This window comes from Glycine soja, chromosome 8, assembly GCF_004193775.1.
Source record: "Glycine soja cultivar W05 chromosome 8, ASM419377v2, whole genome shotgun sequence".
In the NCBI taxonomy this organism is placed as follows: domain Eukaryota; kingdom Viridiplantae; phylum Streptophyta; class Magnoliopsida; order Fabales; family Fabaceae; genus Glycine; species Glycine soja.
In genome coordinates, this window is record NC_041009.1 from 16,462,278 (window position 1) to 16,571,835 (window position 109,558).

The 109,558-nt window shown below is 31.7% G+C and overlaps 13 protein-coding genes across 28 annotated transcripts; 9 read left to right on the forward strand and 4 right to left on the reverse strand.

Annotated features, from left to right (window-relative positions):
- The first annotated feature begins 4,774 nt into the window (after positions 1-4,774).
- On the forward strand, positions 4,775-6,216 carry LOC114423065 (GATA transcription factor 9-like). Its single transcript, XM_028389675.1, has 2 exons — positions 4,775-5,221; positions 5,352-6,216. Exons 1-2 carry the CDS (start codon positions 4,898-4,900, stop codon positions 6,069-6,071), a joined length of 1,044 nt encoding a protein of 347 aa, XP_028245476.1. The 5' UTR covers positions 4,775-4,897; the 3' UTR covers positions 6,072-6,216.
- Positions 6,217-15,101: 8,885 nt separating this feature from the next.
- Positions 15,102-16,654, forward strand: LOC114424535. 2 transcript variants are annotated; one of them, XM_028391393.1, is made up of 3 exons: positions 15,102-15,364; positions 15,487-15,549; positions 16,383-16,654. In XM_028391393.1, exons 1-3 carry the CDS (start codon positions 15,293-15,295, stop codon positions 16,536-16,538), a joined length of 291 nt encoding a protein of 96 aa, XP_028247194.1. In that variant the 5' UTR covers positions 15,102-15,292; the 3' UTR covers positions 16,539-16,654. The 2 variants fall into 2 exon arrangements, with proteins under 2 accessions (XP_028247194.1, XP_028247195.1); XM_028391394.1 differs by having other exon boundaries at positions 15,177-15,364; positions 16,362-16,654.
- Positions 16,655-31,986: 15,332 nt separating this feature from the next.
- On the forward strand, positions 31,987-35,217 carry LOC114423954. Its single transcript, XM_028390851.1, has 2 exons — positions 31,987-33,447; positions 33,630-35,217. Exons 1-2 carry the CDS (start codon positions 31,991-31,993, stop codon positions 35,215-35,217), a joined length of 3,045 nt encoding a protein of 1,014 aa, XP_028246652.1. The 5' UTR covers positions 31,987-31,990.
- Positions 35,218-37,732: 2,515 nt separating this feature from the next.
- On the reverse strand, positions 37,733-39,073 carry LOC114423002 (ethylene-responsive transcription factor ERF036-like). Its single transcript, XM_028389588.1, has one exon. The coding sequence runs from the start codon at positions 39,004-39,006 to the stop codon at positions 38,251-38,253; it is 756 nt and encodes a 251-aa protein (XP_028245389.1). The 5' UTR covers positions 39,007-39,073; the 3' UTR covers positions 37,733-38,250.
- Positions 39,074-52,976: 13,903 nt separating this feature from the next.
- On the forward strand, positions 52,977-56,878 carry LOC114422708. Its single transcript, XM_028389195.1, has 9 exons — positions 52,977-53,300; positions 53,642-53,718; positions 54,780-55,008; positions 55,130-55,284; positions 55,403-55,448; positions 55,530-55,621; positions 55,773-55,869; positions 56,122-56,178; positions 56,399-56,878. The coding sequence occupies exons 1-9, from the start codon at positions 53,157-53,159 to the stop codon at positions 56,558-56,560; spliced, it is 1,059 nt and encodes a 352-aa protein (XP_028244996.1). The 5' UTR covers positions 52,977-53,156; the 3' UTR covers positions 56,561-56,878.
- A 1,899-nt stretch (positions 56,879-58,777) lies between these two features.
- On the forward strand, positions 58,778-60,719 carry LOC114423565 (cytochrome c oxidase assembly protein COX19-like). The gene is made up of 4 exons (XM_028390377.1): positions 58,778-58,997; positions 59,114-59,202; positions 59,292-59,389; positions 60,313-60,719. The coding sequence occupies exons 1-4, from the start codon at positions 58,985-58,987 to the stop codon at positions 60,416-60,418; spliced, it is 306 nt and encodes a 101-aa protein (XP_028246178.1). The 5' UTR covers positions 58,778-58,984; the 3' UTR covers positions 60,419-60,719.
- A 1,032-nt stretch (positions 60,720-61,751) lies between these two features.
- Positions 61,752-68,959, forward strand: LOC114422383. Of its 7 annotated transcripts, XM_028388702.1 has the most exons (15): positions 61,916-62,207; positions 62,662-63,067; positions 63,251-63,342; positions 63,628-63,786; positions 63,987-64,323; positions 64,691-64,809; positions 64,894-64,966; positions 65,060-65,280; positions 65,378-65,434; positions 65,509-65,680; positions 66,508-66,630; positions 66,705-66,875; positions 67,602-67,661; positions 68,016-68,155; positions 68,730-68,959. In XM_028388702.1, the coding sequence occupies exons 1-14, from the start codon at positions 62,164-62,166 to the stop codon at positions 68,139-68,141; spliced, it is 2,160 nt and encodes a 719-aa protein (XP_028244503.1). In that variant the 5' UTR covers positions 61,916-62,163; the 3' UTR covers positions 68,142-68,155; positions 68,730-68,959. The 7 variants fall into 7 exon arrangements, with proteins under 7 accessions (XP_028244505.1, XP_028244506.1, XP_028244508.1 ...); XM_028388704.1 differs by lacking the exons at positions 61,916-62,207; positions 68,730-68,959 and adding an exon at positions 61,752-61,852 and having other exon boundaries at positions 68,016-68,507; XM_028388705.1 differs by lacking the exons at positions 61,916-62,207; positions 68,730-68,959 and adding an exon at positions 61,778-61,852 and having other exon boundaries at positions 62,665-63,067; positions 68,016-68,507.
- A 2,045-nt stretch (positions 68,960-71,004) lies between these two features.
- LOC114422385 (protein MODIFIED TRANSPORT TO THE VACUOLE 1-like) lies at positions 71,005-75,669 on the reverse strand. Its single transcript, XM_028388709.1, has 5 exons — positions 75,122-75,669; positions 74,023-74,778; positions 73,587-73,742; positions 71,919-72,860; positions 71,005-71,426 (listed from the first exon to the last, which is right to left on the reverse strand). Exons 1-5 carry the CDS (start codon positions 75,326-75,328, stop codon positions 71,385-71,387), a joined length of 2,103 nt encoding a protein of 700 aa, XP_028244510.1. The 5' UTR covers positions 75,329-75,669; the 3' UTR covers positions 71,005-71,384.
- A 4,243-nt stretch (positions 75,670-79,912) lies between these two features.
- Positions 79,913-81,793, forward strand: LOC114422386 (aquaporin TIP2-1-like). Its single transcript, XM_028388710.1, has 3 exons — positions 79,913-80,132; positions 80,397-80,647; positions 81,196-81,793. Exons 1-3 carry the CDS (start codon positions 80,006-80,008, stop codon positions 81,562-81,564), a joined length of 747 nt encoding a protein of 248 aa, XP_028244511.1. The 5' UTR covers positions 79,913-80,005; the 3' UTR covers positions 81,565-81,793.
- Positions 81,794-83,626: 1,833 nt separating this feature from the next.
- LOC114422779 (auxin-responsive protein IAA27-like) lies at positions 83,627-87,292 on the reverse strand. Of its 3 annotated transcripts, none has more exons than XM_028389306.1 (6): positions 87,271-87,292; positions 86,182-86,644; positions 85,316-85,548; positions 84,910-85,051; positions 84,160-84,221; positions 83,673-83,994 (listed from the first exon to the last, which is right to left on the reverse strand). In XM_028389306.1, the coding sequence occupies exons 1-6, from the start codon at positions 87,275-87,277 to the stop codon at positions 83,957-83,959; spliced, it is 945 nt and encodes a 314-aa protein (XP_028245107.1). In that variant the 5' UTR covers positions 87,278-87,292; the 3' UTR covers positions 83,673-83,956. The 3 variants fall into 3 exon arrangements, with proteins under 3 accessions (XP_028245106.1, XP_028245107.1, XP_028245108.1); XM_028389307.1 differs by lacking the exon at positions 87,271-87,292 and adding an exon at positions 86,826-86,914; XM_028389305.1 differs by lacking the exon at positions 87,271-87,292 and having other exon boundaries at positions 83,627-83,994; positions 86,182-86,756.
- An 8,524-nt stretch (positions 87,293-95,816) lies between these two features.
- LOC114422389 (photosystem II D1 precursor processing protein PSB27-H2, chloroplastic-like) lies at positions 95,817-98,094 on the reverse strand. Of its 6 annotated transcripts, none has more exons than XM_028388716.1 (4): positions 97,924-98,094; positions 97,163-97,274; positions 96,419-96,822; positions 95,817-96,274 (listed from the first exon to the last, which is right to left on the reverse strand). In XM_028388716.1, the coding sequence occupies exons 2-4, from the start codon at positions 97,242-97,244 to the stop codon at positions 96,137-96,139; spliced, it is 624 nt and encodes a 207-aa protein (XP_028244517.1). In that variant the 5' UTR covers positions 97,245-97,274; positions 97,924-98,094; the 3' UTR covers positions 95,817-96,136. The 6 variants fall into 6 exon arrangements, with proteins under 6 accessions (XP_028244517.1, XP_028244515.1, XP_028244518.1 ...); XM_028388714.1 differs by having other exon boundaries at positions 97,163-97,326; positions 97,924-98,036; XM_028388717.1 differs by having other exon boundaries at positions 97,163-97,310; positions 97,924-98,033.
- A 179-nt stretch (positions 98,095-98,273) lies between these two features.
- Positions 98,274-99,326, forward strand: LOC114422388 (protein THYLAKOID ASSEMBLY 8, chloroplastic-like). The gene has a single exon (XM_028388713.1). The coding sequence runs from the start codon at positions 98,303-98,305 to the stop codon at positions 99,017-99,019; it is 717 nt and encodes a 238-aa protein (XP_028244514.1). The 5' UTR covers positions 98,274-98,302; the 3' UTR covers positions 99,020-99,326.
- Positions 99,327-101,392: 2,066 nt separating this feature from the next.
- On the forward strand, positions 101,393-105,749 carry LOC114422387 (peroxisome biogenesis protein 2-like). 2 transcript variants are annotated; one of them, XM_028388711.1, is made up of 8 exons: positions 101,393-101,651; positions 102,074-102,190; positions 102,315-102,468; positions 103,028-103,164; positions 103,271-103,371; positions 104,099-104,216; positions 104,888-105,054; positions 105,237-105,749. In XM_028388711.1, exons 1-8 carry the CDS (start codon positions 101,568-101,570, stop codon positions 105,349-105,351), a joined length of 993 nt encoding a protein of 330 aa, XP_028244512.1. In that variant the 5' UTR covers positions 101,393-101,567; the 3' UTR covers positions 105,352-105,749. The 2 variants fall into 2 exon arrangements, with proteins under 2 accessions (XP_028244512.1, XP_028244513.1); XM_028388712.1 differs by having other exon boundaries at positions 102,077-102,190.
- The last annotated feature ends 3,809 nt before the right edge of the window (positions 105,750-109,558 follow it).

Consider the following 109,558-nt stretch of genomic DNA (forward strand, 5'->3'; position numbering starts at 1 on the left):
TATTCTTAGGCAGTTGCTATGGACACCCACTACTTTTGCTGGGCATCCAGCAACACAGTGAAAGGACTAAAATATTTTTTATCTTTTTTACAGATCGATAATAATGTGTTTCCCGCATTATTAATAGAACACTCAAATTAACTGAGATAATAGATACATTATGTTATAAATAAATAATATCACTATATATAACACTAAAATTTTTAATTTATATTTAATGTACATGTAAATTTACATAATAAATTTTGTGATGATTATTTTTTATCTAATAATTAATTTTTTTACATATATAAATTATAAATAAAAATCATATGTTTAATAAGTATTTACACATGTAAAAAATATCAAATTTATTTAATTATCAATTGCTATAAAAAAACATCTAAATACATCATTCAATTAAATATCATATTTATTTAATTTTTAATAATTATAATAAACATCTAAATACATCATTCAATTAAATATGATATTTAATTGAATGATGTATTTAGATGTTTTTTATAGCAATTGATAATTAAATAAATTTGGTATTTTTTACATGTGTAAATACTTATTAAACCTATGATTTTTATTTATAATTTATATATGTAAACAAATTAATTATTAGACAAAAAATAATCATCACAAAATTTATTATGTAAATTTATATGTACATTAAATATAAATTAGAAATTTTAATGTTATATATAACGACACTATTTATTTATAACATAATGTGTCTATTAGCTCAGTTGATTTGAGTGTTCTATTAATAATGCGGGAGACATAAGTTTTAGTAAATTAAATAATAAATTATATTTTTTTAAAAAAAATCCTATGGGCATACGGATTGGTAATCCGTAAAAAGAAAAATTCATACAGATCAACAATTCGTATTCATCGATTTGTAGAAAAGGTGAAGGACATTTTAGTCCTTTTACTATGTTGCTTGGTGTCCTGGCAAAAGTGGTGGGTGCCCAAAGCAATTGTCTTATTCTTATTGCTTATCACCCATTTGGGCATAAAGGCACATTCAATGTATATCCATCCGTCTACAACCCAAAAGACAATTTTGGTTCAACATTTTAATTTGGATTTGGTTTTCAAGACTCTTTTGTATTTTCAATGTTAAGTTCTAATGAATAATAATTCAGAAAAAAAATATTAAAATGAAATCAATACAATGAAATGATAACTTTTTTCTTAATTAACATAAATTATTATTTCTTCTTATAAGATGGCAAGGAGTACATAAAATATTTTTCTTCAAAATAAAGTGTTCAAATATTTGTTAAAATCGAAATAGGAAAAATAAATTCAAACTCAATGTAGTGGATCTTTTTTCATTGAAAAAATGTTAATCAGTATATTTAGGAAAGTCTTGAAAGAATTTTTAAAATAAATTTTTTCATTAAAAATAAAAAAAAAATTACGATGTTCATAAATTTTTTATCTTTTCTTATAATTTTTATTTTAAATACTTTTTTAAAAATTCTTTAATCAATTTCATAAAGATTATTGATTAGCAAGACCCTTCATTAATGAGTTACGTGAAGAGGGTGCACAATTAATTGTCTGCGGTGCACGTGGTACCATGTTTGCAATAGAACATGTGTGAGCCACGCACGTGTGGAAGGAAGGATGAAAAGAATGAAATTAAAAATCCTAAAATTTGAGTATGACCTTGGAACCAACTCAAGCTTGATTGAGAAGCCTCAGCCTCAGCCTCAGCCTCACAATCACATGATCGCTGACACACACACACACACATCTTTTCTTCCTTTCTCGCGTGCTCCCTGCATACCTCTATTTTTCTAATTCTTCAAAACCACACCAATAAAGAGAAGCCACTCCAACAATAAATTTCGCCCCCTCTTTAGCAATGATACTATTTTTTCCCCTTATTCTTACTTAAAATATACACTTAAAGAACAGCTAGAAATGAATGTTATTATTAAATATAAAAAAGTTGTTGTGATGGTAGTAGTAATTGTGTAAGGAAACCTTATCCATGAGTTACCGAGGGTTGATTAGTAACCTGGGGATCAGAGTCCGGGCCATCTGACTCAATCCTTGTTTGTTTATCTCAATGCGAATAATAAGGTCAAATGCTCTCTCAAACACCAGCATCCACATGATTTTACATCAAAATGTTTTTCAATTTGGAGAAGTCGGTCCAGATATATATACAACTTTGAAGGACCCAAACAAAATACACTTATTTGTCATATTTTCCCTTCTCCATAACTAAGCTTCACTTGTCACACCAAACCTATCTAATTCGCCATGCATGCTTTTCTATTTCCAATTATATATTATTATGCTCCACTTAATGAGACGTTATCTTCACTTCTTCAGATTAATCATGCTGCAGAGGCTAACCGTTATCAATTCTACACACAAGATTCTCCCAAAATTATGATAATATAAATATAAATACTGTAAATAAAAAAATTAAGTTACCCAACTCCCTTCATTTTTTATTTATTAACCATCACATTGGTATGAAATTATTCTTATTAAAAATGGTAATTAATCTTCGCCAAGAATAATAAATACACATAAAATAAATATTCTATATTGAATTGTGAATCAAAATTTGAATTCTGAATTATTTAATTAAAAAATACAAATTAATATAACTTATTTCGACTGCCTCCTATTTTAATTACACAAAAACAAAAAGAGGATCCTAGACCTCAATTATATATCCTTGGACTTGGTAATATAATGGCTACTATGTTGTTAATACCGAACCTAACAAATGTTACGGTTAAAAGGAAAACAAAAAAGTAATCCTATAATGAGCACGAATTTAGCTAAGGTAGCAGGTGAGATTAAAGTAAAAATGTTGGTAAACAAGCCACGTGGATGAGATCATGGCCATTTTTGGATTAAGTTGAGCTGTAAGCGTCGTGCTGAAACGTGAGAAGAGGAATATAAAAAAGAGGCCATGATAGGACAAGAGGGGTAGAAAGTATAATTAATTGAACTAAACTAATGTAATAAATCAGAATGAATGAAATAAATAAAAACTTCGCACACCTCCCGAAGTAATAATATTATTAGCAGCAGAGGAATCCGGCTAACTTGGACCCTATTGGAGGAGTCACAGCGACAAAACCTGCAAGAGATCGATTCTTTGAGAGGGTTGAATTTTATCAACATTAAATTCTACCCCTTTTAATCATTGTTAATTAAGACATTAATTATCCAATTATTCACGCTGTAAATGTATTACTAAACTATTTAAGGTCTCTGCCGAGTGGTTTTACTTTATGGCCAAATTTAGTGTCTAAACTGACATATTGAGGAAAGTGAGCAGTGTGTGTCTGTGGCCATACCTGTTTTCTTTCCAAGTGACAGCCCACCATTGTGCTGTTGCTTAACACTTGATTCCTGTTCAAACCACATGATCATTATTCATTGCATCAATTAATCCTTCTTCTTTTTTCTCTGCTCATTTTTACTTTACATACTTGACTTTTTAATTAGTAATAGACTTATTTTGAACACATTCCTAGCATACCAATCCTTCAAATATACTACTAATTATACAAAGAATCTCAATCAAAAGTAATCAGTACCATGTCAGTGTGTGATATTACTTCATTAGCATGAAACTTCAACAGTTTAACTAAGTTTTTTTCTATCTACAAGTTGGCAATTTCACATATCAAGTCAAGCAATCAATTAACGACATGTAAAAAATGATACTGTTTGTTAATAACAAAAAAACGAGGCAGTGATCATAAAGACACTTAAATATTTGAAAATAAAATGTTTTTTGACGTTTTATCAGTCTAAGTTACCCACACGCATTTTTGTTTTGAAAAATGTTTTTGAAGTTTTTTTTGAAGATTAATGAAAAATACAAAATATCTTTAATTTTAAAATTAATTTTACTAACAATTTTCTTAAAGACACTTATTAAGAAAATTTAATATATAATACATATTATAAAATATTTTCAGTTACTTAAAATTGCAAGTATCAAATAATTTTTTTTTAACTAACATTAAGGGTATTGGTCAACATTTGATACATTTGCCTTTTAAAAAAGCAGATTATAATTAATTGAATTAACACTTTATTTTATTAAGGATCTTTCTAATTACACTTGATAAAAATACAACAAACACATTAAATCATAAGAAAATAGGAGTAATTAATAATTTTCTCTTTAACAAATTAATTATTTCATTTTTTTTAAATAACAGCCATCTTCAAACAAAGAAATCGATGTACTAGCAAGCAACACATTTTCTATCCTGGACTTTACTATTTATCGAGTATTTGTACTTCAATTACTACCTATATTATGAGTAGGTTGTTGATATGGTTATTCATCAATGAAAGAAAAAAAAACTAGTACTAGTAACTCATTATTATCGTTGTCTTCCTAGTTAAAGAGAAGGGCACACAATACGTACACATCCCAACTAGTAACTACTTAAGTCCATGGAAGATTTTGAAACGAAGAAGCTGCAAGGGCAACAATAATTTGCATTGGAGTTATTTTTAAAAGAATATTAAACCATTACTAGAAAGTAAAAAGAGGGGAACAGAAAAGAAAATCTGGAATGCAAAATAAAGGGGAAGGAAAAATGAAAGTGGTTTAATATTAACTTTACAGAACTTGCAAGTCACTTCCCCTATTATTTTTATTATTATTATTAAAAAATTTGTGCATGTGTGTGCATGAAAAAAGATGCTCCAATGTGTGAGAAATTTCACTTGTGCCACTCCTTTACTCCTCAAAACCCCACCCATCACTCCCACACCTCTCAGAGCCTCACACACAGGAAGCCAAAGCAATCCTCAAAACGGTGCGTTTCGCTCCTCTCTCTAAAAATAACATACTAACTTCTCTTTCTCTCTCTTAAACTTTCTCCCACTAAAACACACTATCTATATGGAGGCGCCGGAATACTTCGTCGGAGGCTATTTTGGCGCCGGAGGAGCCGAACAGTTCTCTCTGTCGGAAAAGCGCCACTCCGACCAGAAAACTGGCGAGCCTTTCGCCATTGACGACCTCCTCGACTTCTCCCATGCGGATGCCATTATGTCCGACGGTTTCTTCGACAATGTCACCGGAAACTCCACTGACTCCTCCACTGTCACCGCCGTCGACAGCTGCAACTCCTCAATTTCCGGCAGCGACAACCACTTCGCCACCGCCATTGTCCCCCGCTGCTACCACAGCGATCCTCAATTCTCCGGAGAACTCTGCGTTCCGGTAATTATCATTTCCGATTTCTCGCTACTCGAACACTAAATAACGAAATAAACGATAATTGTAATAAATTAAATTAAATTTGTTAAGTAATTTTGAAATTGAGTTTTCTATTTTCGTGATTTTGTAACAGTATGATGAAATGGCGGAACTGGAATGGCTCTCGAACTTCGTGGAAGACTCGTTCTCCGCCGAGGAGGAGCTGAAGACGCTGCAGCTGCTCTCGGGCGGCGGCGCCGCGTCCACCGCCATTGGCGCGAAACCGCAGACGCCGGAGTCCTCCTCCTCCACCGACACGCTTCCGCCGTTCGCCTCCGACGGCACCTTGCGAAACGCACCGTTTCTCCACTCGGAAACTCCTCGCCCAGGGAAGGCACGCAGCAAGCGCTCACGCGCGGCGCCGGGGGACTGGTCCACGCGCCTGCTCCACCTGGTCGCGCCGGAGAAGGAGAAGCCGCCGCAGGCGAAGAAGAGAGAGGGAACGAATGTGGAGTGTTCCGGACGCAAATGCCTTCACTGCGGCGCGGAGAAGACGCCGCAGTGGCGAACGGGACCGATGGGACCGAAAACTCTATGCAACGCGTGCGGCGTGAGGTTCAAGTCCGGGAGGCTGGTGCCGGAATACCGGCCGGCGGCGAGTCCAACGTTCATGTCAACGAAGCATTCGAATTCGCATCGGAAGGTTTTGGAGCTCAGGCGGCAGAAGGAGATGCAACGACAGCAGCATCATCAGCAGTTGATGAGTCAAAGTTCAATTTTCGGCGTATCCAACGGTGGAGATGAATTCTCGATCCATCATCATCATCATAATCATCACCTCCATTGTGGGCCAGACTTTAGACACGTTATTTAGACTACCTAGTTTTTAAATTTTCATTTTAATTTTAATTTAGGGTGCAGGTCTAAGTTTAAACTATCGTCAGCTTCAGCACTTCTTTTTTCTTATCTGAAAAATTTTGTCTTATGAATTTGAATTCTTAGCTTTTTTTTTCTTCTAATTTTCTCTTTTTTCCTTTATGGCAGAAAGTCAGAAAAGAAAAAAAAAAGGGCAATAGAATCATGGGGAAGGGTTAAAAATAGGGAGGGAGAGCTTCATTCGGCTGTAGAATCTACTCTTGATTGTTTTCTCTTTTTTTATATATATATATATTTTGGCCCAATTTGGAAAATTCAGAATCAAAATCTTAGTTTTATTGGAAATAAAAATAAATCAATGGAAATAATTTGCTGAGTAGCGGGAAAAAAATTTAACTAGTCTGGTCAACGTAAATGTAGTACACTCGTTTATTATTTTTATTTTACTGAAAAAATAAAGTGATAAATCATAATTTATAAAAAGATATTGAAAAAAATATCAGTGCAGAGGCTTTTCATTAATTGTGCATATAAATTAACAAATTATATAAAGGATGAGATAAACAAAAATCCATTTATATGGAAGATAATTATGCGTGAAAGGGAAAAAAGAAAACGCGGTTTCACTTTTCTAAAATCCACTGGTCCATTGCAAACTATATATGGAACCTGGATTTCTTACATACCAAGGGATTTTCAGCTTTATTAAAAAAAAAATGGCAGCAATAGATGGTTGCTTGATACAACGATACACAATTTGGTCAATTGGCAATCATGAAACAATGTGTTCATCTTTTGCCTTACCAAAAAAGTGGGTTACTCTTCATCATTTCTATAAACTCGTGAATAGTGTAATTCATCTAGATTTTCATTCTGTTCAAAAAGGGAACTTGAGTGATTTTAGATAGTAGTATTCATTTTTATTTTTTATTTTTAAATTCTCTTGATATCTTCGTTCTAAAATAAAACAGGTGGAAACGATTGTTAACTTTACCCATTTTTAAGGCTGAAGGATAAATATACCGACAAATTTTAAGGCCGAATTGAAGTGCTTGGTTATGTGCATCGTGAGAGAGTACCGAGGACCCAAAATTGGTGGGGATTAGAGAAGAAGTGTGAAATACTATATACTATAAGGATTGCATGGATTTCAGTGAAATTAGGAAATTGAAAGATTTTCATGTTTAGCCACTGGCCAGTTGTGCATCGTCCTCTGTACGTACCATCTACATGGAAGTGCGTTTAAGAAAAGGGAAAGAATGAAATTATGAAACCAACGTGGGAGGGGCAATATATATATATATATATATATTAAATATATTAAGAGTAATTAAAAGAATAAATGGCTGCTTAGCTTGCAAAATGGTGCAACAAGGTCATGTGAGTTGAGTTGTGAGGGATTGTTAAATAAACAAAGAATTAGGTACACATTGAGGGCTGATATAACTGTCCACCTGATCCTAGACATTTCCCCTTCCTATGGGCTCCACTCTTTCATTGTATATACACACTGATACTATTCACGGGTTAATTCTGTGATATATTCATATTTATTCCTAGGTTGCCATTAAGCATGATGGTGATCAAAGTCAATTTTTAACTAATTCTAGCTTCATCATATCGTGCTACTACGCTTACTAGGTTCCACTCTCTATGTATGTACGAACTATTGCTATTAATTTGTATTTTCTTAATTTGCTTCTAAAGAAATTTAAAGAGGCAAAACTTAGAAGATAAAGTAACTAATGAACCAATGATAGATTCCCTTATGGCGTGTATGTGTAGTATAAAACTAGAAATAGAACAATAGAGATATGAGAAGCAACACTACTGATCGATATATCTGTTTCTAATGATCACTTCTCCTTAATTTTCCTTTAAATTTGCGAAAATGACTAAAATATAGTATAGTGCAATTCATGCCGCAATCACATTGATTAATGGGTTAAGCAAAAATATTAATATGAAAAATAAAAAAAATATTTTCTTTGAACTTTTGACGTTATACGTCACCTTCATCTTCCTAATTGATAGCTTTTAGCTAGTTATACTTACTGGCAACTGGTGATTTCCCGCGTAAACCAAAGTTGAAAAGTAACTAATTGCCACCTAAAGAATGTGACAACGTGAAAAATAAATTGATGATAAAAATGCATAAATTTAAAATTATTAATATTAATTAAATATTTAAAATTATGGAATTACAAGTAAATTCATTAGTTAAAAAAATGAGAATTGTATCATTTTGAGTTTCAATAATAAATTTCATTCAATATATAATAAAAATTGTGTGAAAAAAATTTGTTAAAATGTTTTGCTAGATCTTTGTTATACCTTTAGAACACGTGATTCACTTTTGATTTTCAAACCCGAAAAAAAGAAAGAGTATTAATTGTTATTTACCAAAGCCTTTTATAATTTCCAGTCAATAGATGAAAAGTATATAGGTAACAGACAAAAGTTAACAATTTTTTTTTTATTATTTAGCATCAAAAGTTTTATTTTTTTAATAAAAATAAAAAAAAGAAAAGAGAAAGAGAATTAAAGGCTCATGAGTACTGAGGATTTTCATGCAACATTGAAAACTGCATGGCTAGCTAGGACATCCGTTATAATATATATTCCGAATACACACACAGACTTAGTTACTTTAGCTTTTCACAAAGCCACGATTTATTTTGAAGAAAGAGTACACAGAAAGTACAGTGTATGTACACATTGGTGTGTAGCCAATGTCGGTATATATATATATATATATATATATATATATATATATATATATATATATATATATATATATATATAACAATTTTTAGGTCCTATAGGATGGTGGAGAGTGCTGAAGTTATGATGAAATAGGAAGGAAGAAGCAACGCGACACATTAAGGGAAATTGTAGTGAAGATATATAATAGATGCATGTGGGTGATGAAACCAAGCACATGCGGTACGTGACGTGCATGACTGTTACTTTGTTGCTGAATGCTGATTGATCCATAATGTATCCAAAAAATTCACCATATGGCTTTGCTGCTGCATGCCCCATTTTCAAGGGGATATTTTCATGTTCGCTGTGTGTAAACGCAGCTCATAACCCAAAGAATTGATATATTAATATAAGGTCTCGTTATATTTTTATTATTGAAAATGACTTATTTATTAAGAAAATTTATATTTAATTTTTATGAAGTGAAAAAAAAAATTTAGATAAAAAGTAATCATGTATCACCAGCAAATTAATATCATTTTGAGTTACAAGACAGTCGTAATCTTCTTTAATACAAGACAAAAAAAAAAGACCATAGCTAATAATGGGTTCTTGTCCCCCTCACACCACCCACCCCCACTCCTCTCTTTACTCTTTTGGGGCCTTTTAAATTATTGCTATGTTTACTTCGTTACCTGTTTTGGTAAAATGGCACGCCCAGGGGTCTACTTGTAATTTTACATCCACGCTCATTGCGGTTTTTTTTTTGTCATTTTGCAAAGGGAAGGAAGCGGGGTAGAATTAGAAACTTGGAGAAGCTCACACATGGAAAAATATATCGCAGGAGTTCAAACTTCCATGCTTTTGTTACCCCACAATTTTATCATTTTGCTTTCTTGTAATTTAAAAGTAGTGTTTTTTTCGTACTTTCAGTATTAGCATATATGAGGAATTAGGGGTTTACGTAGGATGTGTACGTTGGGATGGTTATTTTTTTGTGTTTAATGTTTAATATTAAAAATGTTTAATGGTTCTGAACCGGTTTGAAAAAGAAAATTATATTATTATTATTATTATTATTATTATTATTAGGTTCGATTAACTGAACCATCTCTATTAAAGAAGTTTGATTAACCGAACATTTTTTTCTTTAACAAAACAGTCTGAAAATCAATTCATATTCGACTTTATTCTAAAAATTAATTTAAAATTTGTTAAAAAATAGTGTAGTTCAAAATTGATTTTCTAAAATCAATTCTCATTTTTGGTTTAAAAACCGAACCAATTAAACCGTTCGGGATTAGTTTGGTTTTGGTTTTTTTGCAATCAATTTTTAGTTTTTTACACACCCCTAACTAACTTGTTACTTTGAGTTAAGGAGATGCGTGTAAAATGTATATACAAGAGGTCGAATTTGATTGATAAATATATGTCAAATTTGGAGGTCATCTGACTCACAAAAGTAGAGGCCAATTGGTTTTGGAGTTTGAAAACTGTCATATTAACATGATAGAAGAAAAAATAAAGAGGTGAGATTAATTTTAGCACAAATCTTGAACGCATTTAATGGGAGTAAAATTTTTCACCTATCAGCCAATTCACATTTGAAGTAAGTAAACTGTAAAAGTAAGTTAAAGGGAAAAAATATTACCATATAACGATTGCGATGTACTATATAATAGCCTTTTAATATTCACAAAAAAAATAGCCTTTCAATTGGTTAATTATTATCTTGCGTGTAGAAATTGTTTATAATTAATTTCAAGGTTTCATATATTGTTATTAAGTTCATAAAATATTTTGTTTACGTGTAAAATATTGAGATCATTTTATTTCTTAGGAAAAAACTATGTACAAAGAAAAAGATCCAAATTAAAGTAATTTTTTTTTATCACATAAGCATACTTAATAAATATTTGTATAAAAATATTTTTTTTAGATGATAGGTTAAAAATATTTTATATATTGATAGTATATATATATAATTTATAAAAAGATATTTAATTTTAGACTTCTTGTTTGAAGAATGATTTAAATTTGTTATAGCACAAGACACGGGTTATATATAGGGTCATTGGTGAGTCATTGTCGTTAGGTGATATATAAACAAAGCTAGCAAGCAACATCATGGCTTCTTGGAAAAGTTGTGTGGTGTGTGTAAACTTCTTTCATTGTACGTGATTTGGCTCCAACCTTTCATGGATATGGTGAATAACAACTAGTTCAAATTCCTATCTCTTATTTTCATATTTAGGGTGTGAATGTTTGTTATGAGGTATGAAAAACAAAATCAGCAAGCGGAACTTAATTTATGGTGTCTTACTTCTTCCATGTGATGTTCTCTCCATATCTATGTGTGTGTATATATATATATATATAAAGTGAAACAAATTTATTTCACAGGACAAGAGTAGTAATAGAAACATCTAAAATATGAAACATTTTTTTTATGAAATACACATGAAAGTACGGACTCTTTTTTTTTTTTTTAATTCATTGTTACAACCGCAGAATAATTTCTAAGGATCTACAATAATTAGTTTGCTTTGGGTTCTATTAAATTCATTGCTCCAACCAACAAAAATACTTAAAGGTTAGTTTTAGGTTGTCTTGGCATCGTGACCAATGCTTAATTTGTCGAAGTTAATCTTTAGCGTCCGCTTCTTAGTAGTTGACGCTAAAGTGGAAGCTATGACAAATTATAAAAAATAATAATAATAATTGAAACTAACATCATAATTTATTTGGCCAAACTAACGCTAAGAAGAGAGGGAAAACAACGATAAAAAAAAAATGTTACTATTATCAATAGTTTGGCTTTGTTGCCATCTCAATGCCTCTATTGTTGCTCAAGTGACACATGATTTCCTCTTATATTTTCTCCCCCTTTTCTCATCCCTTCCATTTTATCTTGTCTCGCTCCATCTCTGCTTGGCACTAACACAAACTAGAATTCCCGTTCACCACCCATCAACACAGAACATTGTCGTTCAAATTTATCTTGCCCAAAACCTACCATCTATAATGAACCCCACACCCAAAACTTGCAACCAATAGAGATAGGAGAGAAAATTAGAGAAGAAATAGCAGTAGAGGAAAAGAAGAGAGTGAATAGAATGAGATCGAGTGAGGTAAGGATGAGAGATTGAGAGAAGAAGAAAGAGAGGGTTTAAAATTAGGAGGAGGAGGAGGCAAGGAAGGTTTTGGTTTTTCATGCTAAAATTCATAATCATTTGATATGAGTTTTATTTGGTATGACTTTAAAATAATTCACATATCGATATGTAATATGTATAGTTCAATCAATCATAAAACGTGATTTCAAAAACAACAAGAAATGATTATTATGTCATTTTTATTTTTTAATCCATAGATCTTAAATTGCCTAGTCTCTAATATAAGATTAAGCTAATTAGGTTAAGTTTTCTTAGAAAGATTAAGGATAAAGTGGTCTTTTTAATAAAATATTAAATTAAAAATCAAAATAAAAAATAAAATTTATTGTAAATGATTAAATTATACATAATACACAATGATATGATTCATTCTAAAGAGATACTAAAGTAACCATTTTTATTTTATCATTATTAGAGTTTAATATTTAGATTCAGAGGACTTTCAAATTTAGATGGAGTTGACACTATTTAATATTAAAAAATCAAAATAAAATGAGATTTTCAAGGTAGTGTTCATGTAACATTGGCTAGGTCAGTGCTACTAGTGTTGATATCGTGGTCAATGCCAAGCTTTCAACTCTAATACTTACATTTCTGGGAGTAGTTATGAAGAATTTTCCTTAACAATAGTATAAACAGTAACTATACTACTAATTGATCATTAACATTTTGCATTATATTTGACAATATTTTTAAACAAAATTTAATTTATTTGTGAAATTTAAAAGACTATTTAACTAGCTAATTTAAGCCACAACTCTCAGAAATAACTTCTCATCGTAGAAAAGGAAAAAAAGAAGTATAGAAGGAATGACAAATTTTCTACACTGTTTCATCAAAGGGCAGTGACATTATAATATGAAAATATGGCAAGGTCAAAATTGAGAGAGAGAGAGAGAGTGAGAAAATCGAAGAAGGAACCGATTCTTATGTAATTTAACCTTCCCCTCAAGTTATCTAAAAAAAAAACTTCCCCTCACGTGCCAAGGATTTGCTATATATTTCGTTGAAATAATATAGAGTTAGGTTTTGACTCGAGTGGGTGACCTTGCTAACTGGCAAAATTTATTATAATACGCGGTTCACATATGCGCGATCGGTGCCGTATATTACATAAAAGAAATAGCAGCTATGTCTAATTTAAAAAGGAGATAGAGAGAGTAGGATCATAGACCTTAGTTTTCAACTACTTAGAGCTATCACCTACTGTATATTTTCCGATACATTTCCACATGAAGAAAAAAAATGAACATTTTTCTTTTTTACCTCCTTTTATGGCAAGGAATAGCGGCCCAGTTTGGTTCTCACTGTATCCAATTCTGTTGCTAAAAAAAATAAATTACAAAATGGTTATTCCCTGGCTATGGCATATTTCATTATATACTTTTAGAAGGTAGGAAGATATAAAATTGATTTGGTCATTAAGAATGAGAGCTTAAGAATAATACTTAAAACTAAAATTTATTGATAAAAACAAAAAAAAAACATTTTAGAAGTTCTTCTGGATTTCTTAAGAGTGATAATATATGAAGATTCATATATAATTAAACACTTCATTAATACATTTTTTTTCTTTATCTTTCTTCTTATAATATAACATTACTTCTCTCTAGGTTTCATCTAGAAATTAGGATTCCATAGATAGTGATTCGTATGGTTAACTACTTAACTTATATATATTGTACATGTCGTGCATAATTACTTTGTCAAACTGGTGTCAATAGCATATGTTTACAGTAAAGAAGGGAGAAAAAGATATTCCATTTAGAAAGAGATTAACGAGAAATGCCAGCTCTATTCTGTTATGGCAAAGTATTGCGGTAGTGTAATTTTGACCAAATGAAAGAGACAATTTATTTTTCTTTAGCCCAAAGAAGGCTCCAAATTTTAGGCTATTTTTTTTTATAAAAAGAAAGGTTTCAGAGGGTCCTAGTCCCAGTCAGGACTTAGCCCAAATCTTATTAATATATTGGTCATCTATATGATCCAAATCAACCTACCTACACCTCTCTTTGGGCCTAAAGGCTAACTATTTGACATCATTATTTTAGTCAAAATCACTAGTTATGCTCACACTTTGTTTCTTGGAATTAGAGTCAGTTTTGTAACTCAGTGGTTCAATCTATTATGTCAAAATCACCTCAATCTCATTTAATCCACATACTTTTGATTCAAAAATGTTTTTGTTAGAAATGTTTTCTGAACCCATATTTTGTTTTCATTTAGAGGAAAAATAATGCTTGAACAGAGAGAAAATATAACCAGCACTAGGTTTACTGCAATTCCAAAGTTTAATTTTGCAAACGTTATTTCTCCATATGGATTCTAAGGATTGTGTATGAAGGTTACTTCCTACTCCCAATATATTGATTTCGGAATCTTGAAATTCAAATTCAAACCTCAATATTCAATAGAAATGAATGATCCTTTATCCCTTGTACCATATCCTCCTCCAAAAATTCTATTACACTGGAAGAAGAAAATGGTTACTAACCAGGAATATAGGATGTACACTTTTAGTTATCTTTTATATGGATTATGGTACTCCTGTACCAACATCAATATATTTTCTTTTGCCGACAAACAAAAATTGGAAGAAGAAAATGTCTTCTTCCAAAATCAGATAGAGATATGTTGTTGAATGATGGCAGCTTATAACCAAATTAAAATCACACACACGTACATATATTCACTGTTATCCTTTAAAATCATGATGCAAGTATAAAAACTACAGCCAAATTCTTAAGGAGTAGGATTGGTCCCATTACCAAAGTCTTGAGATAAAAGGTCCTTGGAAATGCAAAATGGAAGATGCTGCTTGTGATTACATTTTTGTTTCTTCAAATGCCCTTAATATCTAAGGAACACAGAATGGTAACCTACATTGCACAAAACACCGACCAATCACTAAATCGCTAAAAAAGTGAGAGGATCAAAAGTCAGATGTGCACGTGCACCCTTTTCCCTTGGCTTATTTTGGCCACAATAATAATCTATTCAATGATAGACTTTGTAAACAGAGATCTTGACCAATGAAATGATTGCTAAGCTAAGAGCATTTGAAGTCAGAACTTACAAGCAACATTGAAACTTTGTCCTCCACTGAGCCACGGGATATGAAAAGAGCTCAGAAATATTTGCCTTAATGTTGGCCACAAACTTGTTCCCGTGACACAAAGACCCCGTGAATGTGTTGAAAAAATATCATACTCCTGATTGGTTATATATTGGCTAATCTATGTACATAAGACAATATTGCTTAAGGTGATGGGATACAATTTCTACTTATTAAATTATTACTTGTTGTGGAGATCAGATTTTTGTTTCTTTGTTAGTTATGGCGAACACTTGTTGTCCCATTGAGCTGGAGCCTAGGACACTGAATCAAGTGCAGTTCACTCAAGCAAGGGTACATGCATAACCTCTACCTCCACTATTATATCCAAATTATTTAGGTTGTACATTTGCTTTGGAGGCTAAATTTCCTAATATTTACCCATGATTCTTGATAATCTGTGTTGTTTCTTGCAGGAAGTAGCTGCAGAGGTGGTTCAAAAGTTGCAACCACGTGAAGCATCAGCTCTGTTTATTGAGGTAAGATCGATTTCAAAACCTAGGATATTTTGTATAGAGTGATGATACAACATAATTGATACTTGAACTCTTTTCCGTTCTAAATACTTCATTAACACTTAGAATTCTTATTTGTCTTTTTTTATCACACCATTTACTTGTTATACTTGCATTTTTTTTCTCTTCTATCTCTTTTTTACTATGATGTTCACAAGTCATTTTTGTTTTGTATATGTGCTTAGGCGAATTTTATAATAGACTAACCGGTGAACCCTGTAGTATTCACTGTTGGATTTTGCTAAAAATTAGATCAATAAAAATGTTCACAAGAAATGAGGCCTTTAGTTACAAATTTGTGAATGAATCGTCCATGTAAACTAGGCCATTAGATCTTATTATTTATTTCCTAAAATTATATATATATATATATATATATATATATATATATATATATATATATATATATATATATATATATATATATACCAACGACATGATGACTTAAGAGATTACTACCTCTAAAAATTCAATTTATATAGTTAGCTATAGCTTGAAATTGAACTAATTCTAATTACTACCTTAATTATATTGGCTGTAACAAAATCGAGTTCTTCATAATACGTAACATCCATAGCAACACGAGACATTCTTAAATGAAACAAATACAGTTATAGACAAATTAAAGTGGCCAAATATGTCTCTCACTGCGAGAAAATTGCGGGTTAGCGAAGTAAATAAAATATAGTTACTGTAACCGGTTTATTGCCCTCCAATGTGCTTCTTGAATTGCTTATCTTATCAATGAAACCAATGCTTATTGTTTGTTAATGAAGGGGCTCATGCATCCAATACAGGAGGTGATGCACATGGATGAAAACGGAAACCTAACTGAGAAGCTCGTTGATTGCATGAAGAAGGCTGAGTCTATCCCTGATGACAAAGCTTGCCATTGCCAGTGCTCGTGCGCTGCTGTAAACCCATTTAAAGAACCACTTTCTGCACCGTTTTGATTTATGCTTTATTACTTTACATGCTTGTATTAAATTCGTCCTTTTTCCTTCTCACGCGGGTGATGTCAATGCAAATATTGCTAATAAAGTGCAGGGTTCAGACATTGTTCCTTTTATTTTTTTGGGTTATGGGCATGCATGATTTCAAGCCCACACTAATAACTCTAGGACTCATTGGAACCAACTCCATTATTATGCAAATATACTAAAGTAGCCTTTCCAGAATAAACGACCCGAAAATTTTCCAGAAAACATCAGATTTTTCTGATGTTTAGATCATCTTAGTTAGATTTGATTGTACGTTGGTTCAATAAGGTGTACCGTTGTTATCTGGGCTTTTGTTTTATTTCAATGTTGAACAAAAAACATAATTGAAAAATCTTAGCATGTCTGTATAACATTTCTTCTAGTGTCACCGAGGATTAAAAATTCAAAATAAATAAAATTAATTTAACTTTCTCGAATATTTGTTAAATTTGTGCAAAATATGATTTAGAATTTGAGATTCACGTGCATTTTTTATAAGGAATGTTCTGAATTGGGCTTAAGACTCAATTCATGTAGTGGGTCACCTCGGCCCAATTAATACTGGATCAACCTAAATCAGCACCCACGAACAAGACTTCAAAGATGATGTCATGAAGATCAAATTACATCCTCGCCCCGGAATAAAGTCACCATGTTATTACATTAAGGGAATATTGCCCTTGAAATGTTTAGGGTCTTGTGTCAGATAGTTCAACCCAATTTAGACATCTATAAATATAATCAATATCGTTGTAGTAGGTAAGCATTTGTTTTATATTGCTATTCAAGTGGAATATTCATAGACTTGAGCATAGGAATACCTTATATATGTATCCATCCATTTCTTAGTGTCTCAGCTTTGCTAGAGAACTCGAAGTTACTAGTGACTTTAGAGTTTGATCCAACATTACATAAATGTCAATCCAAATCAATCGTTTCATCCCAGACGCACCATTGCCTCAGCCCTCATCTTAGTTTAGAGATTTCGTCCTCAGTCATCAATAGTCTTATCTTAGCTAATCCCAAACACCTTTGCTCAATGCTCGATTCTAGTCAATTTAGGTTTATTCAAATTAGAAATATTTATATAATAGTAGGTTAATTTTTTAGTAAAAATTTATTCATATATAAAACTCAAATTCAATATGGGTTATATTCTATGTGAAACAGATTGTCTTGAGGCTCGGATGGCTATTTAATAACATGAATCACTCACAAGTGAATATTCATGCTTATGGGGATGTTATTTGGGAAGTCATAGATCTAATTCAAAGGGATTAGGCAGTGACAGTGTCTCATGTATGTTAATCGCAGCAGTAATGAAGTTGCTGATGAATTGGATAGAGCGTATGCAGCACTTTAAATGGAGTTTGCTATGCCTCCACATGAAGCCTTGAATGCTTTCCTGCACGACCAGGCTAATGTTGGCTAGTTTCTATGTTTGCTTTTTTTTTTAATTTCCTTATTGTAACAAAAAAAATATTTTCAAGATCACCCATAAAGAAAAATATGAAGTGTATATTGATAAAATCTAAAAACAAGGGCTATTTTTTTCCTCAATGAATAATCATGGATTGGTTTTTATATCTGGGATATGGGAACTTTCCATTCCAATCTAATTCTTCTGCATATCAATATACGAATAACGTAGATGACTGTTGTACCCCTTGTGTTGCGTGCGTTAGAAACAAGTCTCATTCATTATCCACTGTCAAACAATTTTTATATATGTTTGAGATGAACCATAAAGCCTTGGTGAATGTGCTGCGAACATTATTAATTGCCTCCTGGTTGCTGAGAGTGCAGGTTGATACACCAACTTGATCATTGATAACTGTTCAGTGTTCACAATAACACATTAATTAGCACATAGAAATTTGAATTGATCAGTGATCAGTCTGCGAACAAAAATATACTTGTCCCATTGGCTCCTAATAATGTCCAAAATTTATATTCCCTCCATTCTTATATATAAGATTGAAATTTAAATTTAAATTTTATAAATAAGAATGGAAGAATATTGTATTGAATGAGATATATTACAGTTCTGCGGTACTTTCAGCTTGGATTGATGTGTTGATATCTTGCTAACCATTAAACTTTGTAATAAAAACTACTTTTATGCAAAAAAAAAAAATACAAGTTGATTTAAAAAATTAATGTATTTTACTTATTTTTTGAAATAATTATATATACTTATATTTTAATTTAAAATCATCGTTTATATTTTTAAATTTGATTCAAATTAAAAATTACCTGTGCAATATTAGGATACTTGCTTGCTTAACGTTAATTTAATTCTTTAAAATCTATTTCAGTGAAGAACAATATTACACTTAAATATTTTAGACTATTTAAAACTTAGTAACTTACTAAGAAACCAATTGAAAAAAAACATGTTTTTCCATGACAAAAAAAAATATTTTTCTTGAAATAATTTCATATGTAGCTAAAAAGTAATTCTTTCATATTTAGTTGATAAGTTTCATCATTTAATCATAAAAAAATAATACCATATGTAATATTATACATATTTTTTTAAATAAAAAATGCATATTGCATTTATAAATATACCTCAAACAAACAAACAAAAAATCATACTTTATCTATGCAAAGATTCTCACATTATTAACTAATTAACTAATTAGAAACGACGTGACTTTTAAAGTAAATATTAAATAAGTTAATAGTTTTTATCATATATGATAATATAAGATTAAATGATAGTGATCCTAACAAAACGATAGTGTAATTTTTTTTTTACACTATCAATATCATTATATTTAAGTTAAATTTGTTAAAAAAATTCTTCTAATATTTCATTTTGTTGTTTACTTGTTTTCAAAACGTTACCCTTTAGGTCAATAGGTCATTGAATTGGGCACGAAATCTTCCTGAAAAATTGAATACACGTTTTGTATTGTTTATATGTTTAGTCAATGGCTCCATGATACTAAAATGATTGTATTTTCTTTTTCTCTTGTGTTTTTTCTTTTCTCGAGAGATAGAGATTGTAGCTTTGTTTACATGTAATTTCACATTAATATTTTTCTTTAAAATAATTATAAACTCTCTTCTACTATATTCAATACTTACGAATAAAAAAATCATACACTTCTGCATAATTTATTTATTTTAACATTATTTTTAATGAAGCTCAAATTGAGTATGATCATATTTTTAAAAGGAATTGAGTATGATTATTATGGTGAGTAAAATCCTACTTTTGAGTATTTGATGTAGTTATATATTAAGGTTTAACTTAAAATAATTAATTAAACTAAAATAATTTCACACTAATTGATTGACACATCATGAGTATGTTTGGACACAAACAAGGATAGACAAGAATTTAATGACTAAATATGAAAATTAAAATTAATCTAATAAATATATTAACTAGCATCGAAATCCATATAAAGTATTCATAATTATATATTTTTTAAAATAATCTAAGAACTATAATAGAAAATTTATTTACATAGCATATAAATTAAACATTTTTTAAACATTTGATAATGGGAACGACATAGTGATTTTTGACAGCCCTGGGGTGTTCTACTACATCAGTGGAACTGAATCTCATTGCCAGAACAGCGAGAAATTGATTGTAGAGGTGATGTTGCCACATTCAATTCCAAACTCTCCATCACCACAGGGTTTCTTAACAGGGGTGTGTAAAAAAATTGATTTGGATTCAATCAAATTGTAATTGAATCTAAATCGAATTAGTTTTTGTTTTTAAACTAGATCAAGAAAAATAACTAAACTGTTTTATAAAATAAATTCAATTAACCAAATTGTTTCTACAAAATCGATTCTATTATGTGAACTGATTTTCATTTGAATAGTTTTTTTATTTGAAAAAAATAGTTTGAAAACCAGTTTAAAACTGATCTACCTCTTAGAATCAGTTTAAAATTTATTAAAACCAATTCTATTAGGAATCAATTTTTTAAAATCATTTTAATTTTGAACCGATTTTCAAATTAGTTTGATTATTTAAATATAAAATCAAATCGATTAAAATCGTTTAAAACTAGTTGAGTTTAATTTTTTTGTTGAAGTAGTTTTTGCACACCCGTATTTCTCAGTATCGGCTCCTTCACCTTCTCATAGCTGAGGGGTTTCTGTCTCCATAGTGCTTGGTTCAGTCTTTATGGCTCTTTTGACCAGTTTTGTAACCCTCAACTTCTCTTCTTCTGGTCAGAGTGCTTAACTAGTTTTTTTTATTGCTTTTGCAATCTGATTTGTCTAGGTATTAGTATTAGCATTTCAGCTATAATTATTTTGTATCCATCACATTGACGTTACTATATATGTTATTATGTTTCCTCCATTTATAATCATGGCTCGACTTTCTTTTCATTTTTAAGTTTAATTGCTTTTGGATGCAGTGTTGTACTAGTTTATGGGGTGCTGACAGCAACTCAAATACTTTAATTACCCCCTCTTCTTGTATTTCCAACTAATAGAAAAGTACATTAATATAGAGTGCATGTTTAGGTTAAAGTTTATAAAAGTTAACTTTGAAATGGTTTTTATTTTGCAAATTGAGTTTGAAACTTGATTTTAGGAAATATATAAATGTGCAAAAGTGCAAACTTAAAAATCCAAACATACCTAGAATCTTCCACTACATGCTTTATATATTCGATGTTCTGTTGCATGCGGTTTTAAATGCATGATGTAGAGTGTAGACTTTCATGAATGTTGATTATGTTTTATGTGTAAATAATCATTTCTTGTGTTCTATTAACCTCCTTTCCACATGTACTCTTTGAAAATTTTGGAACACTTTTCTGAAAACTTTTCTTCATTATAATCTTTTGTATATGAAAATTTTAATTTGATATGAATGTTCACGTAAAAGGTAAATAGTTTATTTGCCTATTATTATTTTGATCGAGGATATAAGGCTACCAGGTCATATATTGAAAATCATGGTAATTGAATCTTTAAATGTATAATAAACTTCTTGTTGCACCAGGATTTAATTACAAATTTAAACATTTATAAGTGAGATTTTTTTAATTATTATGAGAAATAGAACTATATATCTAATCTATATAGTATATATTTATTAATCATACATTCATATTAACGATCACATTATTTAAAATAATTATAAAAATTTACTTTTTAATCTTCATCATTCATATATAATAGAATAACATAAATAAAAGTTCTTGTTTATAAATTACAATCATATAAGTTTTCATTTGATAGTCTGATATAATAATATATGGATTTTGATAGTATAATAATATGATATTATAATCTCATCCCAGTTTAAGCTTTTACCATTCATGAGGCGTAATTAGAAAATAACTAAATTTTGGGCTCTATAAAAAATACAAGTGTTTGTTTCATGTACTTCCTTTTTTTCTTCTTGCACCCCCAAATATTTTTTAAATTCCCATATTAACCTTCCTTTATTTCAGAATAATAATTCCAAAAGTGTATAGGTATTCCAAAATACACCTATTTTGGAATACAATTTTCATATTCCAAAATAGCTATTTGTTTTTGTTTTTCAGCATGTGTGCCAGTGTGTCACATTGTTTAATTATAGATAGGTTTAAATTTTATTTTAGTCTTCTAATTTTTTTTAAGTTTAATTTGATCTTCTTATTATTAAAAGGTTCAATTATATCCTGTAACTTTTAAAATGATTGAATTAAGTCCTTTTATTTTAAAGTTTCAATTAAGTCCCTTTTTTTTTAAATAGATTCAATTTGATTTCATCTAAAAACCAATTTTAATTTTATTTTTTAAAAAGAATGGAGAAAGAAAAATGGGACCATGCAAAAATTTGTTTTCCGGTTATAATAATTGATACTTCTTTTCTAGATGAATTATTAATAATTTATATGTTTAAATTAGCTAATTAGTGGAATACTGGTAACACTCTTTTTAAAAACTGTTGTTAATATGTTGCCTAAAGTTTAGGCCACAACTTTTTTTAGGCCACATTTTCTTGGTTGTTGCCTAAACTCATTTTTTGTTGTAACGAGAGTGTCACTAATATTTCTCTAATAATTAAACAATATTATTTGATTATCTTTCTGTACCAAATATATATATATATATATATATATATATATATATATATATATATATATATATATACTTGAGTCTTGATTAGATAAATTTCTCCATAAATATTTGTAGAAGAAGAAAATAAGAAAAAAAAAAATAAAACAAATTTCTTCATTAAGTTTTAAATTAACTTATATAAAAATTAATTTGTATAATTTTTCTTCTTTTTAAAATTATTTTTAACTTGTAGAAAATAAATTGTTGTTTTTTTATTCTTCTATAAATTCTTATAAAACAATTTACACCTTAAATTAATTTTAGGGTCTTCATAAAGAACTCAGTCAAGTGCTAGTCTTTGATTAATTTATAAATATCCAATTTTCTCTTTTGTCATTGTGTTTAATTCTTTCATATAATAATCCTCGCATTTGGCATGCTTCCATTTGGTTGTTATTATATTTTCTTTACAATAAACATTTGTGCATTATTAAAACAAAAACAGTCAATAAATTAACTCCTTGTAGAACAAGGACATCACACTAATTATAAGATCCCACCACTTAATAAAACTGCCATTACTTTCTAGATCGCAATCTATACAGAATATCTCCTTTTTAAAGGACAAATTTTAGTCTTCATGCATTATTGAAAGTGGTGGCTGTAATTATCAAGTAGTATTTAAAACCAGACACGGCTACTAATCATCAATATTACAATTTGTATCTAATATATCTCAAGGAATAAGTTTGAGTTTAATGATTGAAGAGCCTTATTTATTTATTTATATATATATATATATATATATATATATATATATATATACTTTTTTTGTTTTATATCAGAAGTTTCCTATAACTTTTAGGAATGATATTAATCATCCAACAAATTAAATGTTTTTTTAATAAATACCTCATCATATATATCATTCCTAAAAGTTATATGGAAACTTCTGATATAAAACAAAAAAATAACATGCATTATGTCCGGGATATGATTATCAAAAGGGCATGTCCAACAATTCATTGTTTTTTATTGAGCATACACGTTTGCAAAATTTGTTTTCTTTCTCACTTTTAAAAGCATCGTGACTCAAATAAACTTCCCTGCTTTGGTGAGCTATGATACTAGCTATTACCCCTTTTATGTTTCTTAGCTCTGTCCCTTGAATTTGAGTTTTCTCAAGTGATAGTAATCTAAATGGAAAGCTAGCTCAATTATTAAATAGTTTAGAGTTCCATATCTACTTGTAACCTATTTTATCGTTTGACTGGTACAAGTGTAGGATGCAAATCATAGAAAACATACAGCACAATTGTAATATTTCAAACAGCGAAAACAAGTATCATTATGTGATATGATCAGTAAAGACCAAATTTATTTCGGATTTTTTAAAGGAAAACTCACAATCCAGCTTGATAAGTCACATTGTTATGACAATCAGTGTCTTTTCTCTAGCTAGCAAGCATTAATTAGGAACTATTTATTGTCCCACAAACTTGTTGCTTTGGCTATTAGTCTTGCCATCATTTGTTTACACCGAGCATCTATAGTTGATTAATGGGTTTGAAGTAGAGGTTCTCCAAATTAAGAAATGCTAATTAGTTTCTTAGTGGGATCGTGAGTCCCATTGTAATGTAATATTTTATGAAGAAAAATGCTAGCAAAACTTTGTGATTGACCGAAACTTATTAATAATTATCAGTTTTCGTAAATCTTAAATTTAAATCAAAATAGGTAATCATTAAATGATAAACATATTTTACAAAAATTGATGAATTTTAATAAGTTTTTATCAAATTTCAGTCAATTATAAAGAATGTGTTAAAAAATATATTAAAGAGAGTGTTGTTACTATTTTCCTTTTATGTTTGATGCAAAGTCAATCCAAAAATGATGTAAATAATTCATTTATTTTTGTAAAACTTTTTATTTTACTACTACTATTATTGTTTGAAAAATAGTGTCAAAAGAATAACTTTTTCCCACTAAAAGATTGACTGATGTATTTTAATCATCCTACTATTTTATTAAAAAAAATTATTAATAAAAAAATAAGTTAAATTATAATTTTGATCCCTCTTTAATTCTGTATTTAAAATATAATAAGTAAATATCCTTTACTAGATAATATGCTAACTAATGTCAAAATTATGTAGTTTTTTATATATTACCACAAAAATAATATTAATCGCTACAATGGTTATATTTATTAAATTTATATTCTAACAAAATATTAAGTAATATAAGTACAAAAGTTTGAAAATTATAATAATAATTGATCAGATACTCAAAATTACAAAATCTCATATCGCTTGAAAAATAATAAAATTTAAAATTATATTAAGATCTTTGAAATTTTGAATTAAAAAAATTAAATTATTATTTTGATCTTTTATGTTTTCATGTTATTTTTTTCTTTTCTACTTTAGTTCTTTATATTTAAAAGTTTTATTTGATTTTTTATGTTTTTAAAAATCTATTTCCGTCTTTTGGTCAATTTAATCTTAACAATGTTAGTATCTAAATTTTAAAATAATTAATTTAATACAATGATAATTAATAACCACCCCTATTTGTAAAGGACAAGATCAGAATCACATATTCATGTAATTTATCCTTCACCTCAAGCATTCTTGAGCAATCAACCACCAAATTGGTAATTTGTCTCCATAAGGGGACTCGTCACATATTGAAGCTTCTAGCTAAGGAACAATCAAACAAGTACTCCATCAATCAATATTCATGTCATATATCGCTCATCGCAAGTATTCTTGAGCGCGCACACCCTTTGTTGGAGCCTATGAATTCTGGTTCTGGTTATGATTTGCAATTTTGTTTTGATTTTGTTTCTTGACAACTTTGACAGCGTGGAAGACAATTCTGCGCTCAACGATGAGTACGAATTGAGTACTATTTAGGTTTGGTAAAACTCAAACTTGAGGAAGCCACAATTGCAATGATTTGTAGAATGCTAGTGGCGAGGGTTTGGAGGGCGAGGGTTTGGAGGTTGATTGCTCAAGAATGCTTGCAATGACGCATAAATCAAATGTATATGTGATTGTGACAAAGATTTTAGTTGTCATTGTGTTAAAATTAATTATTTTAAAATTTAAAATACTAATGATATTAAGGTTAGGCTTACAAAAGGACTAAGAACTTTTCAAAAAATATAAAAAAAAACTAGAAAAACAGAACTTTTAAAACATAAATGATAAAAAAAACAAAAAAAAATATAAAAGATCAAAATAATAATTCAGCTTAAAAAATACAAAGACAACTTACCCCCTTCAACCTCCACAACCAACTTCTTGATTATACAATGCAAGTTAGGCATGCATGTTAATATATATGAGTATGTATGTATACCATTACCAACAATTTTTTTTTATCAACAATAATGATATTATATTAATTACACCATAGGTGCAAAAATATGTACATAAAGGATTGACAAAGCAGCCGACATGGTTGTAACTGAAAGCATAAAATAGTTGTCCCTCTAGATCAATTTGTTTCCTGAACATGAAAAAAAAAATCATCATTTAGAAAACGAATGTTTACCTATACAACTTAGGATTTGCATATGTAAAGATATGTACTCTGAGAATTCTAATAAAACAATTATCACACCTCCTAATAAGCATAACACTTCAACAAATAGTTAAACAAATACCTGGATCCGCTTGTCATTGTTGGAAAGAGACAATAAAATCACTTTGATGTCATTAACTATGAACACAGAATTTTATGCCATAATTTCTCCTCATCTAGTATTTGCTCTTCAAAAATTATCGTGTTCCTTTGTTGCCATAAGTTCCATACTATGGAACTCCACCCAACAAACCACCATAAGTTATAACATGAGATATCGATTGGATTTTCAATACTTCATACCATCTCCACCAAATAGTTTGTGCCACTTTACACAAGAAAATTACATGTGAAACATCCTCATCACTTTGTCCACACAATCCACAAGCAAGGTTATCCTCTAGAAGTTGAATTTGTCTTTTATAAAGGAAATCTTATTTAGAATTTTGATTTGTCAAAATCGCTTAAAAACTTCCTCCTCATTTGATCCCACCTTCAACTTTTGTAAGGTTATATATGTGGATTTAAGTGTGAAGTTATATGATGGGTTGAAGGTCCAAATCCAATTATCTTCTCCAAGGCCTTCAATATTAACATTGTTAACCAAGGCAAAGAACTCCTCCACCAATTGATCCTCCCATTGGAACCATTCTCTCCTCCATCTAAATTCTAAAACCCACCTACCATTTCTCCATGTATCCATCTTTTCTACACATTCTTCTTTTTGTTTTGAATTATGGAACAACCTTACAAATTTATGTTGCAATCTTTCACTGACACTCCCACTCCACCTATCCTTCCAAAATCTAGTATGTGACCCATCTCTTATTTTCCATTCCACCATCTCATCAAACCATATATCATCTTCTCTTCCACACACCTTTTTTATGTCCCTCCACCAAATAAACTTATTTGATTTCCTTCCACAATCCCTCAACCCTTGCCAACCCAAATACTTAAAATCTAACACCCTCTCCTAAAGCTCTCTTCTATTGTGGAAAAGATTTCATCTTCATCTAATAAGTAAAGCAATATTAAACAAAAAAAAAAAATCATTGACACCCAAACCTTCATTCTCCTTAGAACAACAAATTTTCTCCCACCCAACCCAAGATATTTCCTCCCTCCCATCCTCACACCCCCACAAAAAACCTCCTTTGTATAACCAATTTTCTAGAAATTTTTTTTGGATTTTTTTTTAAAAAAGAAGGAAGAAAAGAGGTAAAGAAGTGAGTACCTCCCAGGTATTAAAGATGTTTGTGGTGGTGCTAAAGAGTTTGATGAGATGCTTTGAATTTGCATCAGATTGAAGTGAGTTTCCACAAAAGTAAATTTGGGAGTATCGGAGTGGCAAGGGAAGAAATAGAGAGATTCTCAAAGTACCTAAATTGTAAAATTTTGACCATCCCATTTGTGTATTTGGATATTCCTATTGGTGCAAATTTTAAAAAATTGAAGACTTGAGTCAATCATAACCAATTTTGGCAAGAAGCTTGCATCATGGAAATCATTACTAACCCATAGAATGACCTGACATGTCTAACATTTTTGGCTAGAAAGTCATTAGATTTAATTACTCTTGTTTGTTGGTTCTTATATTTTGATTTTCATAGTTTTAAAGCTCATTTTTAAATATTAATCATTTTCAAATTCTTCCAATTAAGTCCTTCATCCCATATTTTCACCTAATAATTAAAAAGGATGCAATAGAATTGTGACGTATATATAATTGTATTGTGTAGATTCAAAAAGAAAAAAGTATAAAATAAAATCAAATAATCAAAGTGTATAAAATGTAGCGAAAGTCATTTTTTATCCCTACATTTTCATTTATATATTTGATATTCTTTTATGAAGTTATACAAATCAATAATATACCAAACTTATAGCTAGTTAAATTTCTATTAATTATTGGATGATAAAACAATCATCTAATAATTAAAATTTAAAAATAAAACTACGCATAAATGAAAGTAATAAACAAATAAATTATGAATTTTACTAAAACAATTTGTGTGGATTAAATATTATAAATAATTGAGCGAATAATATTCTCATTATGATTGACTAAAAACAAAAATTATCATTATGATTCTAGAATTCAGTGAAGCGTTCCACATCTATCAAGCTAGTTTTTGTTGTGTTAGGGTCTATGACGTACTCATCTCGTCATGTAATAGAATTTCAAAACACTACAACGGCTTAATCAGAATAGGACATGTGATATGATATCAAAAAGAAAAAAAAGAATTGGACATGTGAAAAATTCAAAACCTTACAACGGTACATTTTCCAAAGCGCGATCCTTTTCTTTATTTCCAAATATCTCTTTATTTTTGGGATTTGCTTTTTCTGATTTGTTTGGACTTTGGAGTATTACTATTGTTTTTGTTTTTTCTTTATTCCATTCTTCTTTCTGTCTCAAGCCTTTTAGTCAAACAAAATAAACTTGTAAACGGTAAGCCAGGTCAAATAACGAGTGTTGGAAGGCTCGTGATAGAATTAGCCAAACGAATTTAGTTTCGATAAGAAATAAGAGATGTGAGAGGGATTAACTTATTACGCTAATCAATTTTTTTGTTGAAAGAATTACCTAATCAATTGGAGTGCGTTACTTTCGTTATTTTTTATTTTAAAAATAATTTCTTATTTTTATCTTTTTTTAAAATTTAAAAACATTAATTATTATATTTTTAACCATACTTTTATTTATATATTTCTTTGAATAATTAAACATTAATCATAAATGAGAAAAAGATAAAAATTATATTAGTTAACAAGATAAAAATAACATTAATATAAATAATAATTACACTTGTTAATCTTCATTTTATCTTTAAAAGTAGACAATTGCACTTTTAAAAGATGACACAAACACATTAACGGAAATCATAATAGTATAATGACAATTGCACTTTTAAAAGACTGATAAAGTTAATCAGTGTTTAAAGTTAAAATTGGTCACAACAACCGATTTTGCAATATCTTTCTTGAAAAGAAAGTGAATAAGTTCAACACATTTATATTTAAAATAATTTGAAATTAATTGACAGCATATCTATGACGTCTTTTTTTTTAATTATAGTTGGTATCATAGTAATTATAACGTAACTAAATAAAAAAAAATCTGTAACAGCAAAACGTATTGAATTGAGCATGCGTAAGAATAATTACTTAATGTGATAGGGGCATGTATATTTGTCTTACTCGTATGGTTTTGTTGGAGAAGAAAAAGAAAGAGAGAAAGGGGACAAGGAGACGTGGGAGAGTGATAACGAGGTGTCAATAATAAGATGAGATGATGTAATGTCTGTCATGTTATCACTTGATAAAAATAGACTAACAATAGATATTAAAATAAAACGTAAAAAAAATTTCAAGTACTGGATTAAAAAATTAAATATTAGTAATAATTTAAAAATGACTTATATTTCAGATATGAAAAACTTATCTTTTAAATTCATATACTACATCTCATATTTATATTATCTATCTAAGATATTAGTATACCGATTGATATATATATATATATATATATATATATATATATATATATATATATATATATATATGTATATATCAATTTTAGTAAGAGAGTGAGGTCTTTAATTTATTATAATTTTTGTTAAACATTTTAGGAAATGATGTGAAATAAGAAAATAAGAAATTTCATAAATACATGGATATAAAATAACATACTTGAATCTAAGAGTATTTTTAATTGGTAAGTTTTGGTTAAAATATATATTTATTTTATAAAATTATCAAAGTTCATTTTTTATTTTTTAAAGTTTTTTGTTTATTTTTTCTAACAAAATTAAAATGTGTGACTTTTTTTATTTGGAATTAGATTTAAACAAATCTAAACTTACATAATATTTTTAATTTAAATTTTAAAATTTAATTTTTTTACTATTAAAAACCAACACAACTTATGTTAAAAATTCAAAACATAATTAGTGGGATTAAAAATATCCAGAAAACACAGGAAACAAATTAAAAAAAAAAAAGTGCAAGAAATCCCTTTGACCCTTTCCCTAGTAGCGCCGCACCACCCACTTCCAGGAATATCAACAAATTAGAATCAATCTAGATCAAGAAAAAGAAAGAAAAAAAACACACAAATTAAAATCCAACTCAACTCATTCATCTACTCAAACAACTACAAGGCCTCATCTCCATTGGTGTTATTTGGATAGCCGCGCATCATCAAGTGCCAATAATCCATATTCCTGTTGGGCATATGTCGAACACCCTATGTGCATCAATCATGCTTTTACAATTCTCATACATTTCAATCACCTTGTTGTTAAATGTGAGATCGCTCCTAAAAGCAACTAGCACCAATTTTGACACATTTGTTCAGCTTTGATCCCTTTGTTCATCCATTCAACTGTCTCTTTAACTTTTCCCTATCTGCACTTTCACACCAGTATCAAAGATTCCCCTCCCATCAACAATAACCTCAACGTTTCAACCACAGACCCATCATTCCAACCCTCCTCCTTCCAATCAATTTCCTCACCATAACCATCAACCTTGTGTTAGCCCATATTTTCGACGAGCTAAAATATGTTCTAAGTATGCATTGGATGTCGTCTCGAGGTTCGGAGCGTATTACAGAGCAAGAGTCTGGCCAGGACCTGCTCGAATCGAAAAGAGAGGAGAGTCTTTAAGAAGGAATTCCCAGGTTCAAAGGAGTATTTACGAAGTACAAAGCTAAGACAAGAAAGAGGACTTCGAGTTATTGGGCAATTCGAACTGGTGTATGGACGAGTCGAAGTCGAGGCAGCAAGAGTTCTGGACTTAGCATAATTTCTGAACAAATCTTCACTAAACCAGTTCGACTTCGAGCAAGATGGATAACCGTTCTAAGGAGCAGTTATGTGCATGTAAGATGTACATGGCAGGACACTTGGCATTCGGATAATGTTCGACCGTTAGGGCAGTTTATTTTCGAATGTCTATATATAGCAGTTTTAGTTAGTTTTTGAGGGTCGCAAATCATTTCTACAGAATCCTTATACACTCAAAGTATCCAGCGCAGAGAGAAACGAGTACACAAGGAGAATGTATGTTTGTTTGTGAACCATTTTAAGTTTCTGTAAACTTTACATTTCGAATGCAATTTACGTTTCGTTTTATAATTCCTGCATTTTAAATGGTTCATTCGATCGAATGAACTCGCTGAGCCTTTACATTCTGCAATTTTCCTTTCCTTGCCTAGTTATTTCCAGCCTTTCGATTTCTGTTAAACAATTTTACTTTCTGCAAATTTCGAACCAGTAAGTGTTTGTTGCAACGATGAACATTCAAAAGCTTTATATTTAAACGCAAAATACACAAGTGACATGCTCCTGAGATTCACTAGTTGATCTCGCAAGCAATTAACTTAGACTAGCGGTTGTTTACCAAATTCCAGTGTAAACAAATTGGCACGCCCAGTGGGACCGGTCAATTGTGTGTTTTGGTTTTAAATTATTTTTAAAGTTTTGTTTGTTGCAGTTGGTTTATTGCCTTCTTAATTGTTTTGATTTTGTATGCATTTAAGAAGTGGGAAATCTGTTCCACACTTAACAGAATTCAAAACTCGTACAAGGATGGCTAGACCACCCCCAAGCAATCGAAACAATGACCTTCCAAATATGGAGGGGCAACCAACGCAAACATCTGTCAGTAATGCCAATATAAATTCTGGTATAGGAGCAATTCCTGACCAAACTGTTGGCACAATTAGTTCAACCGCTTCGACGGTTATGAATCAGACAGGGGTAACCTCTCCCATGACCAACATGACGTTGGCAAGTTCGACCACGTCAGCGTCTGCTTTTGCCCCTTGGAACAATCCTAGTTTAGGGAATCCCAGTGGAAGTCCCTTTCGACCGCCTCAAAATCCTCTATATGGCATGCCTACATCTTTGATGGTAGGGTTGCAAAATTCTCAACCAAACATAGAGAATCTTAATATGGCCTCTCCATCAGGATCTGTAGCGGGCAATCAAGGTAGGGTAATTCCGCAACATTTAACTAATACATCCGTTTTGTCACTCAGACAACAAATGGATGAAAGTAACCATGATATGGTTAACATGTTAACACAACAAATAGGAACTGTTATTAACCCTTTAATTCAAAATACAAATGACAGTTACCAAACGTTAACAAATCAAATAAGTCGAATTGCTGACTTTTTTGGGGCACCACCCATACAGCAACCACCGATTCGACAGATCCAAATACAGGCGCCTGTCCAAGAGATACAGATGCCTAATAACCCCGGGATGCAAATGGCTCAAGCACCACAACCAGCGGCACGCATAGAGCCACCAGTCCAACAGGTCGAACCAAACCCTGGTATAGTATTGGTAAATAGGAACCAAAATGCTGATGAAGTAATAGGGAATATTCAACAAAACCGTTTCGATATGCAGAATAACCTAGCCCAAATGGTCGAAACGATTTTGGTGCAGAATGGTTTGAACTTAGGCTTACATAGGCCTAATTTTGTGTCTCCATTATCTGAGTATGTGTTACAGACAGAATTACCAAGGGGTGTGAAAATCCCTAAGTTTACCAAGTTTGCGGGAGAGACAAATGAGTCCACTGTCGAACACGTTGCTAGATATTTGGTCGAAGCAGGGGATTTGGCTAATAATGAAAATTTAAGAATGAAATTTTTCCCTAGTTCCTTGACTAAAAATGCTTTTACATGGTTTACAACCCTTCCTCCTCATTCCATACATAATTGGAACCAATTGGAAAGGATTTTCCATGAGCAATTTTATATGGGACAGTCTAAGATCAGCCTTAAAGAGTTAGCCAGCGTTCGACGCAAGGCACTTGAATCAATTGATGATTATTTGAACAGATTCAGACTCTTAAAGGCAAGGTGTTTCACCCAAGTCCCTGAACATGAATTAGTCGAAATGGCTGCTGGTGGCCTAGACTATTCGATTAGAAAGAAATTAGATACCCAGTTTTTAAGGGATATGGCTCAATTGGCTGATAGAGTTCGACAACTCGAACGGTTGAAGGCCGAAAAGGCTAGAAATTCTAAATTCCACAAGAAGGAAAAGGTTGCATATGTCGAAACCAATGACAGTGACCAGGAGTTCGATATTATTTATGAAGATATCGAAGACAGTGAGGTTGATTTAGCAGAATTAAAACCTGGACCTCCTTATGTTTGTAAACTCCTTAGACCTTCCAATGGAAAAAACCCTGTTGAACCTAAAAATGATAAATTTGTGTCTAAAACTTATACATTTGACATAACTAAATGTGATGAAATATTTGATTTATTAGTCACAGATGGCCAGATTGTTGTTCCTAAGGGCTTGAAAGTACCCCCAATCGAACAACAGAAAAAAGGGGTTATTGTAAATTTCATAATTTCCTTGGCCATAAAACCTCACGTTGTGTTCTTTTCAGGGATTTGGTTCAAAAGGCTCTTGACGAAGGAAGGCTAAAATTTGGTGAGAAACCAAAGGTTGTTCAGGCAAATGCTGAAACATCCAAAGCTGCCGAAACTCTCTATGCGGAGCCCCAAGAAATAATGATGGTCGAAACAATGGAGGTGTCCCATGTGCAAGTTCAGGATGTATCTGAAGAGGATTACAACGAACAGATGAAGGTTGTTTATCCTCAAGCTGAGGAGGAGTTAATTGATTTCTTGAACAGATGCAAACTCGAAAACAAGATTGTGATGCTCTGCCCTCGCTGCAGTGCAGTATGTGATAAGGAGGCTACTGAGGGCCTCAAGAAATACCAAGTTGTTAACAAGGGGGCAAGGCAGAACCAACGTTTCGATAAAGGCAAAAGAGTTATGGTGCAGTCGAATACTAATCAGAAGTCAGGTCGAAGGAATACTTTCGCTCCTCCTGGTTCAGTGCCGGTCGAAAAATGGATGCACCAGGGACTCATAAGGTTCAACAAAGGGATTATGGAAGTAGGTGGTTCGAGTGGAACGAAGCAAATTGGCCCACAGGAGGCCAATAGGTACTCGTATAGGAACAATTACAAAGGAAAGAATCCTATGACGAGGACCCAATGGCGTAGGTTCCAGCGTCAGAAGAAATTGGCCCAGCAGAACCCGCAAATGGGCCAATATAAAGAAGTATCTAGGAGGCCAGTAAAGGAGAGACTCCTGCCTCCGGTGGATGAAGATAAGATGGAGGATGAGGATCTACTGGATTCTGAGCCAGATTTCGATGTCATCTGTGTGGTATCTATCTTGCCATCTGAATATGATGTCCAATCTGAAGTTACTGAGATCGAAAGTGAGTTCGATCATTTTGATATGGCTGACCCAAAGCCAGTATGTTACTATGTTATGAATAATGGCTGTGTGGAAGAGCAAGTAGCTTATTTCGAAAAGCCAGATTTTCAGATGAAAAGTCATCTCAAACCTCTTTTCATCAGAGCAAAAGTTGAGAATGTTGGAATCAACAAAGTGCTCATTGATGGAGGAGCGGCTGTCAACTTAATGCCTCGATCTATGCTCTACAAGATCGGGAAACATGACACTGATCTATCTGCCCACAACATTGTGCTTTCGAATTATGAGGGTAAAACTGGCTATTCTTTGGGAGCCATTCAAGTAGATGTTGCTGTAGGCAGTATAGTTCGACCAACTCTTTTCCTGGTGATACAGTCTAAGGCTAATTTTAACTTGCTATTAGGAAGGGAGTGGATTCATGGAGTTGGAGCTGTGCCATCTACCCTTCACCAGAAGCTCATTATCTGGAGGGAAGATGGGATTGTGGAAAATATAGAGGCGGATCAAAGCTTCTATAAGTCAGAGGTCGATAATGTTACTGCACAAACCTTTGACAAAAAGTTGGCTAACATAGCGCCTTGTGGTGACAAGGAGGCTGTTGTCGAATCGAGTGACAATGTTGTCCACTCTGTCAAACTCCATCCTACTTATGGGTTTATATGGGAGAGGGAGGAAATTAATGATGTTCCCTCTGAAGATGGAGTCATTCCACCAACTGGGTGGAATATATATGAAGATTAATATGACTGAGGCCGCTGCATGGGCCAGAATTACGGCTTATATGGCCGAAAATAGACTAAATACGGCCTTCGAGGCTGAGTCTCAACAAAATATGGCAGTTGAAGCCAAGATCGAAGATCATGAGAATAAAGAAACAAAGGATCGAAGACTGGATTGCATATATGACGATGAGCCGCTGGGTTTCGAGAAAAATCCCGTAAGTGAGGTGCCAAAGATGCAGGCTCAAGATCCTTTGGAAGAGGTCGATATGGGAGATGGCTCGATTAAAAGGCCAACTTATATCAGTGCCAATATCACCTCAAGTTTAAAAGAAAAGCTGGTGCCTCTTCTTAGAGAGTTTAAAGACTGTTTTGCTTGGGATTACCACGAAATGCCTGGGTTAAGCAGAGAATTGGTCGAAATGAAGTTACCTATCAAGGAGGGAAAAAGACCAGTAAAACAACTACCAAGAAGATTCGCACCAGAAATCATGTCCAAGATCAAGGAAGAGATCGAAAGGCTGCTGAGGTGTAAATTCATCAGAGCTGCCAGGGTCAGAAATCAATCACATCAGATTTCCCTTTTTACTCCCCAGCGTGACACGTGTCCCACTCAGCCTAGAAAGGTGGAATTAATGATGGGTAATGGAGATCGAGGCGACGGTTACACAGTGAACGTGCGATCGTGACGTCGTTTCAGGAAAGCTGGTAGAAGAAGAGAAAAAATGTCAACTTCTCATCTTCCTTCGATCTCGAATCGAAGCAGACATTTTTTGGGGGCAATTTGTTAGCCCATATTTTCGACGAGCTAAAATATGTTCTAAGTATGCATTGGATGTCGTCTCGAGGTTCGGAGCGTATTACAGAGCAAGAGTCTGGCCAGGACCTGCTCGAATCGAAAAGAGAGGAGAGTCTTTAAGAAGGAATTCCCAGGTTCAAAGGAGTATTTACGAAGTACAAAGCTAAGACAAGAAAGAGGACTTCGAGTTATTGGGCAATTCGAACTGGTGTATGGACGAGTCGAAGTCGAGGCAGCAAGAGTTCTGGACTTAGCATAATTTCTGAACAAATCTTCACTAAACCAGTTCGACTTCGAGCAAGATGGATAACCGTTCTAAGGAGCAGTTATGTGCATGTAAGATGTACATGGCAGGACACTTGGCATTCGGATAATGTTCGACCGTTAGGGCAGTTTATTTTCGAATGTCTATATATAGCAGTTTTAGTTAGTTTTTGAGGGTCGCAAATCATTTCTACAGAATCCTTATACACTCAAAGTATCCAGCGCAGAGAGAAACGAGTACACAAGGAGAATGTATGTTTGTTTGTGAACCATTTTAAGTTTCTGTAAACTTTACATTTCGAATGCAATTTACGTTTCGTTTTATAATTCCTGCATTTTAAATGGTTCATTCGATCGAATGAACTCGCTGAGCCTTTACATTCTGCAATTTTCCTTTCCTTGCCTAGTTATTTCCAGCCTTTCGATTTCTGTTAAACAATTTTACTTTCTGCAAATTTCGAACCAGTAAGTGTTTGTTGCAACGATGAACATTCAAAAGCTTTATATTTAAACGCAAAATACACAAGTGACATGCTCCTGAGATTCACTAGTTGATCTCGCAAGCAATTAACTTAGACTAGCGGTTGTTTACCAAATTCCAGTGTAAACACCTTGCCAGCACAATGTTACGAAGACCAAGACGAAGGAGAGCTCGCACTCACAAAGAAAATCATGGCGGCAATGACGACGACGATGATGGAGCAAGAGACTCCGATGATGGCTGTTCGGGAAGCACGAGGGAGGAACAAAAAATAGATGAAAATTCTTACAAAGACTAAATCCGAATTTTACGTATTTCACAAGAACAAAAATATATTTTAATCTCTAGTTTTTTTTATCATATTAACTTCATACACATTTTATTTTACTGATATTTTTAAATAATTCTTAAATGATTTATCCTTAAATGACTCACATTTAAATTTCTATATACTTAGAAAAGTAACAATAAACATTCTCACAAAAATATTAAATTTAATAGTAGATACAAACTATTATCATAAAAGTTTATACACTTTTAATTATTTATTTATTATAATTTTTAAGATAATTATTATAAAAATAATTATATATATATATATATATATATATATATATATATATATATATATATATATATATATATATATATATATATATAACCTTTTGAGAATGGTGAAAAAACAACTTTTTCAATTACAATGACATATTACTATTTTAACGATAAACGTCAACCAAAATGATGGTTTTGTAATACGTCTAAAAATTCAATGAATGTAATGTATTATTTATTCCAAAGAGTAAATATAAATGAAAACAGTTGTATACATTGACCCATTAATTAAGGAAGTGTAGTTTACATTTATTATATTGCTTTTTTAAATGTAGAAACGTCCGTGTGCAGTGCCAGATTGCTCGTTTGATACATAGACAACTAGAAGCAATCAGTTATTCCAATTTAGTGATTTACAACTGTATCTTGAGATCATCAATCGTAGAGTAAACACTGTCAAATTTTATCCAAAAATGTAAACAGTATCATACATAGGAAGTAAGAGAGGTTGCAGTTGTAGGAGAATTTTTACAGCAAAGATGTAGTATGAAAATGTGGAAACATTCTTAAAGAACACTATGGTTATATATAGAGGTAATGTGGTAAAAATTTATTTGGCATTCACATATTCTGTTTCTACTTGTATAAAACAGAGGAAGCTAGCTACTCTTTAGAAGGAAGAAAGGGATTGAAGTTGAAGACAATAAAACTTGCTAAATACTAACTAACTAGAAGTAAGTGTGAAAAATATAGTGCACACTGACATAGTAGAGTAAATTTAAGTACCCTTGGACCACTGACAGCAAATATAGCCAAACACCCATTAATGCTATTTGCCAATCCCACATGTTTGGAAGTGAAGAGCGAATTCAATTTGAGACTTGAGAGCATATGATGGTGATCCCAAATTAAGCCAAGTCTAATTTAGTAAAAAAACCAAAGACGCACCCACTCACCATTCAATCCCAAATGGGTAGTATCTCTATCTCATCAACAAAACTCTGTTGCGGAAACAACTCATCAGAAAAAGCGGCACAGATCTCGATTCCCTCTGACCCCATTCCCATTGGCGGAAACACCCAACCGTCAACAACATCGACCAACACGAACTCCGGTCTGGAGTCAACGGAGTCAAAGCTGCTGTCTTCAATGTTGGGAAGTTCAACAATCTCGCTCAGCTCCGAAGACTCCGGAGTCTCCGAGTCCGAGGATTGCGTCACGGGGTCGAATTTAACCATGGAGGCCGCGGCCGTGGCCGCAGCCTGGATGTCACGTGGAGCGCACGTGACGGGCCTGGGGAGCAGGTCCGCAATTTCGGGGAAATTGAGGATTGCTGACTCGCCCTTGATGGTGAGAGCCGCCACGTCGTGGGCTCGCGCCGCCATTTCAGGAGTGGCGAATGTTCCGAGCCAGATTCGGGACTTCTTGCGTGGCTCGCGGATTTCGGACACCCATTTGCCCCAGTTGCGCTTCCGCACGCCGTGGTACACCGGGTGCTTGCTGCAGTCCCTGGGCCTCTTGCTCTGTTTCTGGGCCTGGGCCTTTGGGCCCGAATGCTGCGAGGGTGAAAATGTGGAGGAGGAGGAGGAAGAAGAAGAAGAAGAGGAAGTTGTTGTTTCGGAAGAGGTTGTTGCTTGTTGTGTCATTGTGATTTGTAAGTGAGTGAAGTTAAGAATGGTGGGAATGTTTTTGGTTTCTTGGAGCCCCAGGCACATACATATAATAGAGGAGGAGGAGGAATGAGGAACACAATCATATGGCGTAGTCTTTTTGTAGTGAAATAATAATAGGCTCTCGTACAGCGACCCTTGACCTACCAATTTATATATTTCACACACTTCACTCTCTTTTTTCAACTTTTTTAACCATCCATGAAAAAATATCATCCAGCATGATTTGACTAGCTCACTTTGAACTTGGAACATGAAAATTGATAGCGTGAAAGAGTACACTTTATTATGTTAATTTTGAAATTCAATTATTTCGTAATTTTTATTTGTTTTCATTTGATGATAATTGTGATCTTTTTTACTTTAAAGGAGGAAAATTCTGCATCCAGCAGGAACAATGGCAGTGCATTTTTTATTCTCAATTTGTTTTTAATATATTGAATGAAATTTGATGTTCACTTATTAAGTAGCTTAGGTCTACCTTTTATTGGCGAGACTAATATAAAAGTACACTTCTAACGTTTTAGATGTATTTAGAGCGAAAATAGTGACTTTTTTGTCTTATTTTATTTGTCTTAATTTTTTGGTTGATTTTTTTATTTGTTGTTTAACATAATGCATACATATTAAGAAAATAATTATTTAGACTAAGGTTTATTCATAATAAAATAAGCTTATTTGCCGTTAATAACTACCTTGTATATTTCCTTTTTAAAAAAATTACAATATATATATATATATATATATATATATATATATATATATATATTAGTGTATTTATTTCTTACAGGTATTACGAGAAAAAAATAATTAGTACTTTTTAAATACTCTAAAAGACTAAAATAGTAAAAAAATTGAGAGAAAATAATTCAAAAAATAACAATTTGTTCGAGATTGACCAAACTAATACGTAATAGATGGCTAACTGGAACTAAACTCTACTAGCAGAGATCCAAGATTTTTTGACTAAGATAACCAAGTTGATGTGTCTAAGATAGATTATTGAGTAAAACCAAACTCTATTAGATAGTTTTGTCTAAGATAACCAAGTTGTAGTGTCTAAGATAGATTATTGAGTAAAACTAAACTCTATTAGATGAGATCTAAGATTTCATGACTGATGCCCAATTTCCCATTAGAAGAATTGGGCTCAAGCATAGTCATAAACAAAGAAGAAGTATACTAATGATCGTTTTTAAAATAAAATAGTTGCAGTGATTTTTTCACTTCATTTATTATATTTATACCAACTCATTTAACCAAAGAATGAGACGAAAGACTATTGAAAAGTCCATTTCTCTCATTTCTCTATTATTTAAAACCGTGTAATGGAAGTAGTTTACAAAATAACATTTTTGTCTCTGAAATATTTATTTGGACAAGTACTAGTTGATGTATGTGTGGAGGATGGATTGGAGGAACGAAACGCAACGGGTACAAGTGGCCCCACACCAATATTGTAGCTGCAACGTTCATTATATGATTTCTGGCTAAGTCTCATAAGTCCACATCTCCTCTTTCTTGTGCCCGTTGCCGTTGTGATCAAATTGTCTCTTGTTTTGTCCAAACCCCGTTCCTCACTATTTCAAGAAATTCACAAACCCATTGGCTTTCTTCCACCTTTTTACCATATAGCCTTTGACAAAGTCTATTACACACCATAACTTACTTTTTTAATTTCCTTGTTGTTATTTTTCATTCCTTTCCCTCGGTTTTCCTCCTATTTTTTTTTTCAATTTTCGTGTAATAATTTAGGACTTGGGGTGAAAATGAAGTAATTAGAATCATAACCTTGTATCCTTTTGTTGGAAATTAAAAGAGGAAGGAGCGTATCTACCATAGGCCACACTAGGATTTGGGTTGTCTAATGCACTAGTAGTGTCTTAATCATCCTTTCTAATAAGAGAGGAAAAACATCTCTACCATTGCAAAAGCGTTACTATAGGATTGCAAATTTGCAATGCCCTAGATGCTTAAATTTAATTCGAGCTAACCTCTTGCAAGAGATTGATAGATGTGACACTTAAAAATGGTCAATAATTTGGAGCTAAGATTCTTCCCGTGGAGGAGGTTGAAAAGAAAAGAAATATATATCATTTCGATACAACCACTTAGAGTTGGAGTGTCTAACGGTAAGTATATAAATAATAAAACGTGCAATTTCCACCTTAGTAAGTTCTGTGAATGTTCAACGACTGATATAATATAACAGTAGTATTCAAAGAAATTCAGCTCTATTTTCACAGTCCTAATTGGCTCGTGAGATGGAAGTCTTATTTTGTTACTAATTAACGGACAAATGATGACAAAAACCAAACTATTAATATATTTTTTAATGGTCCCGGAAAATATTAACGTGGTTCCATAATTCGCATTTGTCTTGACATATATATGATCATTATAGCGCCTCGAAAACTAAAAAGAAATAGGACAAAACATGGGAGAGGGGTGTGTTATTAATGATAAAACGATGGTCGCTAACACAAGAGTCGTCAGAGAAACTTCTTTTAATTTGTGCTTAGTTTACACGTTTACTTGACAAAGAAATGGATCTGGTTACAGAAGTAGTCTTTTTCTATTTGCTAATTGCGGTTGGTTTTCATTATATTATTATCAATGCATATTACTTTACAATAATTGAGAGAATTCGTTGATGTAAAAGACCTTTTAATTTGCTGAATTCACATGCCGTTTTATAAAATTACTCCACCAAATGGTCATTAAAATTGGATTAGTACACTACATAAAAATTAAAAAAATTGGATTAGTACTACAAGGTTAACTTACACAAGGGATTTCATTAGATATTCTAATTAATGGTACGATCTTAGTCGATCTTTATCACTGCTATGGTCCTAAAACTACGGCTTTTAATAAGGACATATTCATACATGAATTATAAAATTGGAGGAACTTAAATGCTAATTACTACGGTTTGCGACTGTTTCGACTTATTCAGTAGCCTTAAATTCAAATCTTGATTATAATTACATTAAATACGTAGAGAAATTTTTTTGTTTCCATATAAAATAATTTTATTCGACTTGAGCAACATATTATATAAAATAGTTTTATTTGACTTGATCAACATATTTACTAGATACATGTCATCTTTATTTAAAAATAATAAAAATTATTAACTTAGAATGATCTTTTTGTGTATGATAATTAACCAGTCACAGTATTGAAAATATATTTGATTGTTTTTTTAAAGAATTATACTGTATTATTTATATAATGTTTTTACAATATTATTTTTTATTTTTTCATTATACCGCCTGTACTCTTAAGTCTTAAGACATATTTTTCTACATTTTTTTTTATCTCTGTCCTTTTTGTATTGTATAAAACTAATGTAATAATAATTTCTAATAAAAACATTTTTTTTACGACAACAGCGAAAAATATTTATCATAGAAAATTATGTTTGAATCAAATATTATTATTATTATTATTATGATAGTCAAAAAATTTTCCTCTAAATATTTAATAAAATTACATATTCAAAAAAAAAATCCAAAAGATCAAATTACCTCGTCATAATAAGGCTCACGTGGCCTTCATTTTTTTTAAGAAAGTACAACTAGCTAGCAGAAGTGTCACGTGATAGAATCTCAATATTTTGGATGCCATTGACATCATGATTTTTTATTTTCTCTTCCTTCTTGGCTTGCTCCACTTGTCTGCACGATTCTCGCATGTTTTCCTAGCTTCCAATTTCATCAGCTAGACATCTCTATATCTCTATGACTCTATCACTCTTTTCCCTCTCACTTGTCTGCATTGATTTTAATTTTATTTGTTGGGTGAGTGTAAACTCTATCAATTCTCTTGTGTAAAATCAATTTATGTGGTCAACGTGCATGCACTGGGCATGAAATAAATGGCGTTACTGACGCGTGCATGCATGATGGGTCCAAATTAACCAACATCTCCCACTATAGCTGGCAAGGTTACCCACCACGTAATCAAAGCCAGTGTTTCTTAGTCGCCATTAACCAAGTTCAATTTGTCCACTCCAACACTAACCTGCTACCTTGTGGTATAACTAGCTAGCTAGTACAACTTCTGCACTTCCCACACCAAGTACAACTTCATTCTTGGACTTCATTATCGCTATATACATATAATTCCAACATCTCAGCTGACAGCACCAACCAATCAAATCGCCTGCTTTTAACCTAATCTAGTATTTATAGTCTTATACTATTCCATCAGTTCATTTATACGCTCTGTGATCATGTAAAAAGTGGATTTAATTAATGAAGAAACATGTTATTGTTGATATTTAGAAGATTTATTTATTTATCAATCCATTCATAACAATATTAAACGCTTTTTAATTATATTTTTTCTTTATTTAATTCTGAAATATTTTATATGCTTATTATATACACGAGAGAAAAAAAAAATAGCATAGGCCATATTAAGAAATTTTTTTTTAATATAAATAAAAATGAAAGGAGTGTCAATTTTCTTTAATCTTTCTAATCAAGTATTTTTTTTCTTTTTGTTCTAGCTACTGTCCTTTTTTTTTTTTTTTTAAGTTGTGATTGTTTTATTGATACGTTTAGAGGGAATAAACTAACATAATTGAGATTGTAAAGCAAAAAATTGTTGTTTGTCCTTCCTTCCTTATATAAATAAAATTGTGTAGAATTGAACCTAATGATCTTTTGTCAATGTTTATACAACTACTTGTACTAAAGAAATTCTCAATTGAGCATCAATGCGTTGTATTTTTCTTAATTTATAAGAATCAGAATCTTCAATTAATACTATTAAGATGTACTTATTTATAATATCGTTCTCAATGTGCATTGTATTAATTTCACCTTTTCTAAACAATAACAAATTGGGTAATTAAGAATGTCGTTCTACTTAAATTCCTAATTAATAAAAAATAAAGAAAGAAAAGCTCTGACTTGTTTATCGACAATAATGAATTAAATAATTGTCATCAACAGTTATATACCATTGGCAACGTGTAGCACGGTCCTATTTAATTTGCCATTCCCTTTGCACGATGTCATTAAAGGTTGAATTTGGTAAACTAAATAATGTCATTTGATATTTATTAGATCCACGTACGTACGCGATGCGATCTTGACAATATACGCTGAAGAAACTTTCTTACCTAAAACCTTACCAAATCCTTTAATTAAAATTCCAAGATCTTAATATGGTTGAAGGATCTGGGTTCCCTTTGGATAAATTACCGTGACACAAGTAAAAAGAGATTAAATACATTTTTAGTTTTTTAAATTATCATATTCTTTAAGTCTTTAATTTTTTTTCCTTATAAATGAGAAAAAACACCTACTTTTAACTAAAATCGCACATTTCCTTATAACATACAGAAATTAATTTTTTTATAGAAATTAAAATTAACAATTATAATATTTTCATTTTTCAGTGATTAAAAATATGTTTTAAAAAATTACACGGTATTTATGAGTAATATATGGAAAATATCATATTCTCTTGCAAAATTTGGGCATCCAAAAGATATTAATAGCTGTGTCGGTTTGTCTTATTATTCTTTTTAGCCCCGCATGCATATCAATCAGATTAGGTGTCGTCTGTTTTCTTTTAGGCCGAGGGTTTTTGTATATTTAATAAGAAATATTTTTTTATGTATTTAATTTTTTTTAGATCTATAATAAACAATTTATAATTACTGATCATTTATTTTAAAATTATTAAAAAATTAATTTAGAGATTGAGAGAAAAAAAATAGTACAGCACAACAAAAGAGATAAATATATTAAGAAATCAAATCAAATCGATCAATTAACATGATATAGTGCAGCATCAAAATAATTATTGACATGGTTAGCTGACAAGAAATAGATGGTCGATGTTATTTCCCAGCTTCAGAAAATAGAGAAATTTAATGTGGAACACATGTTTTTCTTTATTGGTTATTAACTATTAATTATCTTGTTAGGTTGGGTCATTAATTAGTTCCTTGACTTGACTGGTTAAGGTGTTAACCTTGTTATACTAGTACTATTATACGAGATCACCATAAACAGTAAACATTTCATACTGTCAATTTCATGTTTTTTTAGTTCTCATTTTCTTTTAGCACTCTCTTTATTTCCTGGTAGGGTGGTACATCTCCTAACACCTAAATCATTTGGCTCTCTATTTTAAGGTCAGTTAGGAAGAGAAAATAAAATCACAACGAAAATTACATTGAGCAAATAGTTTTTCGAGAGGGGTTTGAGTTCATTTGCTTCTATCTAGCACAAAGGGAAATATATTTTGTTTGAGTAAGTAATAGTGCTACATTGTGTGCTGAAGTTGGCTTTTATCCAAGGTAAATAAGCCACAACTAATCGGCAATAGAGGAGCTCAATATAGATATGTTATAAAAAAATGTTTTTTTTTAAGTTAAAAAAAGGAAGTTATGCATTAATAATATAAAATAATTTTACAATGTTATTTAATTATAGTTTGTCATGGTAATTATCTTCAAAATCATTTCAACAATAATGTTTAATTAGTTGACAATGTAACATTTTTTTATCTTGCATGTTTATTAAACTTAAATGTTTTATTTGGTTCATATGAAATACATTTTTTTTATAGGCTATCTAAGCAGGGGATGATATCAACCACATGCTTGGACAGATATTCAACAACAATATCACTTGGTTTAGGTCAGTAAATTATTGTTGCTTTATGCACAAATTAGATTGTAAACAGAAAAATACGAATAGAACGATATGTGAAGATTATTTCTATTATAGTAAAAAAGAAACTAATTGAGTTTTTAGTTTGTCAACATAATGAATACAGTTTGAATAATTTAACCAGCAGCCATGGACAAACAGCCACAAATGCGTTTTAAAATCTTGCACCATAAAAAAAAGATTTAGGAACGACATCTTGGCCCAATAATCGAAGCATAAAATTAGGCAAATAAGTTAAAGGCCCATAAGGCACTGAAACGGGACAAGCAGAAGCAGAATTCGGCACTGAAACAAAAGGCTCATGTTATTCTTGCCGTTCCTTTTTTCTGTTCTCACTCCATAGTTTTTCTGTTTTAATTTTCTATTGTACCCCTTTCTTTACCTCCTTACCTGTCTCTTTTAACTATTTGCTCAACTTTCTCACGAGACACCTTTTCCTCTACCTCTTCTCCCTCCCCTATTGTACCTTTTTTTTTGTTTCTCATCGATTCAACGAGAATTATTTTTTGTCATGTATGAATACACAACAAAAGCTAGTTTTCTTTTGTATAAAAAAAAGTGCATGCTTGAAAATCAGGGAGAAATTATTTTTGAGGCAAAAATACCTTTGTCAAAGGATTAAGATCCTTGTTTTTGTTTTCATTTTGCTTTTATTTGTTGGATCTGCATTCTAACACGCGATGCAGTAATTTCAACTGCAAACCAAAACATGCACAAAATCAAACACATCAAAAACTTGTTTTCTATTTTTAGTTAAAAAAGAAGAAGAATGGAAAGATAAAAAAGGGTATGGAAATAACATGGACTAAACAAAATTTTAAGAATCAAATCAAGCCTCAACAAGGGCTCTTGCTATTTACTTCCCATTTTTCTAAGTACACTCCCATACTTCCTTTCTTCCTTCCAAGTACCCATTATACCCTTTTCCCTTAAAGATATACATCTTTTTTGCTTTCCAGAAATGTGTTTCTAGAAATATATCTTCACAACTATAATTTATAGTTTAGGAAATTTACTTCCAGAATGGTATACGTTATTTCAAAAAGACATTTTTGGTAATAACAAATCATACATCAACCACCTGTTATTGCTCCATACCCCTCCTTTCAGAAATTAAGACATGTTTGTCCTTTGAGATTTGATACAATCTCGGAAAAATCTCCTTAAGAGAAGTTGAGCCTAATCAAGTGTCTTCCCAAAATTAAATTCATTTGTCTTACAATCAAATTGAAATTGTTCTAACTCTCCATTACTCATCAAAGCTCTTACCATCCTCAAATTTACATCATGAATAAAAAATCCATATATTATTGTCATCCAGGCACAATGCATAGCATCCCAATTCCCAATTCTATTTATGAATAAAGAATTCATATTGCAATTGCACTGTAAGGTCATTGAAGTTCAAATATGCCTTCCCTACAAATTTTAAAGTAATCCATTTTTGCCACAAAATTTAGGATCACTGAAGGTCTGAACTCACAAAAGAATTCATAATAAAACATTCATTCTTGCCACAAAATTTATATGGGGTCACCAACGGTCACCAAGGGTTCATTGAATTCACAAAGAATTCAAAATAAAGAATATGTTCTTGCCACAAAATTTAGAGTCACCAATGGTCCTTCAATTCATAAAGAATTCATAATAAAGCATATGTTCTTGCCAAAGATTTAGGGTCATTGAATTGACACATAAATCATTATAAAACATTCATTCTTGCCACAAAATTTAGGGTCACCGAGAGTCATTGAATTCACAAAGAATTCATAATAAAGAATATGCTCTTGCCACAAAATGTAGGGTCACCAAGGGTTATTGAATTCATAAAGAATTCATAATAAAGCATTTGTTCTTGCCAAAGATTTAGGACCACCAAGGGTCATTGAATTCACAAAGAATTCAAAATAAAGAATATGTTCTTGCCACAAAATTTAGAGTCATCAAGGGTCATTGAATTCATAAAGAATTCATAATAAAGCATTCGTTCTTGCCACATTAGGGTCATTGAACTCATAAAGAGTTAAAAATAAAAATCCATTGTTGCCACAGAATTTAAGGTCACCAAGGATTATTGAATTCACAAAGAATTATCCGTTCTTGCCACAAAATTTTTGGAGTCACCGAGGGTCATTTTAAAAAAATTCAAAAGTTTGAAACAAAGAATTCGTTCTTGTAGCAGAATTTAGGGTTATTCTGTTGTTCGTGGAAAATAGAACGTTTTTGAATAATCTATGATGAAAAAAGAAAAAATTACCACTATCGCAAACATAAAGGCAGCCACAAAACATTTGTTCGAAAGACGATTTTGGGACTGAGTGGCATTTGCTTAACGAAAGGCACCATTTCCCATATCAATTATAAAGAAATTCAAAGATAGCAGAATCAGAATGAAACAGAGGGAGAGAGAAGAACCTGCCAGACGAGCAACACCAAGGGTTCTTAGAAGCCCATGTGAGAGTTTAATTCTGTTTTTATGTGGTGTAGATTTAATTGTACATTGGATATAAGAGAGTAACAGAATTTTAAAATTATGTTATAAGTGCCTAGCCTAAGTGTGAAGGGTTGTTGCTCTGTTTTGCTTGTATAAAAGGGCATACATGCATCTTAATAAACAGGTTTTTCATTCTATCATTTTTCTGTCTCTAGTGCTATTCCTAGTGTGTAGGTGTGCAATTCTATGTAATTTTGTGCTTAAAAACAGTGAGTGATACACGAGTGAATGTGAGAGGAAGTAAATTGCATCTCTTGCAATTGAGTGAGGAACAGTGGGTTCCAACAGCCCAATCAAGAATACTCTCGTTCCCCCTCAGTAGCATTGAAAACTCATTCGTAACGTTAAGATAGCAAAATGAAACAGAAGAGAGAGAGAGACTGAAAGCTCACATGAACCCAGACGAGCAACACCATGGAGTACTCTTCTTCTCTCTCAGTAGCATCGAAATCGAAACTGACCTAAGCCGCAATTTGAAACACAAAGCATGTGAGCCACGCCATGGTGATGTCTCGTTTGTGAGTCAAAGCTCATGTGTAGGCCTATTTATAGTAGCTTTTTTTACATTAACGTTAAAAATTACCAAAATTTAATTTTTAAAATGCCTTTTGCTGTGTATATCAAGTTTACCGTCTATATCTATATCTTAGTCTACTTTCTATCTATTGGTTCTTTAGGAGGGGGAAAACTCAATTTTATTGATTTTTTTTTTGTCTTTTCAACTTTTTTTGGTCACCCTTCTTATACACGATTAGTATGTAACCCATGCCTACTCCGCTAGGTTGCATTAGATTTATTTTTTTGTTTAGTAGAAAAATTGTGATTTGATTAAGAAGTAAATTTATTTGTTAAAGGTTATAATTTAGAATTTGGAATGATATATAAACTTTAAGAGTGTTACAATAATAATAGATACAAAATTGTATAAGAGGCTATGATCACATGCTATGTATTAAGCATTTTGGAGTGGAAAAATTACATTCTAATTACGTTAAGTAAAAAATGTTTGCTTCAAAATTGTACAAAAAAAACAGATTAAAAATATATATCATGTCAAAAGGCAATTGGATTAATCAGCAAGCACCAAAATAAAATATATATTAAACCATGTACAACATATCCAAAATTCAAGAAAAAAAAAACAGAGTCTTTGCTCAAGGGTGATGCCATCCAGCCAATCCAAGAGGTCAAACTCTATTGTGTTAATAACCTTTACACTGCATAGATTAGATACTGATCAATGAATCCCTCAAACAATTAAATTCGTCCAACTATTTTCTTAGATTAGACACTGCAAAGATTATGTACAACTCTTCAAGCATTTTGATATAACTTATCTTCAGTTAAAAGTATCAAGTCCAGCTAACCTTAGAATCCTTCTGTAGAGGTATTAGAGCAGCAACCGGTGACTGACTTTGGATTAGGATGCTCTCGTGGTTCAGATTGCAAACTCATATCTTTATGTTATGTAGGGTGATTAATTTTTGTTTCATCCTATAGCTCCAAAGTAACAGCAAAATCAAGTTCTTAGCCTCTAATTAGGCATTTAAATTAATTTATAAAAATGAGTGTAGGAGTGAAGGCACCGAGGATATATATTCACTTAGGAGTGAAGGCACCGAGGACCCCAAAGATCCCAAAGATGATGACCTTCTTGCTACTGGTTGTGTTGTGGTAATTTGGTTATCTTGTGAAGTAACTTCAAAATCAAAATCAAAGTACATTTTTTTTATTTCTAATAAATGACTACTTTATTATTTTATAAATAACTATTTTAATACTTTTAAATATTTATAAATGGATCAAGATATTAATTTTTATTATTTTTTACCTTCAAAACAATATTTCTATAAATATTTAATACTATTAAATATTTAGTATATATACAAATATATTAATAAGAAATATTTTTCTTGTACAATATTACCTATTTTTGTTTAACTAAATTTTAGAATATATAAATTATAAAAATTTACAATTTTTTATTTAAATATTTCAAAATAACTATTTTAAATATATAAAAGTATTAACATAGTTATTTATAAAATAATTAAATAACAAAAAAATTATACATTGATTTTTAAATATAAAAAATTATTAAATAAATTATTTATTAAATAAAAAATTGTTTCAAATAAAATAAAATAAAAAAATAGTTAATTAAATAAAAAAATATTTAAAATAAACAACAACAGTTATTTATAAAATAATTAAATAACAATAAAAGTTAAACATTGATTTTTCAAATAAACAAATTAATTAAATTAATAATTTATTAAATAGTGGAATAATTTAAAATAAACAAAAAATATGGATTGGGAATCCGTATACTTCGTACCGATTACGAGATTGATAATCTGTATGGAGTATACAGATTATCCGTGTGAATCATACATATTGACAATCCATATGAATCATAGAGATTTCCGTTTTGTATATTTCATACAAATTATCAATTCATATGCATCATACAAATTCCCATTTTGTATAATCCATACGGATTAATGCCAATTCGTATGAGTTTAGTGTAGTAAAAATTAAACAAACACACAGTTAGAGAGATAGAGACACTCACGGCGATGACAACAGCGGGAGGCGCACCAACAAAATGATCCATAGAATGATAAAGATGAATGGAAGGATGAACATAAAGAAGAGACTCGCAGCGGCACAATAGGAATGGCGAATGCAGAAACACGAGAGGGGGGATGGACGTATGGAGGGGATGAGTGTATTCTAATTCTAAGTGAAGGACAATTTGATCATTTTACTTTAATTGTTGGGTGTAGAAGAAAATCCTCTTTGGTGTAGGAAGAATAACCCATGTGTTTTTTTTTTATTATATATTTTGTAAGCCCAAATTATTAATGGTTAAACGAGAAATGTCCCCATGCATGGAATCCAGCGTGAGTCAGTCCAAGCCATTTCAAGTGGTTTGCAGTGAAGTGAAGGGGTAGCACTTAGCTCAGAATTATAAGGCTTTTGGTTATTATTTATTTATTTAAATGCTCTTTGAAGTTGAGACTTTTCTTATCTTGGATTATGATATTATTCTCCCTAAAAAAATTGTTGAACAAAAAGTGATGATGGGATCTCTTTCATTGATCAAAATAAGAATGGTGGGGAAAAAAGATGATAAAATTACTGCTCTATCATTGTGTTAGATTGATTTTTATGACAACCACAGTTTTTATTTTCGGTCAAAATCTTTAAAAAAATGTTTTTTTGGGGGGGACGGAGAAAAGTGCTCTTATTTAAAATTATAGAGACAAAATATGATTGTTGAGATGTTACAGTTTTACTATGCATAGAATGATAGAAATGTGAATTAAACTAATTATGGAGAAGGTGGTGTTTATTTGCATAGATCTAAAATAATATATACGTTTACGGATGATGACAAATGGAACTATATAAGCATTACATATTCACGCTTTTGATTGGGTAGGATGTGAAGGAAACTAGTTTTGTTAGTGAGTTTGTTCACCTAAAGTCTTCATTATCTTCCGATTACCACCTTCATCTACCATATCAAGCCATGCCCCGCAGCCTTCAAATTTGGTTTAAACAAATTAGATCAATAAGCCTTTAAAAGTCAACCCCGTTACTTAAAATTTGCAAATTAGTTGGTGGTTAAATGCATCACCAACATCACTTGCTTTGGTGAGTTTTGTCGTTTAATTTAAATACTAGAATAAACTGACAGATACGTATTTCGTGAACAACAACATGAAACAGAACTCCTTTTTTTTTTTTTTTATATTGTTTATTCATCGTTTTAATGTATTATTGAAAGGAATTTCGGAATGAGTAACCGAATAATCTTAAAGCAGCATTGTATAAAAAAGTAAGGTATTTCACTTGTGTTACATTACATGTTTATGTTTATTTAACTGAAAGCTTACAAATGCTTTCAGAGTGGTCTTCACGACTTCAAGTCCTCTTCCACGCGCTTATGACAAAGATACCCTGTTAAATATTAATATTAAGAGAATGTCTAAACAACCATATCTTGTTCTTTCGTTTCCATTTAATAAACAATTAATTAGAATCAATTCACCATAATAAAAAAAAAATCAATGTTTGCATGGATAATCTTTTGATGAGATGCTCTTCACACAGGCATTGAAAAGACTCGGAGTGGTTTTGGCGCATGACTCCACTTCGCACCAAAGATAGTTACATCCCACCAACTTTGTTTCCCCAAAACCTGGTCCATCAACTTTGCATTTTAATACAAAATAAAAATATGGCCGGGCTTAATTAATTAAACCCATCTACATTTATTCCCCAAAACCATATCCATCTGTCAAAGTAAGCTATCATCATGGTTTTGCACCAAATAATTAATTGGATTCAGTCAAATACTATTTTAACTAAAAAATGTTTAGGTGACACAAGATATATATATATATATATATATATATATATATATATATATATATATATATTTAATATAATTTATTTGATACTTACCATCAAAATTCAAATCTTGAACAATTTAATTAAAGAACATAAGTTATTATCATTTGCATCAATTATTATTGATAGCTTAATAAAATTATGATAGATAACAAAATTCTTTCAAAAGTTTATTTAACTCATCTATATTTATGATTTTGAATCCAATATGACTAGTAAAATTGAAATAAAATTTTGATCTACTAGTTAGATGACTTACTTAATTTGAATTAGTTTTGAGATAGTGGTACTAGTGGCGCCACATAATTTACTGAACAATAGAAAGCAAACCAAAGTTTATTGATTAATGATTGATGAAACGAAATAATTGAATTACGGTTTTGACTGATTAGAAGCACACAGTGGCCACGTCTGAGACGTGTGCAACGCTCCAGCGTATAAAAAGGCGCATGGTAAGATTGAAGTACAAGTGCACAACCCAACGCAACGCAACGACGACGACGACGACAACGGCACAGAACAGTTTAAAACGGAAATAACAGTCGCCGGCAGAGAAGCGTAACTTTTCCGGCAAGGAAATGGCGCGCTCCGGCGACGGTTACGGTGTCGGAGTGGACGAGTCGTATCGCGCGCTGCCGTGGCTGTACCTGACGTTCTTGTCGATCTGGTTCTTCTCTGCTTGCTCTTGGACCGTTTACACCTACAAAACGCGCCATTCTCAGGTTTCACTTTCACGTTAATCGTTGTTTCGTATCATGTTGGCTTTTCGAACTCGTTAATATTCGAGTTTGATCTCTTTTGCTTTATTGATAATAATATGCAACGCGAGAAAATGATTTTTGTTGCTCTTTTTTTTAAAATTAATTTTCGGTATGACATAAATATTGTTTGAGTGAAATTAAGGAGAATTTTCGATCAATATGTGATAATTAATTGTTTTGGCAGTGCATAAATGAGGCAGTGCTGTTGATTTGAGGTTTGAATTGACATTTATGCTTTGAAGGATGTGATTGCTTTGGTTTCATAAATGCTCTGTTTTATGATGTTGTTTTTGCTAGAGCAGTGGAATAATTTGCAGTGGACACTTGCTTCGGTTCCGTTGATTAAAGCATTACAGCTCATGCTGTCCTTCCTCTTCTGGTAGGTTTTTCGATTAATTTGTGTTTTGATTTTAATCAAATGCTGTTTGGAAAGAGTGAGTGACGACTCTTGTCTCTGTTGATAGCTCAGGAGACAAATTAAGCGTATGATTGGTGCAACAGAAGGGGATACCAAAGTTTCTATGTTAATTAAAAACATTCCATTTATTTGAGAATCATTACTTGTTTTTTGTTAACATTTCCTGACACTTTCAATTTAGAAACAAAAAGATTAGCCAATCCATCTTGAATCAAAACCTTAAGACATCTTTGATTCACGCTTGCATTCTTAATAGTTTAATTTCCAACAAATAAGATTATATGGGAGAGTACTCTGCTTTTCAGAATACTTGTGTTCGTGGAAATATGTAGCTATATTTGTTATTTGCAAGTGAAGGACAAAAGGTACTTGTGATGGGAAAGGGCAAATAATTTTGATAAAATTTAGATTCATTAGATATGACTGAGTCGTGCAAGCCTTCTGATGCACAACTCTATCGTTCAAATTTTCTGAACGCGTGCGTGTACCTATATTATTTTGCATAAAAGGCAAAGGGATTCAACCAGTGGAAAGCTTATGACGGGGAGGGAAGGGCAGTGCTCAAATTATTAACCCCAATTTTGAAGTGTTTTTGTGGGGTTGTCTTTTTTACTGAAGAATCAATTACGTCATGTAGCAGTTCAATTTCAAAATGGTAGTTTGTGAGGTCCACTGTCAAGTAACCTCAAGTTTATAAATGTTAAACTGTGTGTTTGGTGACTTTGGTCACGCATTTGGGACGTAGTTTTCTGCCTCAACAGAGTAGTTACCACCTACCAAATGTAGTTTCCACTTTATTCACCATTTTGACGGTATTTTTTTTTTTTTTGCATTTATGATGTTTACCAAAACACATTGTCAGTTTGCTAATGATTCTACGTGCATTTTTAATTTGAGACTGGACAAAGCATGGCAGGCTATGCAATTTGTTTGATAACACATCATAGAAGTGCGAATTTGTATAGTTTCATTTGTTGTGTGCAAAATTTACTTCATTGGGTCTCATGACACTATTCTTGCAGGTATTCCTGCTTCAATTTTCAGGCCTGCTCTTTGTGGATGTCATTTGGGGTGTATGTAACAGGGGTGCTATTTCAGACAGCTGCTTTTGTCTCCTTTTTGCTCATTTCTCATGGTTACTGCATCATGTGTGAGCGTCTTTCTTTAAACGAACGCCGTTCAACTGCCGCACTTGCATGTGTTTTTTACTTGACTCTGGTTGGTTACAAGGCTTGTGTGCCATACTTCTCTGTAAGTTACTAAGCTGGTCTATAAAATGTGCAGTTTAATTGATAAAACTGTCTGTTATTTGTGATTTATAATAAGCATGCATGGTTCTTTGATGCTAATTCATAATGGACCAAATGTACAGGTTCTTCTGCTACTAAATTATTTTATATCATTCTACATAATATTCCACCATATATCCCAAAATCTACTAGTGTTGCGAGAACAATTGAGCATTATAGAACATGAGGATATTCAAGCAATGCATGATGCTGTGTATAAGAAGTACACAATGTTCAAGTAAGTGCCACACATCTAAGAAGTGTATATGAGTAACTTATTCTCAAGTGCATAGATATATTTCACCCATGCTAACAATAATTCATACTAAATGGTCGACATGCTTTCCTTTGTGCAGGAAATTTCAGGGTGCAATGCAGATAGTAGCTACAGCAGAAACTATGGTATTATATTTGGGTTTCTCTTCATAGTTTATAAACTTGATATATATAAATATCTGACTTTGACAAGCTCATCAATTTTAGATATATATGAACATCGATGACTCTTCAGAGAATTACTGGCTTCGTTTATTGCTCAGAGAATGGGCACAATTCTGCATCTTTTTGTACATTGGGTATGCATATCTGTGTTCCAGTGCAAGAACACTTGAATTATCTCAACTTCATAAAATTTCTCGTAAAAAAAAACGCGCAGTATGATTTTCCTCCAATTATATGATCCTTTTATATCCTTAAATAGCTCTTAATCTATTCCTTTACATACAGATGGATTTTCAGGTCACAAGATTTGGCACCAAACTTCTCTGTTATGCCTACCACAAAGTGTAAAGGCGAGACTCTGGTGCCTCCCACCTACAGTATTGTAAGTTATTCTTCTTCACATGTAGATCAAGATTCCTAATAGTATGTATTATGTTAGCTTGTCATGTGCCCTTGGAACATTTTCAATATATATAAATTCTAAAAATCATTATCTGAATTTTCTTTTCTCTCATCCAAACACATCTATAGTTTATTCCCGTCTTTAAATCATGTAGTTAAAGAATTAATCTAGTTTATATGTAGTTTACGGATTATTTTCTGTTTTCTGACCACACTAAACACCTTGATGCAGGAAATGGATGCAGGAACATTTAAAGAATTTAGTAGCCATGAATGGCACATTGGGGTGGTAAGAGTTACATAAATCTGCTCTCATGTTCTTGAGTTATACAGTAAATAGTTTACTAATTTAGTAATGGTATTCTTAAAATATCATCACAGCATTCGTATAAGCTTTAAGTGACTTATGTTACATTCTTAAAATCTTCCTTTATTATTTTTTACTCATACACTCTTTATGAAGATCAACTAATTCAAATAGTTTCATGTTGTATTTTCTGCCTGTGTAGCCAACCTCTACTTCTCATGATGAAAGCTCCAAAGATGAAGTTTTGGTAATCATTCAGCATCCTCGAGCACAGAGGCTAAGAAAGCTCGATGGTTTTTCGCAAAACGCTGACTGTTTTGTTGTGTCAGATCTCAATGCAAATTCACCTCCATGCCCAACATAACGAACACTGCTGCATGATCAATTATACCTGCATTCCAAGCTTATGCCTTTTTCCTTGCAGTCGGCATGGGCACGATGATTTATATCTTTAATTAATATACCATCAATTTTTCTCGACTTAGGAATCATGGGCTAAGGGTAAAACAATGAGTTTTAGCTCGTTTACCACAAGTTAGAGGTTAGAGGCAGCTGCAAATATGTAACAATACATTATCAAAGTAGTTATACATGTGTATATTCCTCTTGATCCAAGTGTAGGTTACACTTACATTCATTTTCAAGAAAAGCCATGTTAAAGGGTTTTAAATTTACTTAAATATATTTTTATCTATATTATATATTTAACTTTTGTGTTTGATCTCCAATAAATGTTTTTTTCGAATAAGATTTTTGATATTTGAAAAAGTTTTATTTTTAGATCCCAATAATAATGTGATGATGTCTATGTCAAATATTAGATAACTCGATTTGTAATGACTTAAAACGGTTAGTTAAGTGATGATGATGTGTACAAAATCATATTTAGATTTTTTTACGGTTATGGCCAGAATCAATTGAAGGGGTTTTGGTTCAGGAAATGTGGCCATCTAGTTGGGAAGGGTCAGAAAAAAAAGGGACACTGCAGGAAAAAGCCAAAAAGCCTTGATGTGTGACAAGTGACCATGTACGATTAATAGATTGACAAGTTTGAATCAGCTCATCATTTCCCTCAGCACCCTCTCTTCGCAATGCTGGAATGGAAGCCACTACTACTCTCTTCAACAACACCCATCAATAAAAATACATCATAACAAGTCTTACTGTTGGGTCAAAAAGTGCCTTTAATACTAAAGTCATAATCATCGTATTCATTAGATGCACTGCACTTCCCGATTGAAAAGTGACACTTCCTGGCAGTGGCAATATCCAAACACGTGGCTGCGGCGGGGGAGCTGCTCTCGCCAGGCCACAAGCCCAATGGATCGGCGTGGACACCTTCACCTTTGCGAGCCCGGATAGGTCGAAACACATGTCGAAGAGTGAGAACTCCGACGCACGCTTCAAATGTGAGGCCTCGATACGGAAGGTGTCTTGGAGGGCAATGTAGGCGGGTCGGGTCATGGAGGTTGATGATGCCACAAATTGCAGTTATCAGATAATTGACAGTTTTTTTAGTGATTATAAATTATATTATCAAATATTTAACAAATAAATTATCGATTACATAAATTTAAAACAAAACTTTTTAAATATCAGACATCCAATTCGAAACAAAAATTTATCATAAATAAAAAAAAATCAAATATATATATTAAAAATAAAAAACATATTTAAACCTTTAATTTTTATATGCTTCATGAAAAGTTGATCAACTAATCTGTTTACTTTTCTCAAGTAGGGGCAGGTCTTCGTGAAAATCAACTTTGATTTTTGTCTTCTGTATTTAGTTACATACTTACATTCAATATGCCGACAAGTTGGCATTTTAAAACAATATGAATGCTTAATTTGCTGAGCAAATGTATTAATAACAAATTTGAAGCAAGAATGTTTTTAATAAAAAAAATGCACAAATATATATTATAAATACAATATCTCTTGTTTTTTTTTTCCTTTCAAAATAACAACTTCTCTGGTTGAAATAAAAATAATACAAAATTATAATAATAGCATCAGTTGACATTAAAAAAAGAAGATGAATGATAAATTTCATTCCTAAAAGTGTAAGGCCCTGTTAATTTAATTTTGAAAGTAATAAAATGAGCGAAAGTTTTTATTATCATTTTAGTTCTATAGGAAATGTTAACATTGTGTTATACGTTAACATTTTTTGAATTTTGATTTATGTTAATATTGTTTTTGACCTTAACATTTTTTGAATTTTGAAGGAAACGATTGATAAATTGTTTCTTGAGAAACTTTTTATTATTTTATTATTTTCAAGGAATAAACTGATAATGTCTTTTTTTTAAGAAATCGATTATTTACTCTAAAAAAAATTTCATTATAATAAGGATTAAAGATATTTGTTTTTTTAAAAAATGAAAACTTCTAAAAAAAAAATCGATGTATCTATTGAGTTGAAAAACGTATTTTATTTAGCCCCACAAGAATATTTATCATTTATCAACGCTCTAGCATGGGGAAGTATCGTAGGTCTCCCACGGTAGGGAAAGGTGGTTCAGACCGTTGGATTCCATTCAATTTATTTATTTTTTAAAACCAATTCTTTTTGTTTTTCTCTTTACCCATTTACCCCTTTAATTCATTTTTTGTCTCTCTCCTTCCTAGTGTTCATCCTGCGGCGGCACCGGCTACCTCTGCTACAAATCTTAGCTCCTGGCCTCCTGATTTGATCGGCCCGAACAACAGAAAAGATCGAACTTGCAGCTGAAATTGAAAGTAACTGCTTTCTGAGATTCTGCAACCGCATGAAACCCTAGAAATGAGTGCCGTAGGTATTTGTTTCTCTTTCACTTCTCATCCTTTGTTCCATCAATTGCTCACAAATTGTTGAATTTCTTGTTCCTAAACTCAATATCTGTTTGTTATTGCCATGAATATGAAACGAAAGGTGGTGCATTTGGTGGCAATAGAGGGCTCCGTCCAGTGCCTCCCGAAAAGGGAATTTTCCCATTAGATCACATGCATTTGTGTGACCTAGTAATATGCTTCTTCTTCGTCTCTAACCGTAACATTTATTCTTACTTTTACATTTTCTGTTCCTTTTTTCATTTGTTTATTCATTTCAGGAGAAGATAGAATATCTCAATTGTCTAAAGACTGCTGGGCACCAGTCTGAGAAATGCAGGCTATTCTCAAAAAAATACCTGCAGTGTCGCATGGAGAAGTGAGTTGCTTTCATTACGTTCGTTTCTTATCAGTTTTTAATGCACATTTTGTTTTCTGCCGCTAAATAGATTGTTCTCACTTATGTGAATTCAGCTAGACCTACCACCAATGTGGTTTTTCACTTGTCATATTGTTTTTACTGTTTTAGTATTTGGTGTTAGTATACTTAAGTAGGCTACCCTTTTGAGCTCAATGTTGTAGCGTACCTTGATCAATAAGCAGCTTTACGGATGAAAGCATTAATATCTTTAGTGGATTTGAATTAGTCATTCTAAATTTTTTAGTGTGTTCTGTCTGAGAGAGCAATGCAGTTTTGGTGAGGAAAAGAGTGAGCAGTGCTCATTGAAATTAATTGTGACATTGAGTGTGCAACTAAATGAAATAAAAGAAAATACGCATACAACCATACCATTTACCTAATTATAGGAATGATTACCTTTATACCCAAAAAGAGAGGAAAAATACAGGGGACAGCAATAGCATTTTAAGGCATAGGGTCATTATATGGAGGATTAACTCCTGTAATTCCTTCGGCTTCCATTATTAATCTTTGTGCCCAGGCAGTAGTTTTGTCATTATTTTTCCAAATACGTATTGTTTTTATGACACCATAGGAGCTTGAGAAGATGATAGTCACAACTCACAAGTAGAATGCCATTTTATCTAAATTTGTTTTTCATTTGGCAATGAAATGGTGGAATCTCATCTCGTATGATCCAAAATACTATTCTCATGATAAATTTTGAAGCAAAGAAGTTGATGGTTTTAGTAGATATCTTTGGTCCTGTTTTCTTGTTCATTGTAAAATGTTGATATATTATGCTATTGATATTGTTTGTGGCATATATATATGGTTCTTTGGTTTGTTTTGACTAAAATTTTTATAACTGGTCCATGAACTATATAATTGGCATCTTACAGGAACTTGATGGCAAAGCAAGACCTGGGTGAACTTGGTTTTAAGGAAAGTAATGTAGAAACTCCTGGAGGGAAAATTACTGACAGGGTTGATAATCAAGACCAATGAACCCCAAGAATTAAGAATGTATATTGATTTTGAGGTTGAGTTTTGGTGATGCCATTTTTTCCGTTGTCTTTCAATTCATTTGATAAGTAACGTCTAACCATGCGCTGTGAACGTATATTGATTTTGAGGCTGAGTTTTGGTAATGCCATTTTTTCTTGTTGTCTTTCAATTCATTTGGATAATTAATGTACCAGCACTGTGAACAAAATATGATGGACGGTTTGTCCTATTCCCTCTATTAGACATGCAGTTAAGATTATATAGACCTAGATAATTAATGCAAAGAGGAGTTTTGGGTTTTGTTCATTCTTGGCCATGATTAAAAAAATGGACCGGGTTAGGGTAGTCAATTCAATCGAAAAATTGATGAACGAGTTAGGTTTTTGGTCCATTCAACCAAAAAACCGGATGATCATGGATTTGGTGGTTGAGCCACTCTTGAAACAAGTTTTTAATTTTTTTAATTCAATCAAAAGAACTTTTTAAAGCCAAATAGACTAAATGTTAAACAATAGAGCTCTCATATAGTAATTTATTATTATAAAATATTACAATATCTATTTGTTATCAGTTTGATTTGTCGGAGTAATGAACCTTAAATTGGTATTTTTAACGAATCAAATAGATTGCCGATATAATGCAAAATGTGAGAAAATATGTCGAAAATTTAAGTTCAGTACAATTTTTCAATACATAATTTCTTCTGTACCGTAAAGAATGATATTAAAATGTGTTTTTGAATAAATTCTTCCATGATTTATTTGCTTTTAATTAATTACAATGGTTGTTTACTTCACCGAATCCCTGTCTCAAAAAAAAAAACAATTTTTTTTTTCGAATCTTTTACTCCTACTTAAATTAAGACAAAATAATTGTCCAGTTTTGAAATTTTGGGAAAGTTGATAAAAATATATCGTTATATTTTTTTTAAAAGTTGAACTTGACACGTATTTTTCGTAAAAAAATAACTTGACACGTATTTATTGTTTTATATACAATTGTAGATTAATATAGTTTTATAATATGAGATGATATAGTTTAGTTGGTGGAATGAATTATTATAAATTATTTCATAATGTTTTCAATATTTACCGAAAAAAGTTACAATTTCAAGCAAGAATTTATAACAACTAACACATTCAATTAAATTAGATTTCTTTGATAAAATTTTATTTATTAAAATGAAAAGTTAAACTAATATACAGTTAATTCAAATATAATTTATGAAAGAATTAATTCATATTTAATTTTTCTTTAAGTCAATAACAATCACACATTAGACATATATTATTCTATGAAAATAGACACAAATTTTCATGTAAAGATGAGTGGCGACCATGTATCCACCCAGCTCTAACTCTTCAACAACAGAACAGAAACTTAAGCCTCATTCAGGGCAATGCTTGGTGTTGACTTTGACTTGGATGAAGCACAGTTGAGTTCAAGTTTATCTGTTTAGATTTCTGACATCTTCATACTAGCCATTGTTATTTATTTATTTTTGTTTTAAGGTTTTGTTATTTACCAACTTAACATTAATTAGCAAGCAAAACAGCTAACAGGAGCTAAATCCTAAGGGCAATGTATAGCACATTGGATAATGAAGTGAATCAATTATAAATTAGTCTCTCTCTCTCTCTTTCTGAGCCTCGATGCCACCGCTCTTACATTAATCCATTATTATCTATATGTTCCAACATGCCTAATCTTTTTCCTTTTTCTCTTCTCTTTCTTTTCCTCTTTCCATGGCTACTCACTTCAATCTGCAACACCAACTATTTAACTACTCGTAAGCTCTTTTTTTTTTCCTTCAGTTACTTCAACTTTTGTTCCAAACTCTTCAAAATGACGGAGTGTGACCCCTTATGTCGTGTTAAAAGAATAAATAATATTTGATATAGATTATGTATATTAAACTCACTACATATTAATGTTAAGAACAATCATTTCCATTTTGGAGATTTTGCTACATGAAATTTGAAATTGGTTATCATGCATATACACTTTAGGATTTGTGTAGATTATACAGAAGATAATATAGCTAAGTTTCTGAGTTATGTGGATGAGTTTCCATTATTGGTATATATTCTTTTGCTACCCCCTTTTTTTTTTCTTTCCTTATGAAATTAAGCTACTCCTTTTTCATATCTTCCCTGTCTACTAGAACTTCTCCAGAAATAAACCAATTATCCGTTGAATTACTATCAACCAAAAAGTTTATGCATCCCTGTTTCTTCCTACAGCAGATCCGTGGGATTAGATATCAGACAAAGAACAACGGCTTATGCCAATTCAAATGCATTATATGAGAGAAACAACAATTCTTTGAATAGTGGCCTGCTAGTTGGATCTCTGTCTGTATGTTACACATCCTTAAAGAAGTGCTCATCATTGGCAGCATCAACTAAGGCTCATTTTTCCTGTACTGATGATCAAAGCAAAGAAGCAGATGAGGTTACCAATGTTACATCCACTAGTCAGGGAATGAAATTTAATAGGGTGGATTGTGTTGTGTGGTTATTGCATGAATCTTCCAGGAGCTTTTCCGAAGCAATCAACTCGCTCGGACTAGCAAGGAGTGGTCCAGCTCTTGCAATGGCTTGGATTGGGAAGGATGTGCATGAATGGCATAGACGTATTGCTTATCAGGTACATGCAGCAAAATATTTAGTTGTCTCCTACAAGTTAATTCACTTTTTTTTATATACATTATTAGCTAACAAATTGTGATATAAGCCTGTTAAAGAAAAGGTGCATACACTTATTTTCTGCCCTGAGTCAGAATAGTTGATTGGATCTAATAAAAATATGACAGATGACATATTCATTCAGGTTGCAGTTCATGCTTTAATTAAAGCAGCAATTGGTTTGGAGATATTGCTTTCACATGAACGGCTAAATGAATTTTCCCCTGTTAAAGAGATGTAAGCTTTTACCCTTTTCTCTTGCATACTTGTAACATAATTTTGGGACATTGCTTTTCTTGTCAGTTGTAACATTGACATATATATATATATATAAAAGATGTAACAAGTTAGGCTTTTATCAACCCTATGATTGGAAGAATAGTTGTGCATCATATTATATTATATTTACTACTTCCACTTTATCCTTACTAGTTATGACTAGTAATAGTAAACGTGATATTGCCAAATTCAACTGATATAAGCATTGCTCAGATCTGAGTAACTTTTCCTCCCTGGTTTCAGTCTGAGCCCAATAATGAATCAAATAGGAGAGCACATTGAAATTCGACTGAAAATGAAGCATCCGTATTTGGTGCAGTGGTTTAGAGAGACTGAAATGCCACGAATAGCTGGATATTTTATTCCACTTCTAAAAAAGTGGTCTGTGGAATATGCAGGAAGGTTTGCTTGAAACAACCTTGTTTTCAGAAACATATATTTGAACCTTGGGGATGAAAATCCTTTTTCATAGTCAACAAATGTCCTTGCATTGGCTTGACTTTCAAAGTTATTCTTCAAGTTGATGATTTTATTATGTTTATTTCTGTTAGATTCGCCAAATATTCAGCAGAAGGAATTTAGCCTGACAGAAAACTATTCAGCGGTATTGCAGGAATTATTGTGGCTATAACCTGTTGTAGTGCAGTGGTGAAATTGGGCGCTAGGCGCATCTGCTGCCCCTTACTTGTATTGTCTCTTGAAGATGTTTTGGTCAAGCTCATGGATTTCTCACTCAATCTTGCACCTGTGGACAAGTTACACCGGTTAGCAACTGAGGCGGGATTTGAACTGAATTTCTTGTCCCATTTTGGTGGGAAGGTCTTTCCCAATGAGAAAACTGAGGACCTAGAGTTTTTGATTGGTTTGGCCCATAAGAAATTATTGAAAGCTTTCTGTGAAGAAAGCATCACTTCAAAGAAGCAAAATTTTCAGCAAAAGGTCAAATTGCAGACTCATGCAGAAATTCATGGATTCATAAAACTTAATCTTATAATTTTTATTTAAGAAATTTGCCACATTCACAGTGAATAGCAGAAACATTTAGGCAAACATATTTTGGATCAAATTTCAGTCCTGTTCTCTAGATGCACAGTTGACATGAAGAGAACATGTTTTATCATTGTGCATGCATTTTTCTTTTTTCAGTTTTAAAAAACAGAGAGAATATATTCCTAGTCACAGTTTACATGATCACGTCTGACATGCCTACCAAATACCCGATCTTGTTAATCTCGTTTTTTTTACACGTGTAGTGTTTATATATCATTCTACATTCAGATAGTTGTTTATGGTGTACCTTTTACAGATACAAGCAGATAGCTTGGCCACATTGGGACTTTTTACATATCTTGGAAGAAGGACTAGAATATTTTTGTCAGCAATGGGCATTAAGGATCTTGACGGAGTAATTATGAACTTCCTCAGGTTGATCTCTTTGCTTGTTTGTTACATTTTAACCATTCCAATTTTCAAGATACCGATCCTGAAGATTCAATGCTTTGATTTTAGTTACTTGGAATGTGGAATTCTTTTTGTTTATCCAGAATTTTCCTCCATTCGAGTGTATCAGTGTTTCATGGAGGTTAGTTTCTGTTAATTCAGCCAATGCTGATGTTAAATACCTTTTCTATGTCGGGCTTAAATGTCACTAATTGTAATCTATTCTGTCTTTCAGGTGGTAACTGATGAGATAGGATGGCTTGATTTTTATGGTTCATATGTTCAAATAAATTGCAAGGAGAAAAGGTCTAAACATAATGCTCGCCAGGCAGAGAAAGAGATAATTTCTTCTGTAGTGTTTACTGTGTGCTATGATGTTTTCTCTGGATTTGCACACTTCAATCGCTCAACTCAACAATCATTGGACACAGCTTCGCGCTCATACTTGCTTCGTTGGTAATATTTAATTTATACATCAGTTTTACTAGTCAAAGTTTCTTTGCCTATAATTACTATTGACCTTGTATTTTTTATTCTCTTTTTAACATCCTAGTCAGGGTTTGTTAAGTATTTGTCTGCAATATCACTGGGCTGCTTATGACAATTCAGGGTAGGTTGGTTCTGGTTTGATGGATTCTTATATGCACAAAATATTGTGGATCATTAAATAGTGCCTATTTGCAGTGAATCACTAAATACTGCGGATCATGCTGCATTTGACAACCATACATCATATATGGGAAGTATAAATGGACCCAAGTTACCTCTGGTGTTTGAAGTGCAGCAGATGCCACATGATTTAACTACAGAAGGATGTCCAAAGAACAATTTTCAAAACAGTTGTATATTCAATAAGGTATGTTACTTAGGCAACGCACATGATAGATACTAAGTTAAGGAAATTCATTATCTTGCTAAACTTGGGATGTAAATTGCTGCCTTCTATGATACTCAAATTTATCTAGCCATTTTTTAATTCGATTGCAAGGTTTTGGTTCAATTTTTGTTCTCAGTGTTGGCCTTTTAGCTCATGTATTTTGGCAATGATGAAGGTTGGTTTTATTGATGTTTATTTTTATCAAGTATCCTTGGTAGTTGGCAATTTATCCTTGAAGGATAAGAGAGAATCTAAAGGGTTTTAATAATTCCTTTAGGAAAATCAGTAGGATTAGGAAACAAAGTGAATCTTGTTGTCATGAGATTTATTGAATAGCTTCATAGCTGAGACTGAAGGCATTGTAAAAACAGAAATCAGCTACAGTGATCAAAGTACTCGGTAGATATCCACCAGAGAGAGAAGTTCTTCAGTAGTGAATTTTTTATAATGAACTCCTTTTGTTTTAGGAATGGGGTTTGAAAGGCAATTGCTATGTGGTCATGATCTTTTCTTTTCCTTCTAAATATTAATAATGCAAGTTAGCAGAATAAACATAGTTTGAGTGTAAAAATTGAAAGTGATGAGCTCTATTGCAGTATTACTGCATGTGCTTTCTGCACGGCATGGATGCATGGTAGTAAGATTCCCTATTCTGCACGAAATATGTTGGCCCAAGATTTAATGCATAACAAACCAATGACCTACAGTTTTGAACTAGTGTTTTCAAGTGTCAACTTTGTGGAACATCAGTTATACATATTCCTTGCTCTTAGTAACCAATTCTTTCTCATTTCTTTTAATCATAGGCTCCAATTTCAGCAATCACGAATAAGAAAACATACGAGGAAGATACCTGTGTCGACAAGTCAAATCCTCAGCATGAAAGTTTTATCAAGAGATACAGCATCAAGTTGGCATCCACAAGTGCAGTAAGAGTTCTAATCACGTGTTTCTTGTAAACAAGTTGTTTTGTAGGTTCTTTATTTGTGGAAAATTTTACTAGGACCTCTGGATGGGTATTGTATTGCTCTTCATAGACATTATGGTTGCTTTAGAAATACTTGTAAGGCAAGTGCACGGCTGCAAGGCTTCCGGGAGTCAAAGAAAGAGACTAAACAGAACCATGACTGACATTATTGTGCTAATTCCAGTGACAATCTTGATGCTAATTCCTGTGAGCACCTTTACACTTTCAAATCCATGTGATCTAGTTTACTTTCCGTTTCCTCTTATGTGGATGTAATATCAACTAATTGTTTATCAGCTTCATAAGAAGTTTGGTAGATTTCCCGTGGTAAATAGAAGCATCAGACTAAAGAAGGACAACAAAACTGTGTTTACAGATAGTGAACCCAAAGTTACAAAACTTGAGTGTGGATATTTTGTTAAAATGCAGTTTGTGGGCTTACTTTAATTACATTTCAATTGCTTTGGTTTGTTGAATGTTTTCCATGTTGACATATACACAAGGGGAATTCAAAATTTCAAATTCAGATCTTTAGCTGTTTAGACACTGAGAGAATCAAGAGGTGCCATTGTTGAATAAATAATTATTGTCAACTTCTAGTTGTCAAATGTATTAATAAACTTAAGAGTTGTAGAAATGTGGAGATATGTATCGGGTTAATCTTTGTTTTTATCAGTGTTTTATGAAAGAGTTTACACTTGGACTTCAAAGATGAATTTTCAATGTTATTTTTCACACACATTCATCCCATTTTTAAGGCCATACTAAACTACCCATTAATAAGATGATGTGTAATGCTTTTTCTAACATATATTAAATTTTTTTAATTCCTCTAGCATTTTCTTAAATGGTGTCCACTTTATTTTAGAAACAAAATCAAGTAGTTTTACTCTAGTATTTCAATGAAACGTTTGATTTTCATTCTGTTACCAGGTAACAGCTGTAGGCCATGCAGCTATTCTAGCAGCTATCAAGAAGTATATGCCATGCTTGGTAACTTTTTGCTGCCTTGTCCATTACTATTTTCATTTACTCCCTCCATTTCTAATTAGAAGACCCTTTCAACTAATTCACACCCCTTAAGAAAACTAGTTAATCATATTAAATTTGTCAATTATTTGAACTATTATTCCAAAATTATCATTTTCTTATCTCTCTATCCACTTAATTGTTTTTCATTAATGTTTGAAGAGAGAATAATTAAGTAAGGATAAATAGGAAAAATTAATTAATACATCTAAAAATTAAAAAATGATCTTATAAAATAAGACAAACAAATTTTTGAAAATGATCTTTTAATTAGAAATGAAAGGATACACTATTGATCATGTTTGCTACTGTATGTAGATCCCATCCTCTTTTTCTTCAGAGCGGTTGGATGTTGTAAAGCAAATAAAGCGAACTAGAGAGATGGGTTATCAGTTACATTTGGCTCAGTTTGACCTTGAAGATCAACCAGCAACCACTTCTTGACTATGAACGAGTCTCGGTTGCATTTGGTTCAGTGCTTAATCATTCGAATTAAACTTAGTAGTGATTAGTTCAAACCTTAGAGTCGCTAATAATTGCAAAGAACTTCCAAGTTGCATCAGTACCCAAAGAGTTTAGGTATATTTGGATAGCCGTTATAAAAGATATTTTTGGGTGCTGAACGTACTTTTGGAGGATACTCTTGTATCTTTTGTTCTGAACGGGCTTTTGGAAGGAGTGTAAAAGTTATCCAAACATGCACCTAGTCTGCAATGTCGGTGAGAATACCATTGATTATAGACAAAAGAATACGCCTAATATTCATCTATCTATTGATTTTCTAATAAATAGATGATCGCATTATTTAAACGTTAAAACGTTAAAATGGATGTGTGCATTTTTTTATATCGGCCGGCAAATGTTAGATTGTTAGAAATGTCAGTTGGAGAATTCGAATCCGTGACCTTTTCATCTTCCCTTCTCCCTTCACCCTTTCTTAATCATTGGATCAACCTTATATCTCGTATTAAAATGGATGTTACAATATTCAATTTGATTACCCTCAAAGCTTGTTTGATAAAATGAAATGCCCGATTCATCCATATTGATTAAATTGTTTGAGTAGTTTATCTCTGCTATTTGTCAGTTCAAACCCTCCTCACTGAAACTCGTATCAAATTAATTTCAGATTAAGTACATAGTTTACAAATAGGAGTTTTCCTTTGGAATTAAATATGATTTCTTTTGTTTGCCTGAGTCGATATTGAGTTGAAAGCTATATGAAATAATTTATATAGCAGCAGCAAATAGAGATTAGAAAATATCCAGTGTCTTAGTCTTCTTAATTCTCATCCGCATAAACCGTACACCATGTAGAGGCCTCAATGATTTTCGGATATCAGAGTTCATCTTTATACTCAACTGGTTGCTATCAAAGACTCGTCTGCAATATGATTGAATCATGTCATTCGAAACATTTGAGAATCTGATTCTTCTGAAGCTAGAGTCCATGGTGCCTCTCACTCGGAGCGGTATAGCTTGGTTGAGAATCATACTCAAGGCTCAGATCTCTTTCTAATAGTTGTGCTTTTCATTTCCTACAACTTGAGCTCTGATTTCTTTCAAGGACGTGTGACAAGAGAGAATTTTTTTGATTTTTCGAGAATCATACGTTGAAAAATTAAGTTTTTTTTTATTTTTTATGTTTAGTATATAAAAAATAACATTCCCAGGAAAAAGAGGATTCCCATAAATGATTTTTAATTATTTCGCATGAAAATTTTTCCGTGAGAAAAAGTGAAAATATTATTTTTTAGAGTTTATTTTTCTTTTACTATAATAAAAATATCATGTTATTTTTTTATTAAATATAATACAATAAATAATTAAAATAATCGATAAAAAATATGTATAATTCTTTGATTTCTAAGAAATCTTTAATCTAAAGATTTCTAATGGTCAAACAAACAAATTTTATTTATTTTTAAGAAACATAATTCTTAAAATTTATGATTTTCGAGGGTAAAAAAAATATCTCAGATTAAAATGTTTTTCGTCATAATAAATATGAAAATGTTCGAAATTAGTTCATGCAAAATTTTACATCTTTAATGCAATCCTACCCCAAGTGTATTGGATAAAAGACTCTAAGAAGATTAGGCCAGAGACGTAGGAGAAGGTCATAAAGTTCTCATGAGCCTTAAGTTAAATTTTGGGTTTATAAGTTAAATATGAACTCACTTATCTTTGTATATATTATATTATTGTTTTATTATTTTTGAGTTTTGTATTTAGGACTTTATAGTGTAGGGAGGATACCCTAGTAATGTAGGATTTTTCAACTCTTATATCTTAGGACACCTAGACTAGTTTTTGTATTAGGGGTAATTTTGTAATTTCACATGTATTAAGTGTTTGGGAGAGAATTTTAATTGAATTGAGAGAAGCCTAATCCAATTGAATTTTGGACTATCGTAAGGGGAAGTGAGTATTTGCTTGTTACACCTTATTGTCATATCATATAGTCACACACCTTGTGTATAGTCACACACCTTGTGCATAGTCACACACTTTGTGCATGTCTTTCATGCTTTACATGTCTCATGATACCTCAGCACACACTTAGTGGAGAATCTTGAACTTGATTCATGATACCTCAGCACACACTTAGTGGAGAATCTTGAACTTGATTCTAGATTAGTGGACTGAACCATAGCTGAAATTCACTAAGACTTTGCGTGTGCATTTTTTGAACTTTGATTTTTGAGAAATTAAACTTCAAAGTTTAGACCTCATTCTCCCCCTTCTCTCTTTCAAAATTTCATTTCCCTCTCCGCCTCTCCCTCCACTCATCTTCTCCTGCATTCAAACTCTTATCCATGACTTTCTATGGTGGTGAACTTTTTCTTGACTCATCTTCATCTTCTGCTTAAAGTGGCGTCTTCAATCACCTTTCCTCCTTTTCCATTCCGTTGTCATTGATCTTCAAGAAGCAAAAGACTCTATTGATGAAAAATATCTAAGATCTACAAACTCTACATAAAGTTACATTAATCTTTCAACGATGATTTTATTACATTAATTATATGCATTACTAATATAATTATCACATTTTTTACATCAGGAAAATGTGATGTTTTATAATCAATGTAAAAAAATAACATATAAGTTTGGATGTCCAAACCTTACTCTTGGATCAAAAAGATACATTTCTATTTTGAGATAAAAAAAATACTAAATTTTTTACCCTTTCTTTTATCGCGTGCCTAGAAAACTTTCCATAATCTATGACAAAATCGTGAAGCTACAACAAAGTTTTCACGTAGCCTAAAGACCATTTCTCTATTTCACATACAATGGATAACAATAAATATGAATGGAAATTTGCAAAATCCGATAGTTGTATTTTACTTGACGCCTGAATTACAGTTGCAAAATCTCAACCATTAACTACATAGACAACAACATACCATGAAAATATAACATTACAGCGCTACACAACACTCATGCTAAAATCTAATTAAAAGCAACAACCAATTTGAATCCCTTCTTCATGTCCAAAATGTATTCTCATTTTATTATTTTGTTGTCAACATGGACATGTAGATTGTCATTATAGTGCCCCATCATGGCAAGAGAAATAAACTTTTTTGCAAAGGTAAGGAAACTATAAACTGTTTGATCTATTATGTAAAACCAGCAATTCCACACCGTAAATATCCTCCACAACAGCACAAGATAGAAAGTTTAAATCATTCTCCTTGAATCACGACCAGAGGTCATATGGTCCTACAAACACGAAACAGTGTGATCATGTCATTTCACCAAAAGCTAAACAAATTGTATCATCTCAATCAATTCTGCCCAAAGCACACTTTAAAAAAAAAAAAACTTGAATATGTTAATTGAATTACCTATCCCATGCACAGCATATGGATTAACCGAGGACTTGTGACATTGTAATAATCCAGTTTATTAAACCAATTTTTAACATTTTAACATGAACAGGAATATACTTCAGTCATCAACAAAAAGGCAAACCAGCCGGTTACTGGATGTTCAATATTAAATTTCTTGTTTCAAGCCTATGTTTACATGAATAGCCTGTAAAATACCAAATGAACTTTTTTTAAAGATATTCACATTTTAAATGATTTAAATACAAGTTGCTAAATTGAATACTAACAAATCTGTATTTCACAGAGCAGTAAATTCAAACCAGACCCTTAACAGAAATTAAACCAATGGAACGTACTTGTAAATTATTTATGCCTTACTTACCGAGATAAAGTCAAATGCTTTAGTTTCTTCTTTCCTTGAAGTGTTGATCATTGAGCTAGGAGTTTGAGTTTGAAAATTTGGTTGAAATATGTCTGGCAAAGGTGATCTTCCATTGGGTCCAGCCATTTGAGCAACACCATCATCTTGCATGTTGACATTACTAAGGTGTTGGAAATTAGCCATTGTTGCCAGGAATTGCTGTTGAGCTAAAAGGGTTCCCATGGCACTGTAATTGAGGGGCTGGGAAGAATAAGGTTGGTTCAACATGAAACCAGGCTGCATATTATAAGGCATAGGACCAGTAGGAAACATAGGATTTACATTAAACCCCATTGGCTGAGAGCTCAACATGCCGCCTGAAGTATTGTCAGGGATATGATTATTTAAACCTGAAAATAAAGATTCAGAATGTATGGAAGGAGACGTTCCCTTCTGCTTCGTACTTGAGGTATTTTCATCCATTGACAGACCGGCCATTAAATCACTAACAGGCTCCTTATGGTTTCCTTGTTCAGAATTGGAAGCAAAAATGTCAAAAAGTTGAGGTTCAGTTATATTCCCCTGCCTGTGACTCTTAAGATCGCCCTGTTTATCGCTACCAACAGTCATTCCAGAAAAGAGATCATCAGCATGTTCTTTGTTCTCACTTGTGTGAAATGATACATCAGCAAATGGATCACCATTTTTTGGTTCTTGACTAGCTCCAATAGAGCCACTAAAATCTCCAAATAGATCATCAACCAGAGGAGTTGATGATGTCAAATTTGCTATATTTTGATCACTTGTACCCTTTAGAGTGTCATCATTTCCATGGTAATCATTTGAATCACCAGTGTCTATCAAGTCAGGCAACTCAGCAACAGTAGCATTCTCAGTTTTCACAGCCTTCTCTGAATTTATCATAGAGCTGTTTGGCTGGCCTCCACCTAAAAGACCAAGAACCTGTCCATCAAGGGGCAAAGTGATAAATTAAATTACAATGGTTGCTCTAAAACTTATTAAGCTCACATTTACTAAGTGACAAGTGGTCTAAGCTATTACTATTAAAATATTTTAAAAAATTAAGATGGCACTTAGATATTTCATATTTGGTATAGAGTAATTAATTTCCTGTACAATTAACGAAGAGAAAGAAAGAACAGCACATTTACAAGGCTTTTTTGACTCAGAAGAAATTCCTTACTGCTTCAATAGGTAACCTCAAAATATTTAATTATCAAGGCTGTTTTGCAGAAGAAATTCCTTAATGCTTCCATAGGTAACCACAAAGTTTCAAACCTTAGTGCTCTCCAAATCCACAACAATAAAGGCATGCAATCAAATCTGCTTATAACATCAGCTTAGAAACCTTTGATGATATTATCCAAATTACCATCCTTTTCTTAGGGACAACAATAGCATGCACAGTTGACTTTAGCCTGTCAACTATTGAATTTTATATTACTACATAATTGCAAGCTCAGTACAAACTAGTTATCCATATTACCTAAGTTAACTCTAAATGACCAATTTTTCTTCTTCCTGGTTCCCTAGTTTTTTCATTACTGCAACTTGAGGTAACATATTCACACATAAAAAACGGATTGGAATAAGTGTAAAATGTAAAAATGATTGAGAAGATGGAATTTTCACATAATAACTATTCATTTAGATTGATAATGACAGTACCTTCACAGTCCTTTCCCTTAAAGAGGCTTGGGGAGATTCAGAACATCTCAGCACCACATCTTTATTTTCGGTGAAGTAAGAATCCACTGGTGAAAAATGATCATCGTCCTTCTTTCTAAGGATGGCCTCAAGGACACAAACAGCTTTCATGCGAACCTGAAAAAAATATTCTCACTAGAAGTTAAAAAAATAAATCATTGCAGCAAGACCTATTAAAATTAAAATGCATACAAAACCCATTTAAATGTAAAATGTTTTACCACCAGAAAAGGGTCATGTAAAGTCTCATCATATTGTGATCCAAAATACTTGAAAAAAAATTAATCTGCAAATTTTAAAGACTTATTTAAATGAACAAGTGCATGTTTGTATAGTTCACATGGTCTTTCATGTGTGAATTTATATTTTTGTAGAAACATCAACATAACAGACTTGCCTGCCAAATTGGAGATTGGAGCTTCAGCTCAAGGGCGTGAGATAAAGCCAGTGCATCCAACTTTGCAGCTTCTGTTAGGAAAACTTGAATGGCATCTCGAGTAGGTTGCAGGCGAACACCTCCTGATGTTACAATTGTCTCCAGCAACTTATCCTCTCTTGTCTTACTCTCTACATAACTTGCACCAGATTCCCCATTTGATGTTTCCACCTTAGTTAGTCTTGAATCCTGATTCCAAGGACCAGTAGATTGATTCTTCGATGCTCCAAAACTACTCTGAGTTTCATTACGATATGCAACTGGTTCATATCTGTCACCATGTTCTGTTTCATTGGTCAAAGACCTTCGAAGATTTGGACTCTTGTAGCTTCCAGGGTCATTCTTCATTAGCGAATGCCCCTGTGTCAAACTATTAAGTCCTTGCTTAATCGATGCGCTTCCAATACCAACAACCTCACTGATAAAGGATTTCTTATCTTCCAGTGGCGGTTCATAGTTTGTATTCCCAAACCCTTGTATCCGCCGATTTAGATCTTCAGCAGGCGCTGACTTATTATTATTATTGTCTTCTGAAAAGATGGCAGAGATAGTCTCATGAGCAGTGTCTCTCACAGCCTTATTTAGGGCATCACCTTTCAAAGGATCCAGCTGTCCCTTGTAATGAAACAACTGACGAACCGCCACTGAATGTCTCTGCATTTCCCTTCTGAACTCCACACCAGACTTCCCAACCGCATACTTTATCAATCTTAAAGCCTGCCATCATTAACAAAAGCATGTAGCACAGCATAAATAGCTTAGACAAATGATATATGAATCTGTGATGCAATTTCCAAACTGACACCAAAAACGATTATGATTCTTTCTCATATCCCCACCTGGAACTTTTCACCATATAATTGCAAAGCTAGTTCTAACTATTTCAGTTTTCAAATCCACTATCTCTTTAACGCCCTATGCCAACAGCTATTTCAAAAACTCTCCACACCCCATAACAATAATAATAATAAAAATAAAAACTTTGAATCACCCAGATCCAACTCATCCAATCTCATGCAGTTAACATTAACCAAAAACAAATGTTTTTTTTTTAAAGTACCTTCTGTTTAACAATTGGGCTTTTATGTTCCAAACGTTTTAAGACAAACTCGGAAACCTCCTTCACAATACTAACATGCGAAGAACGCAAAAGTTCGCAGATTTCCTCCAATTTGTAAACGGGTGCGACTTTATCTTCATCGGACGTAGCTGAATCGATCAATCGCGACCGCCAGTACGATTCAACCGCTCTCCGACTTGATTCCATTTTTCCCCCAAATCACAACAATCCCAAACCTACCCACTAAGATTTTAAATGCATCAACTTTATTGAAACCCGAAATGAATGCTAATTGTCTGAATCTCAAACCCACGGATCGATCGGGAATGAAAACCCAGATGGAAAAGCCAAACAGGGATTTGAAAAGTCGCAAAATTTTGAGGGGAATTGAACGGAAATCAAATCCCCGAGACGCAGTTTTGAGATTTGGGAAGGAATCGAAGACGAAGACAGAGGAAGAAAAGACAATTTGTGGCAGCAAATATAACTTCGTTGTTGCGAAAATAAACTCGTAGAATGAAGTTTCACTGTATTTTCTTCCTCTTCTCCAAACTGAAAAAACAAAAACAAAAAAATCAATTATAAATTATAAATTTTTAATAATTAGTAAAGAGTCGTGAATTGATAAATAAAAGAATAAAAAAAATTCCTACGTAATCTGATAATAATAATAATAATAATAATAATAATAATAATAATAATAATAATAATAATGTTATCTGGAGTGGTTATAAAACTGACTAATTTTAATCAAATAGTATTTTACTTTTAATCTAATTTCACGTATAATTGTATGGTGTTATATTTATACGTGGGAAAAAAAATCCAGATGTACAAAAATATTACGTGAGGTTTTTTTTTAATTTTTTTTATTGTAGTAGAGTAATATTATTTTTGACAAAGACAAAACCAATTCTATTAATTTGTGATGGTCGGTTGAAATTTTGAAAACTCATTTGAATGTTTAAAAAGATTAGGTAAATCCGTAAATATATGGATTAAAAATCTATCACATTTTTCATAGAGACATTTCAAAATATTTTGAGAGACCCAAAGCTAATTTTATATGTTAAAAATTATAAATCTTGATGGGAATGATAAAAAAAAATGGCATGATCAAATATAATCTAATGGACGAGTGAATTAAATTATTTAATTTTAGGGTCTCTTAGGACATTGATTAAGGAAAAAAAATTAAGAATATAATAGAAGATAGTAAAAAATTATAAAAAACACAATTTTATATATTTTAATTATTTTTTTCCTTCTAGGGCTCGTTTGTTAGTTAAGATAATAAAAGACAAAAGAACAACTCATCCTATCTCATGCCATCAACATATAATTTATTATTTGGTGCGCCAATAAAATATGGTGTATTGATTATCAAAATAGTGATTATCAAATGAGTCTTAATTTCTTAAAACCAATGTCCCAAAAATATTCATGTTTACACTGGAATCCTATCACTAACTCCAAGTATCTTTCAACCTAGGCGTCTGCTTGTGTTTGCGTTTGTTTCAACCAAAAAGAATATTAAATAATTGTAACTTTAGTTTTTAAATGTTATGTGTCCTCGTTTTTTGTGTGTCTCCCAGGGAACCGTTGTGTTAAGCCAAGAGGCCACAAAGACAGAAAAGTTGGTAGGAGTAGGAGACAATTTGATTAGGGTAGAAAAGAACACTCAATTCGTTTTGCTATGAGATCACTTCTTCTGACTTTAAATATAAACAAAAAATACTTCTATTTAAATATAAGTAAATTTTAATTAATTTGTTTATTTAATAAGTTCATACGGAAAGTATCTTTCATTTAATAGGAGTTTTAATTTCAATGAATGACTTTCTTTTATTGATATCAAATTTCAATATTTAAAAAAAACTTATTTTTTTAATTAAGATGGATACAATTTATTTCTTAGTTAGCGTTAAGCATTATTTTCTGCTTATATTCAAATTTGGAGGGAGTAATTTAGACGTTCTTTTTTACTCCTTAAACAGTAATGAATTTAGTTCCTTTAAATTTCTATTTTCTTAATTTAATTTTAGTTCTTCTAAGTTTTTTTTATTCTATGTAAGTTTGAATTTCTTTTAATTTTGGTTTTAGTAAACTTGTTTGTTCGATTGTAGTTCATGTTTGTGCTTTTTTAATTTTAATTTCTTTAAAATTTTAAATTTTTCATGTGTTGCTCCTCTAAGTAAGTTTGAGTTTTAGGGATTAAAATTAAAAAACTATAAACTTATATGAACTAAAAATAAAAAAATACATTAACTAAAATAGAAAAAGCAAACTTACAAAAACTAAATATATAAAAACGAACCTGTTATAGACTAAAATTTAAAAAATTAAACTTATTGAACTAAATTCGTATTTAAGCCCAATTGTGAGGCCCAAACTTACTAGCCCCTCTACTTTTATTCACCAAACCAGGGTAGCCCAGAAGAGCACCTTGGACCAAACAGCGAAATCATTGTTTTCTAAAGCAAGGAAATTTCTAGGGAGATTCCTACATCCATTGTAACTCTTTTTTTAAATTTATCGAAAAATTATAAAACTATTTTTAATTTTGTTTTTTATTTAATAAGTCTCACTCTCACGTGTTTTTTTTTCCAATAAGTTTTAATTTATATCAGAGAGTATATTACTACTACTCGTTCTAATGAAATCTTGCGGCAATTTTCCATGTCAAATAGCATGACTTTGGACGAGAAAGTGATACTTTGTAACACATGGGACATCAAAATTGTTCTCCTTGAAGTTGAAAGGCAGAGATACAGATACCTATATCATTTTGATTTTGACGTGGCTCCAAATTCAGATCTATCTGGCAATAGAGATTGCCATGCAGGGAGTGAGTTTATCTGAAACTGGGATTGGAAATTTCAATTTGCCATAAAAAAATAGGTTACGCTGTACGTTCTACTAAATTGGGTTCTGACGTACGTACAAATAAGAGAATTAGAAATTTAAAAATTGCTCCATGTCCTAAGCTACATGCCTATATTAAAGTGTCTTATTCTGCAGCCTAGTGGCTTTATTTTATCTAACAATAGTTGGCAGATAAGGATTAATTCCAATTCAATTGTAAATTATAACCTGCAATTTAGACAAAACATGAGCGGCTGCAATGGCATCACAGAAGTACATGAGGTAAATCGACCATTTTAGAGATATTTCTCATTCTAATTATCTTTTTTTTTCATCCACAAAACTCAAATTTAAAACATTAATTTCTAAGGAAATTAAACTCAGTATCATTAAAACCAACGACTTATTGTTACACACAAAATCACTTTGATTAGCATCTTGGTGTGTGCCTAAACATTCACTTAAACTTTTCTTAATAGAATGTATTGAAAGGATATTCTTTTCCAATTCATGGATCCCCTAGGGGAGATCTCTTGTATACTTATCACTTTAATAGTAAAGTCTGTAAATCCTTCTAGAGTTTATTATAACAAAAAATTACTTTGAATAGCTGGTTCCGGTTTGCCTTATCTAATGAAACTTCTTTAGAAAATTTCAGTATTTCAGAGAACGGTTTCTCCAACTGAGTCAACTGTGCTTTAAAATGACACTTTAAATTCTGTTGAAAACAAAGCCATTGGACTAGTGATGAGTCATGTCTTGGATAGTCTTTTGCATCATAGGTTCAAACCATGGTCCAAGGGCATTCACTACTAACCACTTCACCTTCAAGTTTCAACTTTTGGCCAATACCAAAGGACAAAAGAGTTACCTGTAGATATCCAAAAGTGACTTTTCTTTTTTCCCTCCTTGATAACATCAAATCAAATAATTAACAATGGGTTTGTTGGTGTGTATAAACTTGTGATCACATAATCATAATTGACCAAACATTTTTGTTTGAGAAAGGAAAAAACATCTAACAGAAGCGCCAAAAAAGTCCAATAGATTTCTTTGCTCAGCACTAATTGGCCGACCAACTTATCCATAACATAGACCTAAACAACCAATATGTGACACATTAATTGCTTAAAATTTTAAACACCAAGGAATTTATAGTCACTCATTTTCAAATTCCACAACCTCTTTGCCATTTTTTTAGAGCATGGCCGGTGCTATTTATGGCCCAAAGCCATTCATGTTCTCTCCACTCCAACTTTTCTTTTATGATTATTTCCTTCACATTCTACCCCACCACCAAACATCACCTCTACCATTCTTCCTTGCTCACATGGAGGAATCATTCATTAGCTTCCGGACACTTCTAATAAAGCACACCAATGACAGCTAAGCTTGCCACTAAAAGACTTGATTGGACATACATGGATATGTCGCACATAATAACAGTATTCAATTTTATCATGCAAGCAAACATACACTAAAATAATGATTATAAGTGTATCAAGGGGTCTAACTATTTGTTAAGCAGGATGCTTGTAAATTCTCATTAATATTATCTTCCATTTCTATGGATAATTTTTTTATTTATAATAACAGAAATCAATTATTTAAATAAAGAGTAAAATATATTTTAAATTCCTCAAAATTTAGTTAAAATTAGTTTTAATACCAACATTTATTAAATGATGATGATTTTCATATTTTTGAAATGTGGTAAATTGGTCCTGATGACCCTATACTTTATTTTGACTTGATATCAGGGATGAAATACACCATATTTAAGCAAAGATGAAAATCATGGCCTTTAAAATATAGGGATCAAAACCTATTTTAACTTATCTAATAAAACACATACATTTTATTCTTAAATAAACCTTAATACAGCATTTGACAACTTCAGCTGCATATATATATAACCCACCAGAGAAGCCTTTTGTACTACCTTTCTTATTTGGAACATTTCCTTATCTATATTCACCTCCATCTTAAAACAGTTCCCCTAGAAACTTCGATCTGAAGATGGGTGGCATTGCATTTGGACGCTTTGATGATTCTTTCAGTTTAACCTCAATCAAGGCCTATATTGCTGAGTTCCATTCAACCTTGCTCTTTGTTTTTGCCGGTGTTGGTTCAGCCATAGCCTATGGTTAGTTTTATCTGCTTCACAACAAAATTGAACCTAAGATCTTAGTTACATTCAAGTAGCTGAAGGGTGTTTCACCATGATTTAAGATAAAATAACCCTTAAAATAAACGAAAAATGATGAAACAAAGTTTTCTTTTTGGTTTGTAATTAGTTATAAGACATTTTTATTTTGAATTGTCACCATGTAGAAGTTTACAAAAACTATGAAATCATCGTGCTTTTTTAGTTTCAACATGTTTGACTTTTCTTTCTCTTTATTTGCAGGTAAGTTGACATCAGATGCAGCACTTGATCCTGCTGGGTTACTGGCAGTTGCTATTTGCCACGGTTTTGCACTCTTTGTTGCAGTTTCTGTCGGTGCCAACATCTCTGGTGGCCATGTCAACCCTGCTGTGACTTTTGGATTGGCTCTTGGTGGCCACATCACCATCCTCACTGGCTTCTTCTACTGGATTGCACAGCTTCTTGGCTCCATCGTGGCATGTTTTCTTCTCAACTATGTCACAGGAGGCTTGGTAAGTTTAAATTGGACGCATCTATATGGCTCAAAATCACTTGTGGAATCAGCATTTGGCAAATCTTTTCCTTGCATTAGAATCTTCATTCATAAGCCAATGACATATTTACATCTCTTTTTCTATCTAACATTCTATATAGGGGACCAAAGGTATAATTCCAATTATGGTATCCATTTAGTGTTTTAGTATATACAACAATAACAAACAAGTTTTTTTTTTCTCCCAAGCATTCAGCTCGGTTAAAGACCAAATTTTCAAAGATATTATTTATCATGACACGCCTCTTAACAACTTCTCCCAATGTCCTTCTTGGTCTCTCTCTCTCTCCCTTTTGATATGACTAAAAATCATGCAATATAATCTCTTTATTAGTGTTTCCAACGACCTTCTTTATACTTGTCCAAATTATCTTAATCAATTTTCTTTCTTATGTAACCAGTACTCTTATCCTTTTCTCGCGCTGTTTTTTTAAACAGCAGCATGATGTTCAGTTCATTTTTGGTAAAAATAATAAACTGAAATGCTGTTATTATTTGTTTTGTCAGCCAACTCCAATCCACAGTGTGGCTTCAGGGGTTGGAGCAGTTGAAGGAGTTGTGACCGAGATCATCATCACATTTGGTTTGGTGTACACAGTGTATGCCACAGCAGCAGACCCTAAGAAGGGCTCATTGGGAATCATTGCACCAATTGCCATTGGTTTCATTGTTGGTGCCAACATCTTGGCAGCAGGGCCATTCTCCGGCGGCTCGATGAACCCAGCACGCTCCTTCGGGCCTGCAGTTGTTAGTGGTGACTTCCATGACAACTGGATCTACTGGGTTGGACCTCTCATTGGTGGTGGTTTGGCTGGCCTTATCTATGGCAATGTCTTCATTCGCTCTGACCATGCACCTCTTTCCAGTGAATTTTGATTTGGTTCAAGTCATGGCATGTGTAATTCATGTTTCTTGATGATAAAAGGAGGAAAAAGCAGTTCTTGTTTTTCTTTCTTTTTCTATCTATCTCCTTTTTTTTCTTCTTCTTTTAATTTATTTGTAAAGTGTGCTACTACTGTTTAATTTGGTGAGAATTCAAGAGGATGGTGGTGGGCACAAGTGCTTTATTATCTCTAAAGGTTTACTTTTTTGGCTTTCCTTTTAATTTGGATGCCGTGCACGAGGACTATAGTACCACTGGCGTTTACACTATGCAGAAGTTCACACTTCCTTACCTTAATTACAACACTGAAAATTAATGCATAGATCAAGAAAATCAAAGCAGATTCAAAGAAAAAAGCATGTATATCTTATTCTTTTGAAAATCTCCTTAGGAATATTGGTTTAGTGAATGGAAAAGTGTAACAGTCTTTATTGCGTTGATAAAAAAACACAGGGAAAAGGCCAATAGTTAGTTGTTCAATACCAGATGGGAATTAATGCATAGATGAAGAAAATTAAAGCAGATTCAACGAAAAACCTATAACTTCGATCTTGCTCTTTTGAAATTGTCCATGGGAATAATGGTTTTAGTGACTAAGTGTAATGGAAGATGCTTAGTCTTTAATTTACTGTGTTGATAAAAACAGGGAAAATGCCAATATAATTAGCTGTTCAATGCCAGATGGAATATCCAAAGTGGCATGAGACTCTCACTGTCTATTAGTGCTTTGGGAATTGATAGCAACAAAGTGTGTGTTTGAGTGCTTTTTTTTTTAAAAAAAGTCATTTTAGAATTTTTGTCAATTTTTTTTAGAGAACTTTGAAAAAATAAGCAATTATTGCTTAGAAATAATATCTAATTATATATTAAACATGCACTAAGAAATACTGTGTTGCTTGATGCAAAGTGTAAACACAAGACTTTATGTTTGCCCAAATGTGTAAAAGGTGTGGTGAGGCTCAGCAAGTGAGCATTATTAATCTTCAAATGTAAGCTTCCAATGAATACAAGCCATGGAAAACCATTACAGAGTCACGTCCTTTAAGATTATGATGAAGAAGAGGGAGAACAAGATTCTATTTAATCTGCTGTGCTCACATGGTTTGTACTTAAAATATTTTTATCAGTAAAAATTAAACATGGTATCAATTATTAGAAAAGTTACAATATAAAGTGTTATAAGCATTCCATGGTTACTGTTTTGAAGCATGGCTAATGTACCAAATTAGGGCACTTCTATGAACTAAATATTTAAATGAAGTTGTTTTAAAATATATTATTGGCACCAAACAATTTTAGTTGTTGACCAAATTAACTCGGCAGTCTGACCAATGAGTTCCATATTATGCGAGTTCCAATCTTAATTTATTTTCTAAAAAATGTTCCTACCTAACATGAAACTGGTTAGTCAATTTATAGCGAGTTGATGTCAACGATTAAAATAGTCTAATCCCAACAATATGTTTTAAAACAACTTCATTTTAGTGTTTAGTTTGTAATATATATATCCTAGTTTGTTTAATGAGCGTTAGGAATATCACTCAATGTTTACTTTGACCTAAAAATGGTTCATGCAATATTTGTATTTTAATTTAAAGAATGATCAATCTATCCTAATACCGTCTTTCACACTACAAAGTAGAAATATGCTAGTTTGTTTTAGATGTATAACATTGTCAAGAATACAACTAGGTCACAAAAAAATCTTTGTTTTGGACAATTATTGGCCCAAAATTACTAGGCTCAAAACTTGAATTCTCTTTCTCACTCAAGGACTTTCTTAGCACTACATAGGGGCTTGTGATAACACGAATCAAGGGATTCAAGAGTAAGGCACCTTTCACACACCATCACACGGGAAGTAGATCCCTACCTTAATGAGAGCCTTATTTATAAGTCTAACAAGTTGAAAATGCTAGTCAAAGTAGAAACTGTTTAGCACTTCAGCATATATTTTAACAAATGCATATTAAGAAATCAATAAAGAAATTCCTTCAAAAAAAAGGAATCAATAAAGAATTGTCAAAAGGGTAAAAAAAAAAAACAAGAAAGCAATTCTTTTATGCAGCGACACGAATCCAAAAAGGGTGCACCACATAAGTAAATAGCAAGATATTTGATATTCTGCACATTCACAAAGAAACTGAGACTTATCAGTGTCTGAAGGCACAAAAATTCAAACGCTACATTACGCACGTTTCGTTTTATTTCTTACAGAACCATGAACTCAAATTCTCCTCTCTTTTTTCTTATTTTATTTTTTTATTAAGCTCAAATTCTCCTCTCTTTTTTCTTATTTTATTTTTTTATTAAGCTCAAATTCTCCTCTAAACCTTCTTTATATGCTTCAGTGAATGACCCAGTGGTGGAGCAGAATCTTCTGTACTAGTATTGGCTCCTAAATTTTTCCATACCCCTTGGAGCTGCAAGAAAATTAATAACATATTCTTAGTTAATCTTCCATTTAATCTATTAAAAAAATTAATCTTCCATTTAAAATATAAAAAGAAAAGTATCATATTCAATATATTGACGACTTTTCACCTAAGCATGTAAAAGCGAGTTTAAAATTTATGAGTAACACATACCTAGCCCGATTGCCTCAGAGCCTTTCATTATCCTTAGTTTCTTACATGACTCAGTGAACATTCTGTAGTGACAAGTTATCATAGCATCAGGCAAGGAACAACATTAAGATAAAAATGATTACAGTTGTAATGAGAAGATTCAATGAGATTTAAAAGTCGCAATCAGAAATCACAAGCTTGTCTTGACATATTAGAAGTTTATACACATGATAAAAACATTCTGAAGAATTGCTTATGATTAATAGCATGTTTTCGTTATATTTCTTTTAATAAAAAGAGATTTTAAGTGAATTAGTAATTAGTGAGGATAGAAGTAAAAAGAAAAAAAGAAAAAGGAAAAAAGCCAGTAATATGTAAGTTATAAGCTAGTTGAAGTAATAAGCCAAAAATTACATAAATAAAATAGCATAATGTATATCTAATAAATTTATTTTGATTAAAATAACTAGTCAAACTAACTTATACTAGAGTGTTGTGTTAAACACAATTGGAAAAAATTGTTGACGGTAATTATTATTTAAATACGTTTATGATTTATATTATTATCAAAAATTATAATCTTAATAGAAGGAAAAAAAAAAAACACCTTAATGGTTTTAAAGCTATTGAAAGCAAAGAAAAAATTGAAGAAAAAAAAAAGAAGTGAAGTTGACCGGTTCAAACACCAAGTATTGTGGTAAAAAAAGATGACATATATGTATATATATTGATCAGTGAAGATTTAAAAACAAAAATGAAAAGAGAACTTACTTCCAAGGGACATCACCCACAAGCATCCAGTCTCCTTCCTTATCTTCATATGTAAGAACATATTCAGAGCCATCAACAAGATCCCTGAATGCACTCTCACTTAATCCATCTTTCCCAGGAAGTGCACGAGAATTGCATTGACCTGATTTCAGGATATTGAGTTGTTTTTATAAATACAATAGTACTAGCTTAATTTATTCATTTTTTATATATAATTTTAGTAGCTTAAAGTAGCTAGTTTGATAATCAATTCAGTTATTGATACTTAAAATCATAATTGGTAATTACTAATTAATTAGGTGTGCAATTCACAATTAGACCACAGAGACTATTATTCAGTTCCATATCATGTTGTTACAACATTGGTTAACACATTAATGAAGGAGATAGAGAGCGAGTACCATACCAATGGTAAAGCAGCTGAACATTTTCTCAAGAGCTGAAGAAAGTTCAATATAGTTGCTGTAGGTTTTCAGATCAACCTTTCTGAGATATGGAGCACCATCCATGCTGACCTTAACGTAAAGACAACCTACTCCTGATTTCTCCTCAGCTTCGTTGTCACATTTTGCCAAATTATAAGCCATCATCGTGTTCTTTCGAAAAGATCGAATTGGTGGCCATCCCACAACTTGTGCTCTGCCACAAAAAGTTTGATATATATGTCACCCCCATATAGAAAACTCTATCATGCAAGTATCAATAATCAAACAGTAAAAAAGATCCATAAATTAAATTCAATAGCCAATACATCTAGCTGAAAATAGGATAAAAAAATCAGTAAAAATTGAACAAAAAATAATAAAAATACAGTAGACCAATACGTCAACGAATGTTTTAACAAGGTCTTACTAAAAGAAAACAGTTTCATACACCTTAGTTTTAATAAGCTTTAACAAAACCATGAACTGATTACCAACCTTCCGCATACAGCCTTCACTATTTTGGTTTTGGAAGACTAAAAAATAAGATTATGTTTAGATAAACTTTTATATAAGCACTCACAAGAGACAAAAATAATAAAAAATAAAATAAATTGAATTTTTGTCATACAGGTTAAAATCAATTCATGCACTTCAATTTTTGGACATATAAACTAGAGAACTTTTATAAAAAATCAAGTGGATAAGTTAATCTAAATTTATAGGAGAAGCTCAAATGCTTAATTCATTTTACGGTCTTATTTTTTTTTTTTTTTCCCTATAAATGTTTACGTTGTGGAGCAGTTTATTCAAACAGGGTTCAAAACATAGGCATATGAAGAAAACTTACTTTGGAGCAGGAGCAGGAGCATGTTCATTTGTTGCAGCAACTTGAGCTGGTTTCTCATAGTGAGGAACCATTCCAACCTCTTTGTTGCATCCTCCAGAGATATTAGAACCACTTTCCAAATCAGCTTCAGTTGCTGCATCACTCGCCGAGAAAATCCATTTCCCAGAAGAGGAAGAAGAAGAGCTAATGGCATCAGGGAAGCCCCTCTTGAGGTTCTTGTTGGAAGGAGTTGAAGAAGCAGAAGAATAGCCATTATTCTTCTTCTGCAAATCCTTGCCAAAAAGAGAGACCCCTGATTTGTTGTTGTTCTCAGGAGAATCACAACCTGGCAGGCCAAGCCTCAGCTCTGTCTCCTTGAAGTTCAGAGATGAAGTAGTGTTCTCATCCTCAGAAGAAAGATTGGAGGAAACTGAAGAGGATATCTTATCACAGCTTTTCTCCATGGATGGAGCCTCTGATAAGCCTATGTAATCATGTTCCAAGGGTGTAGTCATCAAAATTCAACAGTGAAAGGTTCCAATTTTTTGAAACAGAAAAATATTTAAACAAGTGACTCAAGTGAGTATGCGTATGTATATATATATATATATATAGAACTTGTAAGAACATAACAAACAAAACAAGTCAGAAAGTAGAGTTTATACTGCAGTTATCGCATGGTATGGTACGAATTTGCCGGGAGCTTTTTTTTTTTTATTCCCTTACGAATCTTCTTGGCCTTTATATATGAATCAAATTTCCTCTTTCCACAGGCATATTTTTTCTCCAGTACTTATCATAATTTGATAATATGATATTAATTGATGCGCATGTTGAAGCAATGTTATTAAGATCATAATCATTATTATTTAATTAATAATGACAACTATAACTACATTTGATTCTTTAAAATTCATCTCCCTCCCTTACTTTAATAGATTTAAATCCTTCTTTAAGTGAGATGTTAGGAACATAATTAAGAGAAAAAAATCCATTAAAGACATTCCAAGTAAGTGAGTATTCTACAACAAAAACATGGTTAAAAAAGAAGAATTTCTTAATTTATAGTAGTTATATGCAGTCCGGGCGCAAGTTAGACGGACAACGTACCATGCATATCAAGACATTCCAATTTGCAAATTAAAGCATTAAGAATAGAATAAATAATAACTCTGTATGAGTCCAGACACAACACAGATGAAAGGGATTCAACAGAGGTGAATCTTCTTTCTTTAGTTGAATATGAAGTGAGTCCCAAACTGGCAGACAATCCTCCCTATCTTAGTATATATGTGCCGTTTAGATATTTTTTTTTCTTTTTCTCTTGTTTTCTGCAAACAATGTGAAACAAACCATAGATAATGCCATAATGGTTGCGAATATAAGACATGAAACACATTAATTCTCGGAGTTAAGAACCACAAATATTGTGTGCCCTAGAAATATCTGCTTGGAAATTCGTAATGTGAAATTATATGTCTTGAGTTATACAGTTTTATATACCTTATGGATTAGTGTTATAATATGTATCAATTGGTTATTGGTATTATCCTATAAGCATATCCAAAGAAAATCACGGGAAAAATGTGTTGAGCTCTTGTAATGTGTAACAAGGATTATAAAACCGCATAAAAAATTGGACAACTTGAAAAATGGGGAGTTGTCCAAGTAATTACTAATCCGCACAGCTCAAAATTAATTATAAACCATGCTTGCTATCTAAACTTTTCACCATTAGGCTGATGTTAATAATTCTTATCAACCGATCTCTCTAAATTCACGAGACATCAACCAATTGTTTTTAACAATTTAATTATTAATTTAGCTTTTAAAAACGTTTATATCTTTTGGTAACCAAGGAACTTTGACTCTAGCGAGGGATTGTTTTAGGAAATTTTATTGAATTCTCAAGAGGAGTGTGAAGATAAAAATATGTATTCTCATATTTGTTAGAAGAAAATTAAAATATATTATTAGACATAATTCATCCTTAAAAGAAATCCATATTATACATTCCCATAAAAATATTTGAAATAAACTTTTCATTTTCTTTTTATTCAACATCTTTTATTTATTTAATTAATATTTTTATTTGTAAAGTAAATTAAATTTAAAAAAATTCTCAGAAATTAGAAGTATATATCAAACATCTTTGATGAAAATAATATTTTCAGTAATAACATTCCAAAAAATATTATTTCCAAAAATATAATTAAATCTGTGAATTAAACGCCCCTACATTAAAACTTTGAGCCATCCCCCAAATTTCAATCTTTTATACCAACAATAGATTAATTTGTAACAATGAATTAAAATTGGTTACAATATATATATAATATGCTTTGCAATTGGAAATTGGAAGAGTCTTAGAAAAATTAATGAAATTAACCTAAATGGTGAACGAAGGTTGTAATAATACGATCAATAGAGACAAGACGTGTGAGAAGATAAATTATTATATGTATAAAATATTAGTTTTAATTTTTAAAGTTGGTCTAAAATATTAATTGGGATCACAAAAACCTTGATAATTCACTTTTTAATTTTTTTTTTCAAAATTGACCAAAACAAACTGTGAAAGCCATTCACGTAACATAGCCATCACTTAGAAATTTGATAATCGAAACAGCACAAAGAACTCCTTATTGTCTAAAATTGAGGCTGAAATTGACTTTTAAAGATGACAACATATCGAAAACCCAAAAAAGTTGTTTGTAAATATTTAGATATATAGGGAGAAGGAAAGAGATTGCTATTATAAGCACTTATTTCCTACAAATTATTAGTCTTCTAAAACTTGGAATCATTAAAAATAACTTTTTTTTTTTTATTTTTTAATGCTTCTTTTTAAATTAACCAAAATTGCTTTTAGAAAGAAGAAAAAAACAAAACAAACATAGTTATTACTTGATAAAAACATCACTTGTGCTTCCACTAACAATATATATATTAAGTATATCTAAATGGAAAGTAAAAAATTAATCTTTTAAGACATTAAAATTCATTTAAAGATTAAATTTCTTTCAACAGATTCCCAATAAATATATATGAAACATATTTGGTAGTTTGTGATATTGTTATTTTTATTAAAAAAATAATATATTTTTTAATTATATCATCTATCTTATCACACTATTTTTTATTTATCTCTTTTTTATTATAGAAATTATTATAAGCAATTTTAGGTGGAAATCAACATAAAAAATTGTATGTTTTCTTGTGTATTTGGTTATGAGGAAATTGAGATCCCATTCTACCCTCCTACCAATAAGTGGCACTAGTACTCTTCATAATTCATATCCCTTCATTATTATAGTTGGGAAACTCATTATTTCACGTCTCACTAGCTAGTCACAAGCTTGAGTATTGACCATTGACCAAATAGGGTTAGGGTGTTGCCGCTAGGATCAATATCTCCCACAAATAGTTTGACTTCAACACAGTTGGTACTGGATTTCTGTAGTTTGATACAATATATATGTATTTAAAATTTAAATCAAATTACTTAGTCCTAGTGATATTAGGTATTAGACTTATATTTTTGTTTCTTCTGAAAACAAAATATCTTAACCAAAAATTATGAGAACCCTTGAGGCTTAGAAACTCTTTATTATTTTAACTTTAAGTTCTTGAATTAATCAAGACAGAAATATAAAAAAAGAATTCTCATAAAAGCATAAATAAATCAATATAAGTGATATGTATTATGCAACTAATTAATATACACACATATACGTACCTTACTGGATTGATTATTATTATGTAAATCACAGTAGTTAAAAAAAGGTTGGCAATCTTTCTAAAGGAACAAGATGCGAATAACCTATGGTTCAATAAAGTGAGGAAATTCTTGAAGGCACTAGCCCCGGGACCAAAAATTGGAAAACATCAACTTTCTTACGATGCATAATTAGACGAATCTGCATATTGTGTCTGGGAATTAAGCCAAAAGTAAATGTTCCAGGATATTTCAAGGAAAAGTATCTAGTCAGTCTTATTTTTGAAGGGTGGTATATATCGACGGCAGAAATGACAGAGAACATATATATGAAAAAAACGTTAGTGTTTTAATGTTTTAAAATCTGGCCCATGCATCAAATAGTTAGGAAAATCTTTAATGAGCTTTTGTTTTATGCTGGAACAATGGGTTAGAGAAGCATATTATGATGACATTAACAGCTTTGTGACTTTAGTATGCTTGGACCATACTCCATAGTGTCCCTGTTGCTCCCACCCCTTGTGATTATTAAAGGGTTCATAGTATAGCTGGAAAACTTTAATTTTGCACAACCAAACCTGGCCCTCTATCACTAGTGCGCCTTTTACTCATTCAATCTCATCTAATGATCTTTGACCAGAAACAATAAATTTGCTGATTTAATGATATCAAAGATATTAGAACCCATCAATCAGGATAGGGGTGTTAGGGGTTTTAGTTAGATTTAATTAAATTTATGATTTAACTTAATCAAATTTAAACGGATTGACTTGGGTCAATTGTTCAAGAAAAAAAAAACTTAACCAAAACCAATCTGTTAGTAAATGGTTTGAGTTGAGTCAACGAGTTAAAATATTTAAATTTGTTTGTTATTTTTTAAATCTCATATTTTTTATAACCCAAATACATTACTTATAATTGTTAGTGTAAGCATAAACTAGAAGAAAAGTTCAAGGGAGGAATTGTTGTCATGATCATCACATAGGTTAAACATACTATGTTAAATATGATTTAAAAATTGAAATATAATAAATAGGCACCACACCATCAAAACCTGCAAATTTAAAAACTAAAATTATTGTATCATAGTTTAAAATTTTCAATGTTCCTAAATAGTTAAATGAGTGAGAAAATAAGAAAAGACTCTCTCTTAGTTAAATTAGTAATTGATTTTTTAAAATTTTAAAAATAATAATAGACAACAACAACAATAATTATAATATTATTATAAATTAACAGGTACATGAGTCGGATCAGCAGACCAACAGATCTAAATACTAAAATCCGTTACTCAATCCAAAATTTAATGAATTTGATTAATTTAATTCGAGTCTAATTCAAACATAAAAATTACCAAATCTAAATTATTTGAATTAGTTTGGATTTGATTCCTGAATGATCCCTACCATAAACATCCCCCATCCTCCACTTCTTAACAAATAAACGGTTAAGATAAAAGCTTGGTGATAAGTAAACGAAAAGGAATCTAAATTTAGTCTAAATGCTCTATGCATGCAATTTACTCTTCATGCCAATCTCCTCATTAAGGCTTACTATTTTTTTAAATAATTAAATTTGGAGGAATAATCATTAATTTATTTTCTATTTTAAAAAATGAAAAATAAGATTTTTCTTAAAAAATAAGTTGAACGTAAACAAAGTCTTAAATTTTAAAGTATATATCACATCTTGCTACACAATTCACCGTTAATCTTCCAAGTTGGTTTTAATAGTAGTTAAACTTTTAGGAGGAGAGAATGATATCTCACTTTAAGCCAGAAATTTTTTTGGACTCACAAAGCAATCAGAGATGAACTTACATTTAATCCTCAAAATAACTTTCTTATAAAAAATAAATGACTTTTTTTTTTTATCAAAATTAAACTAAACCAAACATATGGATGGCATGTATTGGTTTCTTAGCTTGCTTTTGAAGGAAAAAAAGGTGTTCAAAACATACCGCGGAATGAAAATTTATTTTGCATCTAAATTATATTTAAATAGACGACATATTAAATGTGTACATATTAATAAGCTCTTAAAGCATAAAAATTTTCTTCAATAATGTGAAAATTTGTTTCTTTTCTTTCACCAAATATTTATATTATTTATATTTTCATTGCTAACAAAAAATATAATAATATTTTACTTAGGAAATTAATTAATCATTTGTTCATATTAAATTCTCTAATTTAATTGATAATCAAGTATTAAAATAATTTCCTTAACAGAGATTAGAACACTCGTTTGTATGTGATCTCGTAGGTTCAATACTAAGCTGATAAAATATTAATCAAATTAATATATTAATCAAGGTAGACATCTAACAACACTTCTTAGCGTTCGAATAGCATAAAGTAATGTTTTACTTTCAAGAACCATTAGAAGAATAGTATAATACTTTCTTCCATCTTTACATCTATAACTTAACTCTAGAGTATGATATTACTATCAAACTATACATAACTTGTTAATTATTATGACAATATCAGGCCAAAGAAAATTATTAAATCTTTTTTTGAGAATTTTCTATTAATAATTTATGGTAAATGTAACAATTAGAAAATCTCAATTGAGTTAGTTCATTAATGACATCCACGTATATATCATTTATATATGTAATTTAATAGATGAGATCTATTAATTTTTCTTCAATAAAGACCATTACATATATATTAATTTATCCAAATTATTGATATCTTATTCATAATAATCATACGATCAAGAAAAATTTAAATTAAAATTATATAAAACTTATTTCTCATTATCATAATCTTTATCATAATAAAAAGTCTTTAATTTTAATCAAAAGACTTATCAAATTAATAATTTAGTAAAACAATAAATATGATAATAAAATAAAGAATAATTTTTTAGGATACATATTTATACCGAGCAATTTTAATAAACAACATATACGTAGGATTGCTTTACAAAAGATATATAAGCCCTTTATTTGGCTTTTCCAGTTGGGCAATTCCACTGTTGTTGAGGTCATTTATTGCTATGCAGCTCAAATGAAAATACTCTTTCAAAGCCTTCTAATTAATTTCATCAAAATGACTAAAATCCATCGTAAACGTATCGTGTTTCTTTTTGGGTAAGCCCTCTAGGCTTAATATGGCTGACATATATAATTCGTTCTCTAATTTATTTGAATATATATATATATATATATAGTTACTGATCCTACTTTAGTTAGCACTCAATTAAAATGACCGCAAAAGGCAAAATAGCAAATATGAAAAAGAATAGAGAAATTGATACAAAACTATTATAGAAATATAATTTACAATGTAAAATATGTGATTTCCTTACTTTCCTAACTATCTTAAATATTCTGAAACTCGCTCACACGTATTAAAGTGTGAAACATGTGGGACCTGTTTGCCGTGCACCATTGCTACAGTGCACATAATCCTGAGACCAGATAAGCATGCAGGGCCAAGCTAGGGACCTCGATCACTTTCAACTTTCAAGTATCACTAAAGACAGATTCTATTTGTTGTGCACTACCCCATCACAAAAGCTTTGGTTTCGTGATCAATGCATGCCTTCAACATATATACTTTCTCTTTTTTGCATGATAATATTATTTATATATAGGCATAGACCTCATCCCCTCCATTTCCGATATGACATGTGGATGTGTTTGTTCCATTTTGGCTGCTTCATTGCCTCAGGTGCCATTGCCCAATGGCCTTGCATTCTATAGCTCAAGACCAAAACAATTAATGAACAACAATGCATTCTCCTTGTATAGTGATTATAGCTAGTGTACACTGTTATATATCTGTTATATATATATATATATATATATATATATATGTATGTTTCATTAATTGATCCACAGTTCACATCGGTCTCAGACTCTCAGAGCGTGCGATTTAGATGCACGTATTCTTCAATTTCCACTCATCAAAATCTTGAAATGATGTAGACGTAAATCACACTGGTGGAAGTGTAACCAAACATGTAAAATATATTAAAATGTTCATTTATTTTAAAAAAGAGAAATGCTTATTAGAACAAAACTAATTTCATACAAATCGTATATGAACGGTTTTCCGTAATAAAAACATTTTATCTTTTTAATTTTTAATTATTTAAAAAAATAACAACCTATCCAGGATGATTTGTGAGTTTCGTGTATTTGTTTTTGTGGTACTGAATAGAAGTAATCTTTAAAAATTATATTTTTAATTTTTTAAAATATATACACGCAGTAAGTTTTCAAAAAAAATGTACTGAAGTTTTCAAACTGATTGAGATATATACATGTAGTAATTAAGTTCATGAATAAAGAAAACAAGTTTTTTTTTTAAATTGAAATAAACTTAAAGTACGAACTTACAGTAACTAACATTGAAAATTTTTAAACTTACTAGAATAAAAATAAAGCGAAAAACTTAAGGGAACTAAAGTTAAAAATACACCAATTTACCAGGATTAAAAATAAATCAAAAAACTTACATGAATCAAAATTAAAAAGTATGAACTTATAATTTAATCCATTTAGTTTCGCACCATTAAAATAAATCACAGTCCTTTCTCCTAACTAAGATAGAAATATAGAAGTATAAGAAATACTAACGACAGTGTGCCTTTTATATTAATTAAAATATATATTAAATTATAGTGGCCTGCTAAAAAAGATGTGAATATTATTGCTCCTACCTTCTTATTATAAAATACATAGTTTTGTAAATTTAGCTTCTTTTTTTTTGTAACGAAGTCGATTTAGTATATAACACCATTAAGGAATATTCCTTAAAATATTTTTTTTAATTAAAATATATACTATAAGCCAAGATCGAGTCTTTAAGATGTAGTAAACAAAGGAAAATACGATGTATATTTCTTTTTTAGAAAAACAAGAAATGAAAAAAATAGAGAGAGAGAGAGAGAGAGAGAAAAAAGTTGACTTTAAACAAAAAAAAAACTTCAACTTTCTTAAGTCAAATTTTAAAATTTTCTCTCTTTTCTAACTTTTTCTCCTTCATATAAAACGAAGCATAAATATAAGGAATAGCAGTAAAAAAAAATAAAAAAATCTAAGGGAATAAGCATGTTCAAAGTTTTCAAGATAACAAAAGAAAGAAGGTCACGGTCCATTTAGAAGAGGTTGGGTCGTATAAAAAGCCATCTTCGATCGGAACTTTAAATCACTACCTTCTAATCCTCTATGGGACGATTTTCATGAACTGCAAGCTTCATATTCTTCAATTGACTTGACCCCATCTTCATTGGTAACTAAGCAATGTTAAATGCCTGATATATGCATTTGTGTCTTCTTTTTACTCATTTTGATCGTGCTTCTTACCAAGGTGTTTCATATGTATATTTTAAGTGTTAAAGAGATGTAGCTTAGATGGTTGAATAAGATACATAAATTGTTATAAATCCCTTGACAATCTTCGAGATTACTGATAAAAAAAAAATGTATATTTTAAGCTTTGCAGATAGATTTTTTTATTTCGGCTAAAACTTCTTTCAATGCAATAATGAGGATGAGGAGGATAATAAACAAAAAATGCAACAATAAAAAGAGAAAATGGGGTATATGCATTGATAACAGCTTTTTCTAACTTTTTCATTAACCTGAAGTAAATATTTTTATTTGATATGTTGTTACACGAATGATAAGAAAAGTTAAGCTTTAAGAAAATTTATTAATGTTTCTATAAGGACAAATAGCTAGTTGAGATCTAAAAATTATTTTGGTGATGATTACATATTTACATTTCTTTTATACATAAGCAAGATTACAACAATTGATGAAAATGCTTACATGAATGGTTGTTTGATTATTATAAAAGATGAAAAGTGACTTTAATCTTCTCTTTTAGAGTATAAAATCTCTATATAAATGCACGGAAAAAAAAAACTAGTTGTAAAAATAAATGGAAAGATGAGTAACAGTAAGGAGGACCGTAAATACAAGAAAGTAAAACTGACAAGAACGTATCTTGCTCTTTTACTTGGGATAAAACTTGAGATACAGAATACATGAAGCATCAACAGACTAAATTTTCCCACTGTCCTCTCTCTGGTTTTTTGTTTGGGGAGGAGGGGAGAATTAAGCATCAACCAAAGCTAGCGGCAAGTATAATTCTCATGAAAAAAGAAAACAAGTTTGATCAATTTTTTGATACAAAATTTAAATTGATTGAAGAATAAATTTACTTTTATCACAGCCATTGACGACATCCAGGGAGTTAGAAATGGTGTTGTTTCTATAACACATTGGAGGATGTTCTACAAAAATTCTTCAGCTGTATTTAGATAATCTAATATTTCAGACTTTACTTCATGTGACAGTGGAGCTGATGGCCCTGCTTTTGAGTAATAGTTTGCCAAAGATCTGATTACTTTTTCCAAAATAACATATGATTCCTGCAAGGAATCAATCCAAATCATGATCATAGATACATATCTTTAAGAGGGTAATCTACAACAAAATGGCCACCGATTAATAATAGTCATTAGTCAAGGCATTAAATTTTCATTGCTTAAAGAGTTTCAGTTAGAAGTACGTACTTCTTGAGCAACAATCTGATTTCCCCTCCAACTGCCCAAATACTCCCGAATTGACTCCTTTGCTGAGTCCGCAGTCCGTCTAAATTTGGCATTATCATCGGTGCCTTTGTTTAAAGATTCACGCAGTGTTTTCACTACTTCCCTTGCTGACCTTAAGTAAGCCTTTGGCAACACCTTTCCAGACTTTGTTTTCTCATTAGGATCAAATAGTGATTTGATGGCCCCAATAACCCCTTTATCTTCTTCCTCTTTGTCGCCAGACTTCTCTTCGGCCCATACCGTTGGTGGTGATAAACCACACGTCAAGGTAAGCAATGAAGGACCAACACCGATTAAGAGATGCCTGCGACTTGATGAAGCTTCCGAAGGAGGCAGTGCAATATTAGATCTGGATTGCATTTTATCTGTTACATTGCAGAAGTTGTCAATAAATAAAGGACCTACTGTTACTTGGGGGTGTATCATGTTGTTGTCCATTCTCAAGTTAAATATATTATTGTTATTTATTCTACTTTCTTTTTCCTTCTTGACTAGAATAAGTCATCATCTCAAAATAATCAATCAGAAAATAACGATGTAATCCCTTTAACAAGACAAATTTGGATACAGGAACCTCAAGGAAGAAGAATAGTATAGAAACAGCAAATATACTAAAGCAACAAAGAAGTTGCACAATAATTTCTCATACAACAAAAGAGAATTGGGAATTTGAAGGAAAATGTATTTCGAATTTTTAGGACATACCTTCAATATCGATTCTTTTTATCACTTCAACCGTTTTGGAATTTGTAATGGAGCACATATTTGCTGCAAGGATAAGTGCCATCCTCCTTTTGTAAATTTCCACAATGCAGAGCTACATCCACCAAGTACACAAGGTAGCAATAGTGTCCTTCCTTTCATCCATCCTTAAGAATTAGAACTTAGAGTTTTATTCTCACCTTTTATTAAATTTTATAGGCAAATTCACCTTACACTCCATTCCACTAGGTTTTATCAAAACAACCAGAATTAAGATTTCATTACTATTATCATTTGTATTAGTTGTATTGTCATTGTTTGATAACTATTATTGTTATAGTTTTCGGTTATTCTTTCATTCACCCAAGTCCAAAATAATTAGGAATCCATTCTTTAAAACTTGCCTTTTACTTAAAGTATCTCTAAATTCTCTATATTTCCTTTCCTAACAAGTAACAACTTCAAGACTTAAATCTCTTCTTTAAATTAAATGTTTTATCTATTGATATTATTTTGAGCAATACAAGTTTCACATTCTCAACCAAACCGAGTTAAACTTAATCTACTTTTAAATCTGAAAACCAATAAGACTCAATCACTCGAGTAACCCACAAATTTGCTCAGTCCAACAACAATAAAAGGAACAGATGCACAAATCATAGAGAGCCTCACAACACGATGTAAATCAGTAAGGAAAATTTGCAGCAATCCACTTAAGCATTCAACACAAGCAAGCTGAAAAAAATTGTTCAAGGTATTCCTACCTTGAATAAAAAATCTCTGGAACTGGATTTCTTCTCTTGGTCAAACACCCTTTCACCGAGCACCTTCAGAAGAAGATGAAGGTTGTTCTCCCTGGGAACAGTTGCCAACAATCTTCTTCCTCCAATCTATGCTAAGAAACTGCAAATTTTCCTAACCGTACGATTGAGCTCAAAGTTTCCAATCCATTGTGTTGTGTGGATAAAAGCTTGTAACTTTATTTTCCATAAACTGACCAAAAAGGCCATTACAGATAGCAAGGTTTTGGATACCAACACTACTACATGAGAAGGGCAAAGGCGTCATTGAGCAACCAATTCATGAAATCTAACAAGATAAACTTGGACCTTGTTTCATTTCATCTTCTGTTATACATTATCGATGGCTCTGTGTCTGTTCCAAAACCCCACCTTCCTTAAACTTAAACCCCAACCTTCAACCGCCACGACGCCGAGGTGGGGCTACGTTCGGGTGCGGTGCGGTGGACCGCGGTCCCATCGAACCCCTCTGGTGAAAGGCCGAATCCTGAGCATCGAAGCAATCCAAGCCATCCAAACCTTAAAACGCCTCCACCGAACCAACCCTCCAGAACTCACCTCCCTCGTCTCCAACACCCTCACGCGCCTCATTAAATCCGACCTCCTCGCCACCCTGCGGGAGCTCCTACGCCAGCAGCACTGCACCATCGCCCTCCGCGTCTTCTCCACCCTCCGATCCGAATACGGCGCCGACCTCTCCCTCTACGCCGAGATGGCACAAACCCTCGCCGCCAACGACATGACCGACCACCTGGACCGTCTGATCCTCGACCTCGCATCTGAGAATGAAATCAAGTGCGGCGACGATCACAAGGGGCTAGCCAGTTTGATCAAGGCCGTCGTTGCTGCCAGGAGCAGAGAATCAACTGTCAGGATTTACGGGCTCATGAACAAGAGTGGATATGGTTCCGTTACTGAACCCGATGAGTATGTGGTTGAGGTTTTGGTTAGTGGGCTCAAGAGTTTCGGGGAAGAGGCTCTTGCTAAAGAACTTCAACATGAATACAAAATTGCACTTGCTAAGTTCTCTACGCCCCAATTAAACACATTACGCTTTTAGTCAAGTTTGTAAATATTTCTTCTTCTTCTTCTTTTTTTTTTTTTTTTTTTAATATAGTCATTAGGTAGCTGCAGAAGAAGAATGTCCTGGCAATTTGTCAACCCCAATTTATTTTTTCTTACAAATGTTATGATTAGAATATGCTTTACAGTGTTGCAGTAAGCTTATTTTGAATTGAATGGTTTCTGATTAATTTATACTCACTTTATGAGCAATGTATATTATTATATTAACACATTCTTGGGATTTCAGACTTAAAGACTTGTAGGTAATAAATATATATAGGCAAAGTTCTGAATTAGCTACTTACTTGGCTTATTAGTTATTTGGTTATTTCTGATTAATTTACACTCACTTCAGGCTGTAATAGTTATTTGGATGACGTGGTTTTGTCATTTTATCTGTATATAGATTCGTTGATTGCTTGTGTTTTTTTGTGAACTGGTTGAAAGTTACAGTGCATGGTTCAATTGCATGTTGGAAAGTTACTACGAGGTAATTTGAGCCTGAGGCTAAATGTTGCACTGTTAATTTTGTTTGTTCAATCAATTCAATAATTGCAACAGTTCATGTATATTATAACTACTAGTTAAATATGTATTAATTTTTTAATATATGTGACTTCCATTGTTCATGAATTGTAAAGTACTCGGGTCAATGTAACTAGTGTAAGTTGATTTCATAGTGAGAACTGATAATCACTATGAGTGAGTAAATTTGGTGCAGCCAAAAGTATATATACTCCCTCCTATGTTGTTCCTAAAAGACACCAGATCTCCATTTCCTGGCAGCCCCCTCTCCTGAATGTGTTCAAGGTTAATGTGGATGGATCTCACCGACAGGGTGGGTCAAACTTCAGCTTGTGATTGTCTCATCCGAGACTTCAAAGAGAAGTTTATTAAAGGCTTGCATTGCAATATTGGTCATAGTAATGCCCTGTGAGCAGAGTTGTGGGAAATCTATCTGGGTACAAAGCTTGTTCATCAACTCTCTTCGTCTCGCGTGATTTTTGAAATAGACTCTCAAGTTGTAGTAAATTGGATCCTCAAAGGCAGGATGAATTGTAGTAACAATATCTTTATGCATTGTCTTCTTGATCTTTCATCATTTGTACTTTTGATTAATGATATTTGCATATTCCTATAAAAAAGTTACTATTTTTGCGAAAGTAAATGCAGAGCAAGTCTTTCTTGGATTGGTCTTACAAATGTTATACTAATTCATTAAGATGTGATGATTACTTGGGATGAAATTTTGGCTTTCAAATTATATATAGATAGAGAAATGCCTTTCTTACACAAAATTAGTCTGAAAATACGACCATTGTCAAGTACATAAACATCACTTAATGAATTTAACAATACATAAATTATCAAATTCAATTTTCATTACTCACCTCACTAATACTCTTTTGTAAATTTTTAAATTCTTTTACCTACTATTCTAGCCAAAGTTATCCCTACAAGAACAATCCTAAGGCCTAGCTAGTTGAAGCAGTCATTATTCGGACTTGGGATTGAGTTGGAGTTCTATCCCTGATTACTGATTAGGTTCCCCTAAATTGGCCAAGATTGGGAGCATAAAATCAAGATCCTCCTCATTGAGTGTCAATAACTCAGCAATCTCTTCGTTTGACAGCAATCTCTTCGTGTGAAATCTTCATAAAATTTGGAAATTTTTTTCTCATCTTTTATCTATTTCAACAATTTTAAACCATGACTAGAAGTCAAACATGGATCTTCATATGGATAAAAAGAAAATGAGTCTTCATTCCATGTGATGGAAGAGCTCTTTGTCCTTACAACACACTTATTAATAGTCAGTCACTTTATATATTATTACTAGATTATTTATTGAGTTAAAATACACTAATTAATTTTTTTAGTCATATAAATACTTATCATAAAATGACATTTCTTTACCAAAAACTCCTTCTTAAAGGAATTAAAATGCCATGGTGAGCAAGTGATTACTAAGAAATTAAAAAAACAGATGTTATCAAAACACCGTACTTTCCAATGCAATCTAACTTGTGATTACTAAAATATTTTAAAATTGATACAGAAAAATGAGTGGAAAAAAATCTTTCAAATGAGAAGTAAAAAAATAAGAGAGAAAAAAAAATTCAAATCAGAAAAAAATGCAAATGATCGAGTAGAAAAATGTGTAAGAAATGGTACAAATAAATGAAAAATAATTCAAATTAGTGAAAATGAAACATGTATTTAGGAAAAACGATGAAAATGGATGGGAAGAATCATTTTAATCAGCAAAAGGAAAAACAGATGAGAAAAGAGTATGCAAAAGGGTAGAAAAAATAGGTGGAAAAAAATATAAAGTTGTGGGATGATTTCTCTATCACTGAATTGAAAAGTTAGATTCCGTGACATGGTGAAATGTAATGCAACAACAGTGCTGCCCCTAATGACCAGAACATCCTAATCTCTCTTTCTCTCTCTAAACTAAACAGTAGGGGTAGAGAGAGAGAAAGAGAGAAGAAGCGGTGCATGGACACACCAAACCAAACCAAAATCATCATCATCACGCAATGACTCTCCCTTCACACGATGCTTGGATTCACACTTCACACACACTCCTCCCCAGATGGAAATCTCTTTCCCTCCCTCATCAGGTTCTTCTCTCTCTCTCCCTATTCACACAATTCAATCTTCAAACTTCAAAAACCCCTTTTTTCTGATTTAGGGTTTACCCACCTTCTCTTTATCCATCTTCATAACCGAATTCCCATATTTATTCATTATTACTTACTGGGTATTTTTTTAATTTTCTGCTAAACCCTTTAGCTTGTGATAAAAATTAGTTTTTCTTCTTCTATGGGTGGGTTTTTCTCGTTGAAGCTAGAGACGTGCTGAATTTATGCAAACGTCATGGAGATTAATAGTTTAATGTCATAAGAATTTGTTTTTTATTATCAAATTGAAGATTGAGTGTTTGATCGAGTTGCATAGTGTGTTTTCCTATCAACCCTGTACTTTTTGTTTTGCAATTGCAACAACACTGTTGATTAAAGAATTGTCCGTGTTGGGTTTTCAGCAGTCAACTCTTCCAATTTCTATATCAAGAGTTAACCAAGTTGATGCAGCGAGATTGGACGTTGAAATGTCAGCCATGTTGAAAGAACAGTTGGTTAAAGTGTTCTCATTAATGAAGGTACTGTTATTTATGACTTACTGTAGTAATTGTTGTGTGAAAGGAATGTGTGTGGTAATTTTGCTACCAATTTGGAAATTGTTTTGAACATCTTTCAAATTTCTTTTATGCTTTTTGGGATTAGCCAGGAATGTTATTTCAGTATGAAGCCGAGCTTGATGCTTTCCTTGAGTTTCTTATTTGGAGGTTCTCAATTTGGGTGGATAAGCCAACCCCAGGCATTGCTCTCATGAACCTGAGGTACAGAGACGAGCGTGCAGTAGAACCAAGAGATAAAGGTAGGAAGGTCTGAATCTCATCTGTATGCACTGTAGTTCTATTTAGATAAGCAGGTCTTCAATGTTATGAGATGGTTCTGAATTCTTGTTGATTATTTGATAAGTTGTAAGGGTTAAAGTTAAACACATGGAATGAACATTCTGGAAAACACCAGCTATTGTTGACATTACTTGCATCATGGATGACTCTGCCCTGCCCTGAATAAGTGTAATTGATGATATCCTGTTGATGCCTTTGAATAAGAAATTTTAACACACGTATAAAAATGTTTTTCTTTGTTGTACATTTTTTCTCAGATTAAACTTAAGTATACACATCATCTGTGAACTTTTGTACTCTGCATCACGGTCATATAGCATACTACTAAAGGTGTTTAATTGTCTAATTTTATGAGGTGCTTGCTTGCTTTAACAAACCAATGATATAGAGGCAAAAGTGTACATTTTTTCTGGTGGTCTGTTTCCAGTGCATGCATATCTTGATTTGAGTATTGCTCATCCTTGTCCAATGTTCATCCCAACTGCTAACTTCTTATTCTTATGTGGTACTTGTACACAGTCCGAACTGGTCTGGAGGGACCTGGACTCACTGTTGCTCAGAAGCTTTGGTATTGTATTGCCACTGTTGGTGGTCAGTATATATGGGCTCGCTTACAATCCTTCTCTGCTTTTCGTAGATGGGGTGATACTGAGCAGGTATTTTTTTAAAGTTTCCCTACACTGCTTACTTGCCAGCCTATAGACCAACATGGATTGAAATGAAGTGAGCTCTAGTTTGACTTTCAATTTTTCTTTTTCCCAGAGACCATTGGCTAGACGTTTATGGATCTTGATACAACGGATAGAAGGAATATATAGAGCTGCTTCATTTGGAAACCTGTTGATATTTCTTTGCACTGGAAGGTGATTCCTTTCAACAACCAAACAATTCACACAACACCTGTTTTTGTCTTTTGAAATATATGAGCAATGTATCAAGTGAAAACCCTTGTTATTGTGAGAAATGAGAAAAATAAATTTAAACCATTAGATCACATTTAATTAGTCAAAATTAAAAGATAAATATACATGACTTTTTTGAGTAGTGATGTGACTACAAATCCATGACTGCTAATGAACTTTTAAATTTGGCCATTAATATTTGTATTTCTGTTTCCTCACAATAAGAGTTCTCACTTGATGTATGTCCCATATATAAATATTTGAATGATCAAAATTTAAAAGAAAAATGCATGACTTTTTTAAGTGGTTATATGACCACTAACTAATTTTTAATCTTGATAATCCATTTATGGTTGTATGATCTAGATTTAAAGTTTTCTCATTTTTCACAATAAGAAGAGTTCTCACTTGATATATATTTCTGAATCTTTACTCTTTAATCAAGCATAACAGCATTGGGTGATCCATGTAACCGACCTCACCTAATTGGATAAGGCATTTGATGTTGTTGTTGTTCTTCTTCTTCTTCTTTTTCTTCTTCTTTTCTTTGGGCCCTCCAGGACATATTCCTAGCATATAATTGGTTTCATTCAGTTTGAATTTTCATTGGGTCCTCTAGGGTGAAAATGTGTGATGATTGACTTGCTCTGTAAAACTTATCTTCTTGTTGTGTGCTATTGTGAAGCAGATATCGAAATCTTATTGAAAGAGCCTTACGAGCTAGGCTTGTATATGGAAGCCCGAATATGAATCGTGCTGTTAGCTTTGAATATATGAACCGGCAATTAGTTTGGAATGAATTTTCGGTACTTCTTCCTCTCTTCATTTTTTACTTAATTTGTGGAATCATATTGGTCACATGAGACCTTTCATTTATTTACTAGTTAAGACAAATGAATGTAAAAATGGGCATAGCTGACTGAATGTTATAGGACCGCAAAGCCCATAACCCTTAGGGCCCCTAAATCTCTTCAGGTTTACACTGGAAGGCCCAAGAATAGTTAGGGCCCTATATTCACTTGGGCAGGAAATGACTAAAAATGGAGGGGAACTAATTATACATCTGTTATATAGGAATGGGAGATAGAGAAGGGTATGTTGGTTGTGAAACAGTAAAAGTAGCTTATGGCTTTCCCATAAGTTCTATTTTGCTTATTTTGTTAAGTTTCATAGAAAAGTTTATCATGATAAGCTCTTATTAGCTTTTTTAAATAAGTGTTATTATCAAACATATGAGTAAGCTCTTATTTGATAATAGCATAAATAAGTGCTTAATTGGATTGGTAATTCAAATGCAGAGCCCTATTCCAATTCCTAAAAATGTTTGTCACATCCTGAGAGCTGCTATTAGTTGTTTTGGGGGCATTTTACAACAGCTAGATGCTATCTTGATTTGATGGCTGAGTGGATTTGCAACAATGTTTCACTTCTGACTTTACAATCCATTGGAGCTAATTATGCCAAATTCTGATTGCAGGAAATGTTATTGTTGCTTCTCCCCCTTCTTAATTCATCATCCGTGAAAAATCTCCTTCGACCTTTTTCTAAAGATAAATCATTAAGTTCAGCTGAGGATGGCTCAGCATGTCCCATTTGTCAGGCTACTCCCACAATTCCTTATGTTGCTCTACCTTGCCAGCACAGGTACATCTCTCTATAATAGATATTTACTCTCATCTCACATTATTGTTTTGCCACTAGAAACATCTTTTAGTATTTCGGCGGGATTATAGCTACAGAACTCTATGTATATATGTGCTTCAAATTCAGCTGTTTCTCATTAAAAGAAGAGGACTAAGCAATGGTTCACAATTTGTTTGTGGCAGATATTGTTACTACTGTCTTAGGACACGATGTGCTGCTGCTCCATCGTTTAGGTGTTCCAGGTGCAGTGAGCCCGTTGTTGCTATGCAACGACATGGTGGTGTCCCTTCAGAATGATTGATTGTTACTAAGAATCAGGGAAACATTCTTTAGAGTTAGGGAGCATTTGATCTACTTACAGAATTAGCATATAAAATACTACCTGAAATTGTGGTGGTATTCTTTTCCCCTTACTTTCTCTTTATTATTATTATTATTCACATTTAATTGGGAAAACAAATCAAAATATCTTCACAGAATCACTTACTCGGTTCAGTGGGAAGCATTCTTTCCCTTGTAACAATGTATCATTTAGTTACCCCTCATACATTTCTTTCCGTTATTTTGAAGTTAAACTTCTTGTAAATTGTATGTGTTGTGATTGGATATACATACTAAACGATTAGCTCTCCTATAAACTAAAAAGCTAAGCTATTAAAAGGGGCAGAATATCATTCTGTGTGTACTTGGAACTAGACTGATTTCAATCAACGGCCGAAATTATAATTAATATATTTGATTTTATTTATTATATTTTCCCGTTATTATTTAAATATGTATTACTGATTTACTATATGGAAATAAATAATTAAAAAGACATTTTTTTATCCTTTTAATTGGTGTCTTTACCGATGTAACTTTTGAGATTAATTTTTGTATTGGGAGTGATACTTAAGTTAAAATTTCTTTGGAGTCACAAGGTCAAAATGAGAAATCTAGGATAATATTTTCTAACATACTCTTTTGAGCACATCTTATTTCATTGGTTTAAATTTATTTAACACACTCTTTTGAACATATCTTATTTTATTGGTTTAAATTTATGTAAAATCATAAAATTCAATCTCATAACTTTACAAATAAAGTTAGGTTGATTGATATCATTGTTTGCTTATTTCCATCAATCTTAATTATTAAAATAACCTGGTTTTTATTAATTGGAATTTTAATTTTTACAATGTAAATAAAACATTAAATGGGATGGGAAGAAAATAACTAAACGGTGAAAGTGGTAAATTTCGACTTGTTTATTTTTCTGCTAAGCATGTAGTGGTCTACAAATACAATAGAGACACAAGAATGTTATATGTCTGTCTTCCAACTCACATCAAATAATTGAATTGTGGGATATGAATAACGAGTATACGGCTTTAATATCTTACCATGCATCTTGTTCATGTCTCGTTCCTTTTCTTCTCACTCAGTGTTTATTATGAATCTTTCATTGAGGAAAAAAAAGGGTTAAAAGTTCAATTAATATGGATTATCTTTTACAAAAGGTTCTGGCTAGAATCATTTGACTAGGATATTTTGTTGACAGAGAAACGACCCGAAGGCATAAGCATAGTGCTTTTGACTTCAAAAATTGCGGTCATAATGATCAGTACCCAGATTAAATTTTATTTGTGATATCACATATCAACAACACAAAAAGAGAAAACAAGAAACAAAATCAACAATGTGTCAAACTCAGTCTCAGTTCTTTTTCCTCTTTTTCTTTATCAATTTTGTTGTTTCCGTGCATGATTAAAAAGGGCAATTGATAGATATCAGTAGCTTCTGGTCCGTTGGAGAAGCATAAACTTTCTGGCTATTATTATTGAAATTGAATATTCTTGAGTGGAAGACCAATGGTCAAAAGGAATCCATCTGATCCAATTCTTATCCGGTCCTCTAATGATCATTCATATACTACATGACATGTGGTACGTTGAATTCATAACCTTTTGTTTTTAAATAGTTAAAAAAAAATTGTGATGAGCCAACTTCTTTTTCTTTCTTGTTTTCCTTTTAGCATATATATGAGGTTATGTCTTTCCTTTTCATTGATTCTTAATGTGCGGAAAAAAATTGTTCTTAGAAAAGATATGCACCCTCGAGCAACTTCCGTATAGTATGACTTTGACCACTAATAATTTGATATTTAACTGATAAAATGATTAGGTTTTGTTTGGATAAATTTATTTATTGGAGAACAAAATAAGAAAGTAAAATGAAATACGCTTTTTTATAAACTAATTTTAGTTTATGAAAAAAAATATTTAACTTTTTTCTCTTATCAAATTTATAAACAACACCTTAGTAGTATACTTTTTCATTTATGATAAACTGTTTATATTCAACGTATCTGTTAATATTTATTATTTTACTCAAATCAACATCAAGCTGGAAAAACTTGCTAATAAATTAATTTCTTTCTTGGGTGAGTTTCTTTATGCTAGCTGTTAATTATGAGGTCCCAAGGCAAACAAAGAAGTATATATAAACATGCATATACATAACATACAACCAAAAACCACGTATATACGTACAAGGCCATGTGCTGGTATCGATCTAAAACTTGTTCTTTGGCGTTTGGTAAATGTAATTTTCTTTATGTTGCATATCCCACATTCTTTTCCCATTTTTGGATCATTGTGCACAGAGTTCCTGATTTTTTGGTCGGCACTGGGTGAGTGGTGCTTGTCTCAAATTATACCAAAACTATCACATGATAAAATTTGTTTAGTGACAAATTATTAAGGTGACATCATATAAGAAAGTTTAATTTGAATAAACGATCAAATAAAATTAAATACCAAGGAAAAATTCGTCCTTAATCGCTTGGAACTGTCTTGCTAATTTAAAATTTATGTGAATGGGTTTAGGAGTTCATGAGAACTAGAACAAACTTCAAGGCTCATGTTATTAGAGATACTTATACATTATCTATTAATGATATTTTCACATCAACAATAAAAATTAAATTCCCATTCTTATGAGATACGAGTCTATTTTTTTTATCAACTTAATAGATTTTTATTGGCCACTTGAAACTTTCATAAGTAAAATTATCTTCATAAAAAGAAATAAATTAAAAAATATAAATTGCTGGGTATTCAAGTAATATCATATATAAAATTTTCATCAACACTGAATTTAGTCTAAGTAATAACTGAGAATTTGGTATGTCAATTCCCTAATCCTTTCTCTCTCTCATCAATAACAAAGAGGAAAACAACATTATTTGACCGTCTCCCCTCATACCTTTATAGACTGTCCGTACAGGTAGCAGCGGCACTACTTTGGTGCCTAATATAGATCAATGAATAGTTTTTTTTTTTTCTCTAATATTATTATTGGGCAATTGAAACCTGAAGCTGCTCTTGTATGAGGCAGCATATCTAATAGTTTTTACAAAATCTTCTCAACCATACATACGGTTTTTTTTAAATGGGTTATTTTTTTAATTATTTACTTAAAGGGTAAGTCGTAATAGGTATTATCACTTTTGAGTTAGAAGTCATAATATCTATTACGATTTTAATTTTTTTTATTTTTTTAACTGAAGTCGTAAAATTATTTATGACTTTAGTGTAATTTTTTTATTTTATAACTTTGAAGTTGTAACCTTTTTTTGAAAAAAAATAAAATCTTAAAATTATTTATAATTTTAATATATATTTTTTAATTTCACGAAAGTTTTTTTTTTATTATGACTTTAAAGTCGTAATATTTTTTTTTTAAATTTGGAGGTGCATGGAAGTGAAGTCGTGAGCTTGGCTACGACCTCACTATATCCTTTTTTCAAACTTTATAATATTATATATTATTTTATAATGTTATTTTTGAATTAGTTATCTAAAGACGATAAGTCGTAACAGGTATTATGACAAAAATGTTTAAATAAAATAATATTAAAAAGATATAATATATTTTAAATAATAAAACATTACAAAAATATACAACATATCAAATAAAAACTTAAAAAATATACAATATATTAAATAAAATTAATAATAAGTAAAATTAAAATTATTTATTTGATAATTAAATAAATAAATTTTGTTAGCAATTTTAAAAAAATAAAAACAAAACAAAATAAAATAAAAAATGCCTAAAAAATTATTAATATTATAAAATAATATATAATATTATAAAGTTTGAAAAAAGGGACATAGTAAAATCGTAGTCAAACTCACAACTTCACCTCCATGAATCTTTAAATTAAAAAATAAGTATTACGACTTTAAATTCCTAATATCAAAAAAAATTCATAAAATAGAAAAATTATACTAAAATCGTAAATAATTTTTTGACTTCAATTTTTTTAAAAGGTTATAACTTCAAAGTCGTAAAATAAAAAAAAAATACACTAAAGTCGTGTATAATTTTACGATTTCAGTTAAAAAAAATTAAAATCATAACAGATGTTAGATAAATAATTAAAAAATAACTCCATTTAGAAAAAATGAAAAAAAAAATCCCTTTTTCTGTAAAACAGCCCATACATCAAGCATAAGGA

Excerpts from the sequence above, each read along its gene's own strand:
- LOC114423065 (XM_028389675.1), top strand. The coding sequence starts at position 4,898 with ATGGAGGCGCCGGAATACTTCGTCGGAGGCTATTTTGGCGCCGGAGGA. Across the intron at positions 5,222-5,351 it reads CCGGAGAACTCTGCGTTCCG|TATGATGAAATGGCGGAACT; the intron begins GTAATTATCATT and ends ATTTTGTAACAG.
- LOC114424535 (XM_028391394.1), top strand. The coding sequence starts at position 15,293 with ATGGCGAACACTTGTTGTCCCATTGAGCTGGAGCCTAGGACACTGAAT. Across the intron at positions 15,365-15,486 it reads TGCAGTTCACTCAAGCAAGG|GAAGTAGCTGCAGAGGTGGT; the intron begins GTACATGCATAA and ends TGTTTCTTGCAG. Across the intron at positions 15,550-16,361 it reads CATCAGCTCTGTTTATTGAG|GGGCTCATGCATCCAATACA; the intron begins GTAAGATCGATT and ends TTGTTAATGAAG.
- LOC114423954 (XM_028390851.1), top strand. The coding sequence starts at position 31,991 with ATGACGTTGGCAAGTTCGACCACGTCAGCGTCTGCTTTTGCCCCTTGG. Across the intron at positions 33,448-33,629 it reads CCTAAAAATGATAAATTTGT|GGATTTGGTTCAAAAGGCTC; the intron begins GTCTAAAACTTA and ends TGTTCTTTTCAG.
- LOC114423002 (XM_028389588.1), bottom strand. The coding sequence starts at position 39,006 with ATGTGCCTGGGGCTCCAAGAAACCAAAAACATTCCCACCATTCTTAAC.
- LOC114422708 (XM_028389195.1), top strand. The coding sequence starts at position 53,157 with ATGGCGCGCTCCGGCGACGGTTACGGTGTCGGAGTGGACGAGTCGTAT. Across the intron at positions 53,301-53,641 it reads ACAAAACGCGCCATTCTCAG|TGGAATAATTTGCAGTGGAC; the intron begins GTTTCACTTTCA and ends TTGCTAGAGCAG. Across the intron at positions 55,009-55,129 it reads CTTGTGTGCCATACTTCTCT|GTTCTTCTGCTACTAAATTA; the intron begins GTAAGTTACTAA and ends CCAAATGTACAG.
- LOC114423565 (XM_028390377.1), top strand. Across the intron at positions 59,203-59,291 it reads ACATGCATTTGTGTGACCTA|GAGAAGATAGAATATCTCAA; the intron begins GTAATATGCTTC and ends TATTCATTTCAG. Across the intron at positions 59,390-60,312 it reads CTGCAGTGTCGCATGGAGAA|GAACTTGATGGCAAAGCAAG; the intron begins GTGAGTTGCTTT and ends GGCATCTTACAG.
- LOC114422383 (XM_028388702.1), top strand. The coding sequence starts at position 62,164 with ATGGCTACTCACTTCAATCTGCAACACCAACTATTTAACTACTC. Across the intron at positions 63,343-63,627 it reads TTTTCCCCTGTTAAAGAGAT|TCTGAGCCCAATAATGAATC; the intron begins GTAAGCTTTTAC and ends CCCTGGTTTCAG. Across the intron at positions 66,631-66,704 it reads AGTTGGCATCCACAAGTGCA|GACCTCTGGATGGGTATTGT; the intron begins GTAAGAGTTCTA and ends AAATTTTACTAG.
- LOC114422385 (XM_028388709.1), bottom strand. The coding sequence starts at position 75,328 with ATGGAATCAAGTCGGAGAGCGGTTGAATCGTACTGGCGGTCGCGATTG. Across the intron at positions 74,779-75,121 it reads GCCCAATTGTTAAACAGAAG|GCTTTAAGATTGATAAAGTA; the intron begins GTACTTTAAAAA and ends TAATGATGGCAG. Across the intron at positions 73,743-74,022 it reads TCCAATCTCCAATTTGGCAG|GTTCGCATGAAAGCTGTTTG; the intron begins GCAAGTCTGTTA and ends TATTTTTTTCAG.
- LOC114422386 (XM_028388710.1), top strand. The coding sequence starts at position 80,006 with ATGGGTGGCATTGCATTTGGACGCTTTGATGATTCTTTCAGTTTAACC. Across the intron at positions 80,133-80,396 it reads TGGTTCAGCCATAGCCTATG|GTAAGTTGACATCAGATGCA; the intron begins GTTAGTTTTATC and ends CTTTATTTGCAG. Across the intron at positions 80,648-81,195 it reads ACTATGTCACAGGAGGCTTG|CCAACTCCAATCCACAGTGT; the intron begins GTAAGTTTAAAT and ends TTGTTTTGTCAG.
- LOC114422779 (XM_028389305.1), bottom strand. The coding sequence starts at position 86,675 with ATGACTACACCCTTGGAACATGATTACATAGGCTTATCAGAGGCTCCA. Across the intron at positions 85,052-85,315 it reads GTTCAGCTGCTTTACCATTG|GTCAATGCAATTCTCGTGCA; the intron begins GTATGGTACTCG and ends TCCTGAAATCAG. Across the intron at positions 83,995-84,159 it reads CTCTGAGGCAATCGGGCTAG|CTCCAAGGGGTATGGAAAAA; the intron begins GTATGTGTTACT and ends ATTTTCTTGCAG.
- LOC114422389 (XM_028388716.1), bottom strand. The coding sequence starts at position 97,244 with ATGGCACTTATCCTTGCAGCAAATATGTGCTCCATTACAAATTCCAAA. Across the intron at positions 96,823-97,162 it reads AAAAAGAATCGATATTGAAG|ATAAAATGCAATCCAGATCT; the intron begins GTATGTCCTAAA and ends GCAATGTAACAG. Across the intron at positions 96,275-96,418 it reads ATCAGATTGTTGCTCAAGAA|GAATCATATGTTATTTTGGA; the intron begins GTACGTACTTCT and ends GATTCCTTGCAG.
- LOC114422388 (XM_028388713.1), top strand. The coding sequence starts at position 98,303 with ATGGCTCTGTGTCTGTTCCAAAACCCCACCTTCCTTAAACTTAAACCC.
- LOC114422387 (XM_028388711.1), top strand. The coding sequence starts at position 101,568 with ATGACTCTCCCTTCACACGATGCTTGGATTCACACTTCACACACACTC. Across the intron at positions 101,652-102,073 it reads CTCTTTCCCTCCCTCATCAG|CAGTCAACTCTTCCAATTTC; the intron begins GTTCTTCTCTCT and ends TTGGGTTTTCAG. Across the intron at positions 102,469-103,027 it reads AGTAGAACCAAGAGATAAAG|TCCGAACTGGTCTGGAGGGA; the intron begins GTAGGAAGGTCT and ends ACTTGTACACAG.